The sequence below is a fragment of the Populus trichocarpa genome, chromosome 3 (genome assembly GCF_000002775.5).
Source record: "Populus trichocarpa isolate Nisqually-1 chromosome 3, P.trichocarpa_v4.1, whole genome shotgun sequence".
NCBI classification, from domain to species: Eukaryota; Viridiplantae; Streptophyta; class Magnoliopsida; order Malpighiales; family Salicaceae; genus Populus; species Populus trichocarpa.
This window is the reverse complement of record NC_037287.2, coordinates 17,898,643-18,015,173: the sequence shown is the minus strand read 5'-3', so window position 1 is coordinate 18,015,173 and position 116,531 is coordinate 17,898,643. Positions and strand designations below refer to the sequence as shown.

At 33.3% G+C, this 116,531-nt stretch overlaps 11 protein-coding genes and 1 non-coding gene across 19 annotated transcripts; 7 read left to right on the top strand and 5 right to left on the bottom strand.

Moving 5' to 3' along the window:
• The first annotated feature begins 27,204 nt into the window (after window positions 1-27,204).
• Window positions 27,205-29,239, top strand: LOC7496569 (F-box protein At1g67340). The gene is made up of 3 exons (XM_002304644.4): window positions 27,205-27,636; window positions 27,815-27,977; window positions 28,081-29,239. Exons 1-3 carry the CDS (start codon window positions 27,353-27,355, stop codon window positions 28,843-28,845), a joined length of 1,212 nt encoding a protein of 403 aa, XP_002304680.1. The 5' UTR covers window positions 27,205-27,352; the 3' UTR covers window positions 28,846-29,239.
• An 11,969-nt stretch (window positions 29,240-41,208) lies between these two features.
• Window positions 41,209-46,170, top strand: LOC7481222 (F-box only protein 6). The gene is made up of 2 exons (XM_006385842.3): window positions 41,209-41,554; window positions 44,707-46,170. Exons 1-2 carry the CDS (start codon window positions 41,406-41,408, stop codon window positions 45,950-45,952), a joined length of 1,395 nt encoding a protein of 464 aa, XP_006385904.1. The 5' UTR covers window positions 41,209-41,405; the 3' UTR covers window positions 45,953-46,170.
• Window positions 46,171-47,018: 848 nt separating this feature from the next.
• On the bottom strand, window positions 47,019-51,213 carry LOC7481221 (uncharacterized). 3 transcript variants are annotated; one of them, XM_002303754.4, is made up of 4 exons: window positions 51,032-51,213; window positions 48,473-50,845; window positions 47,867-48,021; window positions 47,019-47,265 (listed from the first exon to the last, which is right to left on the bottom strand). In XM_002303754.4, exon 2 carries the CDS (start codon window positions 50,807-50,809, stop codon window positions 48,512-48,514), a length of 2,298 nt encoding a protein of 765 aa, XP_002303790.4. In that variant the 5' UTR covers window positions 50,810-50,845; window positions 51,032-51,213; the 3' UTR covers window positions 47,019-47,265; window positions 47,867-48,021; window positions 48,473-48,511. The 3 variants fall into 3 exon arrangements, with proteins under 3 accessions (XP_002303790.4, XP_024453717.2, XP_006385902.3); XM_024597949.2 differs by having other exon boundaries at window positions 48,473-50,909; window positions 51,032-51,212; XM_006385840.3 differs by having other exon boundaries at window positions 47,019-47,262; window positions 48,473-50,909; window positions 51,032-51,212.
• Window positions 51,214-56,578: 5,365 nt separating this feature from the next.
• Window positions 56,579-58,823, bottom strand: LOC127905113 (uncharacterized). Its single transcript, XM_052451590.1, has one exon. The coding sequence runs from the start codon at window positions 58,706-58,708 to the stop codon at window positions 57,959-57,961; it is 750 nt and encodes a 249-aa protein (XP_052307550.1). The 5' UTR covers window positions 58,709-58,823; the 3' UTR covers window positions 56,579-57,958.
• A 634-nt stretch (window positions 58,824-59,457) lies between these two features.
• Window positions 59,458-60,680, bottom strand: LOC7496568 (uncharacterized). The gene is made up of 3 exons (XM_002303753.4): window positions 60,496-60,680; window positions 60,132-60,288; window positions 59,458-59,685 (listed from the first exon to the last, which is right to left on the bottom strand). Exons 1-3 carry the CDS (start codon window positions 60,496-60,498, stop codon window positions 59,639-59,641), a joined length of 207 nt encoding a protein of 68 aa, XP_002303789.1. The 5' UTR covers window positions 60,499-60,680; the 3' UTR covers window positions 59,458-59,638.
• A 16,754-nt stretch (window positions 60,681-77,434) lies between these two features.
• Window positions 77,435-84,622, top strand: LOC7496567 (histidine kinase 3). Of its 6 annotated transcripts, none has more exons than XM_052451276.1 (12): window positions 77,435-77,452; window positions 78,435-78,884; window positions 79,261-79,542; window positions 79,805-79,974; window positions 80,299-80,511; window positions 80,832-81,018; window positions 81,105-81,156; window positions 81,246-81,475; window positions 81,587-81,685; window positions 82,150-83,285; window positions 83,544-83,832; window positions 83,933-84,622. In XM_052451276.1, the coding sequence occupies exons 1-11, from the start codon at window positions 77,450-77,452 to the stop codon at window positions 83,746-83,748; spliced, it is 3,027 nt and encodes a 1,008-aa protein (XP_052307236.1). In that variant the 5' UTR covers window positions 77,435-77,449; the 3' UTR covers window positions 83,749-83,832; window positions 83,933-84,622. The 6 variants fall into 6 exon arrangements, with proteins under 6 accessions (XP_052307236.1, XP_024452331.1, XP_006385901.2 ...); XM_052451277.1 differs by lacking the exon at window positions 77,435-77,452 and adding an exon at window positions 77,466-77,788; XM_024596563.2 differs by lacking the exon at window positions 77,435-77,452 and having other exon boundaries at window positions 77,465-78,884; window positions 83,941-84,622.
• A 443-nt stretch (window positions 84,623-85,065) lies between these two features.
• Window positions 85,066-85,147, top strand: TRNAS-UGA (transfer RNA serine (anticodon UGA)). The gene has a single exon. It is a non-coding gene; the product is annotated as a tRNA-Ser (tRNA).
• A 4,031-nt stretch (window positions 85,148-89,178) lies between these two features.
• On the top strand, window positions 89,179-91,127 carry LOC7481220 (nuclear transport factor 2B). The gene is made up of 2 exons (XM_002304641.4): window positions 89,179-89,676; window positions 90,802-91,127. The coding sequence occupies exons 1-2, from the start codon at window positions 89,380-89,382 to the stop codon at window positions 90,874-90,876; spliced, it is 372 nt and encodes a 123-aa protein (XP_002304677.1). The 5' UTR covers window positions 89,179-89,379; the 3' UTR covers window positions 90,877-91,127.
• Window positions 91,128-91,524: 397 nt separating this feature from the next.
• Window positions 91,525-92,752, bottom strand: LOC7481219 (uncharacterized). Its single transcript, XM_002303752.4, has 2 exons — window positions 92,525-92,752; window positions 91,525-92,354 (listed from the first exon to the last, which is right to left on the bottom strand). The coding sequence occupies exons 1-2, from the start codon at window positions 92,666-92,668 to the stop codon at window positions 91,908-91,910; spliced, it is 591 nt and encodes a 196-aa protein (XP_002303788.1). The 5' UTR covers window positions 92,669-92,752; the 3' UTR covers window positions 91,525-91,907.
• A 1,412-nt stretch (window positions 92,753-94,164) lies between these two features.
• On the bottom strand, window positions 94,165-102,238 carry LOC7496566 (calmodulin-binding transcription activator 4). The gene is made up of 13 exons (XM_024597437.2): window positions 101,919-102,238; window positions 101,698-101,823; window positions 101,500-101,615; window positions 101,087-101,175; window positions 100,792-100,837; window positions 100,064-100,544; window positions 98,837-98,955; window positions 98,646-98,736; window positions 98,286-98,509; window positions 96,465-97,147; window positions 95,501-96,071; window positions 94,985-95,278; window positions 94,165-94,514 (listed from the first exon to the last, which is right to left on the bottom strand). The coding sequence occupies exons 1-13, from the start codon at window positions 101,929-101,931 to the stop codon at window positions 94,425-94,427; spliced, it is 2,943 nt and encodes a 980-aa protein (XP_024453205.1). The 5' UTR covers window positions 101,932-102,238; the 3' UTR covers window positions 94,165-94,424.
• Window positions 102,239-108,137: 5,899 nt separating this feature from the next.
• Window positions 108,138-108,834, top strand: LOC7496565 (uncharacterized). Its single transcript, XM_002304640.4, has one exon. It carries the CDS (start codon window positions 108,356-108,358, stop codon window positions 108,563-108,565), a length of 210 nt encoding a protein of 69 aa, XP_002304676.1. The 5' UTR covers window positions 108,138-108,355; the 3' UTR covers window positions 108,566-108,834.
• Window positions 108,835-113,089: 4,255 nt separating this feature from the next.
• On the top strand, window positions 113,090-113,763 carry LOC7481218 (uncharacterized). Its single transcript, XM_002304639.4, has one exon. The coding sequence runs from the start codon at window positions 113,291-113,293 to the stop codon at window positions 113,498-113,500; it is 210 nt and encodes a 69-aa protein (XP_002304675.3). The 5' UTR covers window positions 113,090-113,290; the 3' UTR covers window positions 113,501-113,763.
• The last annotated feature ends 2,768 nt before the right edge of the window (window positions 113,764-116,531 follow it).

The window sequence follows — 116,531 nt, the reverse complement described above, 5'->3', positions numbered from 1 at the left end:
GGAGTTTTTCCTTCTGTTTTGGCCCCAAAGAAATTATGATGAAATTTATCAGTTTATGCTCACTAGCGAGCTCATCATCACATCTTCACATGCTGGAGTTTCTTAGTGCTCACCAGATTAGAACTTCAAGGAGTAATTGTGGGTTCAATCAACTTCTATTACTGACCAAGTCTACCAATCTCTTTGCTGATTTGAAGAAATGCTAAAATGGGATTGCTGAAATACTAATCTTCTGTTTTTTGGGGGGGGGAATAGCACTGATTGCCCTGACGAGAGAGCATATGCCATCACCTAATTGCTTGAATGCTTAGCCCAGCTTTTGTAGGACAGGCTATAATTTTGACAAGTTATTATAGCATCAGCATCACATTTATACACGGTATTGCTTGCTCCTATTTTGCTTTTGGACCTGGATTTTCCTAGCTAATAGAGAGTTTGCTCGCAAGATTAGCAGATTAAGTGAACGGGGTTTAAAAATGGCAACCTACTTGAATCTTCTTTTGTGATCAATGATGCGAGCTTTTAATGATATCCATGGAACAAATCAAGCATCCTGAAAAGCCTATTGCCATAATCACCAAACGATCATCAATGAGGAAATAAGCATGTCAAAAGCTAAGCACATAATCACTGATAAGGAAAAGAACATCAACGGGGTCCATGCCCTTGGTGTCTCGTGATCTTTCTACTACCGTTGGATAGCCATTCCGAAGGACTTTAAATTTCGTTTAAACACTAATGGAACTAACATTTTCTCTCTCCTTGGGGCCTCATATTTCTTGCATTCAATAAATATATGAACTTGTTCTTACCAAAGTGAAGATGTATACATACCCAGATCTATGATCCGTCATGATGATGAGAATGGTGTCAAGGTCCTTAATGATGAACAAGAATGTGTTTGCCATTATAATTATGTGATCACTGTCGTCAAAAGAAATGTTATTTCCGGCCCGGAGAAAGAAAGACGACCATATTATTACTCACAATCAAAATCTTAATAATGTTGCACGGTATGGACATTACAGAGACTTGCAAAAAAGCAAACCAAACAATATCTTTTCTTGTAGTTTAAGCAGCCAGCCGCTCCAGATCTAGTTGAAACTTGAAAATCTTAGTCCTATAAATTTTATATGGTTGACATTGATTATCTGGATAAACCCTATCTGAAAGATGTGGCGTAGACTTGAAATATAAAATATAATCATTTTTCCGTTTGTAATCGTTTAATTGTTCATTTATTTTATTTTATTTTGTAAATCAATCCATAAGTAACTTAGCCCTCTTGCATTTTGCCTGAAATCATCACTTCTAAAGCCGGCTTCAGTAGCGTTCTCCTGTGCTCAATTATTATCATCCAGTCTTGATATTTACTTCATCCAACCCTTTAAATTGTATTCAAGTAGTCCCGCAGACGTCCTCGATTGTAATCCTTGGAAGGCTGTAACGCGAACATATTAATTAGAGTGACTTGCACAGTGACGGATTATCATCGATAATTATTTTACAATCCCCCAGAAGAGTAGCATTTTAATAAGAAGTCGGAAGTCAAATCCTTTACCCACAACATATAATTAACAAAGGCTAAAACACGGGAGATTTCTACAGAAGCATGTGACTGGCAACACCGTTTACTGGAATAGTGTTTTCAAGGTTTCGCTTTTCCACCCCAAAAAAATATAAAACTAGCAGTTAGAAGTATTAAAGTATTTTTATAAGGCTAAATAGTTATTAGTAAATTGATTATGAACAGATAAATTTTTTCACATTTCACTAGCACGGTAAAAACATTAAAATATCCTTGGAAACAAAGAAATAAAAAGTGGGTTTTTTACATACTTTCATGTTGATTTTTTCATAATTATCATGTCAGATAAGAAACAATTTGATATTTGACAACATAAAAACACACACACACCAAAACAACCACATTCATTTGGAAACCAAAAATTAAAATTGGTCACAAGGTGCTTTTTAGTTTTTTCACAATAGTTTATTTTTATTATTATCAAGCCACTGGTAGTTTAGCATTTGAAAAAATATAAAAAAAAATAGATGTCACGTGCATAACACGCAACCGCGTCCTTCGAACGACACATGCAACGCCTCCATTCAACCAAAATCTCTCATTCATCATGTCATTGAAAGCACGCACCGATATGTTCTCTTTCTATGGGGAGACATATATTGGTTGTGGTTAGGTGGTTTATCTTCAATTGAGCTTTTGTTTTTTCTCTCACTCCTCCCTGAAAATACAAAGTTGGTCCTCTTGAATGTTGGTATTTAAACTTCATTATTTATTATTTTGATTTTTAATTTTTAATTTTTGTTTTTGGCCCTTATGTAAAAAATTTATTTGTTTTCAATCTCATCCTTAAATCTCAATTCATCTTATATTATTTTTTCCAATATGATATTTATTCTTTTAATTTCTAATTTTTTTCTTAGCTCTTTGGTAAAAGTTTTATTTGTTTTCATTTTCATTATTCAATCAAAATTTATAGTATACTATTTTTACCAATTTTGTCTTTATTATTTTGAAATTTTTTTTTGTTGAAGTTATTTTTCTTCCCAATTTCGACCTTCAAACAAAAACTTGTTTTTATTTTTTATGTCGATTTTGATCCTCATTCTTTTGATTGTTTTTTTCTCCTTTTGCTAAATTTATTTTTCGTTGCAATTTCACACTTCATTCAAATATAAAATTTATTTTGTATTTCAATTTTGATTCTCATTCTTTTAATTGTTATTTTTTAATCCTTTTGTGCACTTGTATTTTTTTAATTTTTTAATTTTATCTTTTAATACTTGATTGATTGAGAATTGAACTTAATGATTTTTTTCAGATAAGGTGTTTTTAAACTCTACTGGTCACGAGTTTAAAAAATTAATGTGGGTTGGCATTTAAAAAAAAATTATTTTGTGATTTTCTTTATTTTTTTCTATGAAGTTATTTTGATCTCATGATCTGAACCGCGGGTTTGGTGGTCTAAACCGGGTTGGCTTAACCCTGATTACTAGGGTTACAGGTTTGTCATGCTAACTCATTTTAAATAAGGTTCCTTTTTAGGTTCTTTTAACCCCCCCACCCATTTCATGCTTATGTATTTAATAGGCTGAGAACTGAGCTACATCATTTATCCCCTCTTGAGAAAAAAAATTTCTTACGTTATCATGATCACTTTTTTTAAAAAATTGTTTATGTGCTATTATTGTCTATTTTTTATTATCTAATTAAAATAAAACCAACTTATATGACTCATTAAAAATAAGTTTGCATCGCAAATTTTTTTTCTTTTAAAAAAAAACATTTGTTGTACCTAAACATCATTTTTTATACAAAAATCCAGCCCCATTATATAGCGTGACTGCGTGAGTCCACACCTAGTGACTATAGAAAAAAAAAAGACAAATTGAAATTAAAGTTACATCAAGATCTGGCTGCTAATATATAATAGGTGTATTTGTTTTTATGTTTAAAAAGTATTTTTGAATTTTTTATTTATTTTTTGCTTCAAATTAATTTTTTTATTAAGATTTTGAATCGTTTTGATCTGCTGATATCAGATAAATTTAAAAAAATATATTATTTTATTATATTTCTAAATAAAAAACACTTTGAAAAACAACCGCTGCCACAATTTCAAAAACTTTCTACAACTCATCCTATTGTTTTCAATTACAATATTAATCATGGCAATCTCCATATTAGATACAGCATGATATCACACATGAGTGGAATTATGTACTTACCGTATATAAAGAGTCCTACTTAGCAGGTTTAATATAATGACTTTGAGATATAAGGTGCACCTAACACTAAGTTTATTACGTTTCAACAAATACATCCCTTGTTAGAGTTTGCATCGACATTTAATTAATGGGATTCTATCACATAGTGATCACGTTAGTATCTTCTCGTGGTTGAGCTCGCAAAAGTTGAGACATCCTAATTATTTTAGTAATAGTTAATTAGCACATATATATATATATATATATATATATATATTGGACCTTCGGTTTATTAATAATAGTCCATTTGATAAGAAAGCAATCGAGCCTCGTTACACGTCTCCAATCTTTGAGACTTTGAACTTCCATCTAGGGCATGAAAAATCAATCAACGGGGTTTTTGGAGGCATGCAGGAGGGGATGGGGCGTGGGGCTTGCTTCTGAAGCATCTTCGGTTAAATATATATTTCATCAAGTCGAAATGCCCAGTCAATATTAACTAGGAACTTTTGTACCCATTTGCATACAACTCTATACCGACAACTTCCTCTCAAGAAATTCAATTAAATCTTGAAACCTAACAATGGAGGTAAATTATAGAAAGTGCTGAAAGGTCTGTCATGTCTCAAAGCATCGGATTCTCGATCTCCAAGCTCACAAGATGTGACATTTTATTTAGAAATTAAAGAGCATAGAATATGTTGGATGTACCGAGTTAGAAGAAAATATTCCCAAAAAGATTGGGAGTTGTAGATTAGATACCGACCAAACATCATGGTTTTGTTTTTTAATAAGAGCAATAATACAACATTAATTGCTTGCTAGACCACCTAATCCAGACCCTTTCAAATTCCGAGCAGGAGTATAAGCATGCCGCTGTTTTGGACGAACATATTTTGTCATCATGCTTATGCATGTCCGGTCGCAGTCGAACTTAATATTAATATCCTTATTTTAAGTATTATTAGATGATTCAATCACAATTAGAATTACTATTTTTTAAGTTTCTCATTTCAATGTCAACTAAGAAAACGAAGCGATATTGAGTTAGATTAAACGGAGCTCTCAACGGTGACGTTTAAGTAGTTATTGTCGAGACGCATGCACATACAAGGAACAACACAAGCCGTAAAGCCAGTCTTCTTAAACTTCACCTTCTTCCATGGATAAAGAAGATTTGCCAACATTGTTTATGCAATTTGACGAATGTTAAGGTAACTTATTATTTTATTTTTATTTTTTTTTCATTGGAGCTTTTATGCTCAGAGTATCTGTCCTTGTTGTGATTGACGTTGATTTATGGAACAAAAGCACCATTTATATAAGAAAAAATTACATCGAAGGTTTTTATTTATTTTTAAATAAAATAAAGAAGAAGATGAGGTTGGCTATATTTAAGAGGCAAATATTCACTTCCACAGCCAGTTACATCAAAATGAAATTAAAAAATAGGAACAAAATTCAGATGTCGTGATTTGGCATGCTATGCACGCATTCTATGGGTGATTAAACATAATACAGTTAAAATATTGGTGTCACAATATCAATTTCATATGTTTATAGAATGACTCTGTTAAAGCCCAGTTTTTGGACACATCACACAGCCCCGGAAAAAAAGTACAAAGCTACAAGAAATCTTAGAGATAAGGGTGTGTGAGAATTCAGATAGCTACTAGATACAAGTCACGCGCTCCGTCGTTCTCTGATCTAAATTTCTCTTATTAATAATAAAAAAATGTCTATTTTCAAAGAAGTTAAAAAAAATACAAGAAGCAATGGTACTATTCTTATCCAGACGGTTTTAACAACACAATGAATCACCGCATGACAACATTTCATGTTTATATTTAATTTAATAATTTAATTTCATTTAAAAGTAATACTTTAAAAAAAAAAACAAATAAAAAGACTGGGCCGAGTCATTTTTAAAATTAGTCACAAATCCTATATAAAAAGCAAGTAAGAAATATAATGGGTCTCAATCTCCAAAAATATAAATGTTGATTGATAAAATTTAAAAATTATGTGCTTAAAAAAGGCTAAAAAGAAAATCAAACAAATTTTAGATTAATTTTCCAAAATCGCAAACCATAAAATTTAAATCTGGGTTCAATTAAGAAGTTCAATTCTCTGCTAGTTTAATGTTAATGATGAAATCAGGAAAAAAAAATATCAATTTAAAATATTTGTCTGGTAAACTCTCGCGAATCTTCTAAACTTAAGTTAATCTTCTAAACTCGCAACTCATAAAATCTTAGTATGTGGCTCATTCAAGTAATTTAATTTTTAACCAATTTAAAGTTGAAGGATAAAATTAAAAAAAAAATATCAATTTAAAAAATTGACCAAAATAAAAAAATAACAATAAAAAAATAATAATTAAATCTAATAATAAAAAAACAAAAAAAATGAAATAAAAAAAATTAATTGTAAAAACTATCTCAAATAAATCAAACAGCTATCAAAATAATATATATATATATATATATATATATATATATATATATATATATAAAGAGACACACACATTCGAGCTAGTTATAGGCTTTCTTTTCTTCTTTCCTTTGGCGTATTTATGGCGCTGTTTTCTTTTTATCAATAATGGGAAAAAAAATGTGTTTTTATCGATACCTAGTTTTCGTGGGTTTTATCAATAAAGAAATCCTCCTTCATGCTTAATTTTATCAACATAATAGTAGTTAAATTTAAACCAATGAATGTTTAGTTATTATAATTTTAGAAATAACTCAATTAAAAAACATAAATATTTTTAGATTATTCTATTTTTATATAAAACAATTGACAAAGCACAAATTATTCGTTGAAATTAGGAAATCCAAAAGAGCGAATTGTTTGGCTCAACTAGTAACCAATTTATTTTAGTCCGACACTAGTGAACCGTGACACCTTCCATTCGCAAAGAACATTTGATATATGAAAAAGTAAGTGTGTGTGTTCGAGAGAGAGAGCCAAAAGCTCAAATAAATTCATTTTTGCACCAATCACCCAAGTCCACAACTTACATAAAAATTGTAGAAAAATGTATTTTTATCATAAAAAGAAGAGCTCATTATTAGTTACTCCCTTTACTTTATCAAAATTTATCAATTGTTCCTTCTTGTAGAATGAAAAAGCAATCATATATATATATATATATATATATATATATATATATATATATATATATCTTTGACTTTATGAGTATCCTGGATTCGTGTTTGGAGTATGATTGTGGTTACATTTAAAGTTTTTTTTATTTGAAAATATATTAAAATAATATTTTTTTTTAATTTTTTAAAAATTATTTTTAACATCAGCGCATCAAAATGATATAAAAACACAAAAATAAATATTAATTTCAAGTAAATAAAAATATAAAAAAATTCAAATTTTTTCAAAAACGTTTTTTCTTCATCAAACCATCCCATCTAATATAATCTTTTTTCTTTTTTCTTTCTATTTTTTAAAATATGAAATGATTAATTGGAAACAAACAAGCAATCATCCAGACTACTAAGATATAAAACATTTAAGAACATATATTGTTTTTTTTTTTTGAGTTTAACGGGGTGTCCGGGCTAGCTTGCGCGTACCTCGACTAATCCCACGGGTCCTGAAGTTAACGACCATGTAAGCCTCCAGTGGTCATCATATGAGCAACCACAGGGCTCGAACCTGAGACCGCAGAGGGAACAAATCTCTTGATCCCAAACTCTTACCACTGGACCACCACCTAGATGGTTATATTGTTTTTAAAACTACGAGTAATGAATTATTTTCATTAAAGTACACGGACTCACCATTAATCCTCTAAACAAACCCAGCAAGGACAACTATTTCGTCCATTCTTAGGACTAAATTGTAAAGAAATTCACGAAAAAAACAATTTTTGTTCCCGATCGTAGCTGTACCCTCTCCTGATTGAATATTCTCGAAACTTTCTTCACTTACCACGCAAGTAAAGGGCATTTTATGAATCATGAGCTCTGTCAGACAATAGGCAAATTCACCTTCCTTTTTGGTTTTGTGTAATTTGAAACACTCGAATGCCCCTCAAGTCACGTCTACCGTGCATAGCTGTGATTAATTTCCAGGGTGTTTCTTCAAAAATTATCACATGCAATACTCCATCTCAGTGACTACGTACGCTTACACATTTAAATTATCAAGAAATTGCCCTTTTTTATATCTTCCTCCCCCTTTTCGGGAGGCAAATTATTTAACTAGTTCACCTTGAAGTAGAGTACATTAATTAATTAATTAATTGGCATATAAATATATAATTTAGTATTGTTTCTGTTATTAGGAATACAATAACTAGACCCTTCTGAGTTTTAAGAGTATAAATTAATTTATTACTATATGACCATTAATTCTTTAAAATTCCTGTTAGTTTTTTAGAAAATGATACCAAAATATCTCTAAATTTCTTTCATTTACTGCATGGTCAAGACAGTGTTTTGAAAAAAAAAATATATACAACTGAAAAAAAAATTAATTTGAAGGGACTAAGTAATTACTTTACTAAAAAAAGAAGAACTAAATAATAATCTACTCTTAATAATTCTACTGACAATGTAGTTTTTTTTTATTATTATGATTATCGCTACACCAGCTAGTGATTTTCCAACCAGAGACAATGACATTATTGCAAAGTTTCCATTGTTTGCGGTATTAAATAAAAACATTACAGCCCTTATTTGTTACGACTCTTGCATTTTTTTAGTTTATTTCGGGGTATTTGGGAATATGATAATGATTATTTTTTAAAATATTTTTTACTTTGAAATATATTAAAATAATTTTTTATTTTATTTTTTAAAATTATTTCTAATATCATTACATCAAAACGATCTAAAAATACCAAAAAGATAAATAAATAAATTTAATTTTTTTAAAAATAATTTTAAAATTAAAAACAAACCGGCTCTTCATTGCGACCTGTAAGCGAATCAGGCCACATTAGTAATTAGTGCTTCTCAAAAAACAATACAGACTTATTATAAATTTTTTTAAAAATGTAATTTATGTAATAATGTACAAGACCTAGTTGTATTTACATTGTTAGAAGGATAAGCATGAGTCGATAATGTACATAAAACCTGCCTTTGACTGGGATATGACTCTTGTACTTTACTATATTCTAAATACACCCCTCCTTCTAGTTACATATTAATGGAGGTAGTGAAAAGATTTGTTTGAAAAAATTACTTGACAGAGAATGTTACATGTCTTGTAAATCACTCAAGCAATTGGGCCAGCACGAGTGCACGCTCACTAGGATTTACACGACACCCGAGGATGGAAAGGCCCTCTCTGAATAACTTAATTAAATAAATTAAAAACAGAGTTAATTAGAGTGCCAAATGCGTTAAGCAACAGCCTTAGTTCCCTCTCCATGATCCCATTTATGGTTCGTTACGCTAAATCCTCACAAATCCCCAGCCATTTTTAATACAGGAGGGGACGAGAACTGCAGCATTTTACGCTACCATGTTAACTTCTAAACTAAATATTTTCCTTTTATCACGTGCAATTTTAAAAGTACATTTGAAAAAAATAAGAGGAGAGGATAGTTGACCAAAGAAAAATGACTTTTTTTCTTTTATGTAATTTACGCAAGAGAGATTTTCAAATTTAATTATATGCTATTTTTTATAATCAGAGATTTAACTAATCAATTACCCATCATCCGCTGAATATAGATGAAACGAGTCATTACACGAGGCTGTCTCCCTACCGCAACCTTAAAATGAATGGACCGGACCGGGTTCGACTAACAAGAAGAATTAATTTGCATTTACATGCTCTTCACATGATTGCAGAACTCTCGTGGTTTAAATTTCTTGGCGACCCCTTGATTAGTTTATTTTTGTAATAGAATCTCTTACTATGCCGATTAAACATTAGCATATTTACACCGTACACTGCAAAAAAAAAAAAGCATTATTTTCAACGGGACTTTCCAGTAGAATTAATGACAAAAATCATACTTATCTCGCGAATTAGTAATAATTTAATTATTTTAGAAAACTAGCGATGGAAATAACTTCGTTGCTAATTTCCGTCAATACTTCAATTTTTCTGATATTGACACGAGGAAAACTTTAATTTTTTGAGTTTAATATTTTAATTATGACTTCTCCCCTTTACATAAAGGGATTTGGAGCCTGGATAAAGCCGGCCATAGGCTAGGTTTTAAAAATATGCCCATCAGAGTTCAAATTATACATGATGTCTACAAAACCTTCCTGGGTGAGGATTAAGATCACATGTTCACTTTTTATTTGTGATTTTTTTCTTCCATTCGTCGCCCAGTCTCTACAATAGTCGCATCACCATTCTCCTGGGTGTGTAGGCCACCGTACCTTATTTTTTCAATCAAATAAGAAACATTCTCGAGCAATGATGCGCTCAACTTTTATGCAAACATGCTGATATTTATGTTCGTTTTTGGATTCCTAGCCACCTTCCGCAGTTCGTGAGAACTGATTTAAATTAAATGTTACAGGAGTTATTTTAATATGCCTCGGTTGATTTAATGAGTTTAAAAATAATATAAAAAATAAAAAAAATATAGTTTGATTTTTAAAATAGTATATTGTTTTTATTTCTTTGGTTTTTTTTTTAACAATTTATATTTTTTTTTAATTTGAATTTCACCATTCAATACCAGGTTTATTATGAATTGAACTCCGTAGTTTTTTTAAAAAATATTTTTATTTGAGGTTATCATAATCTAATGATTCAGAAGGCAAGTTTGAAGCGTTAATTATCTTGACTTGAGTCCTTTTTTTATCTAAATGAATTTTTCTTGGTTCAATTTCATTCGTCAATATTAGGTTGACTGCGAATTAGATTTTATGATTTGTTTTGATTTGTTTTCTATAAGGTTATCTTCGTCTCATAACCAGGGTCACAGATTTGGCGGATTCGGGTTAAAACAAGTTAATTTTTCATGTTTTTTTTATCGTTTTTTTTTTCAATCTCATCTCTCATCACTGAGTTAATTAAAAATTGGACTTCATACCTTATTTAAATTTACTTTTTATTGGGTTACCTTGATCTCAAGACCCAGGTTGCCGGTTTTTCATATTAACCAGGGCTAAATCGGGTCATTTTTTTCTTTTTTTTTATTTTCATCCTTCAACATTGAGTTGATTGAGAATTAGAACTCATGACGTGTTTCAATTTACTTTCTATGAAGTTATTCGAGTTCATGGCTCGAATCATAGGTTTGATGGATTAACTTAGGTTGTCTCAAAAAAAATTATTCTTTTTGTAATTGTTTTTTTTTTAATTTCATCTATCAACATTAGATTTACTGGAAACTAAACTTCATAATTTATTTCAATTTCAATTGGGTTTTCTCGATCACATAACCCTGATTACAGGTTTGTCAGGTTATCCAGGTTAACTCATTTATTGGAAATCAAGTTTCGTGATTTATTTTTATTTTTATTTTTAAAAAGTTATCATAGTATTATGATTTAGCATGTAGATTAGAAGGTTAATATGAGTTAACTAAAATCGATCTAATATATTGTTGTCTCAATATTTATAGAATAAAATATTATTTAAAATATTTATTTTGAGTAGAAGTGCAGAACTACATTCTTACAGGTTTTTCGGGTTATATGTGGACCATCCAAGTCAACAAGATCATATTGAATCAATTCTCACACAATTTGAAAGTTTTTTATACTAAAAAAAATATTAGCAACACCTAAATATTTTTATATTAAACTTTTTTATCCAATACAATTATCTAGTTATAACCAAGTTGTTCTTCGTCCTTATCTTCGTTATGTAAATCATAAGAGTCAATCACGGTGATATACTTGGCACTTTTTCTTGGGTTACAAGGTACTATCATGGTAACATAAAACTTGATACTATTTTAGCCATATCCCGAATAAATCAATACAATTAATTTAGGATGTGCTGTTGGTATTTTGAACTTGCCAAGAAAATCGAAAGATATCTTAATCCACTTAATTACATCCACTTGACTAAATTAAACGTATCCTCTACCGCACGAATCCTATCACGGGTGAGGTGAGAGATGAAAAGGTTTGTAATCCACCCACTCCCCATCTCAAACCTTATCTCTTGACAACCAATATTTTTCCATTCTTTTTTGGAGAAGATTTTTCAATATTTTCTCTTCACCCAATCCTCACCCAAATTTATCAAATCCAAAGGGTTAACAAATCTTTGTGTATATATATATAAAAGAATCCACCATGCGACTGGCGTTACCCGCCGTACTAGAAAAAATCCACCATGGAAGGAAAAAAACCAAAAAACACGACACTCCAATAGAAAGTGGTGATAGCAATTCATCTCTGTACATCGACGGGGGATTTTATTTTAAAAAATAATATAGTTTGGTAAAAGTTCAGGTGAAGTGACACAAATTATAAAAATATTTGAAAAATAATATATTTTTAAATAATCATGATTTTAAATATTGTTTCTGTAATAAATGAGAATATCATTTGTTTACTTGGAAATCATGTCTTGTGCAAATTAATGAACATGTACGGAAGAAAACATTAAAATTTATGAAGATTGAATAATTAATATATGATATTTAGATCTAGTGATCAAATAAAAAAAAAGATAATATGATATGATATGAAAGAAAAAAGTCACCGGGAATACATCAGAGTTATTTCTTACATATTTGGTATCGTTAAAAATGTTTTGAAAATACATTTATAACTGTACCATGAAAAACAACCAAACAAGGTTGTAGTTTGTTTATAGATTTGTTTTGGATTAATTTTGGGTTAAAGAACTTTAGGGTTTGGTTAACCCCAAACAAAACCACTAACCGAATACAATCTTATTTGATGGTCTTTTATGGTATAGTTAGAAATATCTGGTCGATATTTTTTTAACGGTATTAGAAATGTAAACAACATAGCTCTGATGTATTCCTGATAATCTATTATTTCTTTACCTTCTTCATTTTTCTCTGATACAATATAAGTTATTTTTTTTTATTTCTTGATAATTAAATCTTTGAATCTTATATATTGATTATTGGATCTTAATAAAATTTTATGCTAAATTCTGTACATATTGATTAATTTTACTTTTAATTTCTTGAGTAAACAATCACTATTCTTAATAATATTTATTATAAAAGATCTAACAGTTTTGTTGAAACTTTATTATTTTTCAAATAATTTTTTAACATTTTCCCAATAGCTTTACCGAAACTCGTTAAAATAGAAAAATACCCGTGGAAGAGACATCCATGATGAATGAATTGTAGCTAGCCTCAGCTATTTTTTGTCGTAAAAGCTTCGAAAGTTCACTTACCATGCACGTAAAGGCAAAATGGTAGTACTAGTTTGTTCCTGGAATAGGAGGCAAAAAGCAACTCTTCTTGCTTGCACGGCCAATTAAGCAGTCGAGACCGACGGGATTCGAAAGCTAAAACGCCAAGAAAACCTAAAATCATTTCAAGAAAGCAATCTTTTCAGAAGATGTTTCTGTCTATTTGAAGAATATACATGAACTTCTCCTTGAAATCTTTCACACACAGACAGACACGGATCAGAGGAAGATATAATTTTACTGTCAATGAACAGTCACGTAAGTGGCAGAGAGATAATATGAACCAAAGCAGAGCGACAAGTTTCGATATCAAATTACAGTGACAGAAAGGTACAGCAACGGTGCTTTGAGGTGGCGTGCAGATCAACTCGTACGGAAGTTCCAAAACTGTGAAAGTAAAGTAAGATTCACTTGATTGTATAGACCGGTCAAACCCCTCTGTCAAAAAAGATTTTTTAGCAGCCAGTATAAGTCACGTGCAATCGAGTAGACCATGTGCATGCCGTGACGTGAACGGCTCAGATTATCCAATGATCTTGCATTTATGACTCTCAGCTTGGCCGGGCCAACCCACCACAAGTCGTCAACGAATCAAGATATATATAAACACTACATTTCTCTTAATTTTATGGATGCCATTGTTAAATTATGAGATTTTTAGTTTTGATTTATTGTTGTTTGTGTAATGTTTAATAATTGAGTATTTTATTTTTATTAAGATAATTTAGGGTTTGAGTCAAGCAATTAGTTATGTTTTTAAGCAATTAATGTTTTTCATTGAATCATTAATGTTCAAATTAGATAAATTAAGGTTTGCAAATTTAAAAAATTAGGGTTCGCGAAGTTCAAGATAAATTATCATAATTGAGTATTTTGTTTAATAGGATTTAATTGATGTAATTAAATATGTTTTCATGCGATCGATTTTATGAATGTCAAAATAATTAGCAAATAGGGTTTACGTTCGGTTTTGAGATGAATTGTCATAGTTGGGTATTTTGTTTGAATTGAGATAGTTGAGCTAATTTAGATTTTAATTTATACAATTAAGTATGTTTCCATGTATTTGGTGTTATGAATTTCAAAATAATAGCAATTATACATTTGTATTTGTGTATTTATTATATTTTTATAATTATCTTAGACTTGTCGTATTGAGATTCTAATATTGTTTTCTATATTATGAACATTCAAATTTATTTTGCACAAACAAGTAGAATTTAAAGTCATAAATTTACAAGTGAACATGCGATCAACAACAACATGTTGTTTACAATTGTAAAGCAAACATTTATAGGTTAGCAGACATGGTGACATTTACAAATGAGCGAATGTGGTGTATGGTTATACAGTGTTTAGGGATTGTAGGTTTTTATTTTAAATTTAGGGATTGGATCCAAGAGCTTGGGGAGCTTGGGGTTTAAGGTTAGTAATTATGGGTTTTGGTTCGGATTTAAGAGTTTATGATTTATGGTTAGGTGTTATGGGTTTGGGGTTTGGATTTACGAGTTTAGATTTTATAGTTATTGATGGTTTGAGGTTTGGATTTAAGAGTATAGGGTTTTAGATTGAGAATTGGGGTTTTGGATTTAAGACTTTGGAGTTTATGGTTATGAATTATGGGCTTGGAGTTTGGATTTAAAAGTTTGTGGTTTGTAATTAGGGTCAGGGTTTATGGTTAGGGATTAAAAATTAGAATTTTAGAATTTTTTTTGGAGATTAATTTAGGGTTAATGAAGTTTAGAGTTTAAATTTTAGGTTAATTTAGAGTTTTGATTAAAGATTTGAATCTCATTCACGTGTTTTATATAGAGATGTTAAATGGATTCACGTGTTTATGTAAAAGACATGAATGGGTTTCGAATCTTGAACTAATTTATGCTAATTTTTTAAAAAATTTCTCCGATGTTATTTCGCAAAAACTCTTATCCAAGCATCTTAGAAAGAAAAAATACCTATTATTTTTTAAGGCATGGTCAAAAAAGATGTTTGAGATGTCTAATAGTCATTGTTACATATAAATTAAATATTCATTAACTTGGAACTTGACTAGACTCTGATTAAATTCAATTTTTAAAAAATTCGAAATAATAATAATTTTAGTTTTTTTTTAATCTTGAAATTACATGGTTCTGGATTAATCCTGTGAACTTGCAACCAAAACTTGGGTTTTAAGCTGCATTTAATAACTTCTCTCATGTTAACTCACAAAAGATTTTCACAATGCAAGCAAAACAAAAGCAAAGCAAAAATCGGCTTGGATCGTGCTCATCCTCGCCATCACGTGAGCAAGCATGCAACCCCATTTCTCCCATCAATAACGAGAGGGGATGGGAATGTGACGAATCAACGGCAAATGCGTTAAGCAACATCCTCTGCATCGTCTACTGAGATTCTCTGTTTAATCCAGTTAAGTTATAGTTCCTTTTAGGAGTTTTTAATGTCGACTCCTTGAAATCCCAACAAAATGGGAATAAGGAATGAGTGATCGACAAAATCTTGCGTTAATTAGGGGATGAGTTTGATGCCGCTCTACGTAACCTCTCCCACCTCATCTCCCTGGCTTGTAAAAAAATTTAACGAGGGAAGTTATTCCCATCTCCCTCAAGTTTTAAAATCGACTTAATTCAATCTTACGTGCTTCCGAGATGTGCTCCTTGCCTTAGAAAATCAACTGTTTCGTGCACACATGCACAGCTCTTCAAACAAGTTTCGCAAATACAACTTACCCCCGCCAATCAACATACTTGATTAATAATCTTGAGATAATTTTGAGGGGTATAATTCAATTTATTAGGTTTTAAATTTGTTTCTTGGAGATTATCAATTCGAGTGTCATAAATCTTATGGTCATTGGAGGTTTACATAATAATTAACTTCAGGGTCTTGATGGATTAGTCGACGTGCGTGTAAGTTAACTCAGACGACGAACACCAACGGATATTAAAAAAAAAAAAACCTTGTTCAATGTAATAATTATAATTCAATTGTTAAGCGTACATTTCTAATTATTTTTTCTACATCTCCTCAAATAAACAAATTTTACCACCGAACGTATTTTCCGAGACTTGTCCTCAACCATGATTCATAAATGGAGGACTAGAGTGCATGAGTAAGAATGGGAGAAAAATCACACCCGCCAAGGAGGCGGAACCATGGGGAGTGGAGGAAAAGCAACAGAAGTTACAAAACAAGCGGTGAGGGGTGCATGCTGCCTGGCTCCCCTTGTCACCGCACTGTCAAGTTAGTTGACCTTTGCTGTACTCGCTCCACCTCACTCTCATTCTGCCGAGCGTTCGGGTGCCTCATTTGTCTTACGTGGCAAATGGAGGTGTGTGACAAGACAAAAGCCAAAGGGAGCCCATTATCCAGACACGTTTCGAATGAAGAAAAGAGCCACGCCCCGCTCACAGGAAGCAACCAATCACCTGTCCCTGAACATGGTAACAAAAAATGGGACCCTTTTTTTCGTAACAGAAGAAGAAGGGCTTTTAACAGATTCTGTCTTAATTAGAGGTAGTGGTTAGTCTCTTGTGGTTTGAACTTTGAAGTTTAGTTCGGAGCCAAACTTATCTTTCGCCTCTCTCAACAAGCATCTCAACCGTCGGATTTGGATTCTTTTTATGGGTTTTTGTCCTTGTCTTGAGTTCTTGATTTTATAGCAAATACTCTCGTTATAGAAGACAATACACGAATAAAATAAACTAGCGAGGATGGTAATTCATTACATTACTGCTGGAAAAAAAATTGGGGTCGGACCCCATCTCCACCATGAACAGCGGATGGTTTTTTTTTTCCTTATTTTTCCTCTGGTTTTTTTTTCATATTTTTAAAAATTTTATTTTTTAATATATATATTTAAATTCAATTTTATTCTTCAATATATATTTAATTTTAATTTTTTCTTTCTATATTAATTTAATTTATTTTCTATAAAATTATTAAAGTTTAGGCACACATTCTAATATTTTATTTATACTCTTTACGATTGTTTATTTTTTTTATAGTGTAATTATAAGTAAAAATAGTTTTTTAAAAATAAAATTCTTAAACATGGTAAAGTTTACTATATGAATTTAATAATTTTTTATTTTTTTATATTTGAATTCCCTGGTAGCACAACCATGTAGACTAGTTATAACTATATCAAGTGTATTTCCATGTAGATCTTAGAATACAGTACGATTTGAGTGAAATTGAAGCAATTTTACAAGAAAAATGAAATTGTGTGTAAAATGGTAAAGTTCAGTGTTTATTCACCTTATCGTGAGTTTTTAACCGTGACAGTGACAAACGATACTTGGCACAACTTATGGTGAGTGTGTGATATTCACTGCACTGCAAATTTGTGAAAAAGATGGTAAAACTATGGAAAAATTCATAAAGTCTGAATTCATGAATCATTGAAGACACTATAAAACGCGATAAATAATATGCTTAAGTTGATAAGAGCTAACAAGAAATAAAAATCAACATAAACTTAGAAATAAATATAAAAGGTTAAAAATAAGGGATTATGAAATATTTGAATATGGTTTAATGATGAAAAAAATCTTAAGAAATAGGTATTTGATGTAGATTTTGATTTCAAAAAATATTGTCTATTAAAAAATAATATAAATTACATGATATTATAATATATGATTTTTTAAACATATTATTTTAAGTGAAAATTATTTAAACTTAAAAATTTTAGAAGTTTATATTATCTAACACTATTAATTAATTTTAATTTAAAAATTAATAAAGATAATAATATTAAAATTCATGATTGTTTGTTGATTAATTATAATAATATTTTAAAGAATCGTATCGTAATTGAGTTTGAACTTCAAACCTAATAATAATAATAATAATAATAAAACAAAATCAAGTCTTGTCAAATTCTTCTTCTTTTTTTATTTTCCCCTTTCACAGAGAGAGGAATAGAGGGGGAGATATATATATATATATATATGTATGTATGTATGTATGTATGTATGTATGTATTGATTTCATTTCAGATCCATGCTGTCCGTCTGAACAAGGACGCTTGTCCATTCATAGAGATCAGCACTGTTCGGTGAAATTAGAGGTTGCCAATGCTAAGCACCTGTAAAGTGGTTGATACATGTAATGTGCCACGTGGGTGAACAATTGAAATGTACTCCAACAACCCTGCAAGAGTGAGAATGAATTAACCACCAAAAACGCCATCAAGGGACTGACAAGAGGGAAAAGGCGAGTAAGGGTTTTGCGTGACACGTGTAGCGTGCACTGAGAGTTTGTTTAGTTGTCTGGTTCTCCTTGTTTTTACATTCAGAAAATTTTTAAAATTTTAGTTTTGCTTTATATTATTTATTAATATCTTTAAATTGTTTTAACGAGTAGATATTTAAAATAATTTTAAAAAAATAAAAAATATCTTAATATATTTCAAAATAAAAAAACACTTTAAAAATTTAGCATTATTATAATCACAGAGACTTCCTCTGTCCTCTTTCCCATCTCCTGGTCATTTTATTTAAGAGACAGCTATCACATGTACCTGGTGTGGAGGCCTCTTATTTCCTTTGCCTTTTGCATGCAACCTTGTACCTCCTTAACGTGTGAATTGTGATGCATCTAGCTATTAAAAAATATTGAAAATCATGGTGGTAGAAGTTTTTAAAGTTTAGAAATATATTAAAATAATATTTTATATTTTTAAAAAATTATTTTTAATATCAACGTATAAAAACAATTTAAAAATAAAAAAATTAATTTAAAAATAAAAAAAATTAATTTCTTTTAAAATATTTTTAAAATGAAAAAACAAACAAACTCAAATCTCTAAAAAGGAAATTCTTGGCATGATGTTTGGCAACGTTAACGTTTTCCTTAATTCTTGGAATTCAAATTTAAGAATGACTTTGTAAGAGTTAATCTTTATCGGTGATTCAAGTTGAGCGATGCCAGAAAAATATTAAAAAAAATATCAGTCTCGAGTGACCATTACTAGCAAAAATTAATATCAAGGCACCAAACAGAGAATAACAGCTAGCTATTTAAAAAAGAAAAATTAATATTCAGAAAAGTGTGTGGTGAAGGTAAATCAAAATTTAAAAAGAGAAGTAGCCTTTTATAAGGTGTGCAAAAAGAGATGCACATTCACTCTTCAATATTGTCCTGGCCGGGCACCACCAGACGTACATACCTCCCTACCTCTTCACATGTATATGTTTACGGCAGTGCACCACGTGTCTTCTGATGAAATAACTAATCCAAAATCAAAAACTTCAAAATGTCTCGAGCTAGCTAGAAACCCTGCTGAGTAATGTTGGGTATCGTGGTAAAGATTATTTATTTATTTATTGAAAGTGTTTTAAAATAATATTTTTATGTTTTTAATATTAGTATATTAAAATCAATAAAAAATACTTTAATTTTATATTTTTCAAGCCAAATACGGTTTCAGATAGAAAAAGAAATCACCCAATTAAGATAGAATAACAAATGTAAAGTTGTGCCATTAAATTATTTATCTATGTATTTAGGTCACATAAAATAAATATTAAATATAGTCACAAATAAATTTAAAAGTAACACAAGTTTAATTAATAAAACAACAAACTTGATTAAAAATTTATTTTAATTAAACAATATCAAATATAGTCACTCTCTTTGGAGCGGAATTATCTTCCCTTCTCTTCTTATTTTTATTTTATATGATATTTTAAGTTGTATTCAAATTAAAATAACAAGTATTGTATCATTAAAAAAACAAAAAAACTTACATGGGGATCCTAAAAAATTAGAGAAAAAATATTAGGCTTGTACAAGTTGTGTAAGCATGTTAGGGGTGGAAAATAAGCCTAAACACGATACCTGGGAGTCATGGTTGCTGTGTCCCAGCAACACAAAAACCTATTGGGTCATCGTAGTTTTTAAACTCTTTAAATTTGGGTTCATCAGCTATAAATTTTTTTTATTTTTTGTATCAATTAAAATTATAACATAATGCGAGAGACCTCTTTCTTAGAGAATTAAGATTAACAGATATATAGAAGAAACGCGGCAGGATAGTTGAATCCCATCTTTAACTGGTTTTAGAAATTCTCATAATTTAAAGAGAGGCTCTCAATTCCCATCCTTCCAAGTTAAGGAACCAACAACCCTCTCTTGCTGCGCGAAAATCTACAAAAAAAACTGTCACCGTCAACCTCGTAGAAATCATCAGCACAAATCAATGTATGGTTGAAATGTATAAAAGATGTCAAATCATTTTTTTATTGCCGGCCGAAATTGACTATGGACATCTTATAATAAAAAAAAAGACTCATCGTTCGCTTTTTTCTTTCATATTTGAAACTAAGGTTCTTTCAATTTTTAGGTATTCTGAATTATTTTTACGAATCATATGCATTTAGATTGAGCAAATTTCGTTGAAGGGGGAGATGAACCACCAACAGATCACGCCTGTTTGCTAGTCGACGAGCTTCTAGCCTTTTTCTATTTTGCTATTGCAGACATCTTATGATTAAACAGGCAATCAAATTCGCATCAAGGCCAGGGTGGCTGTGACGTGTAGCGTATAATAAAACTATTTCTAGATTATACGGACAAGATCAAAATATTTATGGAATATATAGATAAGATCAAGCTTGAAAAGAAATCAGTGAAGAAGCTAGACCCATTATATATATATATGAAGCCCGAAGAAAACTATGATAAAAAAAAAAAAGAATTCAATTATTAGATTAGGTTAAAATTTGATTAGGTGGTTTTATAGTGCTGAGCTGAGACCCACTTGATTAGTCTTCGGACTTTTGAGCTTCTTGAAATTAGACATAAAAAATACTATTTTTTATTTCTTAGGTATTTTTCTTATTAATTTCGAATTTTAATAACTTTGAATACTATAGTTAAATCGGTTTTAAGACTTCTATATGAAACTGGTTTGAGTATTTATTTGCACTAATATTCAGATATTTTATAAAAGACGTGAAATTTTCTAAATCTCTTCTTTACAGCGTTAAGATTATAATCGTAGAACTCCTTGCTACACGCTGTGATTATTTAAATACAGATTCGTGGATATTTATCTTGACAACCGCTAAAAAAACAGTAAAAAGAGCGTGCCATTCGAGGATCGAGGATTTTTCTAACACGAAACACAGAAAATGAAAACGATCTTTTCACTCTGGTCATCAAGGAAAGCACATTCAGGCTTGCCACCTTCACAAGTAATCTTGGCATCAAGACTCTTACATCCCAAAAATCGGCTACGTTGATTGCGGGGGCCTGCCAATGCCCTCCGTGGCTTTTGGCAGATTGGCAACAAGAGCACGGTCCCGCGGCCCAGTCTCTGCTTTCGTAGGGGGGGAAAGAAAAAAAGTGTCCCATCTGCCTTCACTTCACATTAACTAAGCCGAAGGATCTAAGATTTTGTTGAGAAGGGGCTGTTTGGAGGGAGGGACTGGTAGAGAGACTGGTAGGTCCCTACTTTCTTGATTGAGTGGTTGACATCACTCCTTGAGATCCACGTCATTCTCAACTTATCCACTCCTCTCGCTAGCTTTAGCTTTGCCCACCCTCGCTCCCAATCTATGAATACCTTCACCCCTCATCAAAGTCACCTCCAATTCTCTCAAATCAATCCTCGTGTCTCGTTGAAGAGTCGCCACATAGAAAAGTACTCATGCGCCACTCACGATCTTGTGGAAGAGTGAGAGACAACTATTGAACTGGAGCTAGCCTTTCACTTATTCAATAATAAATAAATAAAGACATAAAAAAATAAATTTTAAAAAAACATTCTTAAAATACAAAAAAACCAAACATAACTTCACCAAGTGTGAAAAAAAAAAAGCTCTTGAGGAGTAACTTGAAAAAATAAATCTCTTAAGGTTAAGGTGTAGACACCTTGGTTGAGACGTTGAGCCAGACAGCCAGTTATTTCCACAGTAGTATGTATCCCAATACGAAACTCCTTGATACCGTGTTTTTAACACTGGACGACATTGACATTCAAGAAAAGGAAATGAGTTAATTTCAAAACAATTGGATACCCACTCCGGAAGAAATCCACCGTACTGTAGTGGTTAATTTTTAACTAGTATTAATTAGGATATATACGAAACTCCTTGATATTGTCTTTTTTGTTTTAATTATTTTTATTTTATTCTTGATATTAGATTAATTAAAAATTTAATTTTATAATTAATTTTATTTTGCTTTTTAGGATGTCATCGTGGTCTAAGAAACCTTCTTTGTATTAGATTAGTGTTTAATTTTACAATTATCTATTTTTATTTTTATATAGTTAAGAGAATAATTTAAAAAAAAAACATATTATAATCCCGTGAAAATCCATAAACTGGTTCATATATTTTGATACCAGCATATTAAAATTACTAAAAAAACATTAAAAAATACTTTATTTCAATATTTTTTTAGGTTAAATGATTTTTTAAATCACAATGTCAAACACTACTACAATAACAAACAATTATTGAATTGAAAATGAAGAAAAAATAATTATTTTTTTTTTTGGATTGTAAGTACAAACAGAGGGAGGAGAAGTAACGAAATGGAAGAAAAATCTAACAAAATCCATTTGAAAATCTGAGTGAGGATGTTTTTTTGGAGTGTTGGTGACAGATTTCAAGTTCACAGGTGCGTAACTCGAGTGACATTTCTATGCAAACATCGTCGAATTTCTTCATTTCCCCGGAGCAGGAAGAAGTGGAAGAGAACGGAAAAGCTGGGATTATAGTACTGCTTATATCACCCGCGTCAATGTTTTTGATGTGACTGAAATTGTTAGTTTTACGGCGACGTGATACGAAGCCGACGTTCTTGCATTCCTTACGCGACAACAGGTCCACACAGCTAGAAGCACAGCCTCTCTCTGATCTCTGGTTAGATTTTTATAAGATTATATTTCTTATCAAACAATATGTGATAATATATATATAATTTCACTAAACACGTCTATGGAAGATGTGGTCATCAAATTGTCAAGTTACATATCTATTGATTTTACATTATAAAAATATTTTTTTAAATATTTTTTAAAGTGTAGTTGAAGTACTTTGATTTGTGTTTTGTTTATTACAAATTATCAGTTGAAAGTTTTATAAATTTTAGTATCTTTAAAAACTTATATAATTGATAATTTTAGAGTTTATAAGATTAGTTAAGATACACGCAAGCTAGCCCGAATATTCATATTAATAATATATATATATATTAAAAATTAATTTTTTATAGTTTTTATTTTAAATTATATTTTTTATAATTTTAAATTGTTTTGATATAATAATATTAAAAATAAAAAAATATTTAAAAAAATGACACTATCATTACATTACCAAAACAGCTAATGAAATGCAGCTCATGGAATGCAAGATATAAAAAGTGCTAGCTTGAGTTCTGAGTTGCCGAATGACCACTCCTGAATTGGATCCGTGCAGCTCTGGTTCATCTCGTGGTGGAATATTATTAGTAAATCACTAACGTGTAACAATTTTAAATTCATTTGTCGAGTGAATTTTCTTCATCATTCAAGGAATTCTAAGATTATATAATAGGATTAAACATTTCATGATCTTAGCATGTCATTTAAAGGTATGTTTGAAAAAGTTTATAAATTTTTTTTGCTTTAAAAAATATTTTAATTTAAAAAAATATTAAATTGATGTTTTTAAAATTATTTTTATAAAAGTTTTGATGTGATGGTATAAAAATAAAAAATAAAATTTAATTTAATTTTATATAAAACAACTATTTTAAAAAATTATGCACCGCGATCCTTAGAAAGAAAAAACTTAGTCATTTTATGATGTTGAGGTACATCTTCATTCACATTGCTATATTGAAATTTTTTCTGTTAGTTTTCTTTGAAATTTGGTCGTAAAATAATATGAATTTTATCATCTTCACATGTGGTTTTAAGTTGTTTTGTGATCCTCAGAGATCATGTGCATTCAGGCTACTGCTATGTCTATTGAAGTTCTTTTTACCGGTCCTTGTTTAAATTTAGATATAAAGTAATAATACAAGGGAAAAATGAAATTATTATTAGGAAATAATATAAATTATATTTTAGAGTCTCATCTAAAAACTTAAGTTATTAGGTTGAGATAGTTCATTGACATGGTATCAGAGCCTTCATGACCAAGTGGTCACGAGTTCGAATCTCATGATAATTTAGGCTTGTGCAAGTTTTAAACTCAAAGAACTTTCACTTAAGGGAGTGTGTTAGAGAATAATATAAATTATATATTGAAGCATCATCTAACAGCTTAAACTATTGAATTGATATGGTTATTTGATAATTATCACCCAAGTTAGAAACTCCATTCGCATAAACGAAAAAGTATAGATAGAGACTTGTCCCATGCATCCAAAAAATTTAATTTATTTTATTTTAAGTTTCATTTCCATGAAGTTTTACACTCATACTTCTCAATAATCAATATCATCTTGTTGCCACCTAAAGTTGAAATTTTATTTTTTATTATATAGATGGAGTCTTCAAATGATTTTTATTATTAAATTCACCAGCCATCTTCTAAAAAAAAACAAAGAAAATCAACAAATTATTGTCAAGTTTTCGGTGTGATGCATTCATGGTAAATTATTTTACATTGAAATGATCTAAATTTATAAAAAAAATAACAATTAAAAACAGTGAAAAAAACAAATAAAATAAATTTTATTCAAAAACATTTTTAAAACAAAAAAAAACTTCATAACCCTCTGACAGCAGCAATTTTGCAAGGAGACTCAGACTATCATCTATTAAACTTAAAAAATGGGTTAAATTATTACTGTCATAAAACTCTTGATGTGAGTTCGGGTCTGCAATAGTTTCACGACGCCAAGATTGTCGTTCAATTCGTATGTGAATACAAAACATTGTACGTACTACTGGAAAGAAAAGGTATAAACATGTATTAACCATTGAAAACCTAATAAAATGATTGTAAGATGGTAAAGGTGTTAACATCCGGGCCCTGCTGTCCACCAGAAGATTTTGCGAACAATTTGTTTTTTACAGCCACATTTGGATCCCAAGTTGATTACAATATGGTAAAACTCACGTCTATGAGACCCCGTCGTCATTCTTCGTTTTTTCTTTTAATGTAAAGATACCATGCATTTTGGATCATGTTATAAGAGTTGGTTTTTCTAGTTGTTGTATAATCGAGGAAATTTTGGATTATTAAAACTTAATCTTGATTTTTGATCAATTCATCATTCTATGTGTTTTATGTTTTGCGTTGTTACACCGTGTTTCTAAAAATTTTATATTTAAAATGAATTTTTTTAATATTTTTAGATCATTTTGATGTGCTGATGTTAAAAATGATTTTTTAAAAATTAAATTTTTTTATTTTTTATGTACTTTTAAGCGACTACCACCACTACCACAATCTCAAAATTAAAATTAAAAATATCACTAATTTGCCTCTTGGCACAAACTAAATGTAAAAAAAAAATCATATTAAAATTTTACCTGGTTTTACATTGTCCAGCGAGTCAACTTGAAATTCAAATAAAATTCAGATTAATATTTTTAAAGTGAATAATCGGTAACAAATTAACCTATCTAAATCATTACTCAAAAAATCTTATACAAATCGAGTTTAATAATTTTTATATTTTATATTTTATATAGAGGTTGTGTAGTTCAACAACCTGCCAGTAACTAAAATTATGCCTTTAACTGTTATAACCAAAGAATATAACGTTCATCAACCTTTATTATGAAATATTGAATTAGAAGTAAATCTTTTAATGCCAACGGTTTAAAAAGGGAAAAAAAGCACCCGTAATGACTCGTACTTTTCTAGTGTGAGAATATACTAGATTAAAAATTGAATTAAAAAAAAATACATGGTATAATCATTTTCCTAAACCTAGTATTCACGTGTGCTATAATGTTCATATCCACGACATTCTTGGTCCCGTGCTCTCAAAATACATGGCCGAATACTACGTACATAGGGATTTTCCGAGGAAAACATAAAAATATTAAACCACTTCTTAAATTTTTTTCTTCTTATATTCGAAAACAATACAAAATTGATTTACACTGTTTTTTTTCCCTCGTCATTTTGTCATACCTTTTTTTACTATTGTCAGTATTTTTTATTTTAGGGTTTAAGACGTTTTGTGGAATTTCAATTACAATGACCAAACTCACTTGACTCGGAAAAAAAAAGGAGAAGTAACAAAGCAAAATTCGAATTATGTTTTTCATCCTTTATATATGTTTGAAATTCTTTTAAAATACTAGTGTTTGGTCGCCATGGTCACAGCACGAGACAGAAAGGAAGTTTAAAAACTCTAATTTAATATATTTTCAAGTAAAAATTAATTTAAAAAAACATATAAAAATAAAAATAAAAATAATCACTAGCAGACCCATTCCACAGAGTCACAAACCATTCAGAAATAATCAACAACCATGAGATTCAATCTATCTTAACGTTATATTGATATTTTATTGATCACAATAATTCTTTAAATTCTAAGCAGGTTTAATATTTATATCTGGTTCAATGAATAAAAAAAAAAAAAACTTTCCTACAATAATTTTTGAATGAATTTATATTAGAAGGAAATGCTCTTTATGTTCAATATCTCAGTTTCTTTTTTTATCGAGAAAATAAAAACGGCATCTAAAATACCAGTCAAGTGCATCTCTAAACTTAAAAAAAGAAATGTCAATATAATCAAAACAGCCCCGTCGTATATGGTACATTCCAGCGAAGAAAGACACAGGGAGGGAGTGTCTTGCGGTGCCAAAATCTTGCTATGTCTATTATTAGATAACACGAAGTCAAGTAAAACAATCTTCCAGATTCATGTTTAAAAGTAAAACACAATTACCATCTTGTACGGCCATCCAATCACACTCACAGTCGATACGATGGTAAATTTTGGAAATAGCACGAGTTTACTGTGGAGCTCTTTTTTACTTTCTTCCCACACATTTTACCATCCTTCCAGATGCATGGACCGTGGTCAACGATGTTTGACCGAGAAAACGACAACACTAGGGATAATATTGTAATTAACTCACAACCCTGCACAAACTCTCTGTTTAATTAAGTAAAATAATTAATCATTATTTATTCAAACCAAATCGGTTTCTGTCGTTATTGTTGTTGTTGCTGCTGCTCCCTCCTTTGCTTCTGGTTCGCTTCCTTCCCTCTTTTTATATATATACTCTCATTTGGCCTCTCATCCCTCTCTTTATCTCTCAAAACCACAGAGACAAGAAAACTGAAGAGAAATGAGAACACGGAGAGGGCTTTCTTATCCTAGAGGAGCAGCAGTAAACGCTTGTGATACAGCAGCAGGGAAGAGGACGGCAACAACAAGTTATAAGAGAGAAAGACCTGATTTCGCCGCCGGAGATTACCTGGTTTGCCGGAAAAAGAATCGATTAATCTCAACTCAAAAAACCGGAGAGACCGACTTGTTTGATTCTTTACCCGATGATCTTGTCATTTCTATCCTCTGCAAACTTAGCTCTTCTGCTTCTTGCCCCTCCGATTTCATCAACGTTTTACTTACGTGCGTCTCTTGTCTTCTCTCTTCTCTATCTTTTTTCTTTTCCTATTTTTGGATATTTGTAATTGTTGGCTGATACACTTGAGATTTGACCGGAAACAATTACGGTATTGTTATTGATTTTCGTGGGAGCGAAGAAAGGCGTTATCGCTAAATCATGTCGGTTAATTTTAAACTGCAGGTGCAAGAGACTAAATGGGTTGGGCCTTCATTCTCTAGTACTATCCAAAGCTTCGCCGAAAACATTTGCAGTCAAAGCCAAAAATTGGTCTGATTCTGCTCACCGTTTCCTCAAACTCTTCGCCGACGCTGGAAATGTTGAAGCTTGTTACACTCTTGGCATGGTAACTAATTACAAATAAATTGCTGACAATACGAGTCTCAAAACGCAGATGCATCCATTATTTATTATTTTAAAAGACATTAAATGAAGTTTTTGCTTGCCAGATTCGGTTTTACTGTTTACAAAACCGAGGGAGTGGAGCTTCTCTGATGGCCAAGGCAGCGATTAGCTCATACGCGCCTGCACTTTATTCCCTTGCTGTTATACAATTCAATGGAAGCGGTGGCTCTAAAAGCGACAAAGACCTTCGTGCCGGCGTTGCGCTGTGTGCACGCGCTGCCTTTCTTGGCCACATCGACGCCCTACGCGAGCTAGGACACTGCCTGCAAGACGGTTATGGTGTCCGGCAAAACGTAACAGAAGGACGGCGTTTCCTCGTCCAAGCAAACGCGCGTGAACTTGCGGCTGTTTTATCGAAACATAATTCTGGGTTCCCAACACGCACTTGGTTCTCGTGGAACCCACACGCGCATCCTAACCATCGACACCCTACTGGGAATGGACCTAGCGGGTGCCCTTTATTGAGTGACTTTGGGTGTAATGTTCCAGCTCCTGAGAGTCATCCGGCCAGTCGTTTTATGACGGAATGGTTTGCTATTCGGGGCGGGTCTTCGGGTTCTGGTCTCCGCTTGTGCTCTCATACTGGTTGTGGGCGTTCCGAGACGAGAAAGCATGAGTTTAGACGGTGTTCTGTTTGTGGAGCTGTTAATTATTGTTCACGCGCCTGTCAAGCACTTGACTGGAAGCTCAGGCATAAAGAGGGGTGCGCCCCTGTTGAGCGGTGGGTCGATGAGGATGGTGAGGGTGGTGCAGACGGGGATGACGGTGGCGTGGATGGTGACGACGACGATGTCATGATTGAGAGCTAAAATTAAATCTAAAAATGGTTAACAGTGGAATGGTTAGAGACTGACGGAAACGGCGGAAACTGTGCGTTTTAGCGGCCACAAAGAAAAGGAGGATAATGATTAATGAGAGGGTGCTTTAATCCTTACTCTGTTTTAATTTTTAAGGTTAACCTAACTTTGGTTACTGTGGTCGTTTGATAGCGCACAAGAATTTTGTTTCCTCTTTGGTTTCTTGTGTATAGAGAGGGTATATCGGAGAAATCGAGGGCTACTTTTTCTTCTTTTTTTTTTTCTTTTTTCTTTTTTGTACCAAGGAGGTCTTTTTTCCTTTATTTCTCTGCTACCCCCGCGCCCCTTTTTTTTGTACTATACTATAAATTTGGCGTCAGTAATTTAAAAATTCAAAATCCCTAAAGCTTTACCAGTCTTGATAATTGATGCCTAAACTTTAGCAATTGTTAAGAAGAATATCTAATTATCTGTACAAATTTCACTCCATAGTTGGATATATTTGTTTTAAAAAATAAAAATAAAAAGAGAAAACATTTTAATATATTTCAAAAAAAAATAGCTTTAAAAAGCATTATGTGAAAATAAAGAAAGATGACGTGTTACCCAGGTACATGTGTTTTGATGTTGCGCTTTGTCCACAATATTATCCTCTGCTAAAATAGGCAACTCAGAAATAATTCCCGCAACCTGAAAAAGCTGGCCAGTGTCAAGAACCGTACGAGAAACATGTAGGGGTATGAGGTAGACATCTTTTTCCTTCTTGAAAGATCGATGAGAACAAAATTAGGTTACAGGGATGGGATGAGTAACCACTCTGCCATATGTTTGTTTTAAGTCTTTGTGCCTGAGAGTTAGGTATTCTCAAATAGCTTAAAATGTTAGAGAGAGTGAAATTTAAACTTCAGAATAACCATAGACGGGGGATCGAGTATTTTGTTATAACTGAGAGCATCAGCAGCAAGTTGTGTGTGAGGTGGATCGGATAATGGGCAAGCCAACAGCATAGAGAAGGATTGGAGGTGATTGATTATTGCATTTTCTTTTTCTACTAATACTTTTATTTTTTTCTAGTTTTTTTTGGTGGTCGAAAAGGTTAAGCAACATCGAGACATTGACCAAGAAAGAATTATTTTAAAAAAAAAAGGATAGAAAAGGAGAGGATTTGGAGTGGTGGGAGGGTACGCATTTTGCAAGTGGAGGAAGTGGTTTGTATCCAAAGCGTTATATGCTCTAGTCACATACAAGAAAGAGAAATATAACAAATATATTCAAAGAGAGAGGGCATCTCGTCGTGGGGGAGCACTCTTTCTTTTGCTTTTTAATCACCCATTAACTGGATACTTGTTCAAGTGTGGTCCAGGCCCAGCCCATTTAATGCCATTAGGTGGGATCTCCAGCTGTGGCCGAAAGCTATTTCCTATTCATAAGCAGGTGCTGCGGTGCGATGAGACAGATCCTGAGCGCAAGCAGTGAACATTTCATAGTGCGTTGACTCTCTCTCTATATATATATATATATTGTGCAGTGTATAATCTACTAGTTAATGTACTGCACAAGGTGGTAGAGTGGGGCTGGTGGCTGATCCAAACTCCGTACTGACCAGTAATGGGAGATGGGAGGATTTAATTTTGGGATGCTTTTAATACATTGATCTCACAAATATAAATTTCAAGTCACCTAACCTCGTTTGCATTAGGTGAGGCTAAGCGGTCAAAACCAAATGCCGCCTCTCTGTGAATTAGCCTTTCTGCAGTTGTGATGCGATGGGATTTTCCCGAGCCTATGTGCTTTCTTGAATCCTCTGGCATCTCACCATCACAGCTCCCAAGCCTTTTCTTGAATCCTCTGGCATTTCACCATCACAGCTCCCAAGCCCACCTGCAATTGCCTTGCGCACCAGTAAATGGATGCCATTTTCTTTATATATATATAAATACTTTATTTTTCTACTTCTAATTATAGCAGATGCATCGCTTGCATATGCACCACCTAATATCCTTGAGTTTTTGAGTCTTTTCGTTGTGAGATAAGAGTGGGGTATCAGAACCTCTCTCTTCACCTGTATTTGACTAAATTCTTATTATGAGGGGAATTCAATAATGTTTTGACTTTTGAAATTATAATACATGCTAATATCTTCTCTCTTTTTTGTTATAAACTTTAATTACGAGAGTTTCCTCGTCTGAGGATTCGAATCATTACAGAAAATATGAAGTATATGTTCTTATCATTCTCAAAAAAAGAAAAAGTCGTTTTCGTCAGGTCGAGAGGAACATACAAGTTTTTATGTCCTTTTAACATGTCTGCTCATATGAAAGTTTATTGGTTTGATGTATGAAATAAAACGAAACCATCCCTTTACCACACAACGAAATTAATTAATTTGTGATGTCCAAATTATTTTTTTAACTTATTTGATACAACTAAAGGAACTGTTCAATGTCAAAGTTTAGGTCCTGACAGTGTGGCAAAGGTGGAAATTTAATCCGAAATGAATGAATACCAACCCGATCTACATAACTATGAATTTTTTGGACTCGATGAATAATAAGCACGGTATAGATATTGTCAAACTCGACTCGAAACCCGACCAAATCTACCCTGAAATATATATTAATATGATATGAATATATTTGTATAATATTTAGTTTTTTAATACAATATAATACACACACACCTTAATATTGACATAAAACACACATATATAAATAATATTTATCATTTAATACACCCACTTGTGTTTATAGCAACTATTTTATTTTTTTATTGATTAATAAATAATAGTATATAATAGATAATCATTGAATACTTGAAACTCGATGGATGGATAGGTTATGAATATTTAAATTTTTATTCATGAATAATAGATAGGGTATGAATATCAAGATATCCAACCCACAAGTATTCATTATCATCCCCGAGTGTGTTATTAATAAATAATAGGTCATCATTATCACCTTTTCTTTCTGAATTTGGTTAATTTATGGTCGCTGATTTTTTTTAATGGAACAATTTTATTGACCAGGGTTTGTAACTCAAGTCAGGATTTTTTTTCTTATTCAAAACATGTAGTAATGCTTGAACTTTTTTTTTTTTTTAATGTAATATAGAAGTCAGCTTGGGCCACGGTAAGAAAATGGGTCACCTATCTAATTTAACTATTACCCGTTTTCAATTATGTGAAATTTTCATTTTCAAGTCCAGGCCTAGGTGAGAAGTTAAATCGTGCTTAAAAGCCCAAAGGCAAATCCATTTTAAACTATAAAAACCTAAAACGTTGGGCTTTTCAGGATTTCAACTCACGATAAGTCAAGTTGGGCTCCAGATAGTTCTATTTGGTCTCATGAAGATATGAGACTGCATCTTCCAGCGGGTGGGTGCATCATTCAACATGAAGCTCCGCTCAGCTATGCAATACACAGGTCTTCTTGATCTAACCCTTATGGCCTCTGGGACTCCATCCCAGGCCTTGGTGTGTAATTTAATCACTGATGTAATGCAATGGAATTGAATTATTTATTAATTTCTTTTGTTTGGGTTCTTAAAATTAAACCTGCTAAATTCAAATTCAAATTCAAATTTGTTACTCGTATTACTAAACTTTTTAAAATAACTAATATATATACACTCGGAATTGCTTTAGGGACTGGGTTTGATCTCAACGTTATATTTTCAGGCCCGTTATAAAGAATCTCCTTAATGTTTCCCGGAGCAGTTGTGGGAGCCGAAAGGCACTGCGCAATTCATTTCATGGGCGTCGTGGTGATCTCTTTCTTTAATCAAGCTCTCGGTTACAATGGCAGTAATGAAGCTTGCAAAGAAACATGAATACCTAACAACAATGTCAAGCAATCAGAACATCATGGCCTATCCCACGCGGAAAACCCCTTTTAACAATCAGGCAAATGCCCCATTTCATATATAAGAGAAAAATCAAAGCAATTATAATGGTTATTTGGTTACTCTCAAGGATCGCAAGTACGAAGCCTCTCTGAAGTCTGAGACTTTAAAAAAGAAAAAGAAAAAGGATCAGACACGGCAAAAAGCGGATTGCACACGTAAAAGAAGGGAATCCATGATGATGATCATGATGAGCCATGATGCATACACCCACCAAAAATCAAAGAGCCTCCCTTCCGTGGTCGTGGAGATGACTACCCCCCCGCACCCCTTCCTCTTGGTTTTGACAGAACCTCAGGCTATAAATCAAAATCTTCCCCCGATGTAGAAAGTTTTTGTTTTTACATTTAAAAATTGTTTTTAAATTTTTGTATTTTGTTTTAAATTAATTTTTGTATATAATTTTAAATTCTTTTGATATGTATGTGAGCTTAATTGGTTCTGGGATTTTCTATCCCGAGTTTATATGCCAATGAAAATAGTCAAGAGAGACTACTGAAATATCTTAAAAAAAATATTTAAGAAATTTTTAGATAGATTTTTTATTAAAAAAATTAATTAGTTTTTTTATTAAGATAGATGTTTTTTATAAAACATTAATTAGATGTGGTTTAATTAAATCGATCAAATTGTTAAAACTCTTGTGAGGTCAATTGAACTTGACCGGGTAAATATTTTACCTAATTTATTTATAAATTTAGTTCGAACCAAGATTTGAATAATTAGTTTTTTAAATCAATTTATCGAGGTACGTTTAATGACTAGGCTTCCTTGTTTCATCGTTACTTTCTCTTTTACCAAATCACCTTCCTCTGTCCTCCTAGTCACACTCCACACCATTCTTCTCTTTCTATTTTATTTTTCGAGATAATTAATTAAAATCATGGAATAATCCTTTTCATCCTTAATTTTCATCCGATCTTGAACTTTCAAGAACGATGTCATATATATATATATATATATATATATATGACAAAGGATTTAAACACAGTTTACTATTGATTGCCGCAATAAAATTGTATTTTTATCCCCTAGTTTAAAAAAAAAAAGAAGCCTTGAAGATAAGGTGATTTGATTTTTTTCACTTACTCATTAAATCGTTACAAGATTGTCAAGGATATTTGTTTTTTTTTTTCAAATTTTTGATACAATAAAATCACACCTTCACCCTCAAAGTCAACAAAATTTAGAATTGTTAACTAAAAGTTTTTTTTACTTTTTATAGGCTTTTAAACAGTAATAATATTTCCTTATCCATGTGATAAAAAAAAATATTGGATTGTTGGCAAATGATTTTTTTGGTTTTTCCCTTTTTTGTATAAAATTAAAATATATTATTTACCTTAGAAAAGCCTAAAAAAATAAGGTTTGCTTTCAGATGTGCTTTTATACTTCCACACGAGTTTTATTTTATGTAATTATCAGAGTCATGGAGGGTGTTTTGGTATTTTTCATGTTGACTTTTTTTATTTTTTATTCAAAAAAGTTGTTGTTACGTGCTTATTACGCGCTGATAAATGGGTGACATCCACGCTATTTGGATGGCGCGTACGACATAACCCAGTGCCCAAACATGACTTTTTATCGTGTCTTTTGAAACTCTACCGTGTTCTCTTTTGAAACTAACTAGTTGGATTGTCGTTGGTTGTTGTTTTTTCTTTCCTTCTTTTCTCTCTCTTGTCATATATAGTGTACCATTGTCTTTCAAGAACGATGCACTAAACATAGTTTACCATCGATTGCTATAATAAAATTGTTTTTTTATCCCCTGGTGGAAAAAAAGCCTTGAAGATGGGGTACTCTGATCTTTTTCACTGACTCATTAAATCGTTACAAGATTGCCAAGGATATGTTGGTTTTTTGAAAAAAAATTGGTACAATAAAATCACATCTTTACCATCAAGGTCAACAAAACTTAGAGTTGTTGACGAATGGTTTTTTTACTTTTCATAGGCTTTTAAACAGTAATAATATTTCCTTACCCTTATGATAAAAAAATAATATTGGGTTATTGGCCATGGATTTTTTTGTTTTTCCCTTTTTTTTATATAAAATTAAAATACATTATTGACATTAGAAAAGACTAAAAAAATAAGGTTTGCTTTCAGAGGTACTTTTATACTTCCACATGGGTTTTATTTTTTGTAAGTCTAAGGGTTATGAGAGTGTTTTAGTATTTTTCATGTTAACTTTTTTTTAATTTTTTATTCAAGAAAGTTATTGTTGCATGCTTATTAGGCGTCGATTAGTGGTGACGTCCACGCTATTCGGATGGCGCGTGCAACATAACCCAGTGCCTAAACATTACTTTTTATTGTGTCTTTTGAAGCTCTACTGTGTCCTCTTTCTCATGGTATGATGTGCGACGATGTATGATGGTTGAATTATCGTTGATGGTTGTTTTTTCTTTCATTCTTTTCTCTCTCCCGTGATATAAAGTGCACCATTGTCTTCTTTGTTTTTGTTTTTTCAATTTTAATCTTTATTATTTTGATCTCTTATTTCATTCTTGTTCCTTTATAAAAGTCTTGTTTATTTTTAATTTAGTCATTTAATTATAATTTCTCGTATATTTTATGTTCATCTAAGTTCTTATTTTTTATTTATTTCCTTGGTATTTTTTTACAAAAGTTTTATTTGCTTTCAATTTCATCATTCAATCAAAGTTCTTTTGTTTTTGCCTTTTCAATACCAATCCTTGTTATTTTGTTCTTATTAATTTTATAAAAGTTTTGTTTGTTTTTAATTTAGTACATCAATTAAAATTTCTCATATATATATTTTTTATTTTGGTCTTTATTCTTTTGAATTTTAATTTATTTTCTTGACCCTTTTGTTAGAATTTAATTGGCTTTCAATTTTATCAATCAATCAAAGTTTATGTTGTTTTATTTTTTTCAATTTGACTCTCATTCTTTTGATTTGTTTTTTCTTTCTATCAAGGCTATTTTTCAATTTAATTTAAGCCTCCAATTAGAAATTTTTGTTTGCCCTCTAATTTCCTTTTATTTCCACCCTAATTATTTTAATTATAATTTTTTCTAAGATCATTTTGTGTAATTGATTTTTTTTCATGATTTTATCTTTCGATATTTGATTTATTAGAGATTCAACTTTATATTTTTTCTATTTGTAGCACTTCCAATTTAATGACACGGTTCACGAGTTTGAAAAATCAATGTCGTTCAACATCTTCTTCTTTTTTCTCATTTTCTTTTACAGTCTTATTGTTCTGCATTAGTTTTTTTTTAAATACTGGTTTTGTGATTATGTTTGATTTCTTTTTTATGAGTTTATCTTAATTTCACAACCTTTTTCTTTTTGCTCACGAGTTTTGCATGCTTTTTTTAGATAGAAGTTTTTTTTTAAAAAAATGTTTTGTTTATATTTGAGTTTTGAAGATATTATTTTAATTCATCTATATTTTTTTGTTTTATACAAATAAACTTTATTTTTTAAAATAAAAATATTCATTTTTAAATCATATTTCTTATATGTTCGGCTATACATAATATTTTTTTAAGGTGTGAGTTTATTCAATCAGTTTCATTTATGTTTCTATTTATACTATTTTTTGTTGATTTAAATAAACAAGTTCAGTAAACACAATCGAGTAAATATTTTATTTTGTATGATTGAATATTTTGATATACATTCACCTCTTTATCTTTTTATATTTTTTTTTTTAGTTATTGTTAACTATTTTATTTATTTATTTAAATAGATGGTTATTAATTTATTTAACTAAATGCTTGAATAGATTTTTTGATTTATATTTTGAATTTTTTTGTGTAAAAAAATAGATATATATTTTTAAAAAATTACATCCCGTGATTGAACGAGGGTTAAATCGCTATCGTGTGTCCGTGTGTATACGTTCGTGTGTGAACTATTTACAAACACAATGACTATATACTATTTATCCTCACTTTTCATTTGGATAAGAATAACAAATGCCTAAAAGACTAAAACAAAGTTAAAAGTCCATATCGCTGCCAAAAGGCAGCAGTATCTGAGTGTTGAGATTGAGACTAGTGATTCACCAACCGACCGGTCTTGCAAAAATTTCTTTTGTTCAACGGTAATCGGGCCTTTTTTTACCAAAACTCAGAAAAATCCATGCTTTTGATACATTTACGAAATTCTTTTTTTCCCCCCATAAAATTGCAATATCCGACAGTCCACTTTACAATAATTAATAACTCTGACTATGTATCATTTTTTTATATATATAATCCGGGATGTTCGGGTCAGCTTATGCGTATTTCAACTAATTTTCGGGTTTATTAAATATCCTGCAAGTCCAGTAAACATATAAGTCATCGCAGAGTGACAGGCACAACTTACCCTTACTATACTATGTATCTTGATTATGAAAAACTTGCATCGAGAGGATTTTCATGTAGTTATGTCTGCATCAAAGCAAGACTTCATTTTAATCTTTAAAAATCAACTATGAATCCTTGAATTGCTAAGGTACCCCACCCAAATTTTCATCCATGATGAGGTTCCCATGAATTCAAAATGCTTGAGTGCTAAGTTTTTTCTGAATAATTGATTAATTTTTTTAATTTTATTTATATAAACTGTTTTTTCTAGTCAGAGTTGCTTATGAATAATATTTGAAACTTGCAAAATATTTCATTTTATAAATTTAAAAACTTTTAGATTTCTAAATGACTACAATACAATTATCTTTCAATGAAGAATACTCAGAATATCTTTGCAGAGAGTAAAATATTCATGACTTATCAGAGTAAAATATCTAAATCAGAGTTAAAAAGATTATAGACTCGACGTTTGACAAAACTCGAAAATAATAAACCTAATAGTTTGTCAAATTCATATATGTTTAAGCTCAATGCTTGACTAAACCCAAAAATATTAAATTATTACCTTATCGCATGATATTTTTTTTTAGAAGAAGAGGATCCGGGTAAAAAAGCAAAAAAACTTATCCATCAATCAACAATGCCATGAGTTGAAGTATCAATATGGTTAAAAGAAAATGCAGATTGAGACCGAACAATTTAATTCTCCTGATTCTTTTAATTGAATCTCTTTCAAATGCATGTCCTGGGCACATTCTGATTCTGACTAGTCTGTTTTTTTTCAGTAACTTGAACCCGATTTCATCTATAATTATTTCTTGCATCTTACTGAATTTTCAATTCATAATCATGAGAGGAAAATTAGAGATGAAGAGATTAACCTAACAGAAGAAAAGGGATACATTGTTGGAGTTTCATACGTTGAAGCAACAATTTTTTAATGCTGTCTGGGCTGTGACCGTACGTTAGGCTGTCGATGCATCGTTTGCCACTTACATGACTTCGAAGTTGAGATTTATTTCCGAGATCTGTGATGCCAATGACACTTTACCTGTGAACTGCCACCATTAGGTAACAGGCTAGAACTTGGTCGGAAGTTTAAAACTTTCAGCCGAGGAATAATATATTTAGGTTTTTGTTTAGTTAAAGAGTCATACAAAAAGCTTTTGTAAAAATATAAAATAAATATGTTACTAGAACATTTTTTAAAGTAATTCCCATGCTTTTAAAATAAAAAATATTAGTTTTTTTTTTATTTTCATTATTTCTCTCTGTTTTATTTTAAAATAATAACCAAATAACATGACTCAAATATAATAAAGGAGTGATTAAATTTAAAATCTTTGTTAAATTAATTTAAATATTATAAAAAAATTATTGAAATATTCTAAATACCATGAAAATGCTTTCCCAATAGAAGTGTTGGTTAAAATCATACATCGATAGGAGTGTTTGTTATTTTGGTCTAGACTGTTTTTTTGAAACAAAATATATATATTTTTATTTTGATATTAATATATTAAAATCATAAAAAATATTAATTTAGTATTAAAAAACAAAAATTACCAAATAGTTTTATAGCTGTGGCAATCATTGAATAATAAAATATTTGATAGTGTGATAATGATTACTTTTCAAAATATTTTTTTCTTAAAAAATTATTGAAATAATATATTTTTTATATTTTTTTAAATTTATTTTTGATATTAATACATTAAAATAATTTAAAAATATAAAAAATAAAATTTTAATAAAAAGCATGTTAAAATTCACCGAGATATCCCATAAAAAATGGTGGGTTTTTGATAAGAAATAAATAAAAAGAGAGAAAATAATGAGTGGGAGAGAGTGATGATAATTACTCACTGGATACATCATTATCTTGTGTGTGTATATATATATATTTTTTATTATCGAAGCAGGTACTTTCGTAATTCTAACAAAGTCATCATAAAACGGGGAAAAAGTGGTGGGACAATCATGCTGTGTGCGTGGACAGAAGAAAGGGAAGGAGAATTAAAGAAAATGCCTGGACTCTGGAGGAGATATGTGACCTCAGCCGTTGATTTTCTCTTTGCCAAGGAAAAAAAAAAAAAGCTTCAAAAAGGTTTTTGGGTTTTTGGGTTTTTGTCTTCTTGTCGAATCACCATAATAGTCCCCGTGTTCACACTTGCCGCACGTGGAAGACTGGCCCAAGTAAGTATTCCATTTTGATACTATTTGGAGCTAAACTTGTATAGGAGCTAATTTTTTTCTGTTTGATATCATTTTTTTAATTTTAATATATTGGTATTAAAAATAATTTTTTAAAAAATTAAAAATATTATTTTAATATATTTTCAAATAAAAAATATTTTAAAAATAATAATTATCAAAATTCTAAACACTCCAGTCAGGCAGTCATAACTAAAAAACAGTGATTTATCCTTTCTCTGTTATGCCCTTAATTGCTTTGTTGAAGAAATCCATGAACTTGGTATTATAAAGTGTTCGGTAATATCTGGTAAGACTAGAAATACTTAAAATGTTCTTTCTATAGCATCATTCTCCCGGAACTGGCCAAATTTTGAGTGCATATGAAAATAGTGAAATAATAAAATTTACCAAAAAAATAAAATAAAATAAATTCTAAGTAGAAAGTCCAAACATTTTCAAAAAATTAAAATAAAAAGGATAGATTATTTTTTTAAAAAACATCCATCTTTTTATTTAATACCGGAATATATCATTATATCCATGTACTTTTCACATTAGAACGCGATGTATAATATATTTTTAAATATTTTTTATTTAAAAATATATTAAAATAATATATATATATTTTTTTATTAAAATCATCTAATAATATCTAAATTTGATATTTCTTAAATAAAAATCAATTTAAAGAATACTTTAATAAGCAGCAGCCCAATGCAATGCCAAATTAAGTACATGTGTTCCTTTCTTAGCCGGATCATATTCCACTGAATAAAATCTTCATCGATTTCAAATGTCGAAGTAAATGACTTGTTCTTGACTTAAGTCTTCAAGTAAACTATTATTTAGTTCAGGTCCTTTTAGTTTGAGAACCTATCACTTATTCCTCTATTTTATTTATTTTTTATGACTCGACCCCCCTATAAGTTTCTCATGATAATCTAACCTTTGATTTTAAAAAATTGGACTAACATGCAAAATGTTAAAAAAACATGGCAACTGAATTATATGTTATCTCTCGAGCTCATCACGTTTCACTTCTACCCTTTTAGTTTATAATCTACCAATGTTATCCTCTTCTCTTTCACAAACGTCCAATCTTACCCCTATAACCCCATCAATACTCCACTTCTATCCATATAGTTCGAGTCTACTAATTTTATCCTTCTAGTTTTCAAAAAGTACCAATTTTACCCCTAAACGTTAAGTAATTTACTCTTGAATATGGTGTTTTAGACCGTTTTACGTTTTCAGCGTTTTTTGTGAGAAATTGTTGCATTAATGAGATTTAAGAGGAAGATGAGAGAGAAGTAAAATAAACTATGAACAAAATGAGCTTTTTGTTCGTTATTTTCTTGTAAAGGGGTGGAATTGAAAACTTTTAAAAAATATAGCACGAAGTTAGGAAATTTTAAAATAATAGAGTAGTATTAGAACATCAATCAATCTATAAAGATAAGAATATAGTCTACACAAATTATTATCGGCAAAGCCGAAAAAGAACAAAGAAATCAATAATTTCAACATAAAAAACAAAATCCCGAACTCCGGAATCACAAGCAACCAAACCCAGGTGCCAATTACCATATAACCAAAAGATAAAGATACAAGGGCTAAAAAGGAAAGTACGAAAAAAGAAGGTTATAGATAATCCGTGCAAAATTAGACACAGAAAATTAGAGTTTGAAATTGCGGTAGAAATTATATTTTATTTAGAAATATATTAAAATAATATATATTTTTATTTTATAAAATTTATTTTTAATACTATCATATTAAAATGTTATTTAAAAAATCACGGTCGAATAAAAAAAAAAACACTGCCAAAGAGAGTTGTGTTTACTGTTTACTGCAAGCGACCGTTTTTGTTTTGATAATTGCGTGCGGGTCAGAAATAATTACTTTACAGTAACCACAAGAGAGAGAGGAAAAAAAAATCAATCGATTATAAAACGGGCCAGTTCTGTTTCTGACGACCACTGGCCAACCCATAGGAAGGAAAGAGTATCGTAAACACTATAGAGAAGAGAGTGAGGAAGAGAGAGGAAGACAAAAGGGGGTGGTGCGTGTGCGGTGCTATTGGTGTGGGTAGGGGCGGTGTTGGTGGTGGTGGCCGTCGTGAGTGGCGGAATACGCCGTAGCATGGAAGAAGAGCTGGCCATGCTTAGGCAATTCATTGGTCAGCTTGTAGACCTTTTCAATCTCTACGGCTCTCCTCTCCCTCCTTTTGATTCTCTTCAATTCCTTCACTTTCACAACCAACAACAAAACAACAACAACAACAACAACAGGTCTCTCTGTAGATCCCTTTCATTTCTTGATTTTTATTTCTTCCTCTCTGTCTGCTCCGTTTCCACTATGAACTATCATTTCTTCCTTTTCTTAAATTTCACTTCATTTGCTACTTAGGTATTCTGCTTTTTTTCCCCTTGGTTTTAAGGTTACTTTAATAATAATAATAATAATAATAATAATAATTTGACTCTTAACATTGTTTCGTCTTGGCTTTTAGAACTTGTTGTTATGTTTTCGTCAAATATCTCTCCTCTTGGTCTGTCCAATTGTTTAGTTTTGGTACGGACAGTCTCAAGCTCTTAGCAGTTATGTTTCTTTTTTGGTTCATTTTCACTGTTCACTGTCCTCCCCTGTTTCAGGAAAGCTTTTAAATCTGTTGTTTGAGAAAACAGAAATGATTCATTCTTATGTGATTTTTATAGTACTTGTTTAGTTGTGGTAAATTACAAACATAGGATTTCAGGTATTGAATCCTTCACTAGATTCTTAATGGGTCTTGAAATCATGCAGAAATTCTGTTTTTTTTTTCCTTTTTTTGTGTGGGCATCGGTTTAAGAATTTAAATTTAGCCTGATCACCCCTCATGTTCTCATGTTCATGGTTCTCCCAAGAGAATGATAAGATTGAAAGAATAAATCACGGGGAATCGAATGAGTTATAGAGAGTTACATACTGTCTAATTTGCTCCTCGAGAATCAAATTATCGTGTATGAAAAATCACCACGGGCGTTGTTGATTTTGTTTCCTGTGTTTTTGCTTTTCAAATATGCGTGCGGATATGCTTGCAATCGAGGTCCTCTTATAGCTAAAAGTCACAAAAAACTGTAACACCTTTTGCTGCTAAGATTTTTCTTTTTTCCTCTCAGTTTGCATGTGAAGAGGTGCTTGGATTTTCCATATTTACTCTTGGGATTGGATTAAAAATGTCATTAAAACTTATGTGTTCGGATTTGAGATATTGGCGCTTGCCCCAGGAGACTTGCATCCCTTGCATCAATTGATTTAAGAGTGCTTTTGTCATTCTGTTGCATCTTAAGATTTGCACTGAACATGCCCATATAGGTCACGTGGAAGTGATTCTTGGGAGTTGAGACTCATTACTTGCGATGAGCTCTGTTATTATTTATAAGTTAGGATTGGGGTTAGCAACTTTCCTGGTGCTATGGAAACAGTGTTGGACTTGCAACCACCTTGGGGAATCAGAGTCTAAAGAGCAGCCAATTCATACTAAAATTGTGATATAGGTGATTGTCGCTAAATTTCCCTTACAAGATCCTAATCTGGCAGGAGTTAGAAACACAGTTGAGTGACCTCCTTTTCTTTTCCAGCCTGTTGTGAATGGCATGGAATTTTTGGACAGTAATGCTTTCCCCTAGGAATTCCTGATTAATTTGCGTTCTTCTGTGCAAAAAATTATAAAACTAACAATATTGCATTATACTATCATCTTAATAAATGTTAGCCATATCTCTGTCAATATTCTGACTGCCCGGGTTGATATTGTTATCGACAAGGGAAGCCTCTATGATGTTGTTTATATTCTTGCTGGGATATGCCACAGCCATGGTTGAAGGCCAGGAGAGGAGTTAAATGTAAAATTGGGCTGAAAGTAGGGGAAATGATTTAAGATAAGCTGTCTTGCAGATGATAGCTGGCATAGGTTACTAGTCTAAACTCATTTTAAGCCTCTTTGTACACCTCAGGCTTGGAACTTTGGGATGTCAGAGTAGGTACTGAAGAAATCTTCAAACGGGTTGCTTGGAAGATTTAGTTTCTAGTTTCTAGCACCCGTTCGTTCTTGTATGCTTGAACCTGGTTTATTTTGGGACATCTTGTTGAGTAGGTCACCAGAACTACATAGAAGTCCATTTTGATATTTGTGATTTTTTTTTTGTTTTATTTTTTGGAAATTTTGTGATCACTCCATTTTTTTCCCTTTAGCCAGTCAAGAATTGATCAAAATGAACTCACATTAGGATCTTACTTGTAAGAATCATGGGATATGCTAGATTTTCATGCAAGAATCACGTATCTATTGGCTCCGCTAGTTGATCCTCACTCCATCTTTGTGATATTTCTCGTCTTTTATTGCTTGTTATTTCTAATCATTGGTTCTCTAAAATTTCCTTTTTCTGTGTTTTCTCCCTTGTATGTTTCCTGCATAACTTTCAATTTGATTAGCATACTGCTCCTAAGAATTCCTCCTCAAAAAATAACAGTGGCATGAATGTCCCTACCTTGCATTGTCACATGGAATGAACTTCCTGTCTCTCACAATAGCTTACTTCTGTATATTTTTGGTGCCATCACCACCAATGCTTATACTCTTGAATCTTGCTATCTTATGCTGCTTGTGGATATGCGTACAAAGAGAGAAATATCTACAGCATGCATGCAAATCTATAGGAGAGCCCACTTCTCATGTGAAATGACGAAGCACTGTCAAAAGATGGCGAGCTCAACCACAGACCAGAAAATGCCATACATTGTCTACATGGGATTTATTCATGCAATGCCTTTCCTTGCCATTAAAAATAAAAAATTAAGTGTGGCAAAGAAGTTCTTGAAAAAAATGAGAATATGTATATATACAACAGGAAAAACTGAGTTCAAAGAATGTATATGTGTGCTTTGGATTCACTTTTACCTGTTAACAAGATCTTTATAGGTTTTTCCCCCTTTTTTACAGTTTTGATACTCTTCAAGTATACTCCTCTGTTTTAACACGTGGTTAAATAGTAGATTTCTTGGCAAAATGATAAAAAGAAAAAACATGCTTGCTGTTTAGTTTAGAATTTCTCGAGTACAGGCATCAAGATCTCAATGCTGTATTATGTCTGCATCTGTTACCTCTATTATGTTTTTGGTTTTCCAAGCATAAACAGTTGAACTAAACTCACAGGCATTAGATTGAATATGATTATGTGTAGGTTATTTGAAATTTACTTGGCCGGATGCTCTGGCTGTGGCATATTTCAGCTTGTTGAAGCCCAATTTGTGATTTTGAGCGTCTCTGTGTTTATATTTTTTCACAACCTGATATCTGCTTATTTTTTAGTAATGATTTGTATGCTGAATTATTTTGGGTTTGTGTGTTAGTACCACCATGCACTCTGTTCACAGTATGAATTTCTTAGCTCTTTTACAGATGGTGCGTCCTCAATCTTGATGATGGCTCTGCAGATGATTACTGTAGCCTTGTGATGGCGGCTGGAAAATCTAGAAGGTTCAAGATGTTGGAACCTGGCAAGCCTCCAGCCTCCAAGAAACCTCGAAAGGAGCGGAATCGAGGAAAATCACTTGGAACTACCAGTTCAAATGAGGTTATGCAACAAGAGATTTGGAAAGAATTCCCAGAAGACTTGTTTGAAGCCGTTATTGCTAGACTTCCAATTGCTACATTTTTCCGCTTCCGCTCGGTTTGTCAAAAATGGAACTCCTTGCTTGACTCTCAAAGTTTCTCTCAGCATTGTGCCCAAGTTCCACAAGCCAACCCCTGGTTTTACACCATCACTCATGAAAATGTGAATTCTGGAGCCATTTATGACCCTTCTTTGAAGAAATGGCATCACCCAACTATAAGTTACCTGCCAACAAAGATGATTGTCTTACCAGTTGCTTCTGCAGGGGGTCTTGTGTGCTTTCTTGACATTGGTCACAGGAACTTCTATGTCTGCAACCCTCTGACTCAATCTTTTAAAGAGCTGCCACCAAGGTCAGTGAATGTCTGGTCCCGTGTTGCTGTGGGGATGACTTTGAATGGCAGTGCAGCCAGTGGGGGCTACAAGATCTTGTGGGTGTGCTGTGATGGAGAGTATGAAGTTTACGACTCACTGAAAAATTCTTGGACCCGACCAGGAAGCATGCCCTCTTTTATAAAGCTACCCCTATCACTGAACTTCCGGTCACAAGCAGTTTCCCTTGGAGGCACGCTTTATTTCATGCGGTCAGATCCTGAAGGGATCGTGTCCTACGATATGGTTACTGGGGTTTGGAAGCAATTTGTTATGCCAGCCCCACTCCATCTGAGTGATCCCACACTTGCAGAGTGTGGGGGGCGGATCATGCTCGTTGGCTTGCTAACAAAGAATGCAGCCACATGCGTGTGCATATGGGAGCTGCAGAAGATGACACTCTTGTGGAAGGAGGTTGACAGAATGCCAAACATATGGTGCTTAGATTTCTATGGAAAGCACGTTAGGATGACTTGCTTGGGCAACACAGGTTTGCTCATGCTGTCACTAAGATCAAGACAAATGAACCGACTAGTTAGTTACAATGTGGTGAGCAGGGAATGGCTCAAGGTTCCTGGTTGTTTGGTGCCACGTGGGAAAAAGCGGCAGTGGATTGCATGTGGCACTGCCTTCAATCCATGCTTGACTGCTACAACTTAGCCTCTACTTGTTGTGGCAATATTTGCACGTTGGTGAAAGGGGATTTTACATATTTAGTGGTTGGCTGCAAGGTTTTGCTGCTGATTTGTCCCGGTACCAGCTTCCTTGGATGTTTTAATGAAGTAGACGATACCAGAGGTTTAATATAATGGTATCTATTCATGTACAAACATGTTGTCTAATAACTTCTGAATTAAAAATTCTCGTTTGAAATGCTATTCCACTGGTTCAGATCTGTCCATTTTAAAGTGAAAGGGGAGCTCTTAAAATTTTTCCAAGCTCAGGCTAATGATGGTTTCCGCTCAGAATTGCCACCTGATTAATTTCGATGGAGTAACATTTGCCTTGGCTAAATTTTGTCTGCAGTCTGCAGCAGAGTTTAGAGCAGGAATCGAAGTTTCACTACTAAGAAATGCCTTTGAAATCCTCTTTTAGTTTTGCATGATGCTTAATTTCCTGCACTTGGCATAGCATCTAATGTGATGTGCATCGTCGATTATTTTAAAGCTAGAAGAAGGGTTAGTTAATTTACATGAACTCTGCCGTTATATCAGTTCACTCATCAAGAACTACATCAAAGGTGTGCTATAACGTTTGAGGATCCCTTAGGGGGTAAGAGAAAAGCTTACAGCACAAAGCAATTGCCCGAGGAAAGGGGTTTTAAAGTGAACCTGGTAGAAAGCAGCAACTCCATGGTCTTGCTTAGCAGTTAATCGAGTGTGCACAGAAGATTCACACTCCACGGATAAAAAAATTCAGATTTTCATGGGATTCGCGATATGAGACCCGCTAAGCAAACTGCAGCTTGCTTCTCTAACAAAAACTTGATAATTATCGAGTCATCTCGTAACATAGTAACAACAGTACCGGAGAACTTGTCCAAAATGCAATTGCTGGATGCTGGCATAATAATTGTCATCGGTAATGTTATTTCAAGTAAGTTCACAGAAAAATCAAGGCCGGGGCCTAGCCTGATTGCAGTGGCTCGACTGCTAGAGGACCCAAGCTAAGGGATGTCAAACCAAAGCCAGTTCTCCGAAGCAGCTTCAATATAAATAAGGAAATATGCAAACTAAAATGAACAGTTTTAATTATCCAGTCACGGTGAAGAGAAAGTTTTTTAATCGAACGTTGGAGTTCTTTCAGTACAAGGGTAAACATTGATCTAGTACATGTATTCTTCATCTATCCTACATGCTATTAGGAAAGGGAACCGAAACAACCAACCATCCACTGCTGCCATCTCCCAAAATCAGTGACAGTTTAAGCCATGCCTCCGCCTGTGGCTGTCCTGATTACCTTGAATAGAGCTGCTACAAAAAAAAAAAAAAAAAACATGATCAACGACTAGGAAATTTTCGGTTCCTCACAATAGAAATATGCAACCATACAACATCACTGTACTTGTTTATAGAAGTCACGAGATCCTCGTCCAACCAACGTGATAATACAAGCGATGAGAATGAAAATAATATGAATAGAAGGAGATAGCATCATAGTTATCAAGTTTTTGTCCCGCCACAAACAAATGCAAGAATCCACACTGGGAAGGACATGAACCCTATTTTCAGGACTCGTTAAATTGTAAAATGACAATTTCAATCCAAAAGTGGCAAATTCCCATGTTTATGATTTTCAAGGGCAATCTTCAGACTCCAAATTCAATTCTAGCACAATGCTGCTATGTTTGAAGACTACATTTAAATAATTCAAAAAAAATATGAAATTAATAGCCAATTCACCATAGCAACAATCTTCAGGAAATCATAAATTTAGCAAGTTTAATTACATTACTTAAAAAATTAAAAATCAGGACATCAAGATTTGTTGAGAGAAAATTATAAACATGCCTAAGACAAATAAAAGAAAGCTTAGAGACACAATTAAAAGAGGGTTAAATGAAATTTGGCTCACATGATCCAGTGACAACAAACATGAAGAATCCAAGAAGAACAGGACCAACAGGATAGTCCTTTCCCTTTTTCTTGGCTGTTTCAGGCACGCTCATCTCTTGGTAATGTTCTTTTCAAATCTGTCAACTTTCATATCCGCAAGTGCCTTGATGTAGTCTGAGCGAACAACAATAATCACAATAACACTAATCAATCCTCAACATATATCATAATCTCGTAAAGCTAAAGTGCAATGTGCATAAAATTATTACAGATGTAAGGGAAAACAATCAAATTCTAATTTACAAGGGACATTATTTGCCACACAAAATTCTAACCTTCTTAAAATAAAAATAAAAATGCATTATTCAGCTATAACTAATGCAGATATTATTAGTAGCAAAATAATTGGCCAGTTATTCTATCATACGCACAACACACAAAAAAATTAGAGCAAAATATAACATAGAAAATAAATTTTGCGGATCAGATCAGTTTGATCACTCATCATTTTCCTGTTCTAAATCCGACTGAACAAGGTAACAGAACAAAATACAAGCAGATAAAAAACCCAGAGCTCTCAAAATATAAAGGAATAAGAAGCAATTATTATAGAACTACAAATTACCATGGTTAACAGTGAGGGACATCCCGTAGCTGGAAATGGTCATGAAGTTACAGGTGACTGGCTCTTTCCTTCATTACTTTCTTTGCTCTCCGTTTTATTTCCCCCATTCTCCACAATCTCTTCTTCCTTGACATCTACCACAACCTGAAGAAGTTCTGATGGAGTAGCTGCTGGGTCCAGCTCTCTGCAACCTTTCGGAGCATTGGGACCTTCTTGACCCATAAGCAAGTATGAGGGAACATGGTGTGAAAATCGAAACATCTCTTCCCTTGGGATCCTCCTGACTTCCTTGGGGTCCAAATGCTGGTGAAACACAGTCTTGAAACCAGCAACTTTTACCAAGGGAGTAACAGTTACACCTAGTTCTTCACTATAGTCTTCAAGTACTTCCACCATGTCATACTTGTGTATCACCTCATCTGCTGTCAGCTCGTTCCATTCAGGGGACCAATTCCTATAGAGAGCCCAAACATCCCCTTTCCTCGGATATACACGAATCACCCCACCTGTTCCTTTTATCCACCTTACCTTGTGTGAAAAGGAATTGAGTGAGTTATATATCTCATATCTGCCCACTCTGAAATCGCCACAAGTTTTTGAGAAGCCAGAACCAACCCAATTTAGTAGGCCCAGTTCACTATTAGTTTTAGAATTAAGCCAACTGATCCGCATTTTGAACGGATTCAAAGAAATTACACTTTGGATCATAGCATAATATCGGGGCATCCCATCATCATCATCATATGCAGCCCATACCTGGTTTTCCCCAAAACATCTTTCAGTTCGATCTTTGTCAAAATCGTGAAAATCAGAATCTGGGACATTTATTGACATCGTTTCCAAAGTTTCAGCTTCTGTCTTCATGCCAGAAGTGATGGGAGAAATTTTGATGTCATTGACTCCATTTTCCATATCCACAGACTTGTTCTGGTCAGTTATGTCATCAGGGTTTGACAAAGAATTTTTCCCCTGATCAATTGCTTTCTCATTCTCCACCCCCTTTCCGGGGGCAGATTTAACTACTGTAGCGGACTTCCATTCATTTATATTCTTGCGAATGTCTGTCTTTGCCTTCTCCATTAGTACGGTTTGAGTTTCAAACTTGGAGACATCCCTCATGCCGTAGGGCTTAGTGATTCCATTCACCCTATTTTCAGAACTTCCCTGCCTAAATCCAGATATATTAGCTGTGCCACTGCCAGCTCCTCCAAATCCCGTGGTAAATGGACTTCCGTTGTTTCCATGGCCAACATCTTCCATGCCTCTTCTTCTCTTAGCAGCATTAGAATGTACATTAGAAGATGCACTAGACATCTTTTTTGAAGCAGCACGATTCTTTCTCTTCATGGCCTCCTCTCTTTTTGTAGCTGCCTGTACTTCCTCGCGCTCTCTCTTCACTTTTTCATATGCCCGCTGGACCACACTTACAGCTTGAGCGGCAGTTGTAGCACCACCAGCTCTAGAGAAAGCGCCCCACTGAAAGTTTCCCTGGTTATTTGAATCAGGACCACTGGATCCCCCTGCTCCCAAATTTGAAGAGGCAACATTACTCCTTCCAGAATGAGATGTGTTTCTGCTAGTAGCAGCTTGATGGTTTGAGTTCTGCTGCTGCTTAAAAGAACTCGATGGTGCAGCAGACCTAGAAGCATGCAAAGGAGGGGGTGGCATTTCAACGGCTAAAAATGGCTCATGGCAATTAGGACATAGTAGCTTATGATTAAGATAGACTCTGAGATACTCGTATTGCATCTTGCATCCATGACAGACAGTCCAAAAGGTATTGGGTTTCGTCTTGTAAGATGAAGCAGGAGTTGAAGAATGGCCAGTTCGAGAAGTACTTTTGTTCGTCTTCACACTCGATTTGGTGAAATTGAAAAACCCATTGGACCCTGGTTTTGCTGATGAACTCCCAAAAGAAGATGAACTCTTTTGAAATACTTTCCCATTTCTTCTCTGGTCATATGCCATCCTCTTGGTTTTATCAGACAATAAACTCCATGCCTCGGAAATAAACTTAAATGCACCATCCGCTCCAACAGACTTGTTTTTATCAGGATGAAGCATAAGAGCCAGCTTCCTATAATGTTTCCGCACCGCCTCATCATCTGCTTGTGGATCTGCACCAAGTATCCCATACCAATCTGCTTCCCCATTTATTTTGTTCCCAGCAGCAACATACACATCAAGTGTAGCCATCATCTGAGGAATCCCTTCAAGTCCAGGATACAAGTTCTGGGCCTTCAGAGCAAATTTCTTTGCCCCCGCAATGTCTTTCGCCGAGAACTTCTTCTCAGCAATCTCTTTGGCCCTGGTGGCCTCATCTTTGTTGCATTCCATTTTATGCTCTCTCACTCTCCTTTTTTAAGCAAAACACTAAAACACCAAGGCAGATTTCAGATTCAACAAAGTTCAGCTACCCTGTTCCTTTGTGCAAATTCTGAATAAATGAAATATTAATATCAACTATCTGTCGGGCTTCTGGTTCAAAATCCGATCGCATAGATTTTTTAAACAGACTAAAAAACACACTAGTCTCAAAGAATGAAAATTTCTAATTACCATGGTTACAGCAGCAACGGAGGGAGATGCGGTGGCCGGAAACGGCCACGAAGTTACAGCGATTCCCACACCTTCCCTCTCCGGCGAGATGGTCTCTTGTCTCCGCCCTTTAGTTTCCTCCTCCTCCTCTCTCGATCGTTTGGTTATTATTATTTATTTATTTATTGGGGTTATAAGAAAAAAGATTGGACGAGACTAGTCTGTGACACGACCATTCAAAAGGATCTAACGGTTTATAACTGATGCGTAACCATGTAAAACATCAACATAAACCTTATGTCCGATAACATCTTACCCTTTCAAAAATATATCGAAATGTGATCTCAGCTATCCACGAAATTTATTTATTCTTGTATTTTTAAATGACAAGAATTTAAGAAAATATAAGAAAAATCTTTGCCAGAAATAAAGTTTATTTTCTGTTGTTACTTGAAGGGATTGCAATTACCGTGTTTAATTCCTTCGTATTACGAACTATTAAATATATTTATTTATTATATTTTAAGAGTTAGTTCTTGCTTCTCTTGCCGCATGTTAGATAAAAAGTTTTTTACATAAAAAATAATATATGGTTGCTGGGAACATGTTTTAAGATATTATTTGAGAATATGATTGGATCATATTCTTTTTTAAAAAAATTTGTTTAATAAAGCTTTAAGTTAGTATTTTTGTAGTGTTTTTTTTATCATATTGATGTCAAAATAGATAAAAAAATATTATTTTAATGCATTTTCAAGCAAAAAATACTTTTAAAAACACACTACACCACAATCCCAAACATGATAAAAAAAAAATACACGATTCGAATAATAGACCCAACTAGGTCGAATAAGCTGGCTTTAATTCAAATAGAAAAAATAATAGAAAACAACAAGAAACAATAGTAGATGGATCAAGTTTAAAAAGAAAAGTGATTAGGATAACCTTAGGAAAAAAAATCAAAATGGGACAAAAAATGTATCTTAATTCACAACTCGTTAAACACAGCAGAACGAAACGAGGTAGAAAAATGACATAAAAAAACAGTATTGCTTGACACGATTTAGCATGATAAACCTGTAACCTAAAAAATAGGGTCAAGTCAACTTGAAATATCCTCCTAAACTTACGACTCAGATCATGAGATTGAAATAACTCAATAAAAAAATAATGAGAATTATAAAACTTTTTCTTAGAAAGATATGTTAGTTTTTCAAACTCGTGACCCGGGTCATTAGACCCAACGCATCTTGTTTGAAAAAAATCATGAAATCCAATTCTCAATCAATTAAAAATTGAATGATGAAATTGAAAAAAAAAAGAATTTCAATTATAGAAAATGATTAAAAAAAATAGCAATCAAATGAATGAAGATCAAAATTTAAATACCAAACAAATTTTATTTGATTGAAGGGTGAAATTAAAAAGAAAAATCAATTCAGCAAAAGGACAAAAAAATAAAAAAAATAATGATTAAAATTGATATAAAAAATAAAACAAAATTATGATTGAAAAGTTATATTTAAAAGAATAATAACATTTCTAAAAGGGCCTAAAAAATAGAAATCAAAACAACGGGGGCCAAATTATAAAATAAAATACCATCAATTTAAATTAAAAATAAATAAAACTTTTACAAAAAAACTAAGAATAAAAATTAAAAATAAAAGGAATGAGGACCAAATTAGAAAATATAATATGTGTAAATTACGATGGAAAGATAAAATTGAAAATAAATAAAACTTCTACAAAATAGTCAATAACAAAAATTTAAAATAAAAAGAATAAGAACTCAAGTTGAAATATCAATAATAAATATGTCAAATTGTAATGTTAAAAGAGAATAGAGAAAATAAGATAAATAAAAGAAAGTCTTATGGCGATAAACTAGATCATCAAAGCCAACACGTTTTGCTCCAAATGAAAGATGACATGGCGATACTTCCAACTACACAGTGAAAGAACATTTTTAGACACAAAAAGGCACTGTACATGTCGTTTAAAGTGCACGGGCCCCTCCCGATGTTATACACTTGCACCTTTTTGTTTTTTTATCTAGCCAGATACAAAATTGCTTTTAAACTAATTTAATAATAATGAAAAAACTATTGTGAAAAAAAATAAAAAATACCCCTTGATGTCAAATTTAATATTTTTACATCTAAATATATTTTGGTCGTTTCACTGGGTAATTAATATATAAAAAAAACTTATTTATCCTCACTTAATCTAGTAATGATAAACGAGTTATGTGAAAAGACTTAAATATTTTTAATAGCTAGTGTTAAGTTTTTTGGATGGATGTACAAAATTATTATTATATTGTTTCAATAAATAATTTTTTTAGTGTCGAGCTACAGTGTTTTTCAATAAGTTTTAGCTTATTATGATATACTAATCCATATATCTTAAAACGGTATATTAAATATTGTAAAAACTTTCATAGACAATTTAGAATGGCTAATTCACTTTTATAAATATCTTTGTATATAATTAAAAAAAAGAGTCGCGTTATATTTACTAAATACTAAAAAAAGGTTATAAGGTGAATCATTAATGAAAAATTCATATAATATTCAAAGATTTGTCAACAAAACTACTTAAACGATCAACGTAGTATTCTTCGCAACTTAAAAAATCATGGTTTTTAAAAAATTATAGTTTTATATTTTTGAATCGTTTTAATTTATTAGTGTTAAAAATAATTTTAAAAAAATTAAAAATAATATTATTTTAATATATATATATATATATTTTTTTTAAAAAAAATTATCACATTTTCAAACAACAAATGCACCAATGAATGATTGAGCTCATGGATTTACTTACGAATGGGCCTGATAAATCTTATGTTTGAAAGCAGATTTTCGCATTTCTGACTTGTAATTCTTCTTGTTGAGTTTTGGGTTTTAAGAGATAAGAAATGAGTTCGTTTCTTCTTCTGTTTTGTTGTTGTAAAGAAGATGAGAGATGAGATTTTATCGGGGGGTTAGGATTCTGGAAGGATTAGTTTGGGTTTTTTTCAGAGGTAGAATTAGGCGTGTCATTTTGAGGTTGGAGAAATGTGGGGAGGAAAGGTTTTTTTTGGTAGGGTATATGCAGCAGAAATGGAATGCTTCGTGGCTTTAAGGATAGTAAAAAAATTGATGGGTGAGCCTTTTGAAGTTTGCGTGTAGTGGATTTGGGAGTAGTTTTGATGTGGAATTTAGGTTTGATCTTGTTTTGTTTGGTGGAAAGGAAATGGGCTCATAATAATTTGATTCTTTTTTATTATTATTTCTTCATTCGTGATCCGAGCTTCTCCCATATCATATCAGGCTTTAAGACTAGGCTTTTGACCACGAGCACTGTTAGGATTATGGATGATTGAAGAAGTATACGTGAACTGGGATGAATGGAAATTGTATTATTCAGCAAGAACTCTTGGCTTTATATAGCCTCTAATACATGATACCAGAATAACAAAAAAGTAACAAACTCTAACAGAGAGGTTGCTAACTGTAATTTGCAATGCCCTGTAAAACTAGGACTTTCCCTTCTAGTTTGTTATTTATTCTAACAGACTCTAACAACCAGAATATGGTTTACGAGAAGACTCCTTCATTCCATCCCTTAAACTAAATGCTTATGAAGCAGTTAGTTTATATTATGGTAGTATTTCACATACTCCGAGTAACTTCCGAAGCTTTTGAAACACTTCAAGCTTTAATGGCTTGGTCATTATATCTGCGATTTGATCCTGACTCCCACAATGAATTAACTCAACTGTACCCTCCTTAGTAAGGTTTCTTAAGAAATGAAACCTCACATCAATATGCTTACTGCGACCATGCATTACGGGATTTTTAGACAACTTAATAGTTGAACTATTGTCGCACATTATGGTTGTACAACCTTCATCTGAGTGTCCCAGTTCCTTTAAAATTCTCTTCATCCATACTCCTTGACAGGCACATACTGCTGCTGCCACGAATTCAGCTTCCGTTGTTGACAAAGTCACAATAGGCTGTTTCTTCGAACACCATGAGACAACACTTGAACCCATCAGAAAAACATTACCAGATGTGCTTTTCCTGTCTTCCATATCGCCAGCATAATCACTATCCGTGAATGCTAACAACTCTCCTTCCCCCCCCTTTTATAATGAATCCCATAGTTCACAGTTCCTTTTAGATATCGAAGAGCTCTCTTAGCTGCTTGTAGATGAATCTCCATAGGTCTCGTCATGTATCTACTTATGAGGCAAATAACGAACATCATGTCGGGTCTTGTAGCAGTAAGATACATTAAGCTACCCACTAACTGTTTGTAGTAGGTTTCATCAACAGTATTTCCATCTTCATTTATGCTTATCTTGAATCCTGGAACTATTGGACTTCCTACCGAATTACTTTCCATCATACCAAATCTTCTCAAAACCTCCAAAGCATACTTCCTTTGACATATATAAATGCCATCAGACTTTTGTAACACCTCAATTCCAAGGAAAAACCTCATTTTTCCCAAGTCAGTCATATCAAACTCCCTTACCATAGAGTTTTTAAAATCAGATAACATTACCTCATCATTTCCAGTAAAGATTAAGTCATTCACATAGATACTCACAATGATGATTCTTCCTTCTTGGGTTCTTCTTGTAAATAAGGTCTGCTCACTTTCGCATCTCTGAAATCCTTCGCCAATGAAATGTGCTTCAATTCGACTAAACCAAGCTCGTGGAGCTTGTTTCAAACCATACAGTGCTTTGTGCAGTTTGTAAACCAGATGCTCGCTCCCTTTCTTTTCATTTCCTCTTGGTTGCTCTACATAAACATCTTCATTTAACTCGCCATGAAGGAAAGCCGATTTGACATCCAGCTGAGAAATCATCCAATTTTTGTGCGCAGCCAAGGCGATAATCATTCGTACTGTATCCATTCTTGCTACTGGGGCAAACACTTCTGTATAATCTACACCATATTTTTGAGAATACCCTTTTACCACCAACCGAGCCTTGTATTTATCGATTTTCCCATTCTCATCGTATTTGGTTTTATAAACCCACTTCACCCCTATTTTTTTTGTTCCCGCTGGTAATTCAGTGAGTGTCCACGTTTTATTCTTCTCAATAGATTCAATTTCACTGTTCATAGCCATCCTCCAATCTGTACTCTTCACAGCTTCTTCATAAACCGAGGGATCTGTTGACACCTCAAGTGCCATATTTGTTTCATCCTCATACAGCCCTTCACCACTGACATAATCTCCCATCCACGTGGGAGGCTGCCTACCACGTAATTGTCTTGAGCTTCTTTCTTCAAGTTGCATGATTTCACTGTCCCTCACTCTCTCGTCACCCTCTCTGTAATTAATTGTTTCAACTCCCGTATCACAGGCTTCTTCATCACCCTCTCTGCAACCTTCTCTGCAATTATTTCCACCAGGTTGTTCTGCATCATCAATACCATCTCCTCTGTTTCTATTTTCCCTCGCCCTTTCTTCATCCTCATCAACCCAGTCTAAATTTTCCACTGATTGTTGGTCACAGCTCTCACCCCATTTCCACAACTTTTCTTCTTTAAAAATTACGTCTCTACTCACGATAATTTTCTTTGCAGCAGGATCAAAGAGTCTGTAACCTTTTGACTCCTCACTAACCCCCAATAATACGCAAGTAATGCTTCTGTTGTCAAGCTTTGTTCTTCTTTCTTCTGGAACATGAACGTGTGCTCTGCAACCAAAAACCCTAAAATGATCTACCGAGGGTTTCATCTCACTCCAAGCTTCCTTTGGTGTAACATCCCTTACTGCCAACGTGGGGCACCTGTTAAGAACATAAACAGCCCAGTTTACAGCCTCTGCCCAGAAGGTTTTGGGAATGTTTTTGTCAGATAACATGGATCGAACCATGTTCATTACGGTTCTGTTCTTCCTCTCCGCTATACCGTTTTGTTGCGGGGTATAGGCAGTTGTCATCTGCCTCTTAATCCCATTGTGTTTGCAAAATTCGTTGAATTCATTGGAAATGAATTCTCCTCCTCTGTCAGTGCGAAGACATTTAACAAACAAACCTGTTTGTTTTTCAGCCATGGACTTAAAGCTTTTAAATGAACTGAAGGCCTCTGACTTCTCTACCAGAAAATATACCCAGGTTTTCCTACTATAGTCATCTGTAAATAGCAGAATATACCTCTTGTTGCTGTTGGATGTAGGGGTGATCGGCCCACAGATATTAGCATGAATGAGTTCCAGTTTCTGAGATGCTCTCCAGGTGCTTTTCTTTGGAATGGGATCACGGTGTTGCTTCCCTTTTAAGCAATCAATGCAGGTGACATTTGAGGTTGATAGTTGAGGAAGACCACGCACCATGTTCCTGTATGATAGAGTTCTTAAGCCTTTGTAACTCAAATGTCCATACCTTCGATGCCAAAGATGGCACAAATTTTGTGTTCCTGTGTGGAAGCATTGATCAGCTTGTTCTTGAGAAGAAGATTGGGAATCAGGCAACAAAATGAACATCCGATTTATGCTCATGGTGGTTTGAATTATTAATCCCCTTTTTGGATGGAATATCTTGCAGGTTCCACCTTTGAATAAGATATCTAACCCTCTTTCTTGCAACTGGCCTATGCTCAGGAGGTTATTTCTCAAATCGGGGACATAATATACTTCAGCAATAACATGATTGATTCCAGTCAGCAGTATCTTCACACTTCCTTTACCCATTACATTCATCCTTGTGTTATTCCCCAACTTCACAGAATGTCGAAATTCTAAGTTGAGATCATTGAACATGGCTTTATAACCACACATGTGGTTAGAACATCCTGAATCAAGAAACCATGCATCTTCTCTTCTGGCTTGATGTTTCTCCACATAAGCCATCAAAAGCATTTCCTCCTCCTCATCAAGCTCTGCATAAAATGATTCTTTGTTCACAGTGGGACATTCATATTGGAAATGTCCAAGTCAATGACATCTGTAACATTGAATTGTTGCTTTATTGAAGTCTGTTCGTCCTCTGCCTCTTCCTCTTCCTTGATAGGAAATTCGACCACGACCTCTACCTCCTTCATATGTTACCTTCAGAGCTTGTTCCTCACTCTTATGTCTCACAAATTTCTGCTCATGGACGATTAATGAACTCTGTAATTCATCAACAGTGAGAGCATCAATGTCCTTTGACTCTTCAATAGAACATACAACATAGTTGAATTTCTCAGTCAACGAACGTAAAATCTTCTCCACTACTTTAACATCCTGCATGTCTTCTCCATAAATTCTCATTTTATTGGCCACTGTCATGACTCTAAAGAAATACTCTGTCACTCCTTCACCAGACCTCATTTCAAGTGTTTCAAACTCTCTGCGGAGAGCTTGAAGGTGAGATCTCTTAACCCTTGCATTTCCTTCGAATTTCTTCTTCATTGCATCCCATATATTTTTGGCAGTATCTTTCTTGAGAATAGTATCAAGAACTGTTCGATCAATTATCTGAAAGAGATAATTTTTTACTTTCAAATCTTTCAGCTTCATCTCATCGTTCTTCTTTTGTTGTCCATCAGTTTGCATTGATCCACTTGCCTCAGTATATCCAATCTCCACCAGTTCCCACATTTCCTTGGATCGAAGGAAATTTTCCATTAACATGCTCCAATGGTCATAATGACCATTGAATCTTGGAATAGTTGGCTGGACAAAACTTCCCTCTGTAGTCATCTTGCTATGCTGCTGCAAAGGATTTCAAAGTCTGCTGCTTTGAATTTCAGGCCTAGTGGAGGCTCTGATACCAATTTGTTAGGATTATGGATGATTGAAGAAGTATACGTGAACTGGGATAAATGGAAATTGTATTATTCAGCAAGAACTCTTGGCTTTATATAGCCTCTAATACATGATACCAGAATAACAGAAAAGTAACAAACTCTAACAGAGAGGTTGCTAACTGTAATTTGCAATGCCCTGTAAAACTAGGACTCTCCCTTCTAGTTTGTTATTTATTCTAACAAACTCTAACAACCAGAATATAGTTTACGAGAAGACTCCTTCAAGCACTGCCCTGCACGCACTTAACAATCAATCAATGAAAAAGATAGGACCGGCCTTGCAGCATCCGAGTATTCCATATCTGCGAAAGGGCTATCGTCCGAGGAACACCCTTTATATTCATCGGATCAAAATTCAGCCCTTCAAGAGATTTCCCGGTATGAGACCAGTTAAACGATGGAAGACTTTTAGACATTCTGTCAAAGTCATCCAAATTCCAACTTAGCATGACTTGTTCGGACTACAATTGCAGATGATGACAATAGTTATCAGTAAATGTATGTTCTAAAAAATTCACAGAAACATGGCTTTGGGTTGGATGAAGACCACCCTTCAGCCTGATCACAGAGGCTAAGCCTCCAGAGATGTCAAGCCAAAGCCAGTTATCTAAAGCAGCTTCAATGGAAATATGGAAACATGCAAAACTAAAACGAACAATTTAATTAAGCAGCACGGGAAAGGCAGCAGTTACACATCAAACATTCGAGTTCTTGAGTACAAGGTTAACAATAGATCAAGTAAAAGTGTTTTTGCCTCTCCTACATGCATGCTAATAAGAAATGTGATGAAAACAACCACATGCGGCTGCCATCCCGAAACAATTTAGGCCATGCCTCCGTCTGTGGCTGTCCTGATTATCTGGAATAGAGCTGTTGCAAACAACAAAGAAAATCTGATTAATGACTAAAATTTTAGGTTACTCAGCAGCATGACGGAATAGAACCGAATTTCATAATTCTACTTTTTTGAAGGACTCGCAAAATCTTGATCCAACCACAAGAGATGAGCAATGAAATCGTTTGAATGGATAATTTTCTAGTCAAGAACAATGTTCCCTGTTTTCAGCTAGATTGAATGGTAAAATGACCATTATTTCATTCTAAAAAGTGGCAGATGTGAGGCCATCTTAAAGATCCCAGACTCAATCCTAGCACATGGCTGCTGCTATATTTGACAACTATATCTATTTAGATAATAATAAACACGCAAACATAGAATAATCATGTATGCAACGAGCTTCAGCAAACTACAACTTCGCGCAAATCAGATTAATTCCCAAATAATCAAAAGGTTAAATAAAGGAAACGAGGCTTACATGATCCAATGACAACAAAGATGAAGAATCCAAGGAGAAGAGGACCAACGGGATAGTCATTTCCCTTTTTCGTGGTTGTTTCGGGCACAGCTCCTCTCCTAGAAATGTTCTTGTCAAATCTATTGACTTTCCTATCAGCAAGACGCCTTGATGTAGTCTAAACACACATAAAATTAATGATCACAAGTCAATCATCAATTTTCAAATTGAAATGCAACATCATCTTAATTATGCCAAAAAAAAATAACTTTTGCAGATCAGATAGGTTCAATACAATCGCATTAGATAATTAAACAGATCAAAAACAGACACTTCTCAAAATATTGATCAATAAAGGAGAAGTAATTCTAAAATTACTAATTACCATAGTTACAGCAGGGAGATCCGGTGGCCGGAAACGGTTTGAGCGAAAAAGCGTAGCACGAGGTTACGGGCGTGTCCGAGTCTTCACCTCTCCGGCGAAATCTTTCCCCGGGGTCTCACTTTTAGGCTGTTATTTCTCTCCTGTCTCTCGATCTGTTTTCGATATTTCTTTTCGCTTATATATATATATATATATATATATATATATATATATATATATATATAGCGAAACAAAACAACTTGATGATAGGTTCCCCGGCCGATGCGTCACGGACTTTGCTGTGATTGGCTATATCCACGCGAAGAGAACACTTGTCCAGTTTTTATTGCATATTAATAGGTGTACGTGGACAAGAGATCGACATGGAATTTGCATGAGAAGCGGTCTCGGAATGGTATTACCTGTATTTTGACTCCCTCCCTCTCTCCCTGCTAAATTATAAATTAGTCAATGTAATTTTATACAATGAATTAAATAGTTTTTTATTTTGAAATTATTAATTAGTGTATGTTTAAAATCCATTTATAATTCAATTTTTTCCGCTCATTTTATGTTTTTATTTATTTAGTTTTTTATTTTAAAAAATAGAAAAAGGAAAAAAATGAAATGGAAAGATTGATGAAAAAAAATATTTTTTCGTAATAAAAATATTAAATTAAACATGATCAAAATTGGTAAAATGATTGATGAATTATTTTCAAAATTAAATATATTTTTAATTTATTTTACAAAATTAAAGGAATTAATTTACAATTTACTTTTTAAAAGTAATTCAAGGTGCGGACCAATTAAGAAAAGTCCTTTGAACTGGTTTTATGACAGTAAAGTATTTTTATGACTCGTCAATTAAAAACCAATAAGAAAAATAAAAATAAAAAGTCAATATTGTTTGTTGTTATTGGATGATTCTACAATAAATAATGAAATTCTTAATGAATTTCTTATAACAACGCGATTTAATCCATATTTTGCATGTAACAAGACGAATAAAACAGAATGAAAAATTCTTATAGCCCCACTTATATTTTTTTTATTTGTTGTTATAGTATAATAATCTTTCTGTTATTTCTAAAAAATTATTTGTCCTTCAATTAAGGATATTTTTATCTTTTCACATAATAAATTAATCATTCTAGGTTTGTTTAGGAGTATTGTCGGCTTTTCCATGTATTAATGAATAGTTAAATAACCAAAAAGCCCCCTAAATAAAAAAAAATCTAACATTACTAGGGGTATTTTTGTCTTTTTTGTTTTTTACAATAAAATTACGCAATACCCTTAGATCTAAAAATTAACACATGGAACCAGGGGTGATATGATATTTTTTCCTTGGGTATTTTGTAATTGTTGATCTAATCACAAGTAATAAGATCATTTAACATTTGTTTAATACTTTTTAAACTAAAAAAGTTGTTGGTCCATGAGAGACTCTGTACATTGTGGGTGACGCATGTGGCGTCTCTCGATTGTTGGAAATGTGCTCCCACCATCTCATTTTATTTGTCTTCATCTCCTCTTCCTTCTTTGGTGGAGTGTGTCAATTTATGGTGGTTGGTTTACCATCGAGTTACCTTTCTTTTCTTTTCTTTTTCTTTCATTTCTCTCTAAAAAAAAACAAGTTATGGACCTTATTGTTATTGGTCTTTTAGATTCAGTCCTTTTGATTTTGATTTTTTTCTTTTATCCTTTTCTCTTTTGTTAATTTTTTTTATTTTCAATTTAATCCTTCAATTATAATTGTAATAATAACGTTTTTTATAATAGTAAATATAATGATGATACTAGTAGTGATAACAATTGTGATAATTGTGGTGATAATAATAGTAATGATAATAATAATAATTGTGATAATAATTGTGGTGGTAGTGGTGCCAACAATAATAATAACAATAGTAATAATATTATTAGTAGTGATGGTAATGGTTATAGTAATCATAGTAATAGTAATAGTAATAACAACAACAATAATAATAGTTCATGGTTTTTAATTTTATCCTTCAAGTCATGTTCATGTTTCTTTTTTCAATAATAATAATAGAAATACTATTAATATTACTAGTAGTAACAATAATGACAATAATAGTGGTAATAATAATAATAGTAATGATAGGCTGATAGCAGTAGCAGCAATAACAACAACAACAACAACAATAACATCTATACTAGTATTAACACTGCCAATGATAATAGTAATAGTAATAATAGTAGTAGTAATAGTAGCAATGATAATGATGATAACAAGTGCTAGCAATAATAATAGTAGTAGCAGTAGTAGTAACATTAATTCGGCAATAATAGTAATATTAATAATACTAACGATAATAATGGTTTATTATAATAGTGATAGTAATAATTGTGATGATAACATAAATAATAGTAACAATTGTGATAATAACAACAACAACAATAATATTAACAATAATGACAATCATAATAATAAATAATGATAATGATAATAATATTGGTAGTGGTGGTAGTAGTGATAGTGGTAACAATAATAATAACAATAATGATACTGCTTTTAGTAATAGTAATAATAATAATTCATGGTTTTTAATTTTATCATTGAAATTATGTTTATGTTTTTTTTTCATTTAATGGTGATAATAATAATAATAAAATAAAATTAATACTAGTAATGATAATAATAGTAACAATAGTAATAATAGTAATAATAATTATGATATTAATAATACTATTAACAATACTAATAGTGAGAATAATGGTAACAACCGTGGTAATAATAATGATGGTGATAACAACAACAACAACAATAATAATTGTGTTAATAATAGTAACAATAAAAAAAAATAGTGACAACAACAACAACATCAAAAGAATGTCTAGGCATTGGTGACTTGTCATCTAAAAAAAGAAATATATTTTAACAATGAATTGAACAATATCTTTATTTGATATTGAGATCGAAAAACATTTGGTTTACTTAAATTAACAAGGGTTAATCTGCGAAATTCACGAAGATAATCTTGAAAAAATAAATTGGAAAGATCATTCTTGAATTAATTCAATATTGAAGGACAAAATCAATAAAAAATAGCATTTAATTTACAAAAAAACCAAGTGAACTTGAATTATTAAGAAAACTCGCGATGCAAGTCATGCAAATCATCAAATTTAATAAATTTTTTATTCTAGAGATTATTTATCATTTAACTATACGACAATAAATTACATGCTAATCTTTTTTGTATGAAACATTTTTTTAGAAGTAAAAAAACCATGATAGGCATAACAAATGGTGACATTGCATTCTTTTAGGTTTGAGTTAAATAAAAAATAGATCATCGATAACAAAGGATAAAATTATGATTTTTTTTTTAAAAAAGAGGGGCAAAAAAAAAATATAAATAAAAAAATAATAGCCTAGATGTTACAAATTAACTCATTAAACCTGTGACCCGATTTATTAACTCAATTAGGCTTAATGATTTTTTTTTATCAATTTTTTCAACCTAAATATAAAATAGCAATAAAAAAAAACTTAAAGGAGCTCGACGTGTGGGTCTGGTGGCCCAATGTGCCCGGGCATAAAAAACAGCCCGCACACCTAGACCTGTTTGTATTTTCCTTGTCTTAAAGGGACGACGCGTGCACCCCATTTTTTTAAAAGATAATAGATGATGTGCCGTATGTTTTTTGCAGAATCCATTGACTTGTAGTTGCTAAAAAAACAGGGCTTTAGTTTTTTCAATTTAAAAATTTATTTTGACTTAAAACATCTAGAAAACACCACAAACACCTTGATAAATCTATTCATAATCTCAAAAAAGAGTTTGAAAAACCAAAACCAAAACCAAAACCAAAAAACACTTTCATGATCAGATTTACCTTCTCAGGCAAGAAGAAGAGAACAAAACACATAGCTAGGTGAAACTCCCTCATGAAATGAAACCCATTAACATGTATTTCAACCTTTTTGATGATTGGAATCGTCTTCAATGATCATTTTCTTTTTCTACACTGTAATTCGACGTCCTCTCTCTATCATCTCGCAAAAAAATAACTTTAATATCAAAATTAATTTTTTTACAATTAATAACCAATTTACTCCCGCTTCAAACTCCACATACGAATGCCCAATTTTAATACGTGCAGATTATTCATGTTACCTCTTTTCTTTTTAAAACTATGATTAAATAAAGATCATTGCCAGCACAATGAAATGCTTCGCAACGTTGTGACTATAAATCTCTCCAAGCAAAATGATTTTATCGATGGTCATTGGTATCTCCTTGGACATTGAATTTCTTGATGGCGACGGGCTTTCAACGATTTGCAAGACATTACAGCTCCTTTGCTAAGAATACAAGAACATGTGCCCTTTTTGGGATGAAATTGTACTGTTGCAGACATATACATCCCTCCCATTATGATTTCCACATTAATGAATTAATTTGCCTTTGATTAAAGGATGGAAGTGAATGATAAAGTTCCATAAAATTGGACAACTTACTAAGCAATTATGATGTTACCCGTTAAAATCTTAATGCAATGATGTATATTAAATAGATCAAATCTAATATAGATTATTATCTTATTATGTACAATTACGTAATTTCAAGATTTTATATATTTGTGAAAGCCCTTATTATGAATTATTTTAACCTTTTTTCTTCTAATAACAATGATAATAACACATTTGGGCATGAAATTAGGAGGTAAATTACCAGATATTTAGTGCCAAGAACTTTCCGTAGAAGACAAGGGAAAAAAGGAGAAGAAATGTATTAGAAAAGGTTACAACAGTAGCATTAAGCCGGCACATCAATGGTGTATTGTAAATTTCAACAACCATCAGCCAAATCATGTTAAGCCTTGCCTTAACAAAAAAGAAAAGAAAGAAAAGAGAAGGCAGTTGTCATGCTGGCTGCACCATCTCTTCTTTCATTATCTGTTGATACGGGTGGTGGGGGTTGGTGCACATGGTCACAACGGATTAGTCAAAGTATGCTGACAATTTCCTTTGCCTAGAAAATAGCTTCAGATCATAAAATCATGAAGAAAAATAATAAATAAGAAAAAAACAAGAAATTTATGTTTCAATGCTATCTTTACTTAAAAGAACAATTTAGAAAGAAAACCCACTCACTTTATGGGATTTGGAGAAAGAAATAGAAGGTTGCTCTTCATTAGAAGTTATTGATTGGATTATGACGATGGTGGTGACCATCTATTGTGGTTGCAGGATGCTCTTCAAGAGAAGGTTGAAGGATAACGAGGCCAACTTAGCATGAAGTCCATATGCCTTGTGGTTCAAAGAATCAGACCCAGAAAATCAATACAGCCTAGAACCAGGTGCCAGGCCGAATATGGTCAGGCAAAATCACATTTTAAACTCTTTAACCATGAAAAATTTGATACACTAAGAGCACTGGATTTAAATAAGAAATTGTGGCCTTAGCAACTTAGAAAGCTTGCCATAGGGGGTGTTTGACATTGATTGTAATCTGCATTGGAGAGTTTTGCTAGTTCAAAACTGTATTGGAGAGGCGGGAGATTCAAAATCAATCCATGATGAACTGATAAGAAGTATTTTGACATTACCTGGAGAATGTGTCAATTCAAGATTGCATCGAAGAATGGAGAATCCAAGATCAATCCCTGATGAATTGGTGAAAGACCTTTAGATATCACTCGAAGAATATGCCAACCCGAGAGTGCACTAGAGAATGAGGATCTAAGATTAACCCCTGAAAAATTAATAAGAGCTTATTAAGCATAACCTGAAGAATGTGCCAGTTCAATACTACATTGAAGAATGAGGGATCCAAGATCAACCCATGATGGATTGGTAAGAGACCCTTAGATATCACCCTAGAAAATGATGTTATTGCAATAGAAAGATCTTATACCCATCCCTTAGAGATTATAAGGCTATTGCCCTAGAAAAACTAAGTCAATCCCTTCATTGGCCTCATACCCATCTTTTGGGTTGTGGGGTTTTTTTCATAGGAAGACTAAGTTAATCTCTTCATTGGAAAGTATCTGAAAGCTCTTAGATAGATAATGTATGTCAGAGATACATTATTTTTATTTCAAAAATAAATTTACATTCCTATCAAGAATTATGCATCCCGAGGTTATCTGAGTGATAGGTATGGAAGAGGTTCTTAAGAGAAATATATGTTGGAAGTGGCACCAAAGTGTTTGCTTTGACTGCCCTAATAATCCTGAATGAGTGATTCTATTTTGATTTCAAGAGAGTTATAAATCCTTAGGATACTCCAAATGCTCATGAGTTGATCCCTCACGGTTCTTCCTTGATCTTTCATTTCCACCATGAGAATGACTTTGCCTGAAAGGTCCTTCATGCTGGTTGTCCTTGTAAAAACAAGAAGGCCTATGTTGTAGCAAATTAGCATTTTTTATCCGTATGTGATTTTATATGACTTGCTTCACCATAAACAAACTTCTGTCTAGCAAGGCATAAAGTTCTCTAGAGAGCATACTCTCTTACCCCTCCTATTAAGGTCTCTAAAGTTACTGGCTTAAGAAATTCTTTACTTTGAAAATATTGAGGGCTCGCGTAGGGTTCTGAAAATTTTTTTAGGGAAGCGTTGAACTCGAATAAGATGTTTAAGCTTATTAATGATGAAAAATAGATCTAGACATGTTTTCTGTATCTAAGCACGTTGAGTTCGGGTAAGATAGCCCGATTCCATATGGGTGATGGGGTGAATGGCCAGCACCCACCATGACAGCAACAACACACCCATGTAGCTAGGCATGTCACGCCCTTGTTGAGCATATGCCCAGATAGGATGTATGCTCATGGGCTCGGGCTATCATGCCCGAGCTCATACATCTTAGTAGTAGTTGGGTCTAAGCCCAAGTCCATGAAGATTTTTTTGTGGACCTTTAAGAAGTTTTATATGTTCATTAAATTTGAGTTTATCTTTTTGTCACATGGAGGTTATCTTGAATGAGCTTGGTGCTCGTACTCTGCAAGTGCCCAAATGAGTGTTCTCTTGAATCACTGTTTCAGATGAAACTGAAACTCGGCCATTATTCAGTAGACTGGGAAAGGTCAATAGTGGTCGGCAAAACTAATGTGTGAAGCAACTGAATTGCCGTGCCAGGACAAAGCTTCAAACTCAACTATCTTTTGGATATATGTTGGGTTAATTAATTCGAAAGTACACTTAATTAATTCGATATAACCGTGAAATGAAACGAGATCCACTAAATCAATTAGCGTGCCATGAGAATAAGAATAGAAGAATGAGAATGGTTATTCTGTACCTTTTTTCACTTGTACACAAAACTCTTTATTAAAAAGAAAAAAGAGGCGAGGAGAAAGTTCATGACTCTCTAATTTTCAACCTAGCATCTGGATCCGGCTTGTAGCATATATATTCCCTCAATAATTTTCAATAGTCAAGTTCACTTTTCATTTTTCATGAAGCAAACATCTACATTTTTCAAAGGCATGTTGGCCCTTTCAGTTGCTGAGGACTTTCACTAGAGATATGATAGCAAGGTCAATTGATAAGACTGTTTTCTGTTGATCGATGGGAGTTTCCCTTGTTGTTTTGCCAAGATGCAGTGAGAACTGTCTAGGGACACCAATCAAGCAGGCACACCTCCACTTACGGATTATCCCTGTAAATGAACTTGACCACTTGGTTCACGCATTAACGTTGGTTTGTTAACATTTTGGTTTGGTAGGTCCTGGTCCGAAGTGCTTGATGCATGCCATGATCCTGATGTGGGATGGTGATGTTTTTTCTTCCCTTTGCTTGGTGTTATTCACTTTTTACTCTCTCTTTTTCCCTTGTATATATATTGAACCCGACAATGATTGAAACAACCATTTGCCTGGCTCGCAGATTGTGACCAGCTTGGAGGACCCATCTTCATTCGGAAGCAAAATATTTCAAAAAGGTCAAATTTTATGGATGCTTTTATCGTCCATAGGATAGGATCAGACTCACAAATTGCTGGAAGTGCGTTGTGCGCTAGCCATGTACCATGTCCATTGTCAACCGTGATACATGTTACTTGAAAAAAGAAGAAGCTCTTTCTTCCTTCTTTGCACTGCTTGCAGATACCACGTAGTGCAGCTTTCTGTCTTCTGATTATTTAAATCCATCTCTTTTTCCACAAGCTTTAGTGGATACTGGATAGCAGCAGTGCGGCTATATATGCGTTAGAAACAGGAAGAGACATGCATTTGGAATTAAAGCCCAACAACGAATCAGGTATACACCCGGCCGGAAGTATCTAGGCCAGGGATGCTGTCATGAATTACTTTTGTTATACATTTGTGATGGATTCCTATAAAAAACGGTATATGATTCATAAAATACAAGTGAAATTTGTGACAAATTAGCGTTCAGAATGTTAGGCCTTTCGACTTGTTGTAAACCAAAATCATTTTGTAAATATTATTTTCACAAATCTTGATTGTTAACTTTATTGATATAATTATAACATTACTATTTGAAACCCTATGGCTAGTTCGTAGATTTTTATTTTATTTTTTAAAAAATGTAACAAGCTGATAAGAATATTGTATATATGCCCTTAATTAAATTTTGTTAAGAAATAGATTTAATTTATCAGTTGAGAATACATGAAAATACCCTTTATTGTTAAACAAAATAAAGAAAAATAGAATTACTAATGGACTGCAAGTGTAAATAATATGTGATATATTCCCAAACAAAAGAATTAAATCCTCACCTTCTGTTTTTTTTTTTTTTCTGGTTTATTTATATTTGGTCTTGGAAGCCCTTAAAAGGATATTTTCCTATTTAATAACCAATATTTTCTCGCATTCTCCCTCAAACCATGGATCTTGAACAAAAAGACAAAAAAAAACAAAGGATTTGATCTAGATTTCAAGTTCCTCGTAAAATACTTTTCAGGCCATTTGAAAATTTTGGGGCATGCCTCTGTTGTATGCTCACCGTTTAAAAAACACTTCTCCAATTTAATTTAAACTTTCCACCGCATTTAAATTTATCAAAGGAAAAGAAAAGAAACGAAAAACAAATTCCACCGCTTTAGAAATTGGAAATAAGGAAGAAAAGGGAGTTAAAAAAGGAATAATTTTCTGCAGCTAGGCACGGCTAAATTTCAGCCAGAATAATTTTTTTAACAAATCAAATTCACAAAATAAAACGTACTCTTGATCTACGTACATCATCAGAGTGTTAGCTGTTTCTGGTTTGTGATGAACTGGCTGTCTGAAAAAAGAATGGCTGGTGGGTCTGTTAGCACAGTGGTGCAGTCCTTGTCTGGGGTTGAAAACATAGGCACAGAAAAATTATTGCTATTCATTTAAACCATCATTTTATGATGTTGTTTTTTTAAAATATTTTATATTTTTAAAATTTATTTTTAATATCAGCCTATTAAAACAATAAAAAATATATAAATTAATTTAATCTTTTTATCACAGATACAAACAGACTCTCGAGGAACAGTTGCACTTGCAAGAACATTAATTGAAGAAATGGGAGAGAGCACCAATCTTGGATTTTAAATCGCATACTCATCCAGCTTTCCTCCCAGATGGTTCCTCGGTACTTCACACATGTCAGACGTCTAAGCTCATGGCTTATGATTGGCAGTGTTATTGCGGTGTGACTCACCAAAAAAAGCAAGGGATGATCAAACTAATGCCAGTAATGAATTTGATGGTGCATGCGGCGCTTAGCGAGGCAGGTTCATTATACAATCGCATATTCATTGTTTAATTAAAGTTAATAGCTTTCTTCTTTCCTTTTTTTGTCTTTATTAAGTAGGGTATAATTAATAATCACTCGGTGGTTAGCTGCTAGGTTAAAGAAGGAGAATAAGGTTGGCAAATTCCCACCATTGATCACGTGGACATATCGCTATCGCATAAAAATTTAATGGACATGTTGGTCCACAATAGAAAACGTTCTTGCTAATAAATTAAAAACCAACCCCTCGTGAATTGTTTAACATTTCGACCCTCTAATTCCTAATCCGATTGGATCTTTCCCTTTTCAGAGCCATCCGACGCCCGATGGCGTGCCACACAGAGGATCGTGGTGGGACCCTGACAGAAGCAGGCAACCTGACAGGGGTTTGCAAGAATTAGAGACAGCGGAGGAGCACAATGGGAGGAAAGGGATTAAAAAACAAGGGTTAGATTAAAAGAGAAAAGTCCTAATTAGGAGTGCCGATGAGATGCTTCTGAGGGAACTTTAAACCTTTATTTATTCTAGTTTGTTGACGAAAGCATCAGATCAGCCCTTCTCATGGGTTGCCGCAATCTATGACTCTTTGGTTCTGTTTAATTAATGAGCCAGACTTTACGAGGGTGACCTAAGTATGTTTATGTACTTTGGTTTGGTGTGATATGTCCCTCCGCCCTCATTGCTTTGCTTTGAAAAACTTCTATCTAATTATTTTGTCAGCTTGGACAAGCCTCTTCAATATTTTTTATAGTAATAAATCTTCCTTTCTGTTGGCGTGTCCAGGTTTTGATCCAACCTCCCCCAAGTTTAATATTTTGAAAGTTTACAGAGTTATTTTGATTAATAGTAGTTTTTTTAAATATTTTTTTATTTGAAATTATATTAAAATTATATTATATTATTTTTTAAAATTTATTTTGACATCAGCATATCAAAATAATATAAAAACATGAATAAAATTAATTTAAAGCGAAGAAAAAAATAATAAAATAATTTAAAAAAAAAACACTTTTAAAATATAAAAACAAATTGACTTTTAGTGTGTGTTTAAAAACTCGAAACAAATTGACTCTTAATGTGTGTTTAAAAACTCGAGTGAAATCGTGTTTTCTAAGAATTTGAATTTTTTTAAAAAATTAATGATTGTTTTGATGTATTGGTTTAAGAAATTGAGTGAAATCGTGTTTTCTAAGAATTTGATTTTTCTTTTAAAATTAATGATTGTTTTGATGTATTGGTTTTAAAAATAATTTTTTTAAAAAAATATTATTTTAATATATTTTTAAATAAAAATAATTTTAAAAAGCAAGTATTATCATGTTTTTATACTGAAAACCCATTATCTACCCCTTTTATTTTTAATTGTGTATTATGTGGTTTCAATGGGGGCTAAGCTTTGATTAAGCGAGGCACCTTCGCTAGGGTCAAATTTTTGTAGGGAACCATATCTGTCTTTTCTTTTGTCATCTGCTAAAATCCAATGTTGCCCATCTTTTCATGTCCTGTACTCTTAGCTATGGGGTATAGTTGTACTGATGGAGGAATATTTATCATCGTTTGTAAATACGGTCTTTTAACCTTGAAGATTTCGGTTCATTCTCTTATACTTTTGTTTTTGCCATCTCCTCCACCTGGTAATTAGTGGGAAAGAGATGTTTAGATCAAATTTGCTTATGGAGTTGATCACACGACATGAACGACGGACATCCTTGCCTCCTTTTCTTTCCATGTGAAGCCGATGTCATAACAGCTCTTGCATAAATTGATTAGATGCTAACATTGTAGTTAACTGTGATCCTGCGGCGGCCAAAGAAAAAACTCTGTAACACCAAACTTGTCGGAAGAAATTTCTGTTTTACTACTTTTTCTAAGATTTAAACCCCCAGTATAATTCAAATTAGAAGCAAATTCACGGACAGAAAATTACTACACGATAATTTATCACAGATTAAGGGACATTTTTTTTTTATATATATTAACATGGGTCCAAGTCAGTTTACACGCATCTCGACTAATCTCACAAGCCTTGAAATTAATGACTATGTAAATCTTCAATGACCCTAAAATTTATAAGACTCGAACCGGTGACATTTATTATAATAAGCCAAAAGAAAGCACCCATCCAATTTACTGGACTCGAACCGGTGAAATTCCTCGGCAAAAGAAAGCATTCATCCAATTTCTGAAATGGCAGGGGTGACACGATAAACTGTTTGGAGGTACCAATTACAGCGAAGAACGATCTGTCTTCAAATTTCAAATTTCATTTCTATCTTTTCCAGTGGGAAACTTCTAACAACGAATCCAAGAATGATTAAACAAGAAACAGCACAATAAAAGAAATCAATTCATAAGCCGAGCTGGGTGCGTTAGCCAACATTTATGTCTACACTTTGATCGAAAACAGTATCATAAGCACAAATATCCAAGTCTTGAGTCATATATTTGGGTTCAAAAGTATTCGAATTATTAGTTTAACAGGACTTTTCTACCGACCACAAGCAAAATGAAACAAATTGATAGACTGCCACCATTATTTTCGGGAGGTGGGATGCATCATGTCGTGGATGATGAAATAAGAAATTTTCTTCATGCTACTATGCCATACCTAATTTTCTTCCATATCTATTGTTTTCTCTATTGGCTTCTTAGGGTTCAAGGGACAATGTCAATGGCCTACAACAGCAAGAACGTATTCCAAAGACGGGTGGCATTAATTTCTCTAGTCCTTTTGTTTTTATTTGTCTTTTTTATGCTAGCGTTTCAACTGATATATAAGCGGGCATATATTTAATTAATTGTATGACAACATTATTGTCAAAACCTGTCATTGTAATGTTATTTCGCTTGAACTTAATTAGTTTCAACTAATGACTTTTGACACTTAATTATAATCTTATTGACAACTAAGCCTCTAAAAATAAGTGATATCATATAGGTTGCACAATTCATTTTATAAAGAAATCGTCGAGGGTCAAAATTAAGAATGTTTGCTGAGCACCATGCCGGCCTCGCAGCCTCGCCTTAGAGAAATTCCCTCCGCGGGAACAAGTAGCCGTACGTCAACCCTAGTTTATATATATATTGAGAAGAAAACAAATTTTGAAATGGAGGAACTAGTCCAACCTATTAATTGTTTATCATTTATGATAAATTAAGCACATATAATTGAAATAAGAACCTTCAGGCTTACAAATAATATTTTAAAATATCTCATTTATAATTTTACTCAAAACCCTTCTTCATCTTAATCAAGAGAGTATATATATATATTTTTAAAAAGTATTCATTCATGCATGCTTATTATATCTTTGATTATTTTAAGAGAGTTTTAACTTGGACTTTATTTTAAGTGTTTTTGAAAGTTGAAACTCGCAAATCTGTCAGCTTCCTTGCAAGAACTATTATACATGTTTGAGAAAAACCATCTCGATCGAAAGAGGAACATCACCTAACGCTTACCTGTCAGTACCGACCGACGAGAACTATTATGATAATAATATTAACACTCTTCATCGAGGCGTAAAACATGTATCTCGAGCTAAGTATTTCCATCAACAATGGTATTTTACAAACTAAAATAACAAAATACAGCCATTTAAGCTGTTTTTAAACCTTTTTTTCTATTCTTGGGCGACTATAATTGAGTGATAACTACTCATTTGTTAAAAAAAGAATGCGAGTACCTTTATTTATTTGTCATGCATTACTTAAATCAGGACTGCACCGTGAGCCCTTAACTGGGTCTCTCTCAGCACGAACATTATTGGAGGAGTACTTTCCTGCACCCACGTTTATTGATTTGGCGAGGAGAGAGTGGTGGTTTTGTTTAGAGAAAAAAGGGTGTGTCTATATATATATATATAAAATCTCGATTTGTTATATTTTTTAAAAAATAAATAAAGAATGGGTATTGAAACTAGATACACACGTTCAATTTAACAAAGTAAAAAATTCTTAATTAAGTTGTGACGGCAATGTTGTCAGGCATGTATATAACAAGTTGGTTTAATATTGCTGTAAGTTTAAAATATGTAATAAAATATAAACAATACTGAATTTGTAAACAATAAAAATTACTGCCTTTACAACACAGATATCTTATCATGATACATGATATATAAGATATATTTTACAAATATATGATATATAAAAGATTTTTTATCTTGATAATACAGAGATATTGCTAATCTTTTTCTTTGAAATGGAGGGACCAGGAGCTATAAAAAAGAAGAAGATAACTTTCAGTCAAGTTCAATTTCTTATCAATGATAAATCTATTCTAGAAAGTTTGTTTTAAAAAAGTATAACTAATTTATCTTTTAATTATTAAAGAGTCTTTAAATATATATAAAAAAGATTTTTTATAGATAATAAATATGATCTATTAGCCACTCCATCTAAAAAAATAGATCAGATTATCAAATTAAATTAAAAAATTAACAATTTTATCTTAAATTTCAGCTTTACTTTCAAACCCATAAGATAGAAACAGACCTCATCACCTTCAAACCCACCATTTTAAAAGATTGATCTTGCAAATTGCATGTAAGCAGGGAAAAAAAAAAGATTGACTGGTCTTGCAGTGTATTGAGAATATAGTAGTCGGTGAGAACCCAGATGACATTCTAATAAAAGAATAGGAAAAAAAAATCAACCCAGAAATGAAAGAAGTAGGCAAGTTTAAGAATTGAAAATCAAATTGTAAATATACCCTCGAACCAAAAATCTAGATAGTGATATTGAATTGTGTATAGTTATAAAAAATGATTTTGTCCAAACTTCGAGTTATAAGTTAGGATTAATCTTTATCAATTTAATATTTAATTATTTATTTAAAATTGTTTGAAATAATTTTTTATTAAGAGAATAAATAATTCTTTCACTAACCTAATTAGTAATTAGGATCAGATCAATTTGATAACAGCGAGTTCGAAAAATTACTGGGTTATAAGGGTTTCGCAACAAAGTGACAAACCAGAAATGGAACACTACCAAAAGGAAATCTCGCTTTTAGCCTTGTGGTCTCTCACTTGAATGAAAGGCGATCAAAACAAGTTAACTTTTAGGTAACTCCAATGAGACAATGACAGACAATTCACAAGCTGGCAGGAGTAGAGACTAGAGAGAGACTCTATGGGCATGACGCGTGTCAAAGAGATGGTATAATTTTATCCCATCCCCAGTGGCGACACGTAGCAAAGCAAAAGCCATTATGGGCATAACACGTTGGAAAAGATGATTAGCTGTTGCCAGAAAGAACCGGTGCTGCTGACGTGGGACGTCGCTGTCGTAAGGAGCTTAACAATGCCCCAGGTAGTGATGGCCTAATCACCCCCAGGTGAGTGACAAAGCCTTGATTAAAGTGCCCCCTTATACACTTGCCACTACTTTGCCTTTAAATCACACATTTTGCCACTGCTGTCCTCGAACTACTACTTCATAATCTATCCACTTCAATGACAACATTGCCCTTTTGAACTTCCATTACGCATGCCGAAATGCCCAAGTTTTACTTGTCAAAGAGTAATTGCGTCTTCGGACGTTGCTTCTTATTGCATAAACAAATTACAAATGCTAAGAGAAAGATTCTTGCCCACTGACTTGTATAGGCTAGAGGAGATGGTTACAACCACAATTCTGTACTCTCACTTGCCGGGCTTTGCTACTTTTAACTTGTATGTATATATATATATATATATATATATATATATAGACAGACTAGAGGTTAGGTCTCATTCTTTCAAAGAAAAAGCAACAACGCTCCTTTGTTTTTATTTAAACCTAGCCCCTTAACTTTTCTTTCAATGATTTTGTTTCGGTGGAACTAAATTTGATTCCTTTTAAATCATTCAAGAGAATGTTCGGCCAGTTTTTGCATAGATTATTCAATTTTCTTTGCTTAAAATATGAGAAATTTTATGGTGTTTATCGAGAAATTAATAGTATTTTATTAGTTGTGTTTTAAATTATTTTAAAAATAAAAATAGGTAAAATCTCAAGGGGGGTATTCTTATTATTTTTTATTTTAAAAAAATAAAAGGAAAGAAAAGAAAACTTATCATCCACAAAATATAATAATATTATCTGTTATTGATGATCCTCTTAGCAAGCATCATGAAATCTTTCCAAGCTCGATTTAGTGCAAGCTAATTATAATAAGAAACTAGCACGTGTAGAAATTAAGAGATCAAAGACAAGTTGCATATTACTTATTTAATGCTTCCTCGAGGATAATTAGATTTAAAGAGCCTTTAATTAAATCTTAAACGCTATAAATGTGAATTATATATATATATATATATATATTTTTTTTTAATATTCTCAAAATTTTTAATCTTAATTATAAAATCTAAATAGACACGCGCGAGTATCGTTAATCAAATATTTTCTCGATCGCTTAAAAGATTTCGTTGTTCTAAAAACATATATATTATCGCGATTATCATTAACTTCGGTGCAATCACAAGTTGTAAGCTTTTCAAATTAAAGCGAACGACGTCAACTATACAATACATAGCTTCTCAAGAACTGAAATGTCATCTGCTGTTCCGATATCATTCCGAAAAGATAGAGAGTTGTATGTGCTGAAAAAGTGAAAGCTAACTAGCTAGCACCCATTATGTGTTTTTGTCATGTAATGGATTTGAAACAAAATGTGGCTTTGGGAGGAAGGAATTCTACATCTGCAAGTAAACTCTCTAACCAAACATTGGCTATCGGATTCCAGAACAGTATAGATCAATATAATAGACATTTATAATAACGCCTCGAGAGGCTCCTATCATGCTGGGGTCCTATTTTTATATTTCATTACCTACTCCTCTTCTTTTGACTCCGCCATGTCCTTCCATGGTAATTTTAAAGAAGCACAGGGCATCTAATGATAAATTCGAACAAAAAGATCGCCTTTTCATTGTCTGAACAATTTCGGTTCCATGCAGGGGCACTTTTGTCAACAGAAATAAAGTACAAGCCATACAAACACAAACACAAAGAGTTAACAAGCGTGTACAAGTTGTCCACTCGAAGGGATGGACTTATGAATGGATAGGGATGTGAAATTCCGAGGGAAAGAAAGATGGTGAAAAGGCAGTAATTTCTGTTCTGCAACCAAAAAAAAAAAAAAACAGTGATTTCTGCTCAAGAGGGCTATACCTTTTATGCCCTTAATTTGCTGTCCATGCATCTCTGTTTAACGTAAACAGAATAAAATATTGGAAGTCATCGAAAATGAAAATGAATATCCTTGTCGATTTATGGTAGTATTTTGTGTGTGTGAAATAATTTTTATGGCATGGATATAGATAATGGGGCTAGAATGCTAGCAGACATTTTCTATAACCTTATTCTCTCATATTTATTTCATAGATTCTTCTTTTGTTAGTGTGTCCATGAGTAACTCGCTCTTATTACCTTCTTTTTCTACTAGCAGTCCTAGAACCATTACTTGTTGTTGTACTTTTGTTGTCTCTACTACTTCTTGTTGTGTAATTTCTTTTGTGCATAAATTAACTTGGTGGAAACACTTGAGAGAGTCAAACCTTCAATGGTGCTTCTTGATTTTCTTCTACTAGTTGTTTCGAGTTGAGAAATTTGTAAGGACCCTCTTGTCAAACTTGATTTTCTTGCTAGAATCTTTGTTGGGTGTTGGAGTTTGTGTTTTAATATAAGCTGAATTTCGAATCTTTGTTTGTTCTGGTCCGTTTCTTTTTCTAGGTGTTGTATTTGGTTGGTAGTTAACTGGATAAAAACCATTTAAGCTCTGTTTTAGATTAGAAACTCAAGAATCTTGAGGATTCTTTGATTCTTTCTTGAGGGTGTATATGTGAATTACTTTTCTTGTTTAATATCTGGTCCTCTTGTAGCATTCAAAATCTGAACTTTGTAGCTGTTTTGATGGATAAGATCGCATCTTTTCCTGAAACACACATCTCCTTTCCGAGTTCTACTTGTTTGTAATTGAATTTGGAGTTAGGTGAAGTTCGCTAACTATTCTTCTTCGTTTAACCGTGCCTCTTCTTGGTCTCTTAAGTTTGGATTTCTTTTGATGTTGGGTTCTACTAGACAGTCTCTGTAGATTTGACAGTGGCTCCCTTTCTTTCTCTCTCCCTTTATTTTTTTCTACACCTAGGGCTAGGCAATAAGTAAGACCCACTTAAACCTTTGGTACTGTTTTTAGATATCCCGTGTTTGTTACTGCTTTGGATGAGTTTGCTTCATGTATTTGGGTTTGGTTTAAAGGTGGGTCATCTACTTTGGATGCTATGTTGCTGGATTGTATCAGTAATTTCCATGAACTGGTTCATTAATGGTGGAATTTTGGAGACCAAGGCTGGTTTGCTTGGTGATGGTGGCAAGATGTGGCTCAAATGCTTGGAGAAAGTTTCAGGGAATAGTTGCAAGATCCATCATCTCTACTACCAGTATATTGGTTCCAAGAGAATTAGAAAAACATGGTGGAGAAAGCTTTTGGTCGCGTGGATAGTTGGTTGGATCACTGTCTCTGTTTGGATCTTCTGGTACATGAGCTCACAAGCTTTTGAGAAGAGGAAAGAGACCCTTGCAAGTATGTGTGATGAGAGGGCTAGGATGCTACAGGATCAGTTTAATGTGAGCATGAACCATGTGCAGGCCATGTCCATTTTAATCTCAACCTTTCATCATGGAAAAAACCCTTCTGCTATTGATCAGGTTAACTAGATCTCCTTTAACTCTTAGCAACTCTGAATACTAAATCTGGTAGAAATTGCTATTTGTCTTCGAAGTGCTTAAATGCCTTGCTTCTTCTTCTGTTCAATAATGTCAAATTATTTACAAACCAGAGTCCATCATTGCTCCCGCTCCCTCGATTAGATTAATCTAGGTTCTTAATCACGCAACTGCTTTTACTATATTCAATAATTTCGGTGCGCAGTTTTGTTATTCTAAGTTTTTTCCATGTTTTGAAATTAGTTCACGGTGTTAATTTCAGTGAATTTTTCCATTAGTCCAGAACTAGGTCTTGGGTACTTCTTGTCTATCATTGATATTATCCAGTTGAAGTATAAACTGATTTTCTAAATTTCAGAGGACTTTTGCGAGGTATACGGAGAGAACCGCTTTTGAGAGGCCCCTCACTAGTGGAGTGGCATATGCTGTAAGGGTGATGCACTCTGAAAGGGAACAATTTGAGAATCAACAAGGCTGGACTATTAAGAGGATGGATACCTTTGAACAAAGTCCAGTTCAAAAGGATGACAATGTCGCCAAAGCGTTGGAGCCATCCCCAATTCAGGAAGAATATGCTCCTGTCATCTTTGCACAGGATACTGTCGCACATGTGGTTTCCCTTGACATGCTGTCAGGAACAGTAAGCCCGATTCCTTTTTTTTTATTTAAAAATTTCAGAAATGTGTTTTATCGTCCAATTCCCTGGCTGCTCATAGATTTCGCTAAAATTATGCTAATGGGACACAATAAATTACCAAGAAAAAAAAACCCTGGTGATAGCTTCCATTCATGTTTTTCCACTGGTCTCACAATTTTGGTTAAGCTATTCTTTTAATTCCTTGACTGCTGCATTGCTGATTTAAATGTACTTATTTGTGAAGTTTCGTTTACATCCATATCAGGAAGACCGTGAAAACGTGTTGCGTGCTAGAGCATCTGGAAAGGGGGTTCTAACTGCTCCTTTTAGGTTACTCAAAACTAACCGTCTTGGAGTTATTTTGACATTTGCTGTCTACAAGACAGACCTCCCTTCTAATGCAATGCCAAATGAGAGGATTCAAGCAACTGACGGGTATGATTTAATTCATCTATATGTGAGAGGAAACGTTTCTTAATTCATATGGACCCGTTCTGTTGATGCTTGATCAAATAAAGGTGCATAATTGATGTGGAAACAGATTTTTAATCCAGAAGCAAGGGCGATGCTTGAAAATCTTAACTGTTTCCCTACATTGAGTCAGTTGTATGGAAAGAAAAATTAATATTTGCAAATTTTATGCTGTCAGGATGTTCCCAAAGTGATGCTCTAATAAAAGCTTGAATATATAGAGTTGTCACTCTGATGCAAATTATAATTAATAAACAGCTCTTCTGATCTTCTCATGACTCCAATCAGGTACCTTGGAGGAATCTTTGACATTGAGTCACTTGTGGAAAAGCTACTCCAACAGCTTGCAAGCAAGCAAACTATCTTAGTGAATGTATATGATATCACTAATCAGTCTCACCCTATCAGCATGTATGGTTCAAATGTATCAGATGATGGGCTGGAACATGTCAGTGCCCTTAATTTTGGGGATCCTTTCAGAAAGCATGAGATGCGCTGCAGGTAATCAATAAACATCCATCTTTTGTTGAATGGCATGGACTTCAACTTGTGTATGAAATAGCCATCTCTATTTGATTGACTATTCAATACCATACCACAAGATACCATAAGTTCTTTTAATTCAATAAAAAAGATAGCATTATAGTATATTGATATGGTGATATGGTTGGTCCAAATTTCCTTGTTTTGATGTGGTCATGCCATTATTATTCAAAAGAATGGAGAACCTTCCATCTGGGAGTAGCTAAATCAATGTTGTAATGCTTTAAGTGTATATTAGTTGAGACAGTTGCATTAACTAGTTGTCTCTCTTAATGCAGATTCAAACAAAAACCACCATGGCCATGGTTAGCAATAACAACATCAATTGGCATCCTTGTGATTGCATTGCTTATTGGTTACATATTCCATGCAACTATGAATCGAATTGCCAAAGTTGAAGATGATTACAATGAGATGATGGAGCTTAAAAAACGAGCTGAGGCAGCTGATGTTGCAAAATCTCAGGTATTTGGTATTTCTATTCTGCTCCTCCTTTCTGTAGGCTTGCAAGTTATGTCATACAAAGCCAAATAAATCTCAACTTTTTGTAGTTTCTTGCTACGGTTTCCCATGAGATCAGAACCCCAATGAATGGTGTCCTAGGTGAGTTTTGAATTTGGCCATTACTCGTCCAGTATAAGGAACAGTGCAAAGTTCATGCAGCCATGACACTACCTTTGTCCGTGTTTCAGGAATGCTACATATGCTTATGGACACAGAACTAGACGCAACTCAGCAAGATTATGTTAGAACTGCACAAGACAGTGGAAAAGCACTAGTCTCACTTATAAATGAGGTCTTGGATCAAGCAAAGATTGAATCTGGTAAGATTGAGCTTGAGGCAATGCAGTTTGATCTGCGAGCAATTATGGATGAAGTATTGGCACTCTTTTCTGGCAAGGCTCACGAGAAAGGAGTTGAGGTAATACATGTTTCTCGAAATTTGTTGTTTGGTTTCCTTTGGGCCCCACTTCTTGTCTTTGATCCTTCTTTACATGTTTCATTTTCATGATGTAATTGGCGGGAAGAGCAGTTGGCAGTTTACGTGTCTGATGGTGTTCCTGAAATGCTAATCGGTGATCCAGGGAGGTTTCGGCAAATTATTACCAATCTCATGGGGAATTCAATCAAAGTAAGTTCCCAGTTATTTCTTCCTTCAACCTCTTTGGTAACAATTAAGGTTGAATCTCCAAATTGATAAGCAGCTACCAAAAACTGATTCAACTGAAAACTTGAGAACTTGCACAGAGATATAGGAGAAAACACCAGCCATGGTCTGTTGCCATGCAAAGCAAATTTTTGTGTGTTAAGGCTTGGAACATAGGTCTTCATGTTTTCAAGTTCTGGCAGCTGGATTAGCTAATGGTTTCTTGTCAGTGATCCTGAAGAGATCTCTCTGTGCTTGCCATGTGTTGGTGGGAATTAGCCCCCATTGTGACATAAAAATTGTATCTTCCTTTTGAGGAAGAGTGGAATGAGGAACATTGTGCCTTGTCTTTAGGCTTAATGGCCTCTCCTAACTCATGATTTTCTCCCTATCAACGAGAAGGAAAAAGGAGTTGTTGACTGATGTTTTTTTTCCTCTCTTTTTTCCAGTTTACAAAGAAAGGGCACATCTTTCTCACTGTTCATCTTGTTGAGGAGGTGATGGACTCGATAGATGTTGAGACAGAATCATCATCACGAAACACCTTGAGTGGTTTGCCAGTTGCAGATAGATGCCGGAGTTGGGTAGGATTTAAGACTTTCAATCCAGAGGGCTCAAGTCATACTCTCTCGCCATCCTCTTCTGACCTCATCAATCTAATAGTTTCAGTTGAGGATACAGGAGAAGGGATCCCTCTAGAAGCCCAACCTCGTGTTTTTACTCCTTTTATGCAGGTTGATCCCTCCATCTCCAGGAAATATGGAGGCACAGGCATTGGCCTAAGCATAAGCAAGTGTTTGGTTGGCCTCATGAATGGGGATATTGGCTTTGTTAGCATACCAGATATTGGGTCCACCTTCACTTTCACTGCTGTCTTTAGCAACGGTTGCTCCAATTCAAATGACTCCAAGCTCCAGAAGCAGAGACTAAAAACCCAAACTAACACTATGTCTTCCAAATTTCAGGGCATGACTGCATTGGTTGTGGACCCCAAGCCTGTTAGGGCCAAGGTCTCAAGATATCAGATCCAACGACTAGGAATACATGTTGAATTAGTTTTGGATTTAAATCAAGGTTTATCTAGCATAAGCAATGAAAATAAAGTTGTCAATATGGTCTTTATTGAACAGGAAGTTTGGGATAAGGATTCGAGCATTTCAGCTCTCTTTGTCAACAAGTTACAAAAAATTGTCTCGGGGGTTTCTACAAAACTGTTCCTCTTGGGAAATTCTCTCAGTTCAAGAACAAACACTGCAACTTCTGGTGTTTATACCCCAAGTGTCATAACCAAGCCCCTCAAGGCAAGTATGCTGGCTGCTTCTTTACAACGAGCAATGGGTGGGAATAAGGGGAATCCTTGCAATGGAGAACACCCTAGTTTGTCTCTTCGCAAACTCCTTGTTGGAAGAAAAATGCTTATTGTAGATGACAATAAAGTGAACCTCATGGTAGCTGCTGCTGCTTTGAAGAAGTATGGAGCTGATGTTGTCTGTGCAGATAGTGGCCAAAAGGCGATCAAATTGCTTAAGCCACCTCACAAATTTGATGCTTGCTTCATGGATATCCAAATGCCTGAAATGGATGGGTATGTGATGCTTCACACCTTTAAGATTTTAGTGTTGGATTTCTTCAAGTTTTTGGTTAACTTTTGAAACCCGCAGCAATAGGAAAACTACTAGTTTTGAAATATATATTTATAGGCTGCCTAGTTTGTGATGGCAGCTGTTTGTGCTGGATGTGCTATAATCCAGATGCATTCTTATCTGTACATTGATTTTATTTGGATTTATTAATTCATAGATAGATTTGTTGCTAATTTAAAAACAATGTCCTTTTCCCCCAGGTTTGAAGCTACAAGGAGAATTCGGGATATGGAGTCAAACTGGCATATACCAATACTGGCAATGACTGCAGATGTGATCCAGGCTACATATGAGGAATGCCAAAGATGTGGGATGGATGGATATGTTTCCAAGCCATTCGAAGCTGAACAACTCTATCATGAAGTTTCACGTTTTTTGCAGCCAACTTCCAGTGCGAATTTATAGAGAACTTCTATTGAAGGCTACTCATGACATGAGCATAAGCACCTGTTCTGCAGGGCTTGAATGGGTTGAGAGTTTTCCCGAACAGTGAGTTATCCATTCCCCTAAATTGATTCTTGATTTCATAGTCTCTGCATTGAAGGTTTTTATTACAAAATTCCTGAAACACGTTACTCTTTTTTTCAAGACCTGCAGCACACCTGTCTCAATTGTTCCTCAGATGTTTGACTCTAAACCTCAAATTACTTTGCTACCTCACAAGCTTGTTGACTTCCTGATCCGCTTGATGTTTCTCCGGGAAAAAAAAATCGTTTTGTTGCGGAGAGTGTAAATAGAAGCCATGATTGATTGGTTGGGCTCTAGTTCATTGATTGTTTTACGGGCTGCATAATGAAAGCTGATTCCCTTTTCCTTGTAAAGTTGATCTCATTTCCAAGCTGTCATTAGTGTTAGGGAGGAGGGTTTATTGGTAGAGACAGAACTCTTAGAATAGGACGTCGAATTCAATACTTACTTTCCAGTGGATGGAGAAATCCAGATTCCCGAGTGTATCATAGAAAATACGGAATTGCATTCTCCTTCATGTGAAGTAAAAAATCAGTGAGAAGCCGAAGAGATCTCTCTTTCTTTGAGGGTGGCCGACTGTGACTTTGGTACAAGATTCTCTCGGAAGAAGGAAAGATAGCTTCTAGGCAGCAAAGGAGAGGATGCTTCATGTATATTATCTCTTTAATAACGTTGTTGATGTGTACCATACTAGGTTACTTCTTGTTAGATGTTTCTAACAGTACCAGAAGGTTGTACTGCTAAGAATTGATGTAACTTATACAGTGACAGTCTAAAAAATTTGAGTAATCGCAAGATTCTTGTCTGGTCATCACATTTGACTCGCGGCATTATTGTTTCAGTGAACGTTCATTACGCCCCATGACTGTTCTTTGCGGGTGAAGTGCTTTTTATCAGTACTCGAAACGGTCCTTCGCAGTTCGGTTGTCAAAGGTGATGGATGCTGTTGTCCTAAAGCTCTATTCCTTCTGCTTCTGACAAATCAAGTCAGAAAACAACATATATTATCTACCCTCTTTTTTTCCTGCATACAAAATAGATGTACAGGGAAGGGTATGGAATGGATGTAGAAAGCCTATGTAGATATATAGCTTAGAGTAAATTTTCAAACAGTAGAAAGTGGAAAAATAAGTTGTGGCCTTCAACCTCCTGAGCTTGGAGGTCGTAGTTTTCTACTAAACGTATCTTGCATGAGCTATGTGCTTCGCGAAATATTTATTAATAGATTATAGAGAGCTTTCAAACAGCACCAGTGTCGATATGTCCGAGTGGTTAAGGAGACAGACTTGAAATCTGTTGGGCTTCGCCCGCGCAGGTTCGAACCCTGCTGTCGACGGCTTTTTATTCCTTTTCAACTGCTTTCATTGCAGATAGCATTATTACATGTAGTATATAAAAATTTATGGCATGAAATACCATTAAAATTAGAAAAAAAATCATAATAATATTCGACGATAATATGAAGTTAAATTCATTAAAGCATGACTAAGAATGAAATAACTTGCAAAAAGAAAATCGTAAAATTAAAACAATCTGTTGAAAAAAAATTGTAAAGTTCAAGATTTAATATTTTAATAATTAAAATAAAAAAAATCAAAAAATATAATATTAAAGAAGAAAACTCGTGTCAACCTGGTCTAATTTGATAAACCCACAACCGTGATATGAGATCGGGATAAAAAAAAATTCAAAAAATATACCTAACAAAAAAACAAAGTTCAACAAAAAAAAAAACCCGAGCTAATCGAGGGGCAATTTATTCCATGCAAAACAATAAAATTAAAAAAAAAAATCATAAAAAAATTGAGGATAAAAATCAGACTTCCAAAAGAAGTACTCAGCAAAAAAGATGAAAGTTCAATAAGCTGTTTTTAAATAATATTTAATAAAACACGTTCAATGATCAATAATTCAATGATAAAGAATAAAATAAAAATCAATTTTAAAAAAAATGAGTTAACCCAAGTTAACTCAAATAACTTGCAACCCGAGGTATAAGGCAGAGATAACCTAACAAAAAGAAAAGCAGAACGAATCACGAAACTCAAGGCCCAATAAATTCAACATCAAATGATGAAAATGAAAAAAATAATTTTTAAAAAAGGACTTTAAAAAAGATCGAACTTAAATCGGGTTCATCATCGAAACTGATAGACCGGGTCATGAGACTGAGACTACCATGTAAAAAGAAGACATGAAAAAATCACAAAGAAAAATTTCAAATCATAAAAAAAAAAAAAACAATGAGGACTAAACCAAGGTTGTCAAAAACGCTTTTTTAACACGACACGGAATATATAATATAAACTCGAATCATAAATTGTAAAATAGAAAAGTAAAATATTTTAACTAATTATATATTGACAATTACAGTTAAGTAATATATAATAATATAACACAATTAAAATAAAAGTGAAATAAAGCGAACTATAGCACTTTCATCAGGAAAAAAAGACACAGGATTGGATATATCCAACTGAAATCAAGCTATCCATGCAAAGAGTTAAAAAAAAATTCAAATTTACCAACAAATAGAAACGTAGATCAATAGAAGAGTCTACTGTATAAAGAAAATACCAGTTTTTGCTCATCAGCTCAAATGACCTTCTTAGTTTCTTCATTTAAATACATGTTGGCAGCAGAGTGTTAGAAGATAAATGGGTGAGGGGTATTAGTATATGCTGATTTCCTATCTTAACTTCTTATACAACATACACTTAGTTGGATACCTTATGCAAGTCACAAACACTAGTTTGGCAAGTTCCATAATCAGCAATGGAGAACATGAATTAAGCATTCTACTGAATCCCACAAGAGGGGCAAATTGTAACGAACAAGCTAAACAAAAAGAGATCACCTAAAATCAGCATGAAAGGTAAGAATTCTTGATGGATGCAAATTTGTGAAAAATCTAATTGATGGCCCTATACATATTAGCATATTGCAGTTTATTATTCAGTTAGGTCAGAACCTAAAACAAAGAAATATATCAACAGGCATTCTACAATCACGCATCTCACCTCTAAGAGAATATATCATGCTCTTTCTTTGCTCACAAAACAAATTTAACATTCCATTTACCATTCATGTCAGCATTGAGGGTCCAATTATTTTTTCTAATTTGCAGATAAGGCACCTGAATAGGAAAAATAAATAAAAAGTGGAAAAAGGAAGACAACTCAAGTCGAAAGCAGTTGCTTTTGACTATGTATAACACAATGCACATGCTTTCGGATGTTTTAACCATAAAGCTATAGGAAATGTACCTTGGTAATCACTTCAAAACCAATTCTGAATCTAACATCTTGTTCTCTATGGAAATTATAGATGCTCCAAGATACTTCCGCAGCTGCTTTTAAATTTCTCTGTCATGGTAAGGGAATGAAGATATTAGTTGCATATGGTAGCTAGGACAACAGCTTACAATTTACTTCTTGTATCTAGCTCCCCGTGAGCCTAAACAAAAACAAAAATTAAAAATTAAAGCCTTAAATTTGCATTTTAAAGAATTCCCATAAATAATATCAAGAAATCAATCCCAGTTACCTGCAAGTGGGTGCTGGAATCAATGGCAAACCTCTCATTGGCATGAATTTTGAGGGCTTTGGAATCTACTCCATATCTTAGAGATGTCTCCATTGTTGTATCTCTAATAATCTAAAAAACCCACCGAAAGCCAAGTAAATTGCAAGAACCTGGTTCTGGTGGCTGCGCCTCCGTCGCAGTGGTGAAGACTTGAGTGTAGAGAGAAAAAAATGAGTGTTTTGAGAGAAAGAAAGAGAGTGGAAGGCGTTGCTGGTGGATTTGGAGAAAGGGGGATTTTTGTGAGACAAACGGGATGGAAATGACTGAGATTCTGAGAAGAGTGAATAGATTTTGTTAATTTCTTCGAACTCGGTAAACTCGGACCGAGTTTATCGAGTTTGACCGATTTTAACCGAGTTTGTCTGAGTTTAACCAAGTTTGCTGATTTTCGAGTTTGCTACACGATTTCACACTATATCTCTGAGTTGACTCGTAAAATTGGGCGATTTTACTAGTCAACTCGCGAATTTGACAACCATGGACTAAACCATGCACAAAAATAATTGAAAGAAACTAAACAGAGATTAAATTAAAAAACAAAATAAATGAAGAAAATGATAAAAAAAAGAGCAATAAAAAATTAGTATCGAAATTGGAAACCAAATAAATTAAATTAACCTCCCAAAAAATGATGCAAAGGATAAAAAAAATGATGCAAAGGATAAAAAAAATAGCAATAAAAAAATGAGGACTGAATTAGATAAAAAATTATAACTAGATTAGATGATGAGAGACGAAATTAAATACAAAATAAACTTAAAGAAGCATAAAATCTATATAAAAAAAATAAAAATTAAAAGAATGAGGACCAAACCAAAAATAATACAAACTAGAGTATACAACTGAATTTATAAAAGCTTTGCACGAATATCAGGGCTTATGAGAGAGTAAAGAAGTGGAGGAGGAAAAAGATCAATCGTCGTCTAACGTGCCACCCTAATAGATGCGTTGGCACCTCCCGTGTTGGGTGAGTAGGCGATTGACTTTTTTTTGCCACTGTAATGGCCCTCACGCGCCACCAAAATAGCGTGGGGGGCAATAACGCGTCTGCGTGTGTGTGGCACACGTAAGCCTATTATATTGATTTATTAATATTATAATAATGCAAATTACTAAAAAAGCTCTAAGGGCATATGAATATTATGAAAAAATAATGATGGAAATACAAAAATATCCTTCTAAGACAGCATTTGATTTTTCAAAGTCAAAGGGTAAATATGAAATTTTACTATACATAAAATGTGCAAAGACAAAAAAAAAAAAAAACTCATCTTTTAAAGGCTATTTTTTTTTCAGACGTGATTGGTACAAACATTATTTAACTCTACAAATCAATTTGTAAAGATGCAAAAGCCCCTAGACCAAAGGCCATTTTTTTTTAGCTCCCAAGAGCAACATAGTATTTTTACTGCACATAAAAAACACAAAACAACTGCTTTGTTCTTAATCAATTTTCAAATAACATTCGAATCCCATAGAAACTACAACTTTCCCCCATTGCCAAGACAATTGTTAAGTGCAGCAAAAGGTAAAATGGTTAATACACTGTCTGAATCCACAATGATTTCATTCGCAAAGAAACAGTAAATAACCGAGCTGATGTAGTGGTTTTTTTTTTTTTGTAATTTTTCAAAAGATCGGCTAGGCTTAACCCTCCATGTAAGGCTTTTGAAGGCCCAACTAAGCTACAGTTGGGCTTCAAAGTCTTTCTACAACGTTCGCCCAAAACAATAGAAGAATAAAAAAAGTAATTGAAAAAAAAAGCCGCGTTAAAGAGACGAGAATAAAATAAATTTCTACGGTCGTAAAAATCCCCTGGATATTCTTGCTTTCCAACCCCAAATCCTAACCCGTTGGATGATGAGATAAAAGCAAAACTAAACCCTCTCTTCCTTCCTCTCCCTGTGTCTCTCTCTCTGTGAAACGAAGCAGAAGAAAGAAATAAAAGAGGAGGAAATAAGATTAAATTAAAAAGGGGTTGAGATGGATCCAGACACAGTAGCGAAGGCATTTGTTGAGCACTACTACAATATGTTCGATTCGAATAGAGCTGGGTTGGCGAATCTGTATCAAGACGCTTCCATGCTGACTTTTGAAGGTCAAAAGACTCAGGGATCCCAGAATATTGTAGCTAAACTAACTGCTCTTCCTTTTCATCAGTGCAAACATCACATCACTACCGTTGATTGCCAGCCTTCTGGTCCTGCTGGTGGTATGCTTGTTTTCGTCTCCGGTAATCTCCAGCTCGCCGGCGAACAGCACGCTCTCAAGTTCAGCCAGGTATTTCCTTTTTTTTCTTTACGTTTTGTCTTGTGGTGTATGTGGACTGGTCTGTGGTTAATTGATTGATGTTTACGGATTCGATTCTCGATCTGATTGAATTAGTTGTTACTGTTACGTATTTTAGTTTTTATTTTTTATGATTTCTTTATTTTTTGGATTTTTGTTTTGGAAATAAAGAATGTTTGTGTTTTGTATTGCTAGATCTAGGGTTTATTTGTGTGTGCCTTGTAGAGATTTCCAGTTATATTATTATCTGATTTGTAGCTAATTTATGCACGTCTAGAGTTTTATGGCATTACAAGTGCATGAAATAGCAGTGACATGAAGCAATTTTCTGGTTCAGGTGATTTTTCAATGTTTATGCGGATTTGAATTGTTTTTTTCCTTTGTTTTCAATGGCTGCGCAAGGGTTTTTTCTATATGAGATGCTTAGAAACTTATATTGAAAACTTGGTTGGTGCTCGACCTCCTAGAACATTATAGGTGATTACTTGCTTCATTTCCATGGTGGTTTGCTTGTTGTAAATTAAGCATGCGCTGCCAAAGTGGAGTGAGAAAGAAGTGATTCAGTAATGCTGAAAAAGTATGCCCTGAGCATTGGATGATGCTTTAGATGATCAAATCTCTTAGATAAGGAAACTTTAACGTCGGAGCCGGGGCTTAAAAATGAAACCCCAACTCTGTGTTCTGTCGAGTTTCTTCATTATGATTCCTGTGTTGAAATCAATTTGATGAATGTTTGGCTAGCTCAATACACATGCATATGCTTAACCGGTAGAGGATGAGTTCTCTTGTTAGTTGTCTGGGTCATCTAATCATGTGTATGTTGGCATGTATCAAATTGGTCCTCTGAGTTCTTCAAGCAGGTACTCTTGAAGTCTAGCGTTCAGTCAGCCATGACAATGTGTGGCACTGATTTGTTTTTTGTTTGGTCCTTTTTCTAGCACCATCCAAGCACTTGGTGGATAATGTATTGTTCTATGTGATCTTTATTTCATTTTAGTTTTGTGGTGTGTATTTCAGTCTTCATTTATTTCTTTACCGTGCTGTTCTGAGACTGAAAGGTTAATATTGTACGTTTAGTCTCTAACTGAAATTTCCCCACGTGCTTTCTGCTCACAGATGTTCCATTTGATGCCAACGCCACAGGGAAGCTATTATGTGTACAATGACATATTCAGGTTGAACTATGCTTGAAGACAAGAACGGCCAAGCAAAATCTTATATGGTTATAATGTCCAGGGATTGGACCTCTTTCGTTATATCCGTTCAGTTCAAAACATTTTAAATGAAGACGGGGATGTTTTGTTTGGGTTATGTTTAATGTTTCATTCCAACACGCCTTCTTGGTGTTCCTGAAGTTCATAGATTGCTATGTTGTGATTGGTTGAATTGGTAAAGATTTGTTGGTTTAATGTTTAAAGATTTTGGTGTTGGAGATTTCAAAACATTTTGCTCGAGTCGAATTCCATGTCATGCGTTCAATGTTTCAGGTCTTGCTTTGAAGTTGAACTGCAGTTGCTTGCTATTGAACCATCCATCATCACTCAATTATGCGCGTTGTATCTGCATTAAATGACTTGTGTAACGCCACTGTTTTTGTGTTTAATTTTTGCGGTGGCTGGCTAGGCACCACACCATGGTAGTCGTTGTGCAGATGATTTTCTCACTGATTAGTCATCTATGAACATCGAAGGAGGAGTTCACTGCGCTGTTGAAGTTTGTGGCTGGCATGATTCTTTTAATCATTTCTTTACAGAAAGGGAACCTGTACGTGGTTTGCGTAAAAGTTAAAACACTCAATCTTTGATTATTTACGTTATCCAGTTGCTCTCAAATGGAAACTTGAAGGCTCAAAAAGCAGTGGACCTTGCTCGCAGTTCAAACGCAATAAGAAGACGTATTTTACATAGTTCTCTTACAAAACATCAACCTATAAAAGCAATTCAACATGGTTTTCTCTTCCTATAAATGCCTTGTTTATACCTGGATGCTAAAAACACTGAACATGCAATTACAATAATGCATCATATAGACATTTAGTGCCCATTTTGGTTTTTGAGGTTGCACTGCTGCTCGGTTTCCAAGTGAAAAGCATCAAAAAATATTTTTTAAAACCAAAAACACTTCTAGAAAATAGTTAGAAGCAGAATCACTACCAAACACCTACTTTTAGGCGGTTACCCTTCATCGGTTTGCCATCAAATGCACTTGAAATGTAGCAAATGCTATTCAATGTTGGAACCTAAATCGATATGTGGAAGCTCTGGAATTTTAAAAGGAGGAACTTTGACAGGAACCACTTCTGACTGCTGATTTTCTGAATCTTGACCTTTGGTACCGGAACGTTTCAGCATCCCATTTAACATACTCCCAAAGGATTTAAACGGGTGGCTCAACCCATCTTTAACTTGCAAAATGATGGACACCTGAGATACCTGCCAGGCAACAGTGAGGACAATCATTGCTGAAAGAAGGCACTGGGTAACAAAATTCTGCCTCCTTAGTTTTCTAAGCTCTTTCACTATCTCTCCAGCGGCTGTATTTTCAATGCTGTTCTCATGTCTTGACAACACTTCACCAATTGCAGGAGAATTTACCTCCTCCTCCTCCTCCGCTCCAGGTGATATATCAGATTGCTCAAGTTTAACATCATTCCCTTTTAGTGATTCCAACTGTTCATACAAACGAGGCCAGCTACGTTAATTGACAGCGAGACATGTAATTTGAACAAATCATTCAATAGAAGCTAATCAATCAATCAAAACATGAAGTGTTTATTGAAAGTTAATCACACAAGAAGATGATTTCAATGTTCCTTGGAGTTTTTTTCTCTCTCATATACCTCGGAAAGCAATTTGGAGAGGAGAAGTTGATCGTTATCATCCTGGAGGAAACCATCATCACCAGAGGATTCTTTGTTTCTTTTCTCTGCTAAAAGCTTCTTGATAGCCTGATCAATGAGCTCCAGATTTTTGGCTGGTTCCATGGTTAGGTTAGGCAATGATATTGATGAGAGAAGAATTGACAGAACAAAATAAGTCAAGACAACGAAATGAGATGTAGTTGAACATTCTAAATGGCAAGCTTATCGTTTTTTAGAGGAAGCCACGTGGCCTTACACGATAATCGTGGCTCCAAATTACAATTAACTAGGGATGAGAAAAAACCTGAAAAATCAAGAAAATCGAGAAAATTATAAAAAAAAAAAAAAAAACTGAACTGATTGAAAAAAACCAATTAAAATTTTAAAAAAACCAGCTGGTTTGATTTTGGTTTTATAAGCTTAAAACCGAAAAAACCAAACCAAACCCAAACCAAAAAAAATCGAGCCAAAACAGAAAAAACTGAGCCAAATCGAAAAACCAAGCCAAACCAGTTTGAACCCATTTCGGTTCGGTTGCAGGTTTTTTTTAAAAAAAATTCGGTTTAATTATTTTTTTTTTATAAAAACCGAATCGAACCGAAAATAATCACCCCTACAACTACCCACAGTGCACGCCGTCTGTTGCATTTTGCACTTCAGGTTCAGGGCAAGGACAGCTACGTGTAGCAGGCGTAACTTTTTCAAGTGACGTCAACAAATTTCTACTCTCTCTAGTCTCTACACATGTACTGTCGTGGATAGAGGTAATAATTTTCGATTCATTTTGATTTTTACTCATCAAAATAACCAAATTAAATTATTTAAAAAAAAAAACTGGTTCAAACTAATCGATTTCGGTTCAATTATTTTAAAATAAAAACCGGTTCAAACCGACTGTTTTTTGGTTTCGGTTTGGTTATTTTATATTAAAAACCAAAAACTATATTGTTTTTTGGGTATTTTTGTAATTTCCAATGGGTTTGGTTTTAGTTTGACTCGGTTTTTCCAGCTTGACTCGGTTTTTCCGGTTTGACTCAGTTCGGTTTAGTTTTTTTGATCTCAAGCTTATTAAACCGATACCAAACCGGTCAGTTTTTTCAATATTCTAATCGATTTAATCAATTTTTTTTTATAATTTAATTTTTTCAATTAATTTTTTTTAATTTAATGAATTTTTAATTTTTTTACTCACCATCATCTTCCTCAAAGAGATTCACAATTATTAATAAGAAGGGGCGAAGCTGGGTGATAGAGAAAAGGTTAACGGCACCCTTCACACTTTTCATTTTAGTCCTTCAATTTTAAACTTTTTCATTCGAAATAAATAAAAATGTATCGACTGTCTTCATCGTTCTCATTTAATATCGATGAAAAAGTTGCTATGAGCTTATAAGCTAAAAAAAACAAAAGACTACTGTAAATGCAAAGCCTTCAACAAATATTTATGGGGTTGACGTGATAATTTCTCTATTTCTAGTGCCGTCGGTAGCCATGAGCTTATCTCTATTCTAGCCAAAAAGAAAAGGCTTCACGCCTAGTGATCCAAGGAAAAGGCTTTGATAGCAGGAATCCCAGCATGGGCATGCATGCATAAGAGGATTGGAATTAAGACTTTCCAATTTCCATACTAAAGAGTATATTAGCTTCCAAGAGAATAAAGAAACTACATCAACTTCTTCATGTGCCATTTACAGCACTTACAAGAAGCATTTACACAATCAATATGAGATAATGTACCAGTCATATTCTAATATCACTAGAGACTATTGTGAATGCAAGCCATTATACACAGCTGAATCCAGAATTATCCAAGGCAAACTTAAGATCGGTCAAACTGGGGTGAAGATTGGTTAGTGCAATTGTACGTCAGAAGTTGCTTCTACTGGAAACGGTACAGATCATCATTTTCCATCTCATTCGCATCAGCCAGAGAAGTAGACGCTGCTGCTTCACTGGTACCAAGTTCATCCTGCAAGAATGGTAGAAGAATTCACAGGTTTGGCCAAAAGAAAATAAGCGTGCTCAGCACAGAAACACTAAAATCGCACAGTGATTCTCTTGGGATAATCCTGGGGCAATAATAGCAGGAGCAAGTATCTTGTTAAACTTTTGAGGTTGATTCAAGATAAAATGGCAGGAACTCACAATTAATCCTCCCACCTTCAAACCTGACTTTCTATTTCCAACTGTGTAAAGCTAACATTAGTATTTTCAAACACCACGACATTGAGTTCACCATGCTTTTACATGCATGAAAAAAAATTACATAATTGTTTCTTCTTGTTAATTCCATTGAATTACTTGGTAAAAAAAAAATCCATTCTATTGCACAATCAACAGATGCTCAGAGGTAAAAGGCTTAAAAAACACATTAACCAGTTGCATTAAAGCATGAATGTTCAAATTCCATGTCAATACAATTTTTTCTGATCTATTTACCTTAGCTTGGCGGTATCGTTGCAGCATCCGACGATATTGCTGACGTGCATCCGGAGAATCAACCATTGATAGCACACGAGAGAAAGCCTCATCAATAGTTCCATCCACTTTCTGTTTGCGGAACATCTTGAGAATATCATCATCTTCCCTTTCATCAATGGACTCCGTCTCATTCCGGAAACCTCGCAAACCAATTCCTTTGCGTCGCCACCGCAGCACTACCTTATCTAGAATTCCAACAGCCCAACATATTACCTTATAGTTCTTCCTAACCCGATAGCCTCTCACATGAGCCTGCCAAAAGACCAAAAGGTGCTTAATCAAGGATACTCTACCCCTCAAAATGAATGTATGTAATATACTCAATGGTTTGTTGATTGTGCTACTTGATAAATGAATACACAAGCTGTCTAGATAATGAAATGCTGAAGCACAAAACAAATCATGATTTTAATACATCTCACTATTTTGAGAAAATACAGATGAAATTAGATCTATGGTGAAAAGATATAGCACCTGTATCTTCACAACTTTCTGTCTAAGTTCCAGAAAATCCTTGCGACCTTTCCATCCTCGATATTTCTTCTGAATGGATAATGCAGCCGAATTAATATCCTGGGAGTTACGAAAGGCCAGCTTTGACATAGCTGAGAGCCCTTGAATGTCACCGGCACTGATACCATACTCATCTAAAAGAGAAGCTTCTATCTCTTGTCGCTTTCTGAAAGAATGTGCACGGAAAGCAGATTGTATTCGGGCAGCTGCCTGAGCCGCATTCCGGACAGCAGCCAAGGTATCTTTAAGCGAAACCTGATCTTCATTGGCAGCAAAGCTCTCCTTTGAGATGCTATCTACAGCTCTCTCAGCTTCAATCTCAGCAGAGCCTTTAGAAAGCTCACTTTCCTTGAGTTTGAGAGATGAAAGATGGCTAGTTAGTGCCACTTCTGAAAGATAACCAGCAAGTCCCTTGTGCCCACTACTGGCAGCAATGGATGCTGCAGTTTTGCCAATTGGATCTTTTGAACTAGGATCGGTCACAGCCCCAGCTGATGCACCAGAAGCTAAAAGGGCAGCAACCATTTTTTCCCTGTTACAGAAAATAATGACCACCATTCAAAAACTAGTAGGCAAATAAAACCAATTTATTATGAGATTTACTACATTCTAAGTCATAACCCAACAACACCTCTAATCGTCTTCCGTTTTAGTTCATTTGGTTAATTGGTGAGTTAGAAGATAATTCTGCCACTGAATCTCTTTCTAGCTTTCTCTCAAATCTAGTCAATTGACTCAATTCTATCTTCTCATCTCCTATACATGTACTCAAAATTGCAAGTCTGGGTTGAATGTATCAACATTCAACATGGATATTCTTCCCTTGCAATATAAGTTGTAAGCCTCTTCTTTTGGAAGATCAACAATCTCTATAGCCAAAATCAGTATACAAAATATATGAAAACATACCAGGTTATAATTTTACCTTCCAAAACGAGCAGCCCAGTGGAGAGCGGTCCACCCATTAATGTCACGGAAATTTATACTGACTCCATGACTGAGAATTGGGCTTAAGGCCCACTCAAAACCTAACCCAGCAAGCATGTGTATGATCCCTTGCTCTTTTTTGGACAATGAACATCCAGGATGGTCATGTTCTTCCTGAGACTTGGAGGAAAGCCACTGCCGCAGCTTGTCTTTCAGTAGTTGTTGCAGAAGCCAATCAACTGTCGTGGATGAAGTTCCACTGCCAACTAAAAGAGCCTCTATGATATAACCCCATGAATCATCATCAGCCTTCAATTTTTGAAGTAGATGAATTCCCGTTTCTATGTTGTCTCCTCTCTGCAAAGAGAAATCAGACAGAAGCATCTGCACAAATCTGACAAGTAACAATAGCTCTTCTGGACTCTTAGTAGCTTCTGTTTGGGAAAAGTTACAGTGAGCACAGCTACTATCCTTAGCTCGGTAATCAAAGTCTCTGATCTCACTGCAGGACTCCCGATTGCCAGAAGTAATGCAGAGAGTGACCTTTCCGGGCTGGTGGGGAGGAGCCTCGCAACGAATAACGCCTTCTTGAATGATTTGAAGAGGAACTTCAGTGTCACCAAACATGCATGTCCATGATGATTCCGATGGGTCACAGAGAAACGATCCAACAATGATGACCTGCATTGAGACTCAGGACTTGAAATTTTGGACTCAATTTCTTATTTCAGAACTAAAAAGAAAAACATCTCAAAGCAATGCATAAGATAACTAATTTAATAATATTCTCAAAGTACAACAGATGCAAACTGGAAATGTTCCAAAAATAATCCTGAGGAATGAGTCATCAGAAGGACAGAAGTTCATATCTTGCATCAGGAAGGTTTATGAGATAATTGTTTAGTTTGCAAGCGAATTGGTAGTTTGAAGAATGTTCACCGAAACATCTAGTTATCTAAAAGGACCATAAGCTACCAGTAACTAGTCTTATCTGGTTTTCTCTATGGTACCAGTAAGCATCAGGGTTGGATGGTTGGTCACTGTCCATGAAATTTTGAATTACTCTTTGCCTAGAGAGGGAGAGGGGGAGAAGGAGAGGGTGCAGGAATCCATCACTTGAGATTGGGAAGCATAAGATGATTCTGTGTCCTTTGCTGATTTTATAAATGCGTTGCATCAGGATCATCTAATACACTCTATATTCAAGTACTTCAGTGTCCTGGAACACATAGTCATGTTTTCCTAATTTCTTAAATACTATCTTCAATGAATTCAGCACAAGATGATTCTGTGTCCTGTGCTGATTTTATAAATGTCTTGCTTCAGGATCATCTAATACATGCTATATTCAAGTACTTCAGTGTCCAATATATAGTCATGTTTTCCTGATTTCTTAAAAACTGTCTTCACTGAACTCAGGAACCAATTTAGCAGAATCATAAAACTAGGGATAAAGCTACAAGGCAAAGTTTTTCCTCTGTTTCGTTCAATCCTGATCAAGAATGAGGATGGTGGCAAATAGTTGGTCAGGCAGCAAAAAACTAGTCAAATCTTACATGAGATGGATGCATCGGTGAAAGCATAATTCCGAAAGAAAAGAATAAACACATCCAGACAGGAGTGAGGAAAATTGTGCTATCAACTTGAATTATATCACTGCACTGAAGGGGCAGCCTTTTTTCAAATGCTGTAAATTAATGAGTTCATACATTCTTCCACACAACAGTTCAATTCTTAGAATAATACTGCCATCTCAATGAATGAATAACGAGAAATGTAGTGAAGAGCATAACAGTTCATAGAATTTGATGAGTCGTACCTTTGTAGCCTCTGTAGCATAACCCCATTCTGGGGATATTTCACGGATACTAAACTTCTGCTGCTGTGCAACTGTCAAATTTGAATCTGCCTCAATGGGTATTCCAAGATGGCCTTGGTCATATAGCATTGCATAGCAGTCAGCATTGTTTTCATGTGTTTCTATAACAGAAGAATATGTAGGAGTTTCGAAACCTTCAAATTCTTGAGGCGGCAACAAAGAAGCTGGCAATATGAAAAAAATATTAAAGCTTGATAAAAGTTCACTAGATGTTGAAAATTAAAATGTGAATCACTGTTGATATCTTTTCAACACAACATAATTCATTGAAAGGATCCTCAAGGCCATAAGATATCATACAGTTTCCAACATTGGTTTCAGCAAAATTTATCCAAAGAGAATTTTCTTGCTCTTGAGCTGTTTCCATCATTAAAGAAGACTTGGGCTTTTCCTGTTGAAAAATATAAATGTCCATAACCAGTATAAACAACTAAGAGGATATCAAAGATGTAACAGAAAGATACATCATTTACAGTCTCCATATATTTAACCTGGTACTCAATGCCTGATGAAGTGTTATAGGATTCGAACACTTCATTCCAAGAAAGGTCTTCTTTACTTCCATCTGTATAATATTGAGAATATGATTGCTGGTATGCGCCACTATCACCTAAAAACCATAATGTCGTTAGTAGCTTTTTCTTGATTCCTTTCCTATTGTGTTTTATTTATACATCAACAAAGAAAGGAAGAATGGAAGGCAGATACATGAACAAAACTAAGCAGATCCAGTAGTTAAATATGAAAGCACCAATCCAAGAGTAAGTATGCAGTAACATTAGCTAGGAATGACTGGGGAATCTCTGAGCAGTGTTTTAAGGAAGTGGTAAACAAGAGATTAATTGGTGGTTACACCACAACTAAAATAAAAGGATCATATTGGACAAAATCTGGTCCTTGGGAGATGGATATCCTCTCCATCCATGATCAAAAGATCACTTTTAATCCATTAATTCTTAAAGCCCTATACAAGTTAGTGCTCATGTTTCCAGAATAGCAAGTTGATGAGATAATATAAATTAGTTCCTAACCTATAATGATATTGGAAATTCTCTCCCTTTCCAACTCAAGTATGATTCTAATAGAAGCACAACATATGCTGTAAGAAACACCAGTATCAGGCCCTCTCTCTCAATTAAATTGGGACATGTACAGAATCAGAAAGATGCATGCTGTATTCACCTTCTAATCACAACTCTCTTACCCCTGTCATTTATAGACCACAATACCAAAACAAATCCATTTGGAATTTTTCTGTGAGGAAATTTTGTTTTGAGGATTATGGTGAGAGAGCTTTACTCACAAACTGTCAGTCAAGTAAAACCTCTTCCAAAATCTTTGCATGCTTTTCTCTCAACAGGTAAGATTTGAACCAGAGATCTAACATGACCCACCCACTTATTACCACCTGAGCTAAGTCATAGAAATTAATAAAACTGAATCGCAGAACAATAGTAATTGAATCATTGCACTCAAGAATTTGATACACGCAAATTTTCTAAGCCAACAACACTTTGGAGAATTAATTAAGAAGCTAATGTTAAGTCAGATTTAGCAAAAACAAAATGCTTAACAATACTAAACATGATGTAAGGATACATATGAAACAAATTAAATTAAATTAAATGCAGCCACGTGTAATGTGGCATCAATAAACTAGCAGAAGTAAAATGCCATGTTTAAATTGAGTACAAGCACCAAATAAGGACACAACAAACCTGCATCCTGAAGTGGTGCAAGATTGTTTCTCTCTAGTTGCTTTCCAGAAAGTCCACCATAAGATTGGTAATCAACAATATACTGTGATCCACGAAGTAAATTCTTAGATTGATCCTCCTTGGAGATGTGGTTTACGTATTCCAGAATTTTTGAATCATTTGTGTCTCCCTCATCACCACCAAATGAGCCGATTTCTTTGATGTTGTCCTTGTTCAAACTCAACTGCTCCTCCAGCCTTCGCAAACATTGAGTAACCTCGTTATTAGCAAAACTAGTAAGCTCTGCTGTACTATCCACCCCATTGTCCTTGATGTCTAATCCCGAGTTAACTTCTACAGATGCTGGACTGGACAAACTCTGATGTTGTTCATATACACCACTAATTGCAGAGGATGATCCTTGAGTTTGACTAGTATTACTGCTGGGACTATAAGAGAATCCGGGTGATAGCTGTGCAGCAGATCCGGGAGAGGGTTTTCCCTGTAGACATAAATGTGACCAGTGACATTAATTTGCAACTTATAGCAGGCTAAGCAACATTTCATCAAAAATCGTTTGCTGCTAAGCTAAAGGATTGACAAGCACCTCAATGGAATGATAGAGTGGTCAATCCAACCCGCATAACAGAAATAATAAGGATCACGACTGACAATGACAAAGAACTTAAACACGTTCAAACATGAAATATCACAGAATTTGATAATTTACAGAGGTCATAACAACTCACCTCAGAAATCTCTCTATAATGAACAAGCACAATGTGCTCAAATGCCCTGCCAAGAAAGTAATATTTCAGCACATGTGACCCAACACTTTATCATCCACTTCTCTTGCTCATAAAATGGGAGTGAGTAAAATGGCCATGATTCTGTGGATAATTTTAGGTTAGCTTTTCTATATCTTGCGTAAAACTTACGTTTCCACTTGCCTCGAAAGATATCATGAATATGAGGTATTCTCTATGATCATAGCACATCATGAAAGGGAAAAAACAGTTATGGAAGAGAAGAGAGTTTACTCACGGGTCCAGCATCCAATAGCTGCGTCTCTGAAAATTTGGGTTTTGCTCACCATGTGCATAATAACAATTTATAGTCTCAACATTTCCAACCTAATCATGCCAGAAAAATGTCAATACACAGAAAATGCCAGAAATATGAACCTTGGAATAAACACTAAATGCATGAAATGGAAACACGTTTCACTAACTAAACCACTAAACCTATCCGAAAGTCATTTCATGTTCTAGAACACCACTGAAATGCCTATTACTCCTTCTAAATTGATACATATAGCACCTAATACTATAAATGAGATCCATGATCATATCTTAAAAAAATTTCCAAAGGAACTTCTACCGCACGCGAGATGACAATCACACGAATAAATGAATAGTGATATACGTGCCAAAGATTTGAAGGTGTGAAACAATAACCTTGAGCCTTTCATGTGCTTCCCCGACAGTTCTTCCATCCTTCTTTTTGCGCCAACTATGACCATCTCTTCTAAAGAACCTAAGAATCCTCTTATTAAATAGAAACAAAGATCCACCTGTTCAACACTTCCACACTGTAAGTAACTAATTAGCTGTAATCTAATCTTCATTACCTATAAGAAAACCTTAATTACTTACTGGTTGGCTTTTGAAGTGGTTCCTTTGTGAACTGATACTTATCATGATTTTGTAATATAAAAAGCACTTCTGCTGGTTTCAGCCACCGCGTTTGTGCTTCTTCAAACAGACTATTAATATCATACCCTGATTGAATTCCAGATTTTCAGTAAAATAATATAAAATTTGTTCATCATAAGAACATAATCACAGCAATTCATCTTTAATAAAAAAAAAATTACCTGATTGTAACATGATGGAATTAACTTCTCGAAGAAAAATCAGCTAACTGGAAGAATTGCAGGGAGCAAAAAAAATAATACAGAAATCACTACACTCTCTGCCCGATTATGTGAAGTGGAGACTCTAACTGCAGAGAACATGAAATGAAAGTCTCTAACTAGGAAAACTGCACTTACGGTCCGGATTTGTCAATCCTTGACCCATTTTCTAAGCTTAAACCGGAGAAGCCGATTGATGAGAGGGAGGAGGAGGGTTGGGAATTTTTTACTAAGCCGTGCAGTTATTGAGGTTTTTAAGACGAGGAGACAATTACGAGTTCGTGTAAGAGAAAGAAGGAAATTATCCAATGTTTCGATTATAGCTGAAACTACTTTGACTTCTTAGCAAAAAGGGAGTAGGTTACTGGTATATGCTGCTCGGTTATTTTGTTTTTATTCTAAATTAACCCTGATTTTATACGAAATAACTCATTTGTCCCTGGATGAGCCAATAATCAGCAATTTGACTTGAGAAAGATCGGGATTGTTACGAGGTAGCCTGCCAAGTATAATATTCTCGTACCTGTATTCTTAATTATTAAGTATGTATTTATTAATGTGGTATGGTATATTTTAAAAAAAAAGTATTTTTTAATTTAAATTATATTTTTTAGATTATTTTAATTTCTTACATTATCATATTAAATTGATAGAAATATATTTTTAAAAAATAATTTAATATTTTTTTAAGTGATAAATAATTTAAAAAACATATTCAATTGTCATCCTTGTGTGAGATACAGAATAGTGAAGGCAAAGAGGTGGTGCTGTTGACTTGTTCATCAAAGTCTACTCTGAAATCTGAGTGGTTGCGTCGTTAAACAGCCCGCGGAGCTCTTTTACCGGTGCCATCAAAGGTTGGTGCAATTTATTACCGCTGGCTTAATTCAAGGGTGTTTTGGTTATTTCACTCGTTTCCAAATTTTAAGAATCATGAATGGAAGTGCTGGGAAATTGGTGGGGGGGTATTGACAAATCACAGAAGCTTTTTTAAAGTGAGCTAATGATTTTTAAAGCATTTGTAAGAAAAACAAACACGTGGTGAAGTGCATTTTCCAGCTCGTGGAAGAATATTCAAATCAGTGCAAGACTCGTGCATCATGCATATAATTGTTGACCGTTAAATAAAGGCATTTTAGCTTATGCGTGGTGGGCGAGCCTATCTGCAATCTGCGCACTGACATCATTCTATAAAATCTGAACCCTATCTATGTTTCTCTGGGAGTTTTGATTATAGTGCTAAGGGACGATCCCAAAGATAAATATTCTCATGTGCTTTTCATATGATTTAGATCGGAGGCATCCCTTTATCTATGTTTAAATGTGTGTTTGGATGGGAGGTGCAGTGATTTTTTTAAAATAAAAAATATATTTTTTTTATTTTTAAGAGGCATGGTGTTTGCTTTAAAATAATTATACCTTTAAAAAAAACCATCATATTTCCCACCAAAACACATCCATAACCTCACGTAAACTCTTGATATTTATTTAACGTGAATATATATATATATAATTCCTTCCAAACATACATGGGTGGCAAGACAATTTCTTTTTTCAATTTCGTAAGGATTGTTTATTAGTCAAGTTCTTAAGTCTCGAAAGTCTAGTTCCAAGTTAATTTCTAATGGGGGTGCCATTGTGAAAAATATTATGGTGTTTAAGTTGTAATCAGTGTCATTCTATGTTAGTTATTCAATGAAATTTACTTTATATAAATAATTAAATAGATGTAAGTATAAGAGATAAATATTAGATGGAGATATTCTTATTATTTTTGATGTGTCATAAATTTTATTATCTCTCAAACTTGTATATGTCTCTTTTTTTAAAGTAAATTTTATTAAGTAACTAATAGAAATCATTAGTTACAGCTTCAATACCATAAGATTTTATCACTATTAGGTTGAAATTAGGTTAAAGATAGAGGTGAATATTCAAATGTAAAATTAGTAAAATTACTTTTTTTATATAATTACTCTAATTATCTAAATTCTTAATTTCTTTTATCCTAATATTTTTTTCAACCCAAATTTATTTTATTTATAAAACGATTTAGATAATTTGAATATTTCACGCATCTCCTTCATCCTTCCTTTTTAACTAAAATACAAAAAAGAAAAAAAATTAGCTGGTCAAAATTAAGTTGAAGGAAAGCTTTGACTATCCAAAATTATATTAAAAGTAAACTACAAATTCATTAATTTAATGATTTTATACGACAAAAGGATATTATTCTAGTAAATCGAATAATCTATTTTTCAAAATTTTAAAAATTTAGTACTTAATAGTTTTGAATAATTCAATAATTTTTTTATTAAAATGAATATTCCAATCAATTTATATATATTTCGATTAATTTAACAGGAGTAGTATTATGCGGACCCTTAATGCAAGCCGCTGATTATGCACCACTCATTCTGAAGACATGATTTGTCTTACCACGAAGATGAGTCCATGATGTTTCGTTCAATTACCAAGCAATTGAGCTCATCATCTGCCTGGGCAGTGGGTGGGACCAATTGAGAGGTTTCCTTGTCTTCGCTTGTCGGAGCCATCCAAATTGTAATATTGACGTCTAAATTGAAATTTCCTTTTCATCAAAGTGGATTTGATTGTGTCTCCATGACTTCTCAATTTGCATGCAATGCAACTTGGATGCTTTTGGAATACGGTAATGTCCCAAAAATATGAGTGGTTTGCAATAGTATTTTGGAATGGATAATTAATTAATCAATTGATTATAGTAATTTTTTTCTAATTAAGATAGTTTGATATTTTATATTTAATACTTGGTAGGTCAAGATTGTTTGTGCTAATACCTATAAAAGATTTTCTTTAATGAAAGTGAAGATTTTTTTATGTTTAAATATGTATTTAGTAAATGTTTCTGAATCACGATAAATTTAAATGTTACGTTTCTCAATCGCAACATGCATAAATTGTGTTATTTTACAAAAAAAAAAAAATTGAAGTATTATTTTGCCAATATTTTTTTAAATAATGCTAGTTTTTTTTAAAAAAAAATCAACAAAATAGAAGCATATGCCAAACTATTCGTGCTAGTCTTTTTCAATCTTTCCTTCAAATACCTATGGCATCGTAGTCTAACCAGAAAGAAAGGAAAAAAAAGGACGTGCAAACCATCCATCCGTTCACGTCATTTTCTTTTTAATGGTTAGACCGTGCATGATGGAGTATTCTCTTTTTTTCCTTGAGTAGGTTAATCTAATATTGCATGGTCTTCCATTTGAAATAAAAGAAGAAGAAAAAGGAAGAAGAAGAAAGGTCAATCATCTTTTATCTAATTTGGCATATTACAAGTGGTAAAGGTTGAAAAAAATGATATCACTGAAATTATTTACATGATAATTGTTTTTTAAAGTAATTTTTACTTGAAAATATATTAAAATAATATTTTTTTTATTTTTTAAAAATATTTTTAATATCAGTGCATCAAAATAATCTGAATATATATAAAAAAATAATTTAAAATAAAAACAAATTTAAAAATTTAAAAAATTTTCAAAATAATTTTGAAACATAAAAACAAATAAGGTTATAGGTTACAAATTAGCATTAGCATTAGGTGTGCAAAAGGAAATAAAAACAATGTGTGACCAGAGATCAATCTCAGTGATGATTGAGATATGAGAGACGACTAATCTGCAAAGATACTCATCGAGCTATAGCTTCTTCTTTTTTTTAATTAACATGAATATTTTCTTTTCTATTTTCTCTATGATTTAGAAGTATTGATTTTAGAGAAAACTCATAACTTGCACACCATAGTATTGATTTTAGAGCTCCTCTTGTGGGTGTGGGTGTGGGTATGGAAATTCTCTGCCTTCATTTCTTTTTGGTATATTGCGTGTGGAGAAATTAAAAGTAAAGTGCCCTCAATTTTATTATAACCGAGAGAATTGATTTTCCATAACTAATGAAGAAAGCAGAATAATATAGAGTGATTTTGTCAGCTCATAGGAAAATAATCTATCATTTCTCTTATTTCCCATGTCATAGCACAACTGGGTTGACCTAATCATAGGCATTCAGATTTCTTTGTCTAAAACTTAAAAAAGACCAACATTTTAATTATAGTCTTTCATTATATTGAAATTTTAATAAATAAATATGAAAATATAATAAATGTATTACATTATAAAAATTACAATTTCTCTTAAAATGTGACTTTAGTGTTAAGGAGAGCCGTGGACAAAGGAGGACGACTCTCCGCTACTAAGCAACAACTAGCCATGATCATTTTGCCTAGTTTCTTTTTAGGAAAATCTTAACTCCTAGGCCAGGCCTGCTGCGTTCAGCCCAGGCGCTAGGAGCCCCAGGCAGCCTGACCCAAGTTCGTCTTTTACTTTTCAATTTTTCTTTAACGAGTTAATCATTATGGTCATTTGACATCACATCCATACATTTGTCGGATTAGGAAGTCTGGTAGCCAATCTCATTTCCTGACATTAATAGCTGTCGAGGACGGGATGAGAGGGCAAACTGGTCCCCCAGTGCACCAAACAAAACCGCCAGCACAGTTCAATTGTCGAGAAATTTTGACGAAGTCTTGGCCGTGTTTTGCACTGCAGTTAAAATGTTGTTGCTTTAAAAATTAAATTTATTTTAGTTTTTTTAGATTATTTTGAAATGTTGATATTAAAAATAAATTTTAAAAAAATAAAAATATATTATTTAAATAAAAAGTATTTCAATACGTAACTTTTTACTTAATCGGACATACCATTTCTGAATCCAAGCACTCTAAAAAAAGAGGCAATTGGACATGAGGGTCTTTCTAGTTATTCCCTTAACTTCCTCGGCACACAAAAAATATCCGTGTAAGATCACCCATTACTGCACATGTGGTCACATCACTCCTCTGGCAGTCCTTTAATTTGCTTGGACATGACACATTCGATTAATGTATGTGTCGTGAATTAAAGAATGGACTAAACATATACAAGCTAAAGAAAAAAAGTGTATAAAACATGGGAAAAGGAAGCATGATTAATGAGCAAGTTATTCTTACACGAACCACCTATAGATAATATCTTTAATTAGGTGCCCTTTAATCCTTAAACTTGTTTTAAACTCGTTCCAGATTTAGTTATCCAAGTAATGCAAATAGATTAATTAATTAATTAATTAACCGACACACCTTGACCATGCATGCATAATTAAACCCTCGTGCTTATGATATATCTAGAAGAAGAACAAAAAATAATAGTTTGATATAAAGTAAGATGTTTCTCGTAATTGAGAGAGGAGTATGGCTAGAGCATAGGGAGCGGTGTGGAGATTTACCAATCAGAAAACTTAGATGAATAATTGCCCTTTTTTTTCCTCGCAAAGCATGATGAATCGTAGGAAGTGTTACGCAAATGGTATATTACCCAGATGATGACTAATAGCAACGACTGGTTTTCCTTTTCCCAGGGGAAAAAGACTAGCCAATACGGTGTCATTTATAGAAAAATGGTAAAATTACAGTACCTTTTATTTTGGAAATCGGTAGTAATTATATCACATTAATCGCTGTACTCTTTCTATAATCGCATTAATTATCCACAACAATTTCCTTTTAAAGCAAGTTAAATTACATTCCTTATTACCGTTAAAAAATATATTTTATTTTATTTTATTTTATTTATTAAAAATAAAATAATATTTTTATTTTAATCTATATATAATCTCTGTATTTAGGTTAATATAATTTTTTTCAGAATAAAATGATCATGAAATATCAATGAAACCTTTATCTTTTTCTTTATTATTTTTATATATATATTTTTTATTAATTTAGATTGTTTTATAATTACATTATTTTTACAATGAAAAAACACTTGAATTGATGATAATCAGCTATCATAATTTCAAATAATAAACAATGATTATACTTGGTTAAGAATTTTATCTAAAAATAGCTTAGATTATTATATTATTAAGTCAATTTACGAAGTTAGATCAAATAAGGTTAATTAATTTTACTAAAATGATATTACTTTTTTTAAAGAAAAAACAAATTCAATATTGAATTCCAAATAATAATTTCATTTTCAACCCGCTCTATGACAGAAATATTATGTACATGGTAGTAATTTAATGGAATAGCATTAAATAGAAAAAAGAAAAAAGAAAGAGAGACAGCAAGTAGAAAAAGATTGTCACATGCGAAAGGCAATGACCACCGGTTTGAGAAATGAGATGGAGGTGGAGGGCAGAGAATCCAAAATGACTTCATCTACCAAGTTCCGCCCCACACAGCACTCCCTCATGATCTCCTCCTTTTTCATCCATATAAAAACCCCTCTACAATCCTAAAATCTTCATCATAGCTTTCTCATTCTCTACAAAGAAAGACCAGGGCCGAGACCGAGTTGAAAAGACTAAGCAAAATGTCAGACTGGGGTCCGGTGTTTATGGCCGTGGTGCTGTTCATTCTGTTAACTCCAGGGCTGTTGTTTCAGGTACCAGGGCGCCATCGAAGCATTGAGTTTGGCAATTTCCAGACAAGCGGTGCATCAATTATGGTTCATACTCTTCTGTATTTTGCTCTCATTTGCGTTTTCCTGCTGGCTGTTAAGGTTCACTTGTACCTCGGTTAGCACTACTTTATTGCTGATGCAATTGACTCCCCCCCCCCCAGTTGAAAAACAAGATCAAGGGTAATAAATTCAAGGTGTTTTTTGGACTTTGCTTCTCTGTCAAACGTAGTCTATTCCATTGTTTGCAAGTTATATCAAGATATTATTTTCTTCCATTTTAGAGGGGGTTTGATTGATTGTCATAAATGTAACGTGCGGAGCATTGCTCTTGCTTGCTTTGTAACTGAAAGTTAAGGATTTGTGATGCATGACTTCAATTAGTATCTTAATTGTTCTTATTGAGTATTTTAGTTATTTCGTTATATAAATGGCGATGGAATTGCTATAAATCAATTGGCACTGCTTGTGTGGGTGTTCATAAGACTGATCTTGCAAGAATCTGGACTCCCAGCTGCTGGACTTCCAGCTGCTGGACTGCCAGTGCTATGAACACAGGTAGAGGGGGCACAAATTTCTGATTTCTTTTGATGCACCATGGAAACATTTCAAAATAGCAAAAAACTTATGCGAAAGCATTCAACAGAGAGAATGAAAGGCATAAAAAATCATTAAACATAAAACGAGTGGGATCCCGATCTTCATCTTCAATAAACTCCAAAAACAGAAACTCTAAGTGTGACCTTAATGCACTTGACCAATTCGAAAACAGGTTAATTTCGAGCAAGAATATATAGCAAAATGGAACACTCAGTGGAGGTTATAAGTAGCTAATGACGCGCTTGCCACTGGTCAGAAAAATAATTCTTTTTAGAAAAAAAAATATAATGGCTTAAAAAAAATGATGGGTGAAACTGAAATAAAAATAAATTAATCTAAATTTTTTTTTTAGTTAACCAACTAAACTCATCCTGAACCTATTAGATGTAATATATTTTTATTTTAAAAATTATTTTTCTTCTAAACAGACATCAATCATATATATAAGATTTTATTTTATACCAAACAACAATCCACTCTTTTTTGAAAAAAGAAAAAAAAATAAAGGTGATGCACTGGCCTAAAACAAAAAAAAAATAACTTTAATTTTTTTGAAAGTGAGGATTTCTTGCCTAAAGTAAAAGAAAAAACTTTAAAAAACAAACAAACAATAAAATAATTAATTAATTTTTAATTTTAAGGGGTTCAGAATAATTCAAATAAATTTTATTTTTTTTAAAAAAATACAAATAGGCCATACACTAAAATAAATAATATTCTAGCAAAGAAACATCATAAAAAATGCAAAAGACTTGTCTAAAATTATTTTAAAAATCTAACAAAAAATCCAATAAAAAATTAAAATAGAAGGATGAAATCATCAAAATAAAAAAAAAAGATATAAAAATTCAATGGGCCAGAAAAAAAAGAGGCGGGTGCACGCTGGCTTGGCTAATTCGAGTTAGCATAGTAAACTCGCGACTCGAATTGTGAGGTTGAGCTATCTTCACGTAAAACAAGTGGAAAAAAGAGAGTTTAAAATGTTTAATTTTCAATAAACTCAATATTGAAAGATAAAAAAAAAATAGATATAAAAGAAAAAGAAAATAAAAAAGATCGATGTTGATTCGGGTTAACACCTCACAATTGTGACTTGGATCATAAGATAAGAATCCTCGCATCAGAAAAAATTATGATCTACACTCAAAATTAATTAAATATTAAAGAATAAAATCAGAAAAATAAATTAAAATAATAATAAAATAAGGAAATACTTTTTAATTTTTGCTTGGCTAGTACGAACCTCATAGCCATGAGATAGAAAAGAAAGGGGAAGAAAAAATTTGATCCTTCCCCAACTGCCATGAAAAACAATACATGCATCACCTTATTAGAAGCGCCTTGACTTGACGGTGTTGGTTACACGGTGGTCGGGTATTTTTGACCATCGGAGGAGGCACACACGTCGCTTGGATGTGACAGTCCTCCTCCACACTCTACTACGTGTTTCTCAATTCCCTATAACTCTTTTTTTATATTCCTAAAAGACCAAACTAATCCTCTTTGATATTCTATATAACAAAAAAAATCAGCGTAAAAGTCCAAAAAGCTCACAGATGGTAGCTTTACAAATTTTGGTTTCAAGGGGTGCAGTAATTAAAGTAAATTAGATAGAAAAAAAAACCCTTACATGATAGTAATTTATGTACTTTTTTTTTTAAAGGGTAATATGGTTATTTTATTATTTATATTTTGTGCAAAAAGACCATTCTACCTTTCCTAAATTAACACGATTAATTGGTGTTTTTAAAAAGATTATTGTACCCCAAAGTAAAGCTTATTTTTTCAATGGAGAGGTCAAAAAAAAAAATTTTACTATAACAATACAAAATAATAATATGTGTCTCGTGCTAAGACCTCGTAGATTTTTTTGTATAATATATATATAAAACATAGGCTTACCAGAAAGCTGAGATTTGGTTACAAACAAGATAGAACAAGATGATTGTATTTAGAGGTGAGAAAAAAACTGAAAAATTAAGAAAACTGAGAAAATAAAAAAATAATAAAAAAAGCTGAACTGTGAAAAAAACTGATTAAACCGATTAAAATTTTGAAAAAATTGACCGGTTCGGTTTCGGTTTTATAAGTCTAAAACTAAAAAAACCGAACTAAACCGAACCGAAAAAACTAGAAAAAAACCGAGTCAAACCGGAAAAAACCGAGCCAAACCGATTTGAATCAGTTTTTGTCTTAAAAAACTGAACTGAACCGAAATCGGTCGGTTTTTTTTAAAAAAATTTAATTTGATTATTTTTTAATTTATAAAACCAAACCAAACAAAAAAATCATTCCTTCTACTTATACTGAACTCGTTAACCAGCTAGTTTGCGTGCAGATCAAATAAATGGATTGTTTCCCCTGCCAAGCTGTACTTTAATTTGCGTTTCTTAAGAATGGCACTTGAAAGTTCGAGAAAGATCTAGCATTTTGCCAGGCTGCTTCCGTGGATGATATATATTGATAGTGTTTGTGTTTTTTTTTTTATAAATAAATTCTTATTTGTTTTAAATTAACCTTTTTAGATGTTTGAGAAGCTGAGCCCAACGACCGCTGCTGGACCAGGTGTACCATGAACGTGGGCTTTGTCTGATGTGAGTGCTGAAGCCTAGCATCGCTCCCTCAAGACAAAAACAAAGAAAAGGACTTGATGATGAATGTGGTCTTTGTCATGTAAAAGAACTAGTCACGGCCGAGCTGCTTTCGGTGGTGATAAGCATAAGCGTTTTGAATGCTTGTGCAATGTATAATAATGTGTTTGTGCGTTGAAGTTGGTAAAACCAATTTAAGTCACTGGAAAAATATATATGCCTTTTTTTACAAAAAAAAAAAAGAGGAAAAAAAAACTAAATTAATTTAGTGTTTTTCTACAAAATAGAGTTTCGAATTGATATTGAAAATAAATAAGAGCCTTAAATTCGAGATCGGTATTAATATAATTATTAGTTTTTATCGAAAAAATTCATTTAGGAATCAAAACACACAGAAACCTTCAACGATTATTCGTGTAAATTCTTTAGCAAAATGAGAGAGACAAAATCAAAACAAAAGGGGAATTAGGATGTCCCATCTAATAACAAAAGTACGAAATGTCATTTTAAATAGGTATTTGGACACAATATAAAAGGCAAAGGATGCATGGATGTGATATCCTGATAAACTATATGATTAACAAAATATATCAATTTAATTAGGGGTCTTTTAACATTCTAACATAGTTTGGTAAAAATTTTGGAAAAATAAATACAACCAAATCTATGTCTAACATAAAAATTAACCTAAAATTTTAAGAAAATTCATTAATCAAGAGATGAGATTTAAAATTCAATTACTAAGAAAAAAAAACAGAAAGCTGATGTGATATAAGAAAGAAAGGAAATAAAGGAAGAAAAAAAGGATCACATAGAACATTTTATAACTCTCTTTTTAACACACCCGATACTATTGAAAGATCTCGACGAAACGATTTTAATCACACATTGGTACAAGACCACCTCACAAGGTTATAGTTAATTAAGGATTTTATTCGGGATTAATTTAGGGTTAATTAAGACCTCATTTGATGGTCTTTCAATATATAATTAGAATTATCTTGTCGAAATCTTTCTAACGGTATTAGTTGTATCGAAAACAAAGCCTCAATATATCCCTAATGAACTATTCTTCCATTTCTTAAATCTAATTATATCACACATCTTATCTTTTTTTTTTTTTTATCATTATATCTTAAATCTCATATTTTAATTACTAGATATTCATAAAAATCTGGATTGATTTTTGTTCAGGATAATTAATCAACATAAAAAATATTTTCTAAAACATGAATAAACAACTGTTATTCTCGAGAATAACAGTGGTATACAAAACTGAAATTCATAAACGTGATTCTGTTAAAATTGTGATAGTTCTCGTATAGTTTTTTAACCTATGTCATTGTTAACATATAAAGCTGCCACGTGTTTTGGTTCAGCATCTATCCAGAGTGTACCGAATGTGACATTGGAGTATATTGTCTGCTGCTAGAATTAGATTTCTTTTTCTTTTAGATTTCTTGTTCTCTACTGATACTCTCCCTTTGCTTCTTTTAATCTACTTAAATATTCGTTTCGTTCTTCCTCAATTCATCAACAAAGAAGTCTTGCAATACCTTCGCCCTTCCCTATATTAATAGAGAGTTTGATATCAGAGCTGCAGTTCGCCGTATTTCTATAAAACATCAACACCCGGAAAAAAAAAAAAAAGGAGGCGATGTCAGACTGGGGGCCAGTGGTGATAGCAGTGGTGCTGTTTGTGCTTTTAAGTCCAGGATTGCTATTCCAGTTGCCAGGGAGGAGCAGAGTTGTTGAGTTTGGGAATATGCAGACAAGTGCGTTATCGATATTGGTCCATACCATCATCTTCTTCGGCCTCATAACCATCTTTCTCATTGCTATTGGTGTTCACATTTACACAGGATAGCCAAATAATGCTAGAGATATCTCCTTTATTTTCCTTTTTTACAAAGTTGATCACCCCCATAATCTGTTTCACTGTCTGAAGCATGAATATCTGTTTCATAGTCTGCCCTGATGTCTTGTATTGCGTTAATTGGGCGCTTGCTTTTCTTTGCCGGTGGTTCTCTTGTTTTTTTTCTTTGATTTTCGTTGTTGTTAATTGATTTATTTTTCTTGTAATGATACTTCAGCCGATTACCAACTAAAAGTTTAGATTCTTATTCTACATATCTCCCATCTATTTCCTAGTTGCGTTGAGTCTTTCTTTTTTCTTTTTGCTGAAAGAGTATGGCACTAATGACATGCGTGAAGTGGTTTCTACTCTGGTTTTTGAATGTTTGAGAGTGATGTTGGACGCTCTCGTCGCTGGACACCGTGGGGAGGATGGTGGCCGGTGGCCTCATCTCCTCCTATCCCGTGACCACATAACAACACGGCATCTTTTTAAAATTTAAAATTATTTTTGGTAGAATTTTGTAGTTGAAAACCACATGGATTCGATTATTGGTACGGGACTCCCATCAGTGGAATTGCGTATGGTCGATGATATTGATAAGCTTCTCTTGAATATATAAAAAGTTATGCTATTGTGTGAAAGCTGTTGATTTTCTAGTTCTAATCTAACTAAACTAACATCATTTAGATATGGTTTGTTACGAGATTAAAAAAATGAATATTAAATATTATAAGCGTGATTTTTTAAAATGTAAAAATTGATTTTTAAAGATGTTAAGTGTGTTCATTGTGAATATAAAAAATAATTTTATTATAAATAATGATTATTGAGATATAATAAGGAAATAATTTGATATGTATTTAATTTAAAACAAAAGGTAATAATCTTTGTTTGAAGAGTAAAATTTACTTTTCTAAAACATCAATTCAAAATATAATTATAACCTCTTTTAATAATTCACTTTTTCTAAAAAAAAATAAATCAAACAAGTTTAAATTTTACATTGAAAAACCAGTGTTTCTTAGATGTCTTCTCTTATAGAGGAAAAATACATCTTTTTTTACGGATTAAATTGAAATTAATAACTTCTCTTAATACTTAAATGAAGAAATAAATAACTAAAAAAATCTTTCATTTGTTATCCTATACAATATTAATTTCTATATGTGCCACTTAATTAAGATTCTATTAAGAAAATGAAGAAAAAAAATTCATAAAAGTCTTATTAATACCTCTCTTTAACTCTACCAATCGAGGAAAATATGTTTACTACTAGAGAAAAAAAGGGAGTGGAGAGAATTTAATTTTATGAGTTTATTTTTTTTAATTTTTCAATGCAATCCTAATAATTGTTTTTTTTTTAATTTATATACCTTTTTTTTCTCGTTCGATTCCAAGGACGACTTCTCACTATTTGACTTCCTTTTTAAAAGCACTAGACGATTATAGCCGTCAGATTGGGTCGTTGGTGGTGGTAGGAATACCTTATAGCACAACTTGGTTAATAATATAGAGGGGAGTTTAGAATATGCTCAAAACATGGCCACCTATCATTATCATCGGGATTGAATAAAGTAGTAGAATTCTTTTGTACCGTAATAAAATACGAAAGTGAAACTCACTAATTTCAAATGTAGTTATAAATAAAAAAGATTTATAGTATGTTCGTACTCAAATGCAATTCAATTGATAACTTATTATAAATTTTATATTTAGAATAAAATATTAAATTATAATTGAACTCAACCATATTATTTAGAATACTTGTGGAAATAAATTGAATTAACAATTTTGGCTATTTCATCTTCAAAATTATTTTTTTAATTAAAAAATATGTTTTGTATTACAAAAACCCTTATATTTACTATTTTTTAACTACTATACTTGTAATATTTTTACCATCTTTATATTAATTCTACGGTCGAGCATGTTTGGTGCCCATCAAATCAAATGTTGTTTCTTACACCACTATCATCGCTTTTATGGCCAAGTCACAGAATGTTGACGAGGCTTTACAATTAGTTCAGAGGATGAAGTTAGCTAGATGTAAGCATGATATATTTTTTTACAATTCCTTGATTCATATTCTAGGGAGAATGGTCGATTTGAGGAGGTTGTTGGTGTTTTTTAGAAGATGTTAAATACAGGGGTCTCTCGTAATACATCTACCTATAATTCCATGATTTCTATGCTTTGTCATCATAGTCAAGTATCAAAGCCCTTGCTCTTCTTCGGGAGATGAAAACCGATGATGTCCCAAAATCTAAAGTGTTTAGAAACAAGGTTTTTATGGATGGATAAATTAGTTAATCATTTAGTTTTTACAATATGCTACACTTTTCTTAGCCAAAATAGTTATAGTTTAATGTTGAAGGCTATGTACTTGTAAAAGGTTCTCTATGATAGGTTATGCGACTTTCAGATGTTTAAGTAAATATTTTTATGGAGAGAAAAAGAGTGCAATGATATTTTAGAGAGAGATACTCTGAAAATATGTATGCATAAATATTGAGAATAGAGAAATTATGAACTCTTTATCTAAATGATTCAAGAGGTATTTATAACCCTTGAACCTTATTCTTTTGTTGTAGTGGAGGGGCTGAATAGTCACTCCATCCTTATAAATTAATTTGTTTTATCATGAGTTGTGTTCCACTCAGCCCACCTCAAGACACCACAACCACTCACATGTCTTCCACTTAATTTATTTAGCTAAGAGATGGAGATATTGTAGACCATGAGAAACTTTTGTACACCTAGCAGTGAAGGGGAAGACGTGCTTAAGGTGCGATGCGGGGAGACGGGCGTGAAGCATGGGCAAGGGGTGCCAAACATAGAGCCTGGGCTCAACAAAAAATTCTAAGGAGGGTTTGGTATAGTGTTGGGCCCACCGAGCTTTGGGCTCGACAAGGTTTTGGGTATAAGAAGGATTGAGACCAACAAGGAGCCAAGTCGGGGAGGGTCGGGCGTGGTTGGGAGTAAGGCCCAAAAACCCATGAGGTATTGATGCGGGTCGCTAGGGGCCAGATGCCGAGGGCCA

Excerpts from the sequence above, each read along its gene's own strand:
- LOC7496569 (XM_002304644.4), top strand. The coding sequence starts at position 27,353 with ATGAGAACACGGAGAGGGCTTTCTTATCCTAGAGGAGCAGCAGTAAAC. Across the intron at positions 27,637-27,814 it reads TTCATCAACGTTTTACTTAC|GTGCAAGAGACTAAATGGGT; the intron begins GTGCGTCTCTTG and ends TTTAAACTGCAG. Across the intron at positions 27,978-28,080 it reads CTTGTTACACTCTTGGCATG|ATTCGGTTTTACTGTTTACA; the intron begins GTAACTAATTAC and ends TTTGCTTGCCAG.
- LOC7481222 (XM_006385842.3), top strand. The coding sequence starts at position 41,406 with ATGGAAGAAGAGCTGGCCATGCTTAGGCAATTCATTGGTCAGCTTGTA. Across the intron at positions 41,555-44,706 it reads AACAACAACAACAACAACAG|ATGGTGCGTCCTCAATCTTG; the intron begins GTCTCTCTGTAG and ends GCTCTTTTACAG.
- LOC7481221 (XM_002303754.4), bottom strand. The coding sequence starts at position 50,809 with ATGGAATGCAACAAAGATGAGGCCACCAGGGCCAAAGAGATTGCTGAG.
- LOC127905113 (XM_052451590.1), bottom strand. The coding sequence starts at position 58,708 with ATGACTACAGAGGGAAGTTTTGTCCAGCCAACTATTCCAAGATTCAAT.
- LOC7496568 (XM_002303753.4), bottom strand. Across the intron at positions 59,686-60,131 it reads CTTTGTTGTCATTGGATCAT|CTCTATTCCAGATAATCAGG; the intron begins GTAAGCCTCGTT and ends TGTTTGCAACAG.
- LOC7496567 (XM_024596563.2), top strand. The coding sequence starts at position 78,399 with ATGAGTTTGCTTCATGTATTTGGGTTTGGTTTAAAGGTGGGTCATCTA. Across the intron at positions 78,885-79,260 it reads ACCCTTCTGCTATTGATCAG|AGGACTTTTGCGAGGTATAC; the intron begins GTTAACTAGATC and ends TCTAAATTTCAG. Across the intron at positions 80,512-80,831 it reads AAGCATGAGATGCGCTGCAG|ATTCAAACAAAAACCACCAT; the intron begins GTAATCAATAAA and ends CTCTTAATGCAG.
- LOC7481220 (XM_002304641.4), top strand. The coding sequence starts at position 89,380 with ATGGATCCAGACACAGTAGCGAAGGCATTTGTTGAGCACTACTACAAT. Across the intron at positions 89,677-90,801 it reads ACGCTCTCAAGTTCAGCCAG|ATGTTCCATTTGATGCCAAC; the intron begins GTATTTCCTTTT and ends TTCTGCTCACAG.
- LOC7481219 (XM_002303752.4), bottom strand. The coding sequence starts at position 92,668 with ATGGAACCAGCCAAAAATCTGGAGCTCATTGATCAGGCTATCAAGAAG. Across the intron at positions 92,355-92,524 it reads TCTCCAAATTGCTTTCCGAG|TTGGAATCACTAAAAGGGAA; the intron begins GTATATGAGAGA and ends TTGTATGAACAG.
- LOC7496566 (XM_024597437.2), bottom strand. Across the intron at positions 97,148-98,285 it reads ATGCTACAGAGGCTACAAAG|GTCATCATTGTTGGATCGTT; the intron begins GTACGACTCATC and ends GTCTCAATGCAG. Across the intron at positions 94,515-94,984 it reads AACGATACCGCCAAGCTAAG|GATGAACTTGGTACCAGTGA; the intron begins GTAAATAGATCA and ends CCATTCTTGCAG.
- LOC7496565 (XM_002304640.4), top strand. The coding sequence starts at position 108,356 with ATGTCAGACTGGGGTCCGGTGTTTATGGCCGTGGTGCTGTTCATTCTG.
- LOC7481218 (XM_002304639.4), top strand. The coding sequence starts at position 113,291 with ATGTCAGACTGGGGGCCAGTGGTGATAGCAGTGGTGCTGTTTGTGCTT.